Source organism: Hylobates moloch, unplaced genomic scaffold, assembly GCF_009828535.3.
Source record: "Hylobates moloch isolate HMO894 unplaced genomic scaffold, HMol_V3 SCAFFOLD_10, whole genome shotgun sequence".
In the NCBI taxonomy this organism is placed as follows: Eukaryota; Metazoa; Chordata; class Mammalia; order Primates; family Hylobatidae; genus Hylobates; species Hylobates moloch.
The window spans coordinates 93,467,496-93,611,674 of record NW_026652285.1 but is presented as its reverse complement, the minus strand read 5'-3'; the positions used below and the strand labels follow the sequence as shown (position 1 = coordinate 93,611,674).

Here is a 144,179-nt window from a genome sequence, read left to right as displayed (position 1 = left end):
TCTGTAGAAAACCAAAGAAAAGTAATGTTTTATGTCAAAAGCTTTTCCTCTAAAGTCAGGAACAATTAAAGGGTGCCTAATATCACCATTTCTATTCTATGTTGCACTAGAGCTTCTAACTAGTACATGAAGGATACGAAAAACAAATTAATGGCATAATTATCTATAAATGATAAATTGTATATGTAGGAAAAAGAGATTTATTCGAATTATAAGAGCATTTAGCAAAATCCCTAGATGAATAATCAATATGACAAAAGTAGTTACATTTCAAACACCAGCCATAAATTGTTAGCAAATGATTTTTTAAAGATGCCTTTTTAGCCTAAAAAAATTAAGTATCTACAAATAAGTGTACCAAAAGATATATAAGACTTTTATGTCTATTGAAAGACACTCAGGAAAACTGAAGTAAATCGTGATTGGAAGGCTCAATAGTATAAAAATATCAGTTCACTCTAAAATGATTTAATGATTCAGTTCAATTCCAATAAATGTTCCCAAGAGGGTTTTTTTTTTTTGACAGAATTTGACAGACTGATTTTAAACTTTATGGAAAATTTAAAGGCCAAGACTATCCAAAACATTCTTTTAAAAAATAAGGTGGGAGTTCTTGCTGTACTAAATATTAACAATGATTATAAAGTAAAATGATAAAGACAATATGATATTGTCACAGAAATTGACAAATAAATCAATGGAGCATAACCAAGATAGGCAATGACTCACATATAAATGGACACTTCATATACAACAATAACGGCACTGCAGAGTACTAAAGAAAAAAAGATAATCTTTTCAGTAAATGGTGCTTTGAAAACAGAACATTCACATGGGAAAAAAATGAAATGTACTCTTTCATCAAAGTAAGCTTCCATGAGTTCAGGGTTCTTTCAGTTTTGTTCACAGCTGTAACCCTAATGCCTAGAAATGTAACTGCAATATAGAAGGTATACATACCCACTCAGTATTTGTGAAGTGAATGAATGAATGAATGAACGAACGAATAAATGACGACTTTGGAAACAGCGCTCAAGTTTTTTTTTTTTTTTTTTTTTTGAGACAGAGTCTTGCTCTGTCACCCAGGCTGGAGTGCAGTGGCGCAATCTCGGCTCACTGCAAGCTCCGCCTCCCGGGTTCACGCCATTCACCTGCCTCAGACTCTCCGAGTAGCTGGGACTACAGGCGCCCGCCACCACGCCCGGCTAATTTTTTGTATTTTTTTAGTAGAGACGGGGTTTCACCGTGGTCTCGATCTTCTGACCTCGTGATTCGCCCGCCTCGGCCTCCCAAAGTGCTGCGATTACAAGCGTGAGCCACCGCGCCCGGCCCAGCGCTCAAGTTTTTAATTCATCTGCCTTCTTTTAAACATCTAACTAGGAAAAAAGTACACGAGAGTTACCACTAGATGGCGCAATATAACAAAGAACGTAATCAACACATTCTTTCCTTCTGAAAGGAATTGCTTCAAGAAAAGCCTGCTGATGTCACCTTTGCTGTAATAACTCATATTTCAGATTTATACCCCACTGCACAGATGTTATTCTGTTCTGCTAAGTATTTTAGTTCTTCTTGTACCAGTACATGTTACCAGTTCCTCCTTCTCCCTTTCCCCACCCTCTCCATCCCTTGCAACTCCCCCAACCTGTATTTAACTGAATTTCCCAATGTACTAAAGCCCTCAGGTTTCCAGAGCTGTGGGGTAGTCCACGGTGAGAAAGAATCTGTCCCCTCTGAGTTACACTCTGTTAAACGGGGTCACAGATTAGTGAAACAGTTCTTTCGTATTTTACTTCCAGCCTCCTTTCTCTGCGGGACTCCAGAATGGATCCATTGAGGGGTAGATCTGAATGGCAACTACCATGCATTATCAAGGATCACCATTTCTTTGCACCACTAAAGGCTCTCTTGCCAGGTCATGGTTATCCCAGAAGGTGTTTCAGTGCTTATGCCGATAAGCTCCTGTCACTAATCTGTCCGCCCGTTCATATTAGGCTAGTGTGACCAATTTGTCCTGGTTTGCTGGGACTTTCACAGTTTTAGCATTGGAAGTCTCACGTCCCAGGAAATCGAAATCCCTTAATCTTGGATAAACCAGAACAGCTGGTCACTCTACACTAGGCCCAGATCTCTCTGAACCCCACTCAAGCTCAAACCAGATTGTGTCATACAAGTATAAAATTTTTAACCACATATATAAATTCCTGTTCTCTCTTCCCACTCCACATATAGTCAGCCACCAAGTCTGTCAATTCCACTTCCTATGTATCATTTAAATTCATGTTCTCCTCTAATTCACACTACCTTACTTAGCTCATGTCACATCATTTTATTCAGAATTACTAGGTAATCTTAAATAATAGTTCTACCCCTAGTATTGCTCATCTCCAATTCTCCCTCATGGAATATCTTTCACACCAATGTGATGTGATCACATCACAGTCCTGTAAAAAAAAATCATCACTACTTTTCCCTCAGCATAGGATTTTGTCCACCTTCTTCATATGGCACATAAAGCTCCTTCCAATATAGCCCTACCTAACATTTCCAGTTTTATCTCCCACCACTCCACTCTTCATACTCTTCACCCCTAGTTCTACTTACTACTCAACTGAACTAATTACTGCTCCCAGAACCCACAATGCCCATAGGCCTTTGCTTCCACTGATCTTATTTTCTAGAATGCCCTCTTGCTTTGCTATCTGGTAATTTACCTTTACTCATCAGAACCACCTAAATTGGGAAGGGAAATTTGCCCAGACCAAGAGATGCTATGTAGACCAAAAAGAAAGAAATATTCAGACAGCTTACAGGACATACATACACCTTTCTTACCATAATACAAGTCCAAAAAAGTTCCTACTTAACAAAATGTACTATTTTATATACAACCACAGATGAAGGGAAAACAACTAAAGTCACATCTGGCCACTGTTATCAATAGGTAATGTTACGCAGTCTTTGTTCTCCAAGTTCAGGATTATTGTGCCAGTCCTGGGCCTCTTTAGGTTTTCTAGGCAACACAAACCACAAGTGGATGCTCTGCTCTGATCCAGTTACACCAAGTAACTTGTAAGGCTGCTACTTCTGAATGGTGCCTGAAGCAAGAAAAGCTTCTACAGTGGGTCGAGGCAGTGTCATTCCAGTCTGTCTATCCAGTGGTGCTCCAAGTGTCTGTGGTAAGAGTGCTGCATGGCTCCTCTGGCAAGCCTCGACAGGAAAATGACACAACACATAGCTAGCTAACAGAACCACACACTCCTCTGCTCCCTTGAAGAAGCAGCTCATAGCTCACTATTATGCCCTGGTAAAAACTGTTTAACATGGAATTCCTATTACATGACCTAATGATTACATGACATAACTTGCCTATTATGAAAAAGACCTAGCTATAATAATGTGCAGCAGCAATCCATTATCAAATAGACTTAGTATGTACAAGATCAGACTCAAGCAAGATCAGAGCACAAGCAAGTTACACAAGCAGGTGGCCCAGACCCCCACAGCACTTACTTCTGATGCCTTTTGGCTTCTCCCTCAACCAGCACTTGTGGTTTCATGGGGAGTTCCTTATGACCTGTTGAAAGAGGGGGAAAAATACACTTGGGCCTTATCCCTGTCAAAATACCAATGACATTCTTCATAGAAACAAAAAAATCCTAAAATTTATACAGGACCACAAAAGATCTTGAATAGCCAAGGCAAACCCAAGCCAAAAAACAAAGCTGGAGGCATCATATTACCTGACTTCAAAATATACACAAAGCCACAGTAACCAAAACAGCATGGCACTGACATAAAAACAGACACATAGACCAATGAGACAGAATAGAGAACCCAGAAATTAATCCATGTATCTACAGCCAACTGATTTTTGGCAAAGGGACCAAGAACATACATTGGGGAAAGGACAATCTCTTCAATAAACAGTGCTGGGCCAGGCACGATGGCTCATGCCTGTAATCACAACACTTTGGGAGGGTGAGCAGGGAAGATTGCTTGAGCCCAGAAGTTCAAGACCAGCCTGGGCAACAAAGGGAGACCCCTCTCTACAAACACATAAAATATATTTTTTTAAAACAGCCAGGTGCAGTGGCATGCACCAATATCCCAGTGACTTGGGAGGCTGAGGTGGGAGGATCACTTGAGCCTGGGAAGTTGAGGCTGCAGTGAGCCGTGATTGCACCATTGCACTCCAGTCTGGGTGATAAAGCAAGACCCAGTCTCAAATAAATAAATAAATAAATAAATAAATAAATAGTGCTGGGAAAACTGAATATCTATACACAGAAGAATGAAACTAGGCCCCTATCTCTCACCATACACAAAAATCAACTCAAAATGGATCAAAGACCTAAATATAAAACCCAAAACTATAAAAGTTCTAGAAGAAAGCTTTTAGGGGAAATGCTTCAGGACACTGCTCTGGGAAAAAGACTTTATGAATAAGACCTCAAAAGCACAGGCAAAAAATGCAAAAATAAATGGGATTATATCAAACTAAAAAGCTTCTGCACAGCAAAGAAAACAATCAACACAGTGAAAAGACAACTTACAGAATGGGAGAAAATATCTGCAAACTACTCATCTGACCAGGGATTGATATCCAGAATACACAAGAACTCAAATATCTCAACAGCAAACAAACAATATGATTAAAAATGGACAAGTGATCTGAACAGACATTTTTCAAAAGAAAACATGCAAATGACCAACAGGTACATGAAAAAATGCTCAATATCACTAATTATCAGGGAAATGTAAATCACAACCACAATGATATAACATCTCACCCCAGTCAGGCTGGCTATTATCAAAAATACAAAAAAAAAAAATGCTGGCAAGGATGCAGAGAGAAGGGAACTCTCATACACTTGGTGGGAATGTAAACTAGTACAGCCAGTAGGGAGAACAGTATGGAGGTTCCTCAAAAAACTACAAATAGAGCCATAGTATGATCCCGAAATTCCTCTACTGGGTATTTATCCAAAGGAAAGGAAATCAACATATTGAAAAGAAACCTGCATGCCCATGTTTACTGCAGCACTATTCACGAGAGCCAAGATAAAGAATCAACCTACGTGTCCAACAACAGATGGATGAATAAGAAAAATGTGGTAAATATATATATATATTTATATACACACACAATTATATATATATATATATATGCACACACACAATGGAGTACTATTCAGCCATAATAAAGAATAAAATCCTGTAATTCAGGGCAACATGGATGGAAATGGAGGACATTACGTTAAGCGAAATAAGCCAGGAACAGAATGTCAAACACTGCATGTTCTCACTCACATGTGGAAGCTAACAAAAGTTGATCTCAGTGGCCGGGCGCGGTGGCTCAAGCCTGTAATCCCAGCACTTTGGGAGGCCGAGGCGGGCGGATCACAAGGTCAGGAGATCGAGACCATCCTGGCTAACACGGTGAAACCCCGTCTCTACTAAAAAAAATACAAAAAATTAGCCGGGCGTGTTAGCGGGCGCCTGTAGTCCCAGCTACTCGGGAGGCTGAGGCAGGAGAATGGCGTGAACCCGGGAGGCGGAGCTTGCAGTGAGCCGAGATTGCGCCACTGCACTCCAGCCTGGGGGACAGAGAAAAAAAAAAAAAAAAAAAGTTGATCTCATAGAAGTAAAAAGTAGAACAAAGGATACTAAAGGCTGAGAAGAGTAGGGGGAAGAGGGAGATAGAGCTTTGTTAAAGGAAACAAACAGATAGGAGAAATAAGTTATAGTGTTCTATGCCACTATAGGATGACTATAATTAATAGTATGTTATAGTTTCAAACAGCTAGAAAAAGAATATTGAATGTTCCCAACACAAAGAAATGATAAATGTTTGAGGTGACGGATATGCTAATTACCCTGATCTGATCACTACACATTGTATGTATCACAACATAATTATGTACCTCATAAATATGTACAATTATTATGTGTCAATTTAAAATTTTCTAAATAAAAAATTCAAAAAATTTTTTAAACCAACTTGGGCCTGGTTCACAGAAGGGTGTCTACATTACACTAGTACCAGTATACTCACTCAGAGATGCCACTGAAGGGGAATGGTGAAGGAAAACCCTCCAAGACGGCAGAAGTTTTGGCAGTATACCTTGAAGTCCCCTCAGCCAGGAAAGAGGGGTGGCCTGTGGTATAGATGTCCACTCATCTGTGGACAGTGAATAATGCTTTGGTCACCTGGTCAGGAAATTGAAAAGAACATGCCTGGAAGACTGATAACAAGGAAGACTGAAGAAGAGACACATGCACAGATCTTTCAGAATGAGCGCTAAATGTGAAGGAATTTGTGTGAGTGCTTACAAAGGTATATCCACTGTAGAGGAGGCCTCAATAATAGGGGTGAACAAAGTGACTGTTCTGGGACTATTAGTCAGCACCTTTCCTCATCTTCTGTTTCAATGGGCTTGTGTATAAAATGGCTGTAGTGGCAGAAATGAAGCACAGACCCAACAAAGTGGACTTCCCCTCACCAAGCTAATCTGACTGTTGGCACTGTTGAGTTCCCAAATTATCAAGAACAGAATCTAAACTGTGAGTCTCCAATACGGCACCATTTCCCAAGGGGATCAGCCAACTCTGTGTTGGTAGGTTGATTATAAAGCACCCCTTCCATCATGGAAATGAAAGCCATTTGTTTGTGCTAGAATAGACAACTATTCTGTGTATGGATTTGCCTCTCTTGCCCATTGTGTTTCTGCCAACACTACCACGTAATTCCTTACTCAATATCATGGTATCCTACTCAACACAGCTTCTAAGGAACACATCTTAGAAGTGTAATTAGAGTTTGCAAATCATGGAAATAACTAGCCTTACTGCACACCCCACCATCTAGAAATATCTGGCCCGATATAACAATGGAATGGCCTACTACAGACTCAGTTACAACATAAGCTGAGAAACATTTTGTAAGGTTGGGACTGTCTTCAAAGAACAACATATGCTTTGAGCCATTGACCAATGTATGGCACTATTTCTCCCAAAGCCACAAGACACAAGTCCATAATCAAGGAGTAGAAGGGAAAGTGGCTTCTCTCACTGTTATACTTCTTCACAGAATTCTGCTTCCCATAATTTGAACTCTGCTTTATTCCCAAGACAGTTTCCACTGAATTTCTAACAGCTAAATGGCCGTTTTAGACTCCATATGCAACTGAACCAATGGGCAAAGAAGGGAATTACTGGCTGGAGTGATTGATCCTGACAACTAAAGAAACACTGGGTTGCTGCTACAAAGTGAGGCCAGGAAGGACTATATATGGGGATGCCATCATTCATAGCAACATGGCATCCCTATATTCCCATTGCTGACAGTAAAAGTTAATGGTAAACTACAATAACCAAGAAAAGACAGGACCACTGATGATTCAGACCCTTCAGGAATGACAGTTTGGATCACACTACTTGGTATATGCTGGCTCAGAGTACAGGAAGCATGAAATGAGCTGGGGAGGAAGGGACACTAACCACAGGCTCATGACTAGACAGAAATAAAGACTAATAACTAAGCGTTATTTCTTACTTGCTTAATGTATATGTGTGTATTTATGTATTTCTATATATATTAAGTTTTTTCTTCTCCTCTCCCACTGTAATTTTAAAAATTAATGGCAATTGTTAACTTTACAATTTCATCTTTAGGTTAGAGAAGGTTCATAAGGGACTTTACTGAATTGAGGAGTAATTAACACATAATCCAGAGATTAATGTAATTTGGGATCATCCGTTTATGGGGAAAGGGTGAGAGTGTCAATTTATTTCTTTATGTTTATTTACTTTTTTGAGACCGAGTCTTGTTCTGTCACCCGGGCTGGAGTGCAATGGCACAATCTCCACTCACTGCAACCTCCACCCCCCAGGTTCAAGCTATTCTCGTGCCTCAGCCTCCTGAGTAGCTGGGATTACGGGCATGTGCTACCATGCTCAGCTATTTTTTTTATTTTTTTTTTATTTTTAGTAGAGATGGGGTTTCATCATGTTGTCCAGACTGGTCTCGAACTTCTGGGCTCAAGTGATCCACCTGCCTCGGCCTCCCAAAGTTCTGGGATTACAGGCGTGAGTCTCTGTGCCCCGCCAAGAGTGTCAATTTCTACAAAGGGTAGCTGTATCTTGTTAAAGAAAAAGCTGCCATTTTTAAATTGCTGTATGGGAAGCTCAAATATACAGAGAAAGTTGTGTGTGAATATTGAGTAAGCAAAGTTATGAGCTGTCCGAGTTGTTATGCCATTGTCTCTCAGTCCAAACACACATTTATACTCTTCTTTATGACCACGGGGCTGGGACTATGAGAGCTATATTTCTACTTTGCCAGTTGGCTTCCTGTTAGTTCTTCAAGGCAGAAAGAGTGAGACAGGATACGCTTCCTTCCCGACAAGTGGCTATCATTTATAATACTCAACTTTTTTTTGGCATTCCTAGAACCAGCCTCAACATGTCTCATCAATGAGCCAGCAAGAGTTAGGCAGTGGCCCCTCCTCAGAAGTCTGAGATGCCTCTCCTTTAAGTTTCCTTTGGTGCAAACTTCCTTTTGTGTCCTCAGCCATAGGAGTGGTAGCTTCTTCCTATAGTTACTATATCTATGTTCAATATCTGCTCCTGACTTTTTTTTTTTTTTTTTTTTTTTTTTTTTTTTTTTTTTTCCCCAAAACTCCGTAGCCAATTCCTTATGTTAAATTATCTCTGTTGAAATACCAAGTGTGGTTTCTGTTGTTCTGGCTTTATCCTGACTGATACAATCATCCTGCAAGTAAAGAACCCAAACCATTTGCAGTCCTAGCTAAATGCAAAGGAAATATGGAGTAAGTGGTAGAAAAAGGAAATGATAAAAATCAACTTCATCCTTGTGACTTTTTACAACAACAAGAATTGTAGTATTCACGTGTATTTGTTATGTATCTATTAACCAACGATTTCTATTTTGTCCCCTTCCCCTTCCCCCACAGTTTTGCATGGAAAATGTCAGTGGTTGCTTAATTTACAATTTAGTTCGTAGGTCACCAGGCCACAAAAAGACACATCCAGACCTAATGGGAAGGAATGAGGATCACCAGTAGATCCCCAACTTGAGATGGATACAATGATTGATGGGACTTGGTGTCTCTCCTCTTGTTTGTATGACAAACAGAAGTATGAAGGTATTAAACATGGGTAGAAGGGTGAACTTGAATGCTGAGTAGCAGAAGGGGTGAACAATATGGATTCTGAGTCCATTTGTCCTCAAATGCATTCCTTACCCTTCCCTGCTCTGCTTTGTATCGCAAGGGGTTGACCCATTGACTGTGATTCCCAGACTCATATCAGCTGGTTTCTGAAAGACTGGAGGATGAGGAGGGAAGGAATAAACCAGCACATTTCTCCCCCTTCCTCTTCTAACTCAGTCACTTCTCTGGCAGTGACTGCATCTCCTCAGCAGCTCTTCTCATCACACAGGTCCATAGAGGCCCTAGCCTCCAGTAAATGACCTCCAGCTCCAGAATTCAGTGATTCTTGTCTTCTTTTGTCTTTCCAGGCTACAGGCAATGGTTTTCTGTTGTTACTAATATCTGAATTGCTCCCCTTTCTCCATTAGGTGCTCAGTTCCTCCAACACCTGGTAACCACTTTCCTGCATTAAATTTTCCCTGTTGTAAGTACTAGAAATGATTGCTATTTTCCTGATTGTCCATATTAAAACAGATGATAGATAATCCCACTCTAGATACATTATAATACTAAATTGATACTCTACAACTCTACTACTTCTGAGAATGTTTATGCAAATATACCTACAAACCTATACAGTGAGGTTCATATGAAGTTATTCACTGCAGCATTGTTTGTAAAGCCAAAAATGAGAAACAAACCCAAGACATTTTCTATAGGGCATTGGTTAAATAAATATTGGTACATCTACAGAGCTGAAAAAAAGAAGGACTCTTCCTATGCACTAATATATATCATGCAGCGAGGAAAGCAGAGTACAGAACAGTATCTGCTGTTCTGAGTACAGTATAGAATGGTGTTCTATACTGACGTATTACACAGATATAGTAACAGATACATTATCTTTATTGAAAAAGTAATAAAAATTATAAAAATGCATAAAAAATAAAAAAGTGCAACTCAGTCATTAAATGGTAAACAATTCTGATATCAAAACACTCTATAAAATTGTAGGAAAACAAAAGGTGAAAGAGAAAGGAGAGAAAGCAGATACACAGAGAGCTACAGTCCTCCTTTATGTAACTGGTCAAGAAGCCATAGTGGATATTGTAACTCCCCTCCTCTACCCATTCAAGTTTAGGTTGCCTTTGGCTAGCTTACGCCAGTTAAGGTTCTTTGCCTGGTGGACTGACTCAAACTTTGACTCCTGAGGTGCCCAATCCCACTTTGTTTTTTGGTAACCTTAGTAACTGGGCATTGGAGTATACAGAAGCACCCCATTGTAATCCCTGTTTTATAGCAGTAACCCTAATTTACCTTTGAAAATCAGGGCCAGTCACACCAGCCAATACTAGAAGAGTTTCTTCTCTAGCTAGGAACTGAATTTCTGATTGATCACAATGCTTTACAAAACATAACAATGGTGCCCAAAAAGTATTCAGTAATTTCATGTATTATATCAATGGCAGAATTATGACAAGCAGAAATGGCAAATCTAAACACAGATTAAATATCAATTTTGATGATGATAAAATGTTTCTCTGGCCGGGCGCAGTGGCTCATGCCTGTAATGCCAGCACTTTGGGAGGCTGAGGTGGGTTGGATCACCTAAGGTCAAGAGTGCGAGACCAGCCTAACCAATATGGTGAAGCCCTGTCTCTACTAAAAATACAAAAATTACCCGGGTATGGTGGCATGTGCCTGTAGTCCCAGCTACTCGGGAGGCTGAGACAGGAGAATTGCTTGAACCTGGGAGGTGGAGGTTGCAGTGAGCCAAGACCACACCACTGCACACCAGCCTGGGTGACAGAATGAGACTCCGTCTCAAAAAAAAAAAAAAAAAAGTTTCTCCCAGAGCTTCCAAATAAAGAAAGCAGATTGAACATAAAAATCCAATTTTAATCTCTCTGAAGCCCCACTAAGCTACAGTAAAGGGATTAAAAAAAACTCACAAACCTACAAATACAGAGAGAAAAAAGAGACAATAGCAACAAAATTGTGGAGACTGGAAAACAGAAAAATGACTTAGGATACAGTAGGAAAAGCCAAAAACTACGCTGATGTATACCACAGAATCTTCTAAAGGCTCAGGAACCAAGTGGACTTTTGGAAGTGGGGGTGGAGGAGTATTAAATAAGGATTGGTAGAATGCAGTTTTAAAATAAATTCTCCACTCCTTGATTGTGGGCTTGCTTCTAAAGAATAAAGTATGGAAAAAGAGTAACTAGAGAAACCTTTTAGACACCACTTTAACCAAGTGATCAAGGTTAACATCAGCACTCATAGTCACGTGGATATCATGCACCCCTCATATGATGCAATGGAAAGGGCAGTTCACCTCTGTGGTATTCTTCCCCCAAACCCATATTCCCAATCTAATCATGATAAATCCCAATATCAGACAAATCTAAGTTAAGGGGCATCCTACAAAATACCTGGCCATTATTCTTCAAAAATCCCCAAAGCCATGAAAGACAAGACCAAAAAAACTGGCACAGATTGGAGACTAAGGAGTCATGATGACCAAATACAATGTGATATCCTGAAACAGAAAAAAAGATGTCAGCAGAAAAACTGGTGAGATCCTAATAAAGTCTATGGTTTAGTTCATAGCATCATACTCAGGTTAATTTCTTAGTTTCGATAAATGCACCATGATTATGAAAGATGTTAACAACAGGTGAAGCTTGATGAAGAGTACACAGGAACTCTCTGTACCATCTTTGCAGCTCTTTTATAAATCTAAAATTATTTCAAAATTAAAAAAAAAATTAATACAAAACTTAAAAGGAGGTAGATCTGTAGTTCCCCTCTCTTACTCATGACATTGAGCAACTACCCCTGCATAAGACTAGAACTGGTGATATCTGGAATACAGAATGATAGAAACAGCTGTGTGGCTGGACACGGTGGCTCAAACCTGTAATCTTAGCACGTTGGGAGTCCGAGGTGAGAGGCTTGCTTGAGCCCAGGATTTTGATACCAGCCTGAGCAACATGATGAAACCCTGTCTCTACAAATAACTTAAAAAGAAATTAGCCAGGTATAGCATGCACCGGTGGTCCCAGTTACTCAGGAGGCTGAGGCAGAAGAGTCACCTGAGCCCAGGAGGTTGAGGGTGCAGTGAGCCTTGATGACACCACCACACTCCAGCCTGGGTGATAGAATTAGATCCTGTCTCAATAAAAATGAAAAAGAAAAAATAAAAGAAACAGCTGTGGGAATAATTACTCTACTGGAAAATAGGAGCATGATCTGAAGATGTGCATACTTAATGCTAAGACTCAATGCCAACCTTCGAACTGGGCGCCTAGGCCCCACACATTACAGGGCCCTATGTATCATCAAGAGAGGGCTATCAACTTATGAAAAAACATACTGGTATATGTCACTTACCATCCAGCACTCAGAGCTGCCACAGTGCAATCTATAACCTTAAATATTCCCTTTTGTGACACTAACTCCATTTAGGCTCCAAGTAAATGTTTCTCCACAGTTCTTGCTCAAAATAAAAGGTGACTGGCTGGGCACAGTGGCTCACGCCTGTAATCCCAGTAGTTTGAGAGGCCGAGGCAGTTGGATCTCTTGAGGTCAGGAGTTTGAGACCAGCCTGGCCAACATGGTGAAACCCCACCTCTACTAAAAATACAAAAATTAGCCAGGTGTGGTGGCGCACTCCTATAATCCCAGCTACTCAGGAGGCTGAGGTGCGAGAATCACTTGAACCCAAAAGGCAGAGGTTGCAGTGAGCCGAGATCACACTACTACACTCCAGCCTGGGCAACAGAGCAACACTCTGTCTCAAAAAAAAAAAAGGTGACTACCCTGGCATGCTATGTAGGTGTGTGAGTTGTGCCTCTGCTGTCCGAGACTGTGCTTTGGACAACAGAGAAAATTTGGACAAAAGTAGAAACGCTTTGCTTTGGTAAGAGAAAATACAAATAGTTTGACAAATCTTTCCTCTCTGAGGGCATGAATGAAATAGATACTTTACCAATCTCTCAGATCAGAGTGTCAAATGTCCCTTTTTTTTTTTTTGGCTTCTCTTCGGGTTTCACTTGGAATATCCAGTGATAATCACTGATTGCTATACTGTTCAGCACTGTTATGCATGGTAGCTGAGAAACAGTCTGTAATATTAAACAATTCATATTACACTTAAAAAATTTTTTTTTAATTTTTTGTAGAGACAAGGTCTTGCTCTGTCATCCAGGCTGGAATGAAGCGACAATGATCATATCTCACTGCAACTTCAAATTCCTGGGCTGAAGAGCTTTTCCCACCTCAGCCTCCTGACTAGCTGGAACTATAAGAGTGAGCCACCACGCCTGGCTAATACTTTTTTTTTTTAAGTCTGCATCGCACTATGTTGCCAGTGTCAGAGGCGTTTAAGCCAGAGTGACTCCATCTTTAATAGGGGCTGGGTAAAATAAGGCTGAGAGGTACTGGGCTGCATTCCCAGGAGGTTAAGGCATTCTTAGTCACAGGATCAGACAGGAGGTCGGCACAAGATATAGGTCATAAAAACCTTGCCAATAAAGTAGGTTGTGGTACAGAAGCTGGCCACCAAAGCCAAGATGGCAACAAGAGAGACCTCTGGTCATCCTCAATGCTCATTATACACTAATTAAATGCATTAACATGCGAAGAGACCCTCCCACCAGCACCATGACAGTTTACAAAAGCCATGGCAACATCAGGAAGTTACCCTATATGGTCCAAAAGGGGACTGGCCGGGCACAGTGGCTCACACCTGTTATCCCAGCACTTTGGGAGGCTGAGGTGGGCAGATCATGAAGTTAGGAGTTCAAGACTAGCCTAGCCAATGTGGTGAAACCCCGTCTCTACTAAAAATACAAAAACTAGCCAGGCATGATGGCACATGCCTATAGTCCCAGCTACTCGGGAGGCTGAGGCAGGAGAATCGCTTGAACCTGGGAGGCAGAGGTTGCAGATAGCTGAGATGGTGCCACTGCACTCCAGCCTGGGTGACAGAGCAAGACTCTGTCTCAAAAATAAAAACAAATAAATAAATAAATAAATGGGGGAAGAACCCTGTTTCAGGAATTGCCCCCCTTTCCTGGATAACTCATGAATAATCCACCCCTTGTTTAGCATATAATCAAGAATTAACCATAAAAATGGCCAACCAGCAGCTCAGGCTCTTGCTCTGCCTATGGAAGTAGCCATTCTTTTATTCCTTTACTTTTGTAAAACTTGCTTTCACTTTACTCTATGGACTTGCCCTGAATTCTCTCTTGTGCAAGATCCAAGAACCCTCTCTTGGGCTCTGGATCAGGACCCTTTTCCAGTAACACCAGAATTGATCTTGAACTCCTGGCTTCAAATGATTCTCCCTCCTTGGCCCCTCAAAGTGCTGGGATCAGAGGCATGAGCCAACCATGCCCAGCTCATGTTACTTACCCTTGAATCTATGCGTGTATATGTCTAGGTGTAATAAGTATGAAGCAAGTTATTCTCTTTAGCATAGTGAATTTGGGGGTTCCCAGTTTTATACTGACATTTGGGTGTTAATTCTAGAGTCATAATTAGTTTTATTTTTATAAGATGTTTACCAGTATTTAATTAAATTTTCAGAACAAATTAGAAATTCCAGCTTTAAATATTTTCTTTAAATTTTTATATTCATTTATTATAATTAGTATTATAAACCAAAAATAAAATTCTAAACTCCCCAATCAGCTGATGGACCCTCCCCTCAGCCAAGAGCATTCCAAAATTAACCTGAAAAACCAGTTCAGGCCATGATGAGAAGTGGGGATCAGACATGCCTCATTATACCCTCCTTGCCTTGGAATTCAGGTACAGCTGACCAGCATTAACACTAAAACAGAGATCTTAAGACTGACAAAACAGACTTTTTGTAGCAATAGGACACCAAATTCCAGCCTGATTCTAGTATAGCATCAGATAATGGATAGCAGACCCTGAAAGAAATTGAAGTATTTTATCCCAAAATATATTTCTTTGACATATTTTGAAGTGGCCCTGCAAAGCTGTCTCTTGTGGGGAAAATCTGCATTCTATAGAGAATTCCCATTCCTTTCCAGGTCTTTTTCCTGATCCAGGAGAAAATTAACTAAGAGTGTAGCACCTTTTCAGGTCTGATAAGAGCTCTGAAGCCTGCTACCTGGAGGCTTCATCTGCATGATAAAACCTTGGTCTTCACAACCCCTTATTTTAACCTAGACATTCCTTTCTATTGATTCTAGGTCTTTAGATAATAACTCTTTCAATCAATTGCCAATCAGAAAATCTTATGACCTGGAAGTTCCCTCCTTCCCCTCCCCATCTTGAGTTGTCTCACCTTTCCGGACCAAACTAATGTATATCTCACATGCAATAATTGATGTTGTATGTCTCCATAAAACCTATAAAATCAAGCTGTAACTTAACCACCTTGGGCACATGTTCTTAGGACCTCTTGAGACTGTGCCTCAGGCCATGGTTACCCATATTTGTTTCAGAATAAATCTCTTCAAATATTTGACAAAGTTTGGCGTTTTTCATTGACACATATAAGAATGATCAATTGATCATTTAAAAATGATCCAACGACTGCATATGGAGCACAAAACTAACTGATTAGCTTCACTCGGGGGAAAGAAAATAGCCTACACAACCAAACACTTTTATTAATTACTGTATTTCCACTCTGTAAAAATATGGTAGCTTTTATATTTTTAAAAAAGATAAGTACCACTACAACTGAATTCTAATCACTTTGTTGAATACTAAGCATAATTTAATTATATTACTGTTTGAGGAAATATGTATAAAATTATCCCTTAATTTTATGAAATGCAGATTATAACATACACTGTTTTCCAGGATTTAGTGTATTGTCTTTTAATTTTCCTTTCAGTCTATGTACATTTAGCCAATAAATAATAAAAATAGAACCAACCACAGCAATAGCTGTCAAGTTCTTTTCTCCCAATTAAGAAACAATTTTCATTTCTCTACCAAGAAATCACTGTTTACAAGAAACATGAGATAACAAGAAAGTCACTTTGTTTCATCTTTCCAAAAAAAAGGGTAAGTGAAAGGGAAAAAGCAATCGACAGAGTCTCGCTCTGTCACCCAGGCTGGAGTGCAGTGGTGCGATCTAGGCTCACAGTAACCTCTGTCTCCCACATTCAAGTGATTCTCATGCCTCAGCCTCCCAAGTAGCTGGGATTGCAGGCATGCACCACCACACCCAGCAAATTTATATATATATATTTCACCAGGTTGGCCAGGCTGGTCTCAAACTCCTAGCTTCAAGTGATCCACCTGCCTTGGCCTCTCAAAGTGTTGGGATTACAGGCGTGAGCCACCACACCCGACCAGCAATCATTATTTCTTTAATTCCCAAATATGATTTGACTAATTTTTAGTAACCACAACCCCTACATTCAGTACAGATTAAAAGAATTCTTATTTCTAGATCATTTTAACTTTTCAGGAGCTATTAATTTTATCAAGAATAAACTTTTAATTTATATTTTGTTAAATCTCAGTATTTACCATAAAAAACATCACATGGCACTGAGAAGCACAAAAAAACACTTGAACAAATAAAGAGATACATCATGTTTTTGGCCCTTCAACCATTCATGCAATGCTGACTTCCATCAGAGATTAGCTTATTTAAGCCTGTCATTAAATATCCAGAGATTCTCTGGTTCCCTCAACTAGTTAACTAGTATATTTGGAATTTCTCTTTCAATCTGAGCCACCTGCCATCTTTTCTCTGCTTTTCAAACTCTATCCATCACTTTCGCCTATGCGTTTCCTTTACCTAGACAGGACCTTTTTGGGCTGGGCACAGTGGCTCACGCCTGTAATCCCAGCACTTTGGGAGGCCAAGGCAGGTGGATCATGAGGTCAAGAGTTCAAGACCAGCCTGGCCAAGATGGTGAAACTCCATCTCTACTAAAAATGCAAAAATTAGCTAGATGTGGTGGCAGGTGCCTGTAATCCCAGCTACTCGGGAGGCTGAGGCAAAGAACTGCTTGAACCCAGGAGGTGGAGGTCGCAGTGAGCTCTGATCACGCTGCCAAGTCTTTCTGTCCTCAGTGATATAGCCACTGTAATTTCTACACTATTTTTCACCGCAGCTCTTTGCTCTAGCATTCTGAGGGTTGGGCTGCAGAAAAATATGCACAAGCCTCTGCTATACTCAGCTCATCTGTTCACTACAATGTAGGTCAACTGTCCTTAAACCAAACATAGGTTCCTGAAAACTCTTTCCAAATTAAAATAATGAAGCATTTATGATGTCTTTTTAGGAAAATTTACTTCATCTCCAATTGATAAAGGGAAGTTCTCTTTTAATAGAAGAATGTAGATAATAAATGTAGAAGAAATGATACATCAGAAAAATCACCATTTGCCAATGCCCCCTCCTCAATGAAATAATTGATTCAGGTAATGATCATCAGTGGCTATAAAAATTAGCAAATAAAGCAAATACAGCAAAATGATAGCACCTATCGAATCTAAATGGTGGGTAAATTCTTTCAACCTTCTGTATGATTAAAAATTTTTCAATTAAATGTTGGGGAAAAAAGTCTCTCAATTTAAGATGAAGTTTTTCCCAGGAGGATCCATGTTCCCTTATAAAAAGGGAACCCTGATGACTGACCCACCAGTCATCTAGGCATGCCCAGATATATCTCCCAATGTGAACTTCTAAGGTAAGTACAGCTTAAGTCTGAGCTCAGAACCCTGCCACACTTGAGTCGTAATTTCTGCCTTGTCCTTTCCTCTTTCTGATCCTTTCAGTTCTGTTTCCTCTCATCTGTCTTCAGCAAGATCCCTGAAAACATGTATCAGTTTACTATTGCATAAACACAACAGAGTGCAAGCCAGCACCATCCGAGGAGCTTTTTCAAAATGTACACGCCCAGAGCCTGACTCTCTCATATTTCAATTCATTAAGTCTTGAGTGGGGCCTGGGCACATCCTTTTGGAAAATGTATCCAGATAACTTCGGTGGACCTCTCTGAAAGAGAACTATTTCTATGAAGTTATCTTTAGGTTTTTACCAGATGAATCTATATACATAAGAAGAAATTTAGAAATCAAAAAGAGAAATACCAAATTAGGAAACTCAAAAAGTTCAATTTGCTGTGGTAGTTATTTTATTTTATTTTATTTTTGAGACGGAGTCTCGCTCTGTCGCCCAGGCTGGAGTGCAGTGGCGCGATCTCTGCCCACTGCAAGCTCCACCTCCCAGGTTCACGCCATTCTCCTGCCTCAGCCTCCTGAGTTTTGGGGACTACAGGTGCCCACCACCACACCCGCCTAATTTTTTTTGTATTTTTAGTAGAGATGGGGTTTCGCCGTGTTAGCCAGGATGGTATCGATCTCCTGACCTCGTGATCCACTCACCTCAGCCTCCCAAAGTGCTGGGACTACAGGCGTGAGCCACCGCGCCTGGCCGCTGTGGTAGTTATTAATGCTGCTCATTTATGTCTAATTCTCCTCTCTTTCCTAAAGCCCTTGCAGTTAAGACCTGGTCATGCCACTGGCTTTGACCAGTGAAATTATAAGCAGCAGTGGCACATGTCACTTCTAAAAAGAAATATTTAAGAACCAGTGCAGAAGTCATCATATCCCTTTTTTTCTGCCTTCGCCATGATAAAACATACGGCAAATGAAGCATCCATCAGCCTAGATTCCTGGGTGACTATAATGAAAAAAATCTCCCAGTCAAGCCACATAGGACATAAAATGGAAATGAGAAATAAACTTTTTGTGATAAACTAAGGATATATAAAAGTTGTTCATTAATGCAGCAAACCTAGGCTATCCTGACTGATAAATTGGCAAATCTGTTTTTTCACAGAGATAAAGCCATTTAGGAGAATCAGTTCTCTCTTCACCAATGACTAAAAATTTACACAGAGTTGAATAAAGGAAAAGAAGGGAACTTCAGGGCCAGGGAGACTTAAGTTTAAATCCATGTTGTCACCTATTTGTAATAATAAAAAGAATATACAATGACTGTGTAATATACAATTACTTTTAATAACCACTAACATTTATGAAGTACTCACTCTGTACCAGCCACTGTGCTGAGCACTTTACATGAATTATTTCACTTAGTCTTTCATTTTACAGATGAGAAAAATGACATTAAAGAAGTTAGATAACTTGCCTAAGGTCACAGATTTAGGAAATGATGGAATAAGAATACTAACGCAGGGAATTAGGCTGCAAAGACTGTGCACTTAACCATTACTCTGTACTGCCTTCCTGTGTGACTTTGACCAAATTAGTTGATCTCTTTGAATCTTAGTTCCCTCAGTTTAGAAGAGGGCTGAGAACGATCATGCAGACTTTTTGCAAAGATTAAGGGAGATAATTATATAAAGCTATTAATACGATTACTGGCATCTAGTAGACCAGGTAGTCCATTATTTTATAGACATGGTAGCTATTATTTTATAGTAGCTAATATTTCACTCATTCACCTCTTCTCTATAAACGGAGAATAGTCAATATAAAGAAAGGTAAAACATGAATGTAACTTGTAAAGGTAACTTGTCATGGCTTATGGGAATTTAGTACTGTAAAATGATAGGTAACACAAATACAATAATCAAACCTTACATTACAATGCTTGCATTACTTAATGGCCAATATTGAACTGACCATTGCTCACTTCTCAAAACAGGTTTTTTGTTTTGCTTTGTTTTGTTTTGTTTTTTTGAATTGGAGTCTCATTCTGTCACCCAGGCGGGAGTGCAGTGGCACGCTCTCAACTACCTGCAACCTCTGCCTCCCAGATTCAAGCGATTCTCCTGCCTCAGCCTTTCGAGTAGCTGGGATTACAGGCACATGCCACCATGCCTGGCTAATTTTTCGTATATTTAGTAGACATGAGGTTTCACCATGTTGGCCAGGCTGGTCTCCAACTCCTCACCTCAAGTGATCCACCCACATTGGCCTCCCAAAGTGCTGGGATTACAGGCGTGAGCCACTGCACCCAGCCAAAATAGGTTTTTAAAATAAAGATACAGTGTACAAATAGCACCCATAAAACACCCAATGATACAGTAACTGGACCCAGTAGCTCCACAGCTATTATGTCTGAAGACCCAAGAAAAAATATTTCAAGGGTAGTAGGAGGATATTTTATGGTCAGCTAGTCCCAAGTGACATACTGGGATCAATTCACTAAATATGAACCTATTTGTTGTTATGTATCTTTTATTTGTTTAACTTCCTCCTTTCTTTTGCTTCCTAATGGTATATATGTTTACAAGAAGCTTTTTTGTCTGGCACAATCATCAGTGTTATATTCTAAATCTCATTTTTAAAAATCAATTTAAAGTTATGTAAAAAGGATGCCTGATGTGAATTCATTCAAGAGTGAAACAGATTGAAGTCTGGGTGGCTTACTGATAGCATGCTTTTTAAAAAAATCAACTTTATTTTTTAGAGCAGTTTTAAGTTCACAGCAAAATAGAGCAGAAAGTGCAGAGAATTTCCTTTTATGACTTTTGCTCCCTCACACACACATACATACACATACACACACACACACACACACAGCCTCCCCACAATTAACACCTCTTGCCTTTGTTACAATCAACTAGCCTATATTGACATTTTATTATCATCCAAAGTCCATAGAGTTCACTTTTGGTGTTGTACATTCTATGGGTTTTGACAAACACATAAGGACATTCATTCACCATTATAGTACCATATAGAATAGTTTCACTACCCTAAAAATTCCCTACATTCTTCACATTTTTTCCTCCCTCCCTCCAATCTCTCACAACCATTGACCTTTCTACTGTCTCCATAGTTTTGTCTTTTCCAGCATGTCATATGGTTGAAGTCATATAGTATATAGCTTTTTCAGATTGGCTCATTTCACTTAGCAATGTGCATTTAAGATTTCTGTATGTCTTTTCATGGCTTGATGGCTTCTTTTTCTTTTCTTTTCTTTTTTTTTTTTTTTTTGAGACAGGATCTCACTCTGTTGCCCAGGCTGGAATGCAGTGGCACAAACATGGCTCACTGCAGCCTCTCCTTTCCGGGCTCAAGCAATCCTCCTGTCTCAGTCCCCCAAGTAGTTGGGACTACACGCACGTGCCATCACGTTTGGCTAATTTTTGTACTTTTTGTAGAGACGGGTTTTTGCCATGTTGGCCAGGGTGGTCTCGAACTCTTGGGTGCAAGTGATCCATCCACCTCAGCTTCCCAAACTGCTGGGATTATAAGCGTGAGCCACTGCACCCAGCCGATAGCTTATTTCTTTTTAGCACTGAAAAATATTCCATTGTCTGGATGTACTACAGTTTATTTATCCATTCACCTACTGAGAGACAATTTGGTTGCCTCCAATTTTTGACAATTATGAATAAAGCTGCTATAAACATCTGCATACAGGTTTTATGTGGACATAACTTTTCAACTCATCTGAGTAAATACCAAGGCACATGATTACTGGATTGTATGGCAAAAGTATGTTTAGTTTTTTTAAGAAATTGACAAACTATTTTCAACAGCGGCCGGGTGTTTAGTTTTTTAAGAAATTATCAAACTGTTTTCCACATGGCTGTGGTTTGGGCCATATTCCTGAAAGATACCATTGCAAATGCTATAATATCAAATGTTGAAATCCCAAAAGATCAAAATCCCTAAAGTCTAAAATCCCAAAAATCTCGATCCTGATAGACCAAAATCACGGTATAATTCTGGAAAGATAATTTAAAAACCATTTTTTAAAGACATTTACTTATATTTGTAAAGGAGGTTTGTTTGAGAAACATAAAAACACAACCCAACACTTCATAGGCATTTGAGATTATGGCATTTGGGATTTTGTCTTTCGGATTATGATTGGCACTGTGTAACGGCTCTACCATTATGCATTCCCACCAGCAATGAATGAAGAGTTCTTGCTGCACCAGCATTTGGCATTTGGTGTTGTTAATGTTTTGCATTTGAGCCATTCTAGTATGTATGTAGTGGTAGCTCGTTTTAATTTGCAATTTGCTAATGGCATACAATGTCGACAATTTCCTATGCTTATTTGCTACCTGTATGTCTTCTTTGGTGAGTTTTTAGAGTACTTTGGACACCAGTCCTTTATCAAACATACTTTGCAAATATTTTCTCCCAGTCTGTGGCTTGTCATTTCATTCTCTTGACAGTGCTTTCACAGATTAAACGTTTTTAATTTAATGAAGTACAACTTATCAATTATTTCTTTCATGGATCATGCCTTTGGTGTTGGATCTAAAATATTCACCTCAAACCCAAGGTCATCTAGATTTTCTTCTATGTTATCTTCTAGGAGTTTCATAGTTTAGCATTTTACATTTCAGTTTATAATCCATTTTGAGCTGATTTTTGTGAAGTTTAAGATCTGTGTCTAGATTCATCTTTTTGCATGTGAACATCCCCTTGTTCAGCACCACTTGTTGAAAACTTATCCTTTCTCCATTGTATTCCCTTTGCTCCTTTATAAAAAAATCAGTTGATAGTATTTGTATGGGTCTAGACCTGTGCTCTCTATTCTGTTCCATTGATCTATTTTCCTATTATTTTGCAAATACCATACTGTCCTTATTACTGTAGCTTTATAGTAAGTCTTGAAGTCGGGTAGTGACAGTCCTCCAACTTTGTGCTTCTTCAATATTATGTTTGCTATACTAGGTCTTTTGCCTGTGCTTATAAATTTAAGAATCTGTTAATAGGCCAGCACGGTGGCTCACACCTATAATCCCAGCACTTTGGGAGGCCGAGGCCGGGGGATCACGAGGTCAGGAGATTGAGACCATCCTGGTTAACAGGGTGAAACCCCGTCTCTACTATAAATACAAAAAATTAGCCGGGTGGGGTGGTGGGCACCTGTAGTCCCAGCTACTTGAGAAGCTGAGGCAGGAGAATGGCGTGAACCTGGGAGGCGGAGCTTGCAGTGAGCCGAGATCGCGCCACTGCACTCCAGCCTGGGCAACACAGCGAGACTCCGTTTCAGGAAAAAAAAGAATCTGTTAATATCCTGGAAATTATTTTCTGGGATTTTGGTTTGGTCTGCCTTGGATCTATACATCAAGTTGGGAAGAAGTGATGTCTTGGTAACATTGAGTCTTCCTATCCATAAACATGGAAACTCTCTCCTTTTATTTAGCTGTTTATATCTTCATCAGTTTTATAACTTCCCTCATAAAGGTCTTACATATTTTTGTTAGTTTTATGCCTAAGTATTTAAGTTGGGGGTACTACTGTAAATGGGATTTTGGTTTTAATTCCAAATCTCATTTGTTTGTTGCTGGCATGTAGGAAAGCAATTAATTTTTGTATATCAACCTATTTTTGCCACCTTGTTATAATTGCTTATTAGCTCCAGGAGGGTTTTTTTGGTCAATTCTTTCAGATTTTCTACGTAGACAATCATGTCATCTGCAAACAAAGGCAGTTCTATTTTCTTCTTCCCAATCTGTATACTTCCTTTTCTTGTCTTACTGCATTAGCTAGGACTTCCAATAAATATGATGTTGAAAAGGGTTGGTTAAAGGAGACGTCCTTGCCTTGCTCCTGATCTTAGTGGGAAAGCTTCAATTTCTTACCACTAAGTACGATGTTAGCTGAAAGATTTTTGCATATGTTCTTTATCAAGTTGAGTAAGTTCCCCTCTATTACTAGTTTGCTGAGAGTTCTGATCATGAGTGAGAGCTGGTTTTTGTCAGATGCTTTTTCTGCATCTATTGATATGATAATGTGATTTTTCTTCTTTGGCCTGTTGATATGACAGATTACATTCATTGATTTTCAAATGGTGAACCAGATTTGCATTATTAGAATAAACTGCACTTGGTCATAATGCATAATTATCTTTATACATCATTGGATTCGATTTGCTAATATTTTGTTGAGGACTTTTGCATCTATGTTCATGAGACGTATTTGTCTGTAGTTTTCTTTTTTTCTAATCTCTCTGTCTGATTTTGGTATTAGATATTAGAGTAATTATGGCCTCATAAAATGAGTTAGGAAATGTTTCCTCTGCTTCTGTCTTCTGAAAGATTATAGAGCATTGGTACAATATTTTTCTTAAATATTTGGTAGGATTTGCCAATGAGCCCATCTGGGCTTGGTGCTTTCTGTTCTAGAAATTATCATTATTTATTCAATTATTTAATATATATAAGCCTATTTAGATTGTCTATTATATAATATTTTGATAAGTCAAATATGTTCATTCTACTCCCACTGTTAAGCTCTTGGAGCAGCTTCATAGTTACCTTTTAAGTTTAGGCTATGCCTTTTAATCCACTGTCATTTTTCAACACCACTGCCTGCATATGTTAGTACTTACATTTACCCAAAAGTGTCAAGCTCTGACATACTCCTATGAATTTACAAGGACTTTTCTGTATTCCTGAAGCACCTTTTGTAAGCCATGTTTATCTTACTGAACCCTTCTTTCCCTGGAAGCCTTTCCTGATGTCTCCAAGCAGTCAAGCTGCCCCATTCAACTTGTACAAGAGAAAAACAAAAATTATGTTTTAAAACTACAAAGAGGAAAGTCTAAACTTTTAAACAGTTATTTAAATTTTTCAATTTAATTCAAAATATACAATGAAATAAACTATAATATGCTGATTTGGTTGTGGATTAAGTCCTGTCATTTATAAATTTACTATCTAAGATGGACAAACACATTCTGAAAAAGCACATCAACAATGATAAAATACTGAACAAACAGATAACACTTTAATGTAAGACAAGGATTAAAATGTATTAAAATTGCAGGGAAACTTCAGTACCCAATTAGGTATATGCTTACATGTGTTCATATCTAAAAAGTGCATCAGGACAAGTTTGTGTCTTTCTGTCTCTTTTTATTTATTCTGAATAATTAGGAGTTCAAATTCAGGAATTACACAGTGTTTGTAGGGCAAACAATATCTCCATCACTGACTTGTACCTGACCAAGATCTGTGAAATTCTGAGTAAATGACTAAACTCAGTCTCAGTCTCCTCATGGGATAAAAGTACATCGTAACTGGTGGTGACAGTAAATGATGGTAATGATATTTCTTGAATTATTAAAAGTAATGTCTTATATAGACTGCTCTTTCCTCCCACATACGGTATTTGAAACAATCTTTTTTTTTTTTTTTTTTTTACTATGAATCCATAGTGCTCTGTGAGTAAGAACCTAACTGTTAGATGACCCCTTCTTCAACACAGTTTCCCCTTTATTCATTTTTAAAACTTTAACAAAAGTAGTAGAATATGGTGAACACTAGATGGAGCATCATTCCAAGTAGAATAATTCTTCCTAACCAAGAACTTTCTAGCATAGCTTAAAAATAAATTATGTCGGGGGGTGGAGCCAAGATGGCCGAATAGGAACAGCTCCGGTCTACAGCGCCCAGCGTGAGCGACACAGAAGACGGGTGATTTCTGCATTTCCATTTGAGGTACCGGGTTCATCTCACTAGGGAGTGCCAAACAGTGGGTGCAGGACAGTCGGTGCAGCGCACTGTGCACGAGCCGAAGCAGGGCGAGGCACTGCCTCACTCGGGAAGCGCAAGGGATCAGGGAGTTCCCTTTCCTAGTCAAAGAAAGGGGTAAAAGACAGCACCTGGAAAATCGGGTCAGTCCCACCCTAATACTGTGCTTTTCCAACGGGCTTGGAAAACAGCACACCAGGAGATTGTGTCCAGCACCTGGCTCGGAAGGTCCTATGCCCATGGAGTCTCGCTGATTGCTAGCACAGCAGTCTGAGATCAAACTGCAAGGCGGCAGCAAGGCTGGGGGAGGGGCGCCCGCCATTGCCCAGGCTTGCTTAGGTAAACAAAGCAGCCAGGAAGCTCGAACTGGGTGGAGCCCACCACAGCTCAAGGAGGCCTGCCTGCCTCTGTAGGCTCCACATCTGGGGGCAGGGCACAGACAAACAGAAAGTCAGCAGGAACCTCTACAGACTTAAATGTCCCTGTCTGACTGACAGCTTTGAAGAGAGTAGTGGTTCTCCCAGCACACAGCTGGAGATCTGAGAACAGGAAGACTGCCTCCTAAAGTGGGACCCTGACCCCCGAACAGCCTAACTGGGAGGCACCCCCCAGCAGGGACAGACTGACACCTCACTCGGCCAGGTACTCCTCTGAGACAAAACTTCCAGAGGAACTATCAGACAGCTGAATTTGCGGTCTCACGAAAATTCCGCTGTTCGGCAGCCACCGCTGCTGACACCCAGCCAAACAGGGTCTGGAGTGGACCTCTAGCAAACTCCAACAGACCTGCAGCTGAGGGTCCTGTCTGGTAGAAAGAAAACTAACAAACAGAAAGGACATCTACACCAAAAACCCATCTGTACATCATCATCATCAAAGACCAAAAGTAGATAAAACCACAAAGATGGGGAAAAAACAGAGCAGAAAAACTGGAAACTCTAAAAAGCAGAGCACCTCTCCTCCTCCAAAGGAATGCAGTTCCTCACCAGCAACAGAACAAAGCTGGACGGAGAATGACTTTGACGAGTTGAGAGAAGAAGGCTTCAGACGATCAAACTACTCTGAGCTACGGGAGGAAATTCAAAACAATAGCAAAGCAGTTAAAAACTTTGAAAAAAAATTAGACGAATGGATAACTAGAATAACCAATGAAGAGAAGGGCTTAAAGGAGCTGATGGAGCTGAAAGCCAAGTATCGAGAACTACACGAAGATTGCAGAAGCCTTGGTAGCCGATGCGATCAACTGGAAAAAAGGGTATCAGTGATGGAAGATGAAATGAATGAAATGAAGCGAGAAGGGAAGTTTAGAGAAAAAAGAATAAAAAGAAATGAACAAAGCCTCCAAGAAATATGGGACTATGTGAAAAGACCAAACCTACATCTGATTGGTGTACCTGAAAGTGACGGGGAGAATGGAACCAAGTTGGAAAACTCTCTGCAAGATATTATCCAGGAGAACTTCCCCAATGGCAAGGCAGGCCAACATTCAGATTCAGGAAATACAGAGAACGCCACAAAGATACTCCTCGAGAAGAGCAACTCCAAGACACATAATTGTCAGATCCACCAAAGTTGAAATGAAGGAAAAAATGTTAAGGGCAGCCAGAGAGAAAGGTCAGGTTACCCACAAAGGGAAGCCCATCAGACTAACAGCTGATCTCTCGGCAGAAACTCTACAAGCCAGAAGAGAGTGGGGGCCGATATTCAACATTCTTAAAGAAAAGAATTTTCAACCCAGAATTTCATATCCAGCCAAACTAAGCTTCATAAGTGAAGAAGAAATAAAATACTTTACAGACAAGCAAATGCTGAGTGATTTTCTCACCACCAGGCCTGCCCTAAAAGAGCTCCTGAAGGAAGTACTAAACATGGAAAGGAACAACCAGTACCAGCCACTGCAAAAACATGCCAAATTGTAAACACCATCGAGGCTAGGAAGAAACTGCATCAACTAACGAGCAAAATAACCAACTAACATCATAATGACAGGATCATATTCACACATAACAATATTAACTTTAAATGTAAATGGGCTAAATGCTCCAATTAAAAGACACAGACTGGCAAATTGGATAAGGAGTCAAGACCCATCAGTGTGCTGTATTCAGGAAACCCATCTCACGTGCAGAGACACACATAGACTCAAAATAAAGGGATGGAGGAAGATCTGTCAAGCAAATGGAAAACAAAAAAAGGCAGGGGTTGCAATCCTAGTCTCTGATAAAATAGACTTTAAACCAACAAAGATTAAAAGAGACAAAGAAGGCCATTACATAATGATAAAGGGATCAATTCAACAAGAAGAGCTAACTATCCTAAATATATATGCACCCAACACAGGAGCACCCAGATTCATAAAGCAAGTCCTCAGTGACCTACAAAGGGACTTAAACTCCCACACAATAATAATGGGAGATTTTAACACCCCACTGTCAACATTAGACAGATCAATGAGACAGAAAGTTAACAAGGATATCCAGGAATTGAACTCAGCTCTGCACCAAGTGGACCTAATAGACATCTACAGGACTCTCCACCCCAAATCAACAGAATATACATTTTTTTCAGCACCACACCACACCTATTCCAAAATTGACCACATGGTTGGAAGTAAAGCTCTCCTCAGCAAATGTAAAAGAACAGAAATTATAACAAACTGTCTCTCAGACCACAGTGCAATCAAACTAGAACTCAGGATTAAGAAACTCACTCAAAACCGCTCAACTACATGGAAACTGAACAACCTGCTCCTGATTGACTACTGGGTACATAATGAAGTGAAGGCAGAAATAAAGATGTTCTTTGAAACCAACGAGAACAAAGACACAACATACCAGAATCTCTGGGACACATTCAAAGCAGTGTGTAGAGGGAAATTTATAGCACTAAATGCCCATAAGAGAAAGCAGGAAAGATCCAAAATTGACACCCGAACATCACAATTAAAAGAACTAGAAAAGCAAGAGCAAACACATTCAAAAGCTAGCAGAAGGCAAGAAATAACTAAAATCAGAACAGAACTGAAGGAAATAGAGACACAAAAAACCCTTCAAAAAATTAATGAATCCAGGAGCTGCTTTTTTGAAAAGATCAACAAAATTGATAGACCGCTAGCAAGATTAATAAAGAAGAAAAGAGAGAAGAATCAAATAGATGCAATAAAAAATGAAAAAGGGGATATCACCACCGATCCCACAGAAATACAATCTACCATCAGAGAATACTACAAACACCTCTACACAAATAAACTAGAAAATCTAGAAGAAATGGATAAATTCCTCAACAAATACACCCTCCCAAGCCTAAACCAGGAAGAAGTTGAATCTCTGAATAGACCAATAACAGGCTCTGAAATTGTGGCAATAATCAATAGCTTACCAACCAAAAAGAGTCCAGGACCTGATGGATTCACAGCCGAATTCTACCAGAGGTACAAGGAGGAACTGGTACCATTCCTTCTGAAACTATTCCAATCAATAGAAAAAGAGAGAATCCTCCCTAACACATTTTATGAGGCCAGCATCGTCCCAATACCAAAGCCTGGCAGAGACATAACCAAAAAAGAGAATTTCAGACCAACATCCTTAATGAACATTGATGCAAAAATCCTCAATAAAATACTGGCAAACTGAATCCAGCAGCACATCAAAAAGCTTATACACCATGATCAAGTGGGCTTCATCCCTGGGATGCAAGGCTGGTTCAACATATGCAAATCAATAAATGTAATCCAGCATATAAACAGAACTAAAGACAAAAACCACATGATTATCTCAATAGATGCAGAAAAGGCCTTTGACAAAATTCAACAACCCTTCATGCTAAAAACTCTCAATAAATTAGGTATTGATGGGACGTATCTCAAAATAATAAGAGCTATCTATGACAAACCCACAGCCAACATCATACTGAATGGGCAAAAACTAGAAGCATTCCCTTTGAAAACTGGCACAAGACAGGGATGCCCTCTCTCACCACTCCTATTCAACATAGTGCTGGAAGTTCTGGCCAGAGCAATCAGGCAGGAGAAGGAAATAAAGGGTATTCAATTAGGAAAAGAGAAAGTCAAATTGTCCCTGTTTGCAGATGACATGATTGTATATCTAGAAAACCCCATTGTCTCAGCCCAAAATCTCCTTAAGCTGATTAGCAACTTCAGCAAAGTCTCAGGATACAAAATCAATGTACAAAAATCACAAGCATTCTTGTACACCAATCACAGACAAAGAGAGAGCCAAATCATGAGTGAACTCCCATTCACAATGGCTTCAAAGAGAATAAAATACCTAGGAATCCAACTTACAAGGGATGTGAAGGACCTCTTCAAGGAGAACTACAAACCACTGCTCAATGAAATCAAAGAGGATACAAACAAATGGAAGAACATTCCATGCTCATGGGTTGGAAGAATCAATATCGTGAAAATGGCCATACTGCCCAAGGTAATTTATAGATTCAATGCCATCCCCATCAAGCTACCAATGACTTTCTTCACAGAATTGGAGAAAACTACTTTAAAGTTCATATGGAACCAAAAAAGAGCCCGCATCGCCAAGTCAATCCTAAGCCAAAAGAACAAAGCTGGAGGTATCATGCTACCTGACTTCAAACTATACTACAAGGCTACAGTAACCAAAACAGCATGGTACTGGTACCACAATAGAGACATAGATCAATGGAACAGAACAGAGCCCTCAGAAATAATGCCACATATCTACAACTATCTGATCTTTGACAAACCTGACAAAAACAAGAAATGGGGAAAGGATTCCCTATTTAATATATGGTGCTGGGAAAACTGGCTAGCCATATGTAGAAAGCTGAAACTGGATCCCTTCCTTACACCTTATACAAAAATTAATTCAGGATGGATTAAAGACTTACATGTTAGACCTAAAACCACAAAAACCCTACAAGAAAACCCAGGCAATACCATTCAGGACATAGGCATGGGCAAGGACTTCATGTCTAAAACACCAAAAGCAATGGCAACAAAAGCCAAAATTCACAAATGGGATCTAATTAAACTAAAGAGCTTCTGCACAGCAAAAGAAACTACCATCAGAGTGAACAGGCAACCTATAAAATGGGAGAAAATTTTCGTAACCTACTCATCTGACAAAGGGCTAATATCCAGAATCTACAATGAACTTAAACAAATTTACAAGAAAAAACAAACAACCCCATCAAAAAGTGGGCAAAGGACATGAACAGACACTTCTCAAAAGAAGACATTTATGCAGCCAAAAAACACATGAAAAAATGCTCATCATCAATGGCCATCAGAGAAATGCAAATCAAAACCACAATGAGATACCATCTCACATCAGTTAGAATGGCCATCATTAAAAAGTCAGGAAACAACAGGTGCTGCAGAGGATGTGAAGAAATAGGAACACTTTTACACTGTTGGTGGGACTGTAAACTAGTTCAACCATTGTGGAAGTCAGTGTGGTGATTCCTCACGGACTTAGAACTAGAAATACCATTTGATCCAGCCATCCCATTACTGGGTATATACCCAAAGGACTATAAATCATGCTGCTATAAAGACACATGCACACGTATGTTTATTGCGGCACTATTCACAATAGCAAAGAGTTGGAACCAACCCAAATGTCCAACAACGATAGACTGGATTAAGAAAATGTGGCACATATACACCATGGAATACTATGCAGCCATAAAAAATGATGAGTTCATGTCCTTTGTAGGGACATGGATGAAACTGGAAACCATCATTCTCAGTAAACTATCGCAAGGACAAAAAACCAAACACCACATGTTCTCACTCATAGGTGGGAATTGAACAATGAGAACTCATGGACACAGGAAGGGGAACATCACACTCCGGGGACTGTTGTGGGGTGGGGGGAGGGGGGAGGGACAGCATTAGGAGATACACCTAATGCTAAATGACGAGTTAATGGGTGCAGCAAACCAACATGGCACATGGATACATATGTAACAAACCTGCACATTGTGCACATGCACTCTAAAACCTAAAGTATAATAATAAAAAAAGAAAAAAAGAAATGAAAAAAAAAATTATGTCTTGTATATTTCAAAATAGCGAAAAGGGAATAATTCAAATGTTTCTAACATAAATAAAAAACAAACAAGGTGATAGATATCCCAATTACACTGATTTGACCTTTACAAATTATACAAATGTATTCAATAATCACATGTGCCCTGAAAATGTATACCTCTATCATATGTCAATTAAAAAGTAAAACTTTCAAAATAATAAGTCATACCTAGAAAAGTAATCACTCATAATTACAGGTCACTGGACACATTTTGCAAGTAAACATAAATGGCTTTGGATATCTCAGGGATGTGGATAGGAAAAAACAGACAATACAAAGATGTGGATACACAGTAATCATATGTGATATTATGGGCTGTGTTCCCCCAAAATTCACATGTTGAAGTCCTAACACCATGTATCTCAGCATGTGACTATCTTGGGATAAAGGATCTTTAAAGAGGTAATTAAGTTAAAATGAAGTCATTAGGATGGACTCTAATTGAATATGACTGGTATCCTTCTAAGAAGAAGAAATTTGGACACAGACACACAAACAAAAAACAATATGAAGACACAGGAAGAAGACATTTATCTACAAGTCAAAGACAGAGGCCTGGAACAGATCCTTCCTTCATGGTCCTTAGGAGAAACCAACCCTGCTAACATCTTGATCTTGGACTTCTAGCCTCTAGAAGTGTAAAAAAAAAAAAAAAAATTAATTCCTGTTGTTTAAGCTACCTAGTCTGTCATATTTTGTTATGGAAACCCTAGCAAGCTAATGCATATGGAAAGGAATACTAGAATGTGAGATCCATTGAGGACAGGAATTTTGGTCGTTTTTGGTCCCTGATGTGGCCCAAACACCTGGAACAATGCCTGGTACATAGTTGGTGTGCAATAAATATTTGCTAAGTGAACTAATAAAAAAGCAGATTAATAAGATTCTTTTCATAGATAACTCCAATAAATAGCACTAATATTACAGTAATGCTTTTTATTTTCATAAGTCCTGAGGATCCGGACTCCCGGTATCTTACCTAGTGCTGTGGTGTAATTAGTCTGCTGCCACAGCCCAAGTGTATAAAATCCTCTGGTGAATCTCTTGTGATGATTCAAATCCTGGAGTAATTTCCTGAAAAAGAGAAGAGCTAAGAAGACAAAAACCTTGTTGTAATGCAATAAGTGTGAGTTATTAAAAAAAAAAAACAGATCAAATTTGTTAGTCCCATCCTAGAGAAAACGTCACAGACAGATGTAATTTGATGGTATTGCTGTTCTCTCAAGGTATTTAGTTAGCTGACTTCCATAAAAGCATCAAAAACATCCTGGATTAGCAATTTAAAAGAAAAAAAAAAGACTTTTCTGTTGTTCTTATTAAAGCACTGCTATGGACACAGGAAAAAGGCTAATTAAATTTCCTTCTGACTTATTCAATTACCGATTCATGGTGCATAACTGTCTTTAACCTGATCTCCAAGTCTTAATGTTATCACAATTACCATCAATCAATACTTAATTTGGTACCTTGAATATGCTAGGCAAATAACAGCAAAATAAAACATAAAGGAAATATGGAACGGCCGGGCGCGGTGGCCCACGCCTGTAATCCCAGCACTTTGGGAGGTCGAGGCAGGTGGATCACGAGGTCAGGAGATCGAGACCATCCTGGCTAACACAGTGAAACCCCGTCTCTACTAAAAATACAAAAAATTAGCCAGGCGTGGTGGCAGGTGCCTGTAGTCCCAGCTACTTGAGAGGTTGAGGCAGGAGAATTGCTTGAACCCAGGAGGCAGAGGTTGCAGTGAGTCGAGATCGTGCCATTGCACTCCAGCCTGGGTGACAGAGCAACACTCCATCTAAAAAAAAAAAAAAAAAAGGAAATATGGAACATCTACTCTGATTTTCAAACTATATATAAGTATCCTTCAAATAAGAACTAGAGGAAAAATTCATCAAAATTGTAATAGCAGTTTTGTTAGAGGTGATAAGAAATTCTCTCTTCAAAGTACTCACAATTTTATATGTCTCCATTTAAAAAGCATAATGTTTTTTATTTATTTATTTTATTTTATTTTTTGAGATGGAGTCTCACTCTGTTGCCTAAGCTGGAGTGCAGTGGCATGATCTCTGCTCACTGCAACCTCCGCCTCCCGGGTTCAAGCAATTCTCCTGCCTCAGCCTCCCAAGTAGCTGGGATTACAAGCATGCGCCACTATGCCTGGCTAATTTTTTGTATTTTCAATAGAGAAGGGGTTTTGCCATGTTGCCCAGGCTGGTCTCAAACTCCTGACCTCAAGTGATCTGCCTACCTCGGCCTCCCAAAGTTCTGGGATACAGGCGTGAGCCACTGCGCCTGGCCATAATGTTCTTTTAAAAAAATCATTCTAACTTCTAATCATTACTGGGAGAAAATTTAAGATTAAAAATCCTCCAAAAGGAGAAAGGGATGTACTAATATTTGTTTTTTTCTAATCTGAACAGAGAGAAATTGACTTTTAAAGAACATTTAATCAATACATTTATAATAGAATATCCACGAGAAAGCCAGAATACACCAATTTCATGGGCAAGTGAGAGTAAGCATATTAAATAAAAAATTGGGGCCGGGCGTGGTGGCTCACGCCTGTAATCCCAGCACTTTGGGAGGCCGAGGCGGGCGGATCACAAGGTCAGGAGATCGAGAACATCTTGGCTTACACGGTGAAACCCTGCCTCTACTAAAAAAATACAAAAAATTAGCCAGGCGTGGTGGCGGGCACCTGTAGTCCCAGCTACTCGGGAGGCTCAGGCAGGAGAATGGCGTGAACCCGGGAGGTGGAGCTTGCAGTGAGCCGAGATTGCGCCACAGCACTCCAGCCTGGGCGACAGAGCGAGACTCCTCCTCAAAAAAAAAAAAAAAAAAATTGGAAACCCTATTCTAAAAGCAGTTTAAAAATCAAGTCAAAGGTTGTTCTTAGTTTAGGGCCAGGAATTAGTTTTAGAACTAATGCAATCTCAAACCAGAGCCAACAAGTGTTTACCAAAGTCTTTGCCCCAAAGGGAGACACTTGTAATTCTCCAGAAGGGACACTACACTGTTAAGATTGTCTTGAGACTTGGGCTTAGGTAACTGATCGGGGTACACATATTAAATTCATTTTGAAATACCATTTTCTTTTCCAACAAAAATGAAACCTAAATCTTTTTTCACAATATGCAATTTGTAATCAAGGCCTCCTCTACTGAGGGGTTTAATTAGCTTCTTGGGTATTTGCTCCTCTTTCCTGGGAATGACAGCATAAACGGGAAGTTTATGTCTCCAGGGCTTATTCGTTACAGAATGGAAAAATGAAGCTATGGACTTTCTCAAGGATGATTTAGAGAGAAGGGATCATTAAATTACTGTACTCCCCTCCTTATCTTCTCCAGAAGGCTAACAAAGTGACTGCACAAACTGCACTCCATCCCAGGAATACAAACAGTTCTTGGCCAGTATTTGACTAGAAGTCAACTGCAAGCTCTGAGTCAGGTTTTGATCACACACTGGAGCCTGTTCCTGGAAGCAAAGATCATCTTAATGCCTCTCTTAACACCTGTTGTGTCTGCTCCAGTTTCCGTCCTGATAGTCACAAAGCTCCAGAGCTATAAAATCAGAGAGAAAGTCTACCATTTCATATGATCTAAGCACCACAAGGTGTTGGGTAGTACACAGCCAAATATTGAGCACATTAAAATAGAAGAAACAAGTGCTCCTCCTGAAGGAGATCTTTGTGGTAATGGAATAGTTCTGTATCAATTACTGTGGTTATATCAATCTACACATGTTAAAATGGCACAGAACTATAAATACATTTTGTGCCACTGTCAATTTGCTGGTTTTGATACTCAAGTAAGACGTAACTATTGGGGGAAACTGGGTAGAGGGGACATGTGACCTCTCTGTACTGTTGTTGCAAATTCCTGTGAATCTGTACTTATTTCAAAATCGAATGTTTTTGTAAGTGCACCTTGTGTACATTAACATAGTTTGAACATTGTGCAATAGAACAAGTCTAATGCAAACACAGCCTGCTTTCCAAATGTGAGGTCTTCAGCCACAACCCACGAGAAGGCTTGAGGTTGGGAATGCCCTTGCACATGCTTTTCCCTCTACCTGGGATACCCTTTCCCACCTCCTGCACCTCTTATTCCCCTTCCCCAGGCTGGCTCCTTCTCATTTCTCAGGCAACATCCCAAAGCCCCTTCCTTACAGAGGTGTTCCCCTGTCCTAACCTTTGCTGTTCTCCGAATATTCCACTCCTTTCACAGCTCCCTTCACCATGTGTAATGATTCAATTACTTGTTTGTTGTCCATCTCCCCACTAGAGTATAAGGTAAACTCCACGAGGCCCTTAGCACACTCCCTGCCACCTGGAAGATGCTCCAAGAAGATTTTGTTTGAATAAATGACCCCACCGACTGAATGGACTCCCTTGTGGCCAAGGGGACTCCAGAAAACTTTAAAACTGAGTTCCCAGCCAATGACAGGACAGAAGGTCAGACATGCCTCATTATAACTTCATCGTATTGGAGTTTAGACACAATAGCTGACCAGCATTAACGTTAAAACGCAGATCATAAGACTGACAGAACAGACTCTTTGTGACAATAAGACACCAAATTATAAACAAATTATACCTAAGGTCACGCCAGGCAAAGGTTAAGGCACACATCCCTTCACTTAGAGAATAAACTGTGTTCTAACTGCCACAAGGTTTTTCTCTTTCTCTAGCAGCTTAACAAGCACCGGCTTCAAGATTGGCAATATTAAGACGATTTGCAGCTCCACCAGATGTGGACTAATGGAACCCCTATTCCACCAGCCATCACTACAGCTTTAATTGGACAAGAGGCTGATTTCAGTAACTTTCTCCTGATAGGAAGACTATCGACCATGGACTGGCTCTGGCTAGTTTACAAAGACTGCATACTTGCACACCTTCCTGTCCTGAAAAGACCTTTTGACGCATAGGGTCTAACTGTAATACATGTATTATTATTATTTTTTAGAGTCTATCAGGCTGGAGTGCAGTGATCTGTTCATACATCACTGCAGCCTCCACCTCTTGGGCTCAAGTGATCCTCCCGCCCCAGCCTCCTGACTAGTTGGGACCCCAAGCACACACCACCCCACCTGGCTATTTTTTTTTACTTTTTGTAGAGATGGGGACGTCACCATGCAGGCCAGGCATTTAACATTTAAATGGTAACTCTTCACTCCAAAATGAACATGGGTTGTATGTTACATGCATGTTTGCTCAATGGGCATGCGTCAGGACCACCCTCATGAATATTCATAGCTCCTCCTGTCACCTGCTGAATATGCATGTCTACCCAAGCTGTTCAGTCTACCCAAGCTGTTCAGCATAAAGCCGTTACTCCGACCCCTCCTCCGACGAAATGCCTGTCTCTGGTCCTGGCCATTCTCCAGCCTGCGGAATGGCCACCTTGCAGGCTGTAACCCCTTACAAGAAATAAAGTCTCCTCTCCTGTTTTTTGGTTTTTGTTTCGTTTTTTTGAGACGGAGTCTCGCTCTGTTGCCCAGGTCATCTCGGCTCACTGCAACCTCCGCCTCCCAAGTTCAAGCGATTCTCCTGCCTCAGCCTCTCAAGTAGCTGGGATTACAGGCGCACGCCACACGCCCCGCTAATTTTTGTATTTTTAGCAGAGACGGGGTTTCACCATGTTGGCCAGACTGGTCTCGAACTTCTGACCTCAGGTGATCTACCCGCCTCGGCCTTCCAACGTGCTGGGATTACAGGCGTGAACCACCGCGCCCGGCCTCCTCTCCTTTTCCAAATTTATACATTTTTATTTTCTTAACACACCTCACTTGAGTTCGTTCACTTCGGCTGCGGGGTGATCTGTCGGCCGTCTCAGCTCAGGCTGACCTCAGCGCCCTCACTTCGGCCACTTCTGTGCCCCTCAGTCTTTTCCCCTCAACTCGGACTTCACGCCCTCATGACAGGGCGCCATTTTCTTCTCTCTAACTCCTCAGCCCAGAGGAGGCGCCTTGGTCCGGTACCTCTGCCCGGCAGGGCGACTTTTCCTCACTTGTACTTTTGCCTCGGGTCATCCTCTGAGGGTACCTCCCCACTATCCTCACCCTCCGCTCCACGTCCCGTGGCTTCCGCCCTCCCTTCCGGTGCAGGGCCCCGGCCTCGGACCCACAGCCTTGGGGGCTCTCGCCCCTCAGGCCACGCCCCTCAGCCCACAGAACTAGCGGGAAGTGACTGCGAAGCAGCCGCGCTGTGGAGGGACCGGAGGGCGGGGATTGGGGAGGTGGGTCCTCCTCGATCCTGGGCGTTGATTGGCCAACTATCGCGAGGGCGGGACCTCTATTGGGGGCTGGCCGGCAATCTGGGTCTTGTGCCTCTGGCTCCTCAGGGCATTCCCGGCGGCTCCGGGTTTGGCGACAAGGACGGGGGAGTGCGACTGCGTCTCGGGCAGCATGGCCGAGAAGCGGCACACACTGGACTCCGAAGCCCAGCGGCTCCCCGACTCCTTCAAGGGTGAGTCCCGCGTCCCCTGACCCTCCCCCGTGGACCTAGCCCCCGCCCGCAGCGTGCGCTCCGCGGTCTGACAGCCGGGCTCCTGGCCAGTCTCCGCTGCTTCGGGTTGGGCGAGATCTCAAAGCCGCGGCTCCTCCCTAGTAAACTGAGCATCACGAACCCTGTTTGGCAGACTGGGGTCACGGTGGAGGGATGGCGGGGTGCCAACGGCACGTTTCCCATCGCGCGGGCTCGGGTTATCTCGCGGCCGCCAGATGCCAGGCCCCATGCCAGCGCTGCACTATCTCGTGTCACGCACGCGGACGAGGAAACGCAGAGGGAACTGCCAGCCAGCGAGGCGGGGACCGGGACCCCCACATCTCACCCTTTACCCACTCCCCTTCTTTCCCGACTCACCCTCTCGAAGGCCGCCTCCTCCACCTAGCCCTGGCCCGGCCCCGGGGTGAACCCCCTCCTCCCCCAACCCCACTCCCGAAACTTAGACCGATTTGCAGAAGGAAGAAGTCACCCTGGCTTTCTTCTTACCTCTTTCTAGCTCCACTTTCTGCCCCATTTTTCCCCCTCCGCTTTCCTCTGCGTTTTGGAGAACTCTCCTTCCCGGCTTTTGTTCCTCGCCAGGAACCCTGAGTTCTCCCACCCTCACCCCCACCCTCCCTTCCCAGTCTTCAAGGCAGGAGCTGCGAGTGGTTCAGTATCGTTCCCCTGTGGAGGAACTAGTACTCTGGGGAGGGGGTTCCAATAAAGAGAGATGGTGGACCTCTCAGGAGGCCTGGTATCCACTCAAGAGCTCTTAGTGATCCAGAGGAATTACAGTGTTTCTAAAGATGGAATTTCAGGCAGGGTGTCGGTGAAAGCAATTTAGGGGACGGGATGGGCCTTTCCAGCAGCCCGCAAAGAACACGACATTGGAGTCATCTATTCTGATTATCTGTAAAGCCAGCTTTATCCACGCATCTTACCTATAAGTTCCATTTCCCTTGTCCAGGGATCCATGTGTTCATTTTCTTCCCAGGAGCATCAAAGGAATTACAGAAATCTTTATTCCTCACTTTTTCTCTGCTAATAACGTTGCAGGATTATCTTCCCAAATGGAGTGGAGAGTGTAACAGGGAGGAGTTGATGAGAATAATAGCAACCACAACAACAAAAATTGAAACTGAATAGGTCAGACTTCGTACCACTTTTTTTTTTTTTTGAGACGGAGTTTCGCTTTTCTTGCCCAGGCTGGAGTGTGATCTTGGCTCACTGCAACCTCCGGCTTCCCGAATTCAAGTGATTATCCTGCCTCATCCTCCCAAGTGGCTGGGATTCCAGGCTTGCGCCACCATGCCCAGCTGATTTTGTATTTTTTGTAGAGACGGGGTTTTACCATGTTGGTCAGGCTGGTCTCTAACTCCTGACCTCAAATGATCCACACGCCTCGGCCTCCCAAAGTACTGGGATTACAGACATGAGCCACCGCGATCCCCCAGTGCCACATATTTTATGTATATATTATTTTATTGAATCTTCACAACAGATGATTTGGTAGGTATTCTTATCCCCATATTATACTTGATGAAACTGGTAAGTCAAAGAAGTTAAATTACTTAAAGTCACATAGTTTGTATTTAAATCTAGATTTGACTGATTCTAAAACTTGAATAGGAAAAAAATGGGCGGTAACTGCCTCTTCGATAGTTAGCTGTCTTTTCCTAGATAAGAAGGTGGGTATTAGCATGCGTTCCTCAATAACCCTGACCTCCTAGTGGGAAACTGCAGTGGCAAATCTGCTTGGAGTTCTTTGAGAATCAACATGATCTTTGTACTTAATGTTTATTTACAGACAAGTGGTCACAGATGAGTTTTTAACTTCCAGGTCTTTTTCTTGATTCTACACTTAACTACTGTTTAGACAGAAATCTTTCAAGATCTAATGAAAACCACCGCTTCCTCTCAAAAATTAGACATACAAATAAAATTTTGCATAGTCTGTGTTTTTTAAATGTAAACCTAAGAAATTTGACACTACTAGGAAAGCTATTGCTGGAATTTATTAAATAGAGGCTATTGAATGCTTTCCCTATGCCAAAACACAGTTTAAGTGCTTTACAAACATTATCTAATTGCATTCTGTAACAGCTCTACAAGGGAAAAGTCATTATTCACCATTTCACAATAAGGATACTGAGGCTCACGTGGTAAAATCACACACAGTTTCTAAAATTTTCAGCCCGGTTTCAAACCCTGGCTATCTGATTTTCTGAACCATTTTCCCTATCCCAGCTATGGATACCAAAATGTAGAACCTTCTCTAACTTCAGTACTTTACTTGAGTTGAGAGACAATAAACAAAAAAAGCCTGGAGGAACACAGCTTCAGTGATGACTTCCAGAAGGCTGCTTGTGAAAGAAGCAGTGGAATTATAAAAGCCTAAACTCTGCCCCTTTGTCTTTGCTGAGAATTAGTCCTAGGTAGGTAAATAGGACCAGACCTAGGGCAAGACTAGTTTTTCTTAAAGGCAGTGCATTCACTTTGTAATGACATAATGCAAGTGAATTGCAAAGAATGTATCACCGTAATTAAGAGCCATGTCAACAAAACCGTTTGGGAGAATGTCTGAAAATAAGAAGAATCACGAGACTGATTGTTTATTTCAGTTGTTATAGCCAATCAGATTGGAGAGAACTTTGTAACTTCTTCAATAATTAATCTGTTATTCCATCAGTGGTCGTAAATTAACTTATGGAAGACCAAGTCTACAAAACTGGCATATTTATTTATGAATAAATAGATTTTTGGTGCCATTTGATGGTATAAATTTTACGTACTAAAAGACAGTCACTGATTCCTAGTCAGCTTTGAGGAAAAAAAAATTAAAGATGTTGATAAAATGATACAGATGGAATTCAAAATCAGTTTTTTTAAGAAGGCATGGAAAAGCAATTTCCTGAAAACTATCGTAACTACAAAAAAGTGAATACCCTTTCCTTGCATCTGTCTGGTATCCTGTGCATATCTCTATCATAATGTTTATTACATAACATATTATATTTATCAGTTTGACTCATCTGTCCCCTCCCCTCCCATAATTAAACTACACTTTTTCTTTTTGAGACAGGGTCTTGCTCTGTCGCCCAGGCTGGGGTGCAATGGTGCAGTCATAGCTCATAGCAGCCTCAAGTGATCCTCCCACCTCAGCCCCTCGAGTAGCTGGGACTACGGGTGTGCACCACCACACCCAGCTAATTTTTTTATTTTTTTTAAAGACAGGGTCTTACTATGTTGCCCAGGCTGGTCTTGAACTCCTGGACTCAAGCGATCTCACTTTAGCCTCCCAGAGTGCTGGGACAACAGGTGTGAGCTACCACGCCTGGCCTTTAGATCACACTTTTGAAAGCAGAGATTGTGTCCTGTGGTAGCCCAGTATCAAGTACATAGTAGGTATACAAAAACATTTGTTCAAAGAAAAAGGAAGCAGGCAGGGAGATAAAAATCCCCGTGGAGTAAATAACATTGTTAAGTGTTTGCCTTAGCCTTATGTTGGTGGAGCAGTTTTTCTGTTTACCATTTATTTTATTAAGTTTGTTATAACCTAAGCTGTTGATTTTAGGGCATGGCCATTATGTTTATTATATATTATTACAGATAGACTATTTGTCTGGGTTTATATTATCAATAAAAGGATTATAATTGCCAAGATAATGTATTGTCCTTAATAAGAAATCTCCTTTTATTTATTAAAGCATGGAAAGAGAAGTTAGAGGTCATGGTTAGTAGAAAGAAGGAAGTGTGTGTCAATAGATAATTATTATAATAGATAATTATCTATTGACACACACTTGTTGATAATTAAAATAGATCATTTTAGTTAAAATAATTTTCTGTTGACACACACTTGTTGCTACATTCTTTTTTAATCTTTCTCTATTTGCTGGGACTAGTAAAGAAACTTGAACTCCAAGCATTTGGCCTCACATTTCAGAAGATTATCCTTGAAGATACAACCAATAAAGTCCTAAAGTCTCAGACAATGAAAACTATACTGAACTTGTGGTCCAGTTAAAGTGAGCACTATGGTAAGGTAGTACAGTATAGTGAAATGAGAGTGGAATTTAGAATTAAAAGATTTGGGTTGAGATCACTCTACCATCACTTAAGAGATTTGTATGAAGGATAGTCCAAGAACATTTAGAACTCTGACTTACTGCCCCTAGTGTGGTCTGTTTCTCCTCTAGGGATACAGTCCCCAAGCAGATTGTTAGTTGATACTTTCTCCGTAGTGCCCAGATCCCAAAAGGTAATTCACTTCATAAAATGTTTCTTCCTCTAAACTTATCAATAGTGATCTTAAAGTTGTGGTAATAGTAATGGCTACTGCTTGTTGAATACTTCCTAAGTGTCAAGCCCTTTACATATTTTCTCATTTTATCTTCACAACAACTGAGTGAAATAAGTACTGTTCTTTTCCCCCATTTTACTGATAAGAAAATTTAGTGGTAGGTTTTTTGGAACCTAACACCAAAAATGCAAGCTTTTAGCCACTGCTTAGCTGTTAATCACAGTGAAGAACTGAGAACTTTATCATGTAGTTTTCTTCTGCTTCCATTTCCCATTTTTAAATGAAAACGATGTTACCCTCCAAAGACTTATATGAGAAAAAATTGTGAATAATTTTAAGATGTCCAAGTAAAAGAGCTGGAAAAAAAAAAAACATAAAAAGTGGGAGGGTTTTTGTTCTGTTTTCATGTATTTCAGGCCTAGATGAAATTTAATTAACTTAATACCCATTATGAAATTGTTTTTCTCTCCAATTTTCCTGAACATAAATGTTTTGGTGCTTCCAGACATGGGCCATGTTGAGCCCATTCTTCTACTTTCCTGAATTCTCTAACCTCATGGTTGGAAAAGGTCTGATTTTTTTTAAAAAAAGAAAATACTTGAGGAAAGCAGTTGACAACTACTTGGGGCAGGAGATGGTTCTGTACTGTATCCCAGGATCCTGTCTGCTGTTTCAATTTGTCTTATGTAAGAGGCAGTCTTTTTTTTTTTTCTTTTCCCCCAAAGAAACAACACACTCAACTCATCCAGCAACTATTTAACAAATGTTTTTTGAGTACCTGTTATATACTAAGTATCTTCCATATTGGCTTATTTACTCATCATACTAACCCTCTGAGGAGGTACTCTTATTAGCCCTGTGTTTAGATGGGTAGACTGAGGCACAGTTGAGTAATAAGGTATTTTCTCAAGATCACACAGCTAGTAAGTGGCAGAGCCATCTGTGAACCTATTATGCCATACTGTTTTCATAAAACCAAAATCTCATGAAGACAGACAACTGAATACAATAATTACAAGTGTGATAAATGTTGTTTTAAAAGGGTAAAGTGCTATTGCAGCATTATTTTAGACTGAGAGGTGCAAATTTAAAATTATTGCTGTTGCTCTCACCTATTTTTTTCCTCTTGTAAGGCCTGAAACATTTGAATGCAGGAAAACTACAGAAAATCCTTAGGAAATAAGACATTTATGCTTATTTACTTTCCTTATTCTTTTTGAGCTAAGCAAAGAATAACTGTTATTGCAAATCTTTCTTAGAAGTATTAGTCCATTTGTTTTCCTTAGTATTTCATAGTAAACACATTTTAAGCTTTGTAATTCAAACCACATAGTGCTTCATCAGTATCAGTTCTTTTGGTCTAGTGTTTATACCTATAGATGGATTTTAACAGGGAGGAAAAGTTACAGTCTTCACTCATGGTTTTTAACTTGATACCATCTGGCCTGTAGCTACTCTAGCCCCGAGAATAATTTCTTCTCTAGAGATTTAAGGATAAGGGCATTCGAACAACTAAGCCATGCCTAATTAAAATACTAATTTGAAAGGCAGGCTATAATGTGTGCTTGTTTGCTTTGAAATCTTCTGCCTTAAATGAATTGCAAGTTTTGATCTCTAATTAAACATTATCATTTTTTAACGTGTATTTATCGAGACCCTACCATGTGGTAAATTCTACCTCATTCTCACTTCTAGCTTTTTAAATCTATCTCTCTTTGTAGGATGCTGCCTTCATTTTTGTTTCTCCCATTTTTACTCCATTTCTCTTATTTTCCTTCGCTTCTGTTATGTCCTTCCCTTCTTTGTCTTTTTCTCCTAAAATTCCAGTCATTTGAACAACTTAGTTATAGTAAAAATTTGATTAATTGAAGAGGAATTTATATTCACTTACTCTATACTCTACCTGCCCTTTTGCTTATTTTCACCAGAAGTTTTTGTTTATCAGGCCTTATAAAGGCCTTGTTTCAAAATAAGCAAAAGAGAGAAACTGAGAAGCTGGGAAATGTACCCTTATTTGAAAAACTGGAAGAAAGATCAAATGCATTATTTAATCTATGCAAGTCTTCCTCCTCAAATAAATAGTTGGCTGACATAAAATAGGATCAGCGTGTAACAGCCCATTGTCCAAATCTAGCTGACTCTGTTTCTGTATGTCCCAGAAGTTATGAAATAGCTCTTATATTTTTAAATGATTTTAAAAAAACAAAAGAATACTTTTTCATTACACATGAAAATTATGTGAAATTCAGATTTGTGTCAATAAATTAAGTTTTATTGGAACAGCTATGCTGTTTATGTAGGTACTATCTATGGCTGCTTTTGCACTGCAAAAGTAGAGTTCAGTAGTTGCAACAGACTGCAAAGCCCGAAATATTTAGTTCCTGGTTCTTTACAGGAAAAGTTTGCCAATCCTGACAAAGAATCGCTAATGAAGAATTGTAGTGGCCAAAAGTAACACTTAATCCTGAATACATATGTTTTTAAGAAGAAAGTTCAAAAATTGCCAAGACTTTTCAATTTGACCTACTGTTACCCCTAAAAAGTGCTGCTACAACTGAATAGCATGTGTTTTTGAAACTAAACTTCCAGCCCTTCTGTTTTGCCCCACCCAGGCAGGACTGCTCTCATCAATTTACAACATGAAGTGTTTTATTTGCACTTTGTGAAGGCAGAAGGAAAAAAGTGTCCGTTAACTGTTGCAGTTTAGGTATTTCATTAATTCCTTAGCCCATCCTTTCCTTATTATGTACAATAAGCTTATGACTTACAGTCAGATTCTCAGCAGAGGAAATCCAGTTATCTTTTGAACTTTACAATAATAAATCTCAGTGATGAGTGGATTTATTACTCCACATGATTTCCAGTAGTGCTAAGGTTAATAGATCTGAAACTAAATCAGCTGATGGGGAATGGGGACAACTACAGCCCTCTGGACTAATCAGCCTGTGTTGTCATCTTGGAAAGAATGTTTAACTGCCTTTCCAGAAACTTACCCAACAAAAATTACTACACAACTTGTCATTTTTTATTTGTTTCATGGTTTGCTTGGTTTTCTTTTGTTTCTTCCTATAAGGTCTTTAGCCTTATTACTTTAGAACTTCAGGAGGCCTATTTTACACCTACTTTACAGATTTTTGTAAACATTATAAATACTCAGGTATGTAAGGACGAGCTACATGTGGCTAACATGTCATAGGAATTCATAAATGGTAGTTATTAGGAGTAGTAATAAAAGATACCTTCAGAATGAGAGAATTTTAAGAGTTGTATAATTTCATCTTTTCAGAAAAATTAACTTACATAGGAAATAAGCAGGTACAGAAACACTGCTAAATGTATATTCAATGCAGCAGTTTCTAAGTGAGAAATTTGGACACAACAAATTTCATATGAAACAATGGAGTTAATTAATCTTTAATAATGATAAAGAATATGTACTGATATGAAAACATGTTCATAACATGGATGGGAGGGAGAAGATTTTAAATCACTGTATATACCATTCTTTCATTATTGAAAAAATACAGGCTAGAAAAGGTTTAAAAGACATATATCAAGGCAAAAAACATCCAGAGATAAAGTATAGATAATTTTTCTGTTTGTTGAGCTGTTGTTTCTAATTTTTATAGTAACTTTTGCTTTTAAAGTAAAAAAGCAATTTTAGAAAATATATGTGAGTTTCCTGGAGGTAAGCCCAACTTGAATGTTCAATACAAAAATTCAAATGTACAGGCTTATGTCCATATTCAGACCCTTCTTTGATTAGCTAAAAGTTTATTCTACTGCCATTTTGGTAATAAAAGAAAAAAAAATACTCTAAACCAGGAGTCCACAACTCCCAGGCCACAGACGGATCAGATCAGCAACATTAGATTCTCATAAGAGCACGAACCCTGTTGTGAATTGCACATGTGAGGGATCTAGGTTGTGTGTTCCTTATGAGAACCTAATGCCTGATGATCTGTGGTGGAACGGTTTCATCCCAAAACCATGCTCCCCAACCCTTTCCTGTGGAAAAATTGTCTTCTGCAAAACTGGTGCCTGGTGCCCAAAAGGTTGGGGACCATTGCTCTAAACTATGGCAAAGTAGTATTTACAACCAAGTATCATAGGATCCCTAATTTTTAGGAATGTTCTCAACCAGCAAAATACCCACAAGTGGCCGGGCGCATTGGCTCACGCTTGTAATCCCAGCACTTTGGGAGGCCGAGGCGGGCAGATCATGAGGTCAGGAGATCGAGACCATCCTGGCTAACACGGCGAAACCCCGTCTCTACTAAAAATACAAAAAATTAGCCAGGCATGGTGGTGGGCGCCTGTAGTCCCAGCTACTGGGGAGGCTGAGGCAGGAGAATAGCATGAACCTGGGAGGCAGAGCTTGCAGTGAGCCAAGATCTCGCCACTGCACTCCAGCCTGGGTGACAGATTGAGATTATGTCTTAAAAAAAAAAAAAAAAGTCCACAAGTGTATTAACCAAAATATCACTATTTGTCCCTTTCCCCATAAAACTGGTAGGAAGGATTCAGTCCTAAAGTAATACATGGGAAACTTGAAGGAAATGAATTTCCTGAGATTTTGGTGAATGAGAATTTCTTTTCTCTTATTCCCAGAAGTGGTAGATGACTAAAGGTTCATTTATAGGCCTGCTAGAGTTTAAGCCTCACCTCTGAGCTATGCATTTATAGCACAACGTGCTATAAATAGGCACAGCTGGAATTAAGAGGGCTTTCTCTGTAGAAACATCAGAGTTCATTCTCAGAACTCTAGTGATGCATTCCCAACTTAGATTCTGTGTACCTTTTTGAGGTGTAACCAGGTGGGGAAGAATTTTGAGAGTTGAAGATAGGATACTTTCATTTTAAAGGCATTAGAAAAATATGAAAGTGCCATTTTCCCAGTGTATACACTGATTATTTCTAGCCAAGCATTTGATATGTGAAAGACCAAATCCAGTTTTCAAAATGCGTACTTAATTCCTTGTTCCTGGTGATTTTCAATCCCATATACACATCTGGGGTTTTCAAAAACACAATGTGATATGGGAACTGACACAAAAAAAATTGGGCTGAACTTTTTGGCTTGTCCTCATGTAGATCATAAATGAACTTCTTGAGAGTGTTTGAATGTCCCAGCCTAGCCAGACTGGGGGCAGGTATGAAGCAAAGGGCAAATTAAATTGTTTAAAAGGCTTTTTTTTTGGAGACGGAGTCTCGCTCTGGCTGGAGTGCAGTGGCGCAATCTCGGCTCACTGCAAGCTCCGCCTCCCGGGTTCACGCCATTCTCCTGCCTCAGCCTCTCCGAGTAGCTGGGACTACAGGCGCCCGCCACCACGCCCGGCTAATTTTTTGTATTTTTAGTAGAGACGGGGTTTCACCGTGGTCTCGATCTCCTGACCTCGTGATCCGCCCGCCTCGGTCTTCCAAAGTGCTGGGATTACAAGCGTGAGCCACCGCGCCCGGCCTAAAAGGCTTTTGATCAAAAAGGGTAAGTGCTATTTTCCCATTTTTCTTCATGAAGATACAAACACTTAAGTAAAATAGAAGGATTACAGAAAACTATCATCTAAATTTACTGATCATTTTATCTGTATTCTACAAGGCCAGCCTAATAATCTTTACTTTCCACCGGTAAAGAAACTATGGTTCAAAGAGGTAGAGATCATGCAACTAAGAAGTATCAGAAGTGAAATTCAAATATAGTTACTCCTTGTTCCTAGGGAATCTCAGTGTAATAAGGGATATAAATGCACAAGAAATTAAAATATTAGATTAAAAAATAATAGAAGATTAAAATCCTACATTGGAAGGTCAATTAAAAATAAATAAAAAATAAAAGATTAGACAAGATATAAGTGCATAAGATAATTTTCAAAAAATGCTATCGAGATTTAAAGGAAAGAAAAAACATATCTAACTAGAAAACTTGCTGGGAAGTATTTTATTTTATATCTATTCTACTATGCAGGATACTGTGCTAGACATTGAGAATATAAAAGTGAATAAGCAACATCCTTGCCCTCAGGGAGTTTTTACTCTAGTAGTTATGAGAGACTTGGACAGTATTTGAAAAGGCACCAAATGCTGTCAGATAAATAAGTATTTGTGGTCAATCTGTCCTTGTTTGGAATTCATTTCACCCTGGAAATCTAGACCTATGTCTGTCACAGAGCCTTGAAACTGTCTTTTGCTATAAATAGGCATGGGTGGCATTAAGAGGACTTCCTCTGTAAAAGTATCACATTTCATTCTCACAACTCCAGTCATGTTTTCCCAGTTTGGATACTGTCTTGAGAAAGTGCTCAACCATGAAAACATCCTTATGAGGATTTTTTTTATTGAGGGGTAAATTTAGAACACGGGCTTTGGAGTAAGATGACCCATATTTGAGCCCCAGGTCCTCCATTGTGTGACTTTGGGAAAGTTAAATGTTGCTTTAGTTAGCTCATTTGTAAAAGGGAGTTAAAAATACCCTCACAGGGCTGTTGTAAGAGTTAAATGAGATACGTGTCTAAAGTAACTTTAAAAAATACCTGGGGTATGGACAACCCCTCAAAACAGCCACTGTTGTTATGATCAGTTATGGTAATACTAGATAAAGCTTTCTTCACAAACAGTACTGTGGCCCTGCTTTGAATATTCTCTCAATGAATATGTCTGTACCCCTAAATTATAACTTAGAAACCTCCAGGATTACTTTAGATCATTTTATTTAAGTATACATGAAGACATTTACCTCACACTATGACACAGGATCAGAAAACTGCAAAGTCACATACAACCCAAGTACTCACTATATTTCTGATTTTTCATCCTATGTTTTAGAGCACTTGACCTGGGTGCCAACATGTGTCTCTCTTCTCCCATGTTCCCAGCCTGAACACTGCTTATTTCTTGGCCTCCTATTTATTCCAAGTGCCATCTTACTGCCATTTTGCCCTTTCTTCTGAGCAGTAACATGTGCCTGGCATACCTTTTCTCCCCTCTGTCATTAAAATACCTCCTGAAAATACAGCAGAAGCCTTCCAAGTGGTTGATAAGAAAATCTCTTGTATCCCTTGGCCTTCTCAGTCCCTATGTCCTCTACAGAAAGGAAAAGCAAACCAAAAATGAGGACGACACTGGATACAGAAAATAGGAACACAACATTGAGGTGATGGGAGTTCCCAGGATGATAGTGAAAGCAATTGCAGAATGATAGCCATGCACACCAGATGAAGGAAGTCCACACAAGGCTCTGAGAGAGAATTCTTTCAGAAGATAAAATTGATAGTATACCTGACCTCTTTGAGAGGAAATTTAGACAATTGATTTAAGGTTGGATCAATAAGTACGTTGAAAACCGAACAAAGGGAAAAAATAAGACAATAACTCCAGAAAAAACAAAAATGGTACAGGAAGAGAAAACCAGTGATACCTCACTACTTGGCTTAGCTTTAAATTGCACTTATAAATTCATAATATAAAATCTCATATTGATCTAAATGAAGTTATGACACAATCATATTGGAAAGATATGTTTAAGTATGTGGTGGGGGGAAGGGGGAGGAAAGAGAACTAAATCCTTTTCTGTAGTAGAAAGTTAATAGTCCTCAAAACTGAAAAAGCAAGAAGTAATAAAACAAGCATTTCCTTTTTTCCTTCCTTCCTTCCTTCCCTCCTTTCTTTTCTTTTCTTTCTTTTCTTTCTTTCTTTCCTTGCTTTGTTGCCCAGGCTGGGATACATCACAGCTCACTGCAGCCACGAACTCCCAGGCTCAAGCAATCCCCCTATTTCAGTCTCCTCAGTAGCTGGGACTACAGGTGTGTGCCACCACACCCAGCTAATTTTTTTAAAAAAGTTTCAAGTAGAGATGGGAGTCTCACTAGGTTGCCCATGCTGGTCTCAAACTCCTGAGCTCAAGCAATCCTCCCATCTCAGCTTCCCAAAGTGCTGGGATTATAGGCATGAGCCACCGTGCCTGGCAGAAGCATATTATTATTATTATTATTATTATTATTGTTATTTTAAGTAGGGACAGAGTCTCCCTATGTTGCCCAGGCTAGTCTCAAACTCCTGGGCTCAAGGGATCCTCCCTCCTCAGCCTCCCAAAGTGCTGGGATTATAGGCGTGAGCCACTGTACCCAGCCGCAAAGCATATTATTTAGAAACATGGAGGTAGATATCAAAATGGTCAAAATAGCAAATGTTTTTGAGGAGGAGGAAATTGGAAGAGGTGAGCATGGGAATGCTCTTTTTTGTACTAATCTTATAGAATGGTTTGACTTTTTAAACTTTATGCAAGTGTAACTTCAAAAACACAAATGCACAGCCACGAAGGCCAAAAAAGAAGGTAAAAGAGAAATAGCTACAGGGAAGAAAAATAGGTTACACATTTTATTTATTTATTTATTTTTTAAAATATCATTTAAGGCCGGGCACAGTGGCTTATGCCTGTAATCCCAGCACTTTGGAAGGCCATGATGGGCAGATCACTTGATGTCAGGAGTTCGAGAGCAGCCTGGCCAACATGGTAAAACCCCATCTCTACTAAATACAAAAAGTAGCCGAGCCTGGTGACGGGTGGTTGTAATCCCAGCTATTCAGGAGACTGAGACAGGAGAATAGCATGATCCCAGGAGGTGGAGGTTGCAGTGAGGTGAGATTGTGCTACTGCACTCCAGCCTGGGCAACAGGGCGAGACTCTGTCTCAAAAAATAAATAAATAAATAAATCATTTAAAAATATGGTGTGTACACAAGGAAAATTTTCAAAGAATATACGAAAATACCTCTGAATTTAAAGTAATTTTTCCCTCCTTTGTTATACTTCTGTGAATTTTTTGCATTATTACCTTTGTAATCAGACAGAAAAGCTGTTTCATATTACAGGAACAGGAAACAATTAGAAATGTGAGAGGAAAACTATGTACAAAGATGTTCACTACAACACTGTTTATAGCACTAAGAAATCAAACAACCTGTGTAATCAGGAAGTGGGCAATAAATGATGCTGCATAAACCTAGTGAAATATTTTACGGGTGTAATTTTTAAAAAGAGGCTCTAAACAACTTTATACTCATATCACATGGTTTTCACCTTTAATCATACTGTACTCCTAGCTAAAATGCTCTAATGCCTTTTCCCTCTTTCCCTTTTCTCTTTTCTTTTCTTTTCTTTTTTCTTTTCTTTTCTTTTCTTTTCTTTTCTTTTCTTTTCTTTTCTTTTGACAGACTCTTCCTGTGTTGCCCAGGCTGGAGTGCAGTGGTGCAATCTCAGCTCACTGCAACCTCCACCTCCTGGGTTCATACAATTCTCCTTCCTCAGCCTTCCCAGTATCTGGGATTACAGGCAATCGCCACAACGCCTAGCTAATTTTTGTATTTTCAGTAGAGACGGGGTTTTATCATGTTGATCAGGCTGGTCTCGAACTGTTGACCTCAAGTGATCCACCTGTCTCGGCCTCCCAAAGTGCTGAGATTACAGGCGTGACCCACCATGCCCAGCCTCCACTTTCTTTTCATTGATATTTTCTTACTATTACATCCTTCAGGAAACTCTCTGACAGCCACCATCACCTCCCCACCCCATTCCATTCTCACCTCCATCCTAACTGCATGAGTTAACTCATTCTGTGTCTTCAAAATATTCTGAACAGATACTCTATATCTGTACTTACCACCTAATATTATAATTATGTATTTGTCTGACTTTCTCACTAAACTTCAACCCTGAAAGCTGGGATTGGGTCTTACTCATTGTTATCACTTCAGTACAAAGCAGAGGGCCTAATAAATAGTAGATACTTAATAAATGTTTGCTGAATAAAGTAATGAGTAATGTGGAAATATACTTGTGTTATGACATTACATAGATAAGAGAAAGTAGTACCTACACTTCAGGGCTGTATGAGGATTAGATGGGGAAATTCATGTAAAACAGCTGGTGTAATGCCAAGCACATAGGTGTTCAGCGAATGGTAAGGATGAAGATGGTGGTAATTATGCTAGTAACAGTTGTGAGAGTTGTATATTTTTTGTTTTCAACAGACAGCCCCAGTAAGGGCCTTGGACCTTGCGGATGGATTTTGGTGGCGTTCTCATTCTTATTCACAGTTATAACTTTCCCAATCTCAATATGGATGTGCATAAAGGTAAAGAACATTTTATTCACTTCTGGGAAGGGGTCAGCTCCTACCTCCATAAACCTACTTTGTGTGTGCCTGTGTGTGTGTGTGAGAAAGAGACAGACTGTCTCTCTCTTATAATTGTTATTTCTTCATCTTTCTTTTGGAAAATTTATTCTTCTACCCACCTATTAAAATGGAACCTTAGAACTTCTTTTCAGCCATTGCCCTTCCCCGTGGGCTGACGTAAGGATCACCATCAAAAATTTCCTGGGGCCAGGGATGTGAGATGGTTCTGAGAGAACAAGTTCTTCAGAGTTAGGATGGCGGGGTTTGACTGCTGGCTTTACTGTTTATTGTGTGACCTTTGCTGTTTCCTCACCTGTAAAATGGGAGAAAGTAACAGTACCTACTTCATAGGAGTGTTGCGAGGATTAAATGAATTATGTGTCTAAATGTACTTATCACAATGCCTGGCACATCATAAATACCCTCAGTGCTGGTTATTTTTTCTACAAAGTTGTTAATACTTTGATATATGACTATCATTTACTTATTTCTAAGAAGATAAAATATGCTCCAAGCATTTTCAGATCAATTTATTCTTAAGGGAATCAGAAGAAAAACTGTGAAGACTTCAGCTTTTTGTTTTTCTGAATTAACAGTGCATGAGTAATTTTTTTTTTTTTTTTTTTTTTTTTTTTTTTTTTTTTTTTTGAGCCAGAGTCTCAGTCTGTCTCCTAGGCTGGAGTGCAGTGGCACAATCTCGGCTCACTGCAACCTCTGCCTCCCGGGTTCAAGCGATTCTCCTGCCTCAGCCTCCCATGTAGCTGGGATTATTGATATTATTTTTATTTATTTATTTTTTTTGAGACAGAGTCACCCTGTGGCCCAGGCTGGAGTGCAGTGGTGCGATCTCGGCTCACTGCAACCACCACCTTCCAGGTTCAAGTGATTCTCCTGCCTCATCCTCCCGAGTAGCTGGGATTACAGGCACCCGCCACCATACCTGGATAATTTTTGTATTTTTAGTAGAGACGGGGTTTCACCATGTTGGCCAGGCTGGTCTTGAACTCCTAACCTCCGTGATCTGCCCACCCCGGCCTCCCAAAATGCTGAAATTATAGGCGTGTGCCACCATGCCTGGCCTGCATGAGTAACTGAATAACAATGTTAACAGCTGAGGAGTGAGGTTATAGATTTGTTTCTGTATACTATTCTGTCCTTCCTAAATTTATACAGTGAATATTTTTGCTTTTGTAGTCAGTAAGAAAATAATAAATAAGCTTTGAGAAGGTAAACACTGGACATGTGATTTATAGATATGATCTGGATCTAAAAAAAGATGAGGCATCTAATCTGTTTAGAGCAGAAATATATATTTAAGAAGCCATGCATGTAAATATTTGTACTCTTCATGTTAAATTATCATTCATGTTTTTATTCTAGATTATAAAAGAGTATGAAAGAGCCATCATCTTTAGATTGGGTCGCATTTTACAAGGAGGAGCCAAAGGACCTGGTCAGTACTGGGATTCTAGATTGTTTATCTGAAAACTGAAGTTCTTTTTATTTTTTTTAATTTTTATTTAGTTGTTTTTTTAAAGACAGGGTGTCATTCCATCGCCCAGGCTGGAGCGCAGTGGCAAGCTCATGTCTCACTGCAGCCTTGAACTCCTGACCTCAAGCAATCATCCCACCCCAGCCTCCCAAAGCACTAAGATTACAGACGTGCCCAGCCTAAAATTTTTTTATTGATGGATTTCCCTTATGAGGGCCTCTTCTACTCTGTCTTAGATAAGAGTTCATGTAGCATGAGTTGTATAACAATAGCAGTGGTTCTAGCCAATCTTTTGTTACCCTTTCCTTCCTACCCTTCCCCTCCCCTTCCCATTTGAGCTGATAAGATTACCACTTAGGCCAAGAATAGTACAGCTATACAAGTTTGAGCATGAGAATCTCTACCAAAGAAAGACTTTCAGTCATTCATTTGGCAAATCAGTTAAGCTCCTACTGTGTTCCAGGCTCTGGGAATTCAAGGCAGACTAAAACACAGTCCCTACCCTCAAGGATCTTCCTGTCTAGTGGTAGGAACCAACAAGGAAACAGATAGCTACAATCCTATGTGATAAGTATTATGATCAAGTACTCACAGAGAGCTGTGAGTAAAGAGAAAACCAGAGAAGTGTTACTGATCTGAACTAGTAGTAGGCTGAGGCAAGGCTTTCTGGAAGTTACATCTTGACTGAGTCTTGAGGTCTGAAAGGGTGTTAACCAACAGGAGGTGTTTGCAGCGGAAATAGCAACCAACATACACAAAGCAACAAAGAGGAGAGTATTGCAGATTCAAGAAACTGCAAGTAGATCAGTCCAGCAAGAGTGCAGGATGTGAAGAGAGGGGAAGTGGCTGAAGAGGGGAACAAAGGCGGGTTATGCAGGACCATGCGTGGGGGAGGGTTTGTATTTTAGGGGGGATTGCTCTGCTTGCAGCTTAGGAAATAGATTATCGGAGAGAAACTACAAAAAATAGAAAGATGGCCTGGGAAACGATTGCATTGGTCCCAGTGGGGCGGTGGGGGGAAGAGTGATAGCAACAGTGGATTAAGGAAATGAACTCCACAGACCTTAGTGGGGACAGTCAAATGTGGGAAGTAAGCAAGAGGAATCAAAGTTATCATTCCTGGCTTCTGGCTCATTCACAAAGATGAACTGGTGACTTTTCAGTTCACTAGGTTGATTTTCTTAAAACTGAATGGAGAAGTGAACTGATTAGGTTGCTGGTGTCTGTATAATGTGTGTATCTTTGTTGTAGGTTTGTTTTTTATTCTGCCATGCACTGACAGCTTCATCAAAGTGGACATGAGAACTATTTCATTTGATATTCCTCCTCAGGAGGTAAGGTTTTCTTTGAATAACTGAGATATCATATGTGAAAGTGCTTTACAATGAGGGACAGAATAGTTAGAATATAGGCTTTATTTATTTATTTATTTTAAATTTTTGTTTGTTGGTTGGTTTTAATCGCTCTGTTGCCCAGGCTGGAGTGCGGTGCAGCTCTGTTCTGTTGGAACATAGTGCGGTCCAGCTCTGTTCTGTTGTTCAGTCTTGCTCTGTTGCCCAGGCTGGAGTGCAGTAGTGCAATCTCAGCTCACTGCAACCTCCGCCGTCTGGGTTCAAGTGATTCTAGTGCCTCAGCCTCCTGAGTAGCTGAGACTATAGATGTGCGCCACCACGCCTGGCTAATTTTTTTGTATTTTTAGTAGAGATGGGATTTTGCCATGTTGGCCAGGCTGGTCTCAAACTCCTGACCTCAGGTGATCCGTGCTGGGATTACAGGCGTGAGCCACCGCGCCCTGCCAGAGCATAGGCTTTAGACCTTGACTGCCTTCAGCATTTCTAGCTCAGTGACCTTAAGCAAGTTCTTTAACTTTTCTGTGCCTCAGTTTCCTCATCCAGAAAATAGAGATTGTAATAGTAAGAACTACTGTATAGGGTGGTTCTGAGAAGTGAGATATATGTGCCAAGTGCTTAGAGCAATGGCTGATAAATAGTGAGTGCTATATAAGTTCTTACTGTTACTATTACACTTGGCCTTTTGAGTGCATGGGTTTTGCTTACAGGGATTCAGCCAACTACAGACTGAAAATATTAGGAAAAAACTCCACAAAGTTCCAAGAAGCAAAACTTGAATTTGCCATGCATCAAGCATGGCATTGAATCCACATGAATAAAGTGATGTGTAGGTATTGTATTGGATAATAGAAGTAATCTAGAGATGATTTAAAGTGCACAGGAAAATGTACATAGATTATACAGTTGGCTCCATGGATCAAAAATATTTGGGGAAAAAAGCAATAGACAATGATACAATAATACAAATTTTTAAAAATAGTATAGTATAGCAACTATTTACATAGTATTTACATTGTGTTAAGTATTATAAGTACTCTAGAAAGGATTTAATGTACAAAGGAGGATGTGCATAAGTTATATGCAAATATCGTGCCGCTGTATATAAGAGACTTGAACATCCTTGGATTTTGGTATCCTCTGGGGGTCCTAGAATCAGTCTCCCACAGATACCGAGGGATGATTATTACAAAACATAGTGTAATGCTAATGTAAGTATAATAATATCATCATTGTTATTACTATCACCATTTTTACTACCACATTTCTCTTCTATGGGTTTCTGATAGAAAACCCTATTAGTACATTTTTTTTTTCTGAAGGTTTTATTCTAGATAAATTGGTTAGACACCAAAGAATTAGAAACTGCTTGTTGGGCATTTTAGATAAAACATAATATTTTATACTAGTGATTATTTTGTGCCTTTTCAAACTATTTCACAAATACTATCATAGATGAAACTCACGGCAGAATCCCTAGAAAGTATATAGTTGCAGTGAAACAAAGGAATTCCTCCAAATTACAGTGGCAGAGCCAAGACTAAAATTGAGCTCTTTGGATTCCTTGTGTAGTGCTGTTTTTTCCACAGCTCCATGCTAAATGCATGGTACATGAGCTCCCTTATAGCCCCCAAAAAAGTGATGGCCATCCTGGGAACCATGTCTTTAGGAGGCTTGATAACAGTTGCATACAGAAAACCTAAAAACATCATGAAGGGGGAAGGACAGAAGAATGCTGTCAGTGTTTCCTGGCCAAAGGCCAGATACTCAGCATGGTGATGGAGCCTGGCCATGTTGCCTTCTCATGTCACAAATACCAGAAACCAGCTTAGGAACTTCCTTGTTGGTACTGATCCAAGAAGTGGGTGGGGTCAGACTTTATAATCCACCCAAAGTTAGTGATGCCAGAAATCATTTTGCCCACATTTTACTCATAAGAACAAGAATGAGAGTTTCACTGTATTCTCTGTATGTTTTCCCATCGTCTAAGGAAGATTGAGTCTCAGAAGGAGCCCCTTTCAGGGTAGCTGGACATTCTGGCATTTTCCACTATAAACATTACAGACATCTGGCAGAGTTGCTGTTTAAGCTTCTGCTTTCCAGTGGCTCTCTCCTCTTCTGCAAGCTGCTGAATGCAAAGCAGATTAGAACTTGGCAGCAATCCTTTTTCTGATCCCCTGTGAAGTTTCTGTGAAGGGAACTTGCCTATGATAAACAGTAGGCAGAGAAGCTGTAGCTTTAGAAAGAAGCTGTGGCAAAGTCAAAGTGGCAAGAATTTGGGAATGACACACATTTTCCCATCATGTCATGGGAAATAATTATTTTTCATACAAGATGGTAATACACTGTACATTTATTTATAAATCCTCCACTTCTCTTCCATGTTAGAAGTATTTTGAGATTACTAAAAAAGGATCACTGCTTTGATGTCTGGCAGGGCTAAACAGCCATGTAACAACATTGTTGTTATTACCTTCCATTTTCATAGCTGTTTACTCTTTCAAAAGGGCTTCATTCACAAGTATGTTCTTATTTGATCTTCACAGAAATTTGGATAGAATTAGGCAGTATTATTAGCGCAATCTCACAAATGAAGAATCTGTTGGTCAAATGGGTTAAAAGCCTTGCTAGAGACCATCCAGGGACCTAAGGCAGAGCTGGGACTCAGTTCAGGTCTCCTAACTCTCACTCCTGTGTTCCTCATCAGTCACTGTTCTCAGGACCACATTTCAGTTCAGTTCATCTCTCATTTATTGACTACCCACTATGTTTCAAGCACTCTGCCAGTGTTAGAGTTACAAAGAATTGCCCTTAAGAAATTCATAGTCTAAGAGAGAAGTAGAAATGCGGATAAATAATGTCACTACAGTAAGGTGCAGTGGATGTGCAAGGGAAGAGTGCTTAACTCTGCCAAGTAAGTCAAGAAAGTTTCACAGAGAGAAGGACATTTAAATGATCAGTAGAAAGGTGCCAGCCTGATGTTGTGAGTGAGAGAGGCTGGAATTCCCAGGCTGGAGCAATCTTTCTGCCTCAGCCTCCTGAGTGGCTGGAACTACAGGTGTATGCCATCATGCCCAGCTGGCTTGTTTATTATTGTCTAAATTAACTTATTACAGTTAATCAAGTCAATGTTTTATTCAGTAAAGTTACCACCATTATCCAAGATGAAATAATAAGACAGCTCTTATGTACCAGGAACTTTTCTGAGCACTTGAATGTATTTAACACATTAATTCTAGCAAGAATGCAAAGTAGGTACTATTATTAATCTCTACTTTACAAATGAGAAAACTGAGTCCCAGTGAGTTTTAAGTGATTGATGTAACTGTTTTCCTGGAGCCTCTCACTCAGATAACTTCTTAGCTTAAAACAAAAATATGTCATGTTTAGCATTTTTATGTAACATGCTGTAAAATATGTTTTTATGCTGACCTTGCCCTTTAAAAACATTCCCCATGCACTTTTTGTTCCAGTAATACTGTGCAACTTGTAGTTTATCAAACCTTGACTCTCTAGTGCCTCTCTCTTGAATATTCTTCCACTCCACCCAACACCCTCAGAAAAATTGTATTCCTTTCTTCAAGATTCAATTCAGGTATCACCCCTGCCACCCACAGCTGCCCCTAAGAGCTTCCTTTGATTCCCTAACCTCCTTCAAAGTAGGAACCAAGTTTTTTCCTACCTTAATCCCTGGTACGTAGTACAGTGCCTGCTGTTGAGTGATACCTCGATATTATTTGTATGATTGAATGAATTAATGGACCTGAATAATTTATTTTATTAAATCTTAAAAGATATAATTAACTTTCTGATGCCTTACTAAAGAAAATCAGCTAGTGTTATAAGATACTCTGTAGAATAACATTCCTTACAGTTATGTTAAAAAAAAAGTCATTGACAGATGTAAAATTGCTTCCTTCATCTTGTAGATCCTCACAAAGGATTCAGTGACAATTAGCGTGGATGGTGTGGTCTATTACCGTGTTCAGAATGCAACCCTGGCTGTGGCAAATATCACCAATGCTGACTCAGCGACCCGTCTTTTGGCACAAACTACTCTGAGGAATGTTCTGGGCACCAAGAACCTTTCTCAGATCCTCTCTGACAGAGAAGAAATTGCACACAACATGCAGGTGGGGAGTGCATCGATGCTGTTACCCCCCAGAAGCTGAAAAATGAAGCAAAGAGTCAATGGTTGTTTGAGAACCTTTTATTAAGTTGTGGGGGTCTGTGGCCTTTTTTTTTCTTCATAGTAAAATTTTTAAAATTTGGCAGGAGGGGACATTTTTCACATTAGCAGTTCATGAATTAATAACACTACTGCATACATTTTTAAAAAATTTTCTTCAGTGTGTATTTTTTTCCAGAATCAGTAATAACCTTTTTGTTTAGAACAGAGGCTATTCTACAAGATAGTGTAGGTATTCCTAAAGCTTTATTCTGTGTGTGAGTCCCATGAATTATAACTGTTGTGCTTTCCAGTCTTTCTTGAGTAACGGATATTCAGTTAAGCATAGCTTATTCAAAAAAGATAAAGTGCTATAACTCTGGATTCTTATTATTTGTATAGACTTCATCATAGGTAAAATCTATGATCGTATTTGATATCCACAACAACCTATGAAATAGATTGTGTGGTTTCATTCCTGACATTCTAAAGGGAGGAAGTTGAAGCACAGAGGAGTAATATGGCTTACACAGAGTCACATTAGCTCAGGAGTTGGCAAACTGTAGCCTACAGGCTGTAGTTTTTGTAAGTAAAGTTTGACTGGAGTATAGCCATAGCCATTTATTTATATATTATCCATGGCTGCTTTTGACTACAACAGCTGGGTTAAATAGTTGAGACAGAGACTACAAACAAACAATTACTATATGGCCCTTTTAGAAGAAGCTGCTAACCCCTGCATTAGCTTGTTAGCAACAGAATCAGGATCAGTGAGCCAGCCCCTGCATCACCATTCCTTCCACCATGGAGTAACTGTCTCTCCACAACTCTCCCCAGCACCTTATCTCCAAATCCCAATGAATACAGCCTCTGTCAGCATCTGGGCTGGGCTGAGCAGATTTAGCTTGCCTTCTCTCTTCCTAACAGTCTACTCTGGATGATGCCACTGATGCCTGGGGAATAAAGGTGGAGCGTGTGGAAATTAAGGATGTGAAACTACCTGTGCAGCTCCAGAGAGCTATGGCTGCAGAAGCAGAAGCGTCCCGTGAGGCCCGCGCCAAGGTAACATTTTTTTTTAAACTTGTTTTTCTTACTGAGTTTTCTCTTTTATTAATAATTATAAAAAAAGTAAAACATGCTTGCTGTAAAAAATTGAAATAATCTTGAAGTGGTAAAGTTAGTAGAAGTGAAAGCCCTCCCCGTAACTTCAAATCATATTCCCCCAGAGGTCACCACTCTTAACAGTTGAGTGTATTTGGATTTTATTTGACCAGGCTTTTGGATTACTGGCTTGTTTGTTTTACAAAAGTAGGGTTATACTGCACATGTTGTTCTGTGCTCTGCTTTTTTCATTTAATATTAATATCTATGGGCATATCAGTACATATAGAGTTACCTCATTCTTTTATGACTGTGTATACCATACTTTATTCTCCCAATTCAATATTAAGGTCAAATTAACAGTTCCAACTTCGGAGCAAGTGGGTCATCATTCCATCCATACCACCCATCTCTTACTTATTTTTGGCTTCTTTTTTGTTCTTTTTCTTTTCTCAGGCTTTTTCCCTTTTACTGTTTCCTATTCCTCATTCTCTCTTTTCCTCTTGTTTATATTCTCTTACTTTGACATCTGCCTTTTTTCTTCCTTCTTTTCATCATCATCTGCCTATGTCTTAAGCCTGCATGGGTGGCATGTCCCCTCTGGGAGGCACTGAGGAAATATTTGTTAACCTAACCTAGAAAAGAGTATCTTTAAAGATGATAATATGTAAAAGTTCAGGGATATCTCACCAAACCCAAGGGTAGGAAGTAGGGGCAAGTCTCACCAAAATAGGAACCAGAAGGCAGTCCAGGGAACTAGTCATTCCCTTTCCTGTGCCACGTCTCACTGTAGATAGCTTGTGGTGGAGAATGCCTATCTCCCAGGTTTACATGTCTGCCAGGTGAACACTAAAGAACACAGACCAGCCCTAATTCCACATTCACAGAAGAGAGATTCTTTTTGGTCCAACTTTGGTCAAAGTGCAAAGATAGCATAATAATATGGTTCCACAGCCCTATGCCTGTGAATGGGTTGAAGAAGAGGAGCAGTTTTCATAGGAGGAGTTGCTGTGGACTTGACAAATCTCCCAAGACACAAGGAGCAAACCAATTTGTTGTTGTTAGAAAATAGTAGTAGCTGGTGGTAACTGGCTGACCACAGAACCCTGTTCTTTTCTTAGGATGCCCTTTAAGCCACAAACTGGTCAGTATAATTTCTTAGCCAGCATTAAATAGGATAGTAGCTCATTGGGCATGCGACTTCAGAATTGTGTATTAACCAGAATTTTTAGGTTTGCCTAATATGATCATTGTTGCTTTGTGATGATAACCTGATAGTACTGCAGAACCCTCAAGTGCCTTCTTTCAAAACCATTACATTTAGAAGATTAAGTTATGTTTATGATGTTATTAAATGTGCCTGTCATCTACTTATTTTGAAAATTAGGAATTGCTTTTAACTAGAATATGTTATTAGCCAAAAGCCTCATTTCCATACCAGATTGAATAATAGAATATACCATACATATACTATGTAGAATGTCAGAGCCCAAAGGATCCTTAGAGATTATCTTCCATAGGTGGCAAATACCTAGCCCAGATGCTACCACTCCATCCTACTATTCCCATACTAGTAATTAACCACAGCACTGTTTTCCACTGAGCTTAGACTTGGCCTCAGAACCCTTCTATAGCACTCCAGGTAACAACCCTCAACTGCTTAGAGTTAGCTCTAAAAAACAAAACTTGAGGCCAAGCGCAGTGGCTCACCTCTGTAATCCCAGCGCTTTGGGAGGCTGAGGTGGGTGGATCACCTGAGGTGAGGAGTTCAAGACCAGCCTGGCCAACATGGTGAAACCCCATCTTTACTAAAAATACAAAGAATAGCCCGGCGTGGTGGTAGGCGCCTGTAATCCCAGCTACTGGGGAGGCTGAGACAGGAGAATTGCTTGAACCCTGGAGGTGGAGGTTGTGGTGAGCTGAGATTGCGCCACTGTACTTCAGCCCAGGCGACAGAGCAAGACGTCTTCTCAAAAAAATTAAATAAATAGGCCGGGCGCGGTGGCTCACGCTTGTAATCCCAGCACTCTGGGAGGCCGAGGCGGGTGGAACATGAGGTCAGGAGATCGAGACCACGGTGAAACCCCGTCTCTACTAAAAATATAAACAAATTAGCCGGGCGCGGTGGCGGGCGCCTGTAGTCCCAGCTACTCGGAGAGGCTGAGGCAGGAGAATGGCGTGAACCTGGGAGGCGGAGCTTGCAGTGAGCCGAGATCACGCCACCGCACTCCAGCCTGGGCGACAGAGCGAGACTCCGTCTCAAAAAAAATAAAAATAAAAATAAAAAAATAATTAAATAAATAATAAAAACTTAAAAAAAATGAAACTTGTTTGCCATCACACTATTCAAAGGGAAAATTGAAGCCCTGAAAAGTTAAGTGACATCCACAAGGTTGCACAGCTGATTAGTGGCAGTGGAAATAAGAATTCCCCTCTGCTCCTCACTGCCTCCTGTAGGACTGACTTCCCAGGATGAGCCTCTTCCATAGCATTCTTAAGAGTTTGGAAAGAAAATTTCTATCTTCCCTTTATAACAGTAAGAAAAGATAGAAGACACCGCTTAGAATTCTGAATTGCCATGCTCCCACTTGGACGGGGCTGTAGGGTTAGTCTAGAAGCAGTCTCATGAACCTGGGCAGCGACTGTCTTGGAGTTCACACACAGAATCACAATGAGCCTAGCCTTTCTGTAAAATACAGTAACCCTGCAACAACCATAGGCTTATTGTATTGAAATTCTCATGGAAAATAGGGGGGGTCACAGTTTCTTCAACAAATAAATTGCACAGGAAAGGTGAGATAGAGTGGAATAATCTAAAGATTAAGAGACTTTATAGAAAAATTCCTTAGGCTAATTAGCCATCTGGAAAATGCAAATTCACATTATAAGCAGATGTCACACTAGGCAGCTATCAGAATGGCCTGAAAAGAACGGAAAAGAACCAAGTGTGGGTGAGAGAGGAACTAGAACTCTCATATTCTGCTGGTGGCAGTGTAACTTAATACAACCACTTTGGAAAACAGTCTGGCAATGTCTATTCAAACTGAATATTTGTATACCCTATGAGCCAGCAGCTCCAACTCCTAAGTATGAATCTAACAGAAATGCACTCATATGTTTACCAAAAGGCACGTATAGAATGTTCACAGCAGCACATTGACCCAAACTGTAGAATACCCAAATGTCCATTCCTAGCTGAATGAATGAAGTCTGGTTTATTCACACATAGGCATACTACATAGCAAAGAGAATGAATGTAAGTGCTCACACACATAATTTGAGTGAAAGAAGCCAGTCACAGAAGAGGACAGATTCTCCCCTGTGTTTCTCTGTATGTTAGGTTTGGTTTTTAAAGTGTTTAGACCAGCTCTTAGTGGCCTGAAATGTAGTATCTTTTATGTTTGCATCAGCTTTTATTTCCTTTTCATAACTCTTAGAAAAACACCTGGCACATGCTTTTGGGCTCATGTTTCTGGGTGTAGAAGTCTATTAATCGAGAGGGTGGAGTGCAGAAATACAGACCACCTTTCTCTGCCTTTTCCTCAGCCCAGACCACCTGGTCTACAGAAGGGATAGGTAGCACCAATTTCACATACGTGAAAATGCCAGACTTTAAAATGATGTTCTATAAATATAAAATGTTGATTGCTATGAGATTACTGCACATTCGACAAAAACCGTGCACACCCACAAATAGCTTGCTTTGCTCTCTAAGGTCCTATCAATGGAGTGTACTTGGCCTATATTTAGACAAAGCCGTGGTGTCGTTTACATCTTTGGCAGCTCGCTCAGTGTGGCTTTTCTATGAACAAAATGTGTGTCCAGCCCAGTGGGTCTGGCTTCTCAACCAAGCGATTGTGTATTGATTAGTGGTGGGAAATGAGATATCTTTTCAGTTGGTCCATGTCCAAAGAAAAAAGTGCCTAATTGGACATCTGAGAGGATATGGAAAAAATGAGAGCCTGCTGCTCTCATAGCAGGGGATTTCTGAGGTATTCTCTGTAGTGTCTACCTGGGAATACAGTTCTGTGGTTTTCTTTGAGCAGAGCTGGCAGTTGTCCCTTCTCACAGACCTAGGCAGGACATGATGGGTGGCTTTGATAAATTTAAGGTTTTTATCCTGTAAACTAGATCCTTTCTCTCAGTGAGTACCATATTCTGTATCCTATCTCCATTAATGGCACTAACCTATGCAACCAAAGCCTGGAAACCTGGGTCTCAGCCTGTGTCCGCCTTTCCTCCTCCTACCTAGTCTCCAAATTCCATTGATTTGCCCTCCTTCGGGGAGGGAGAATAGCTCCCCAAACCATTTCATTCTCTGTTCCCACCACCTGTGAGTTGCACCAGCCACTCTAAAGCAGTTCCACTAGCAGCTTTCACTGCCTTCTCTTGTAACCTCAGACATTCGTCGGAGAGTTTTTTCAAACTAGATCTGATGGAGGTTACTTACCTGCTTAAAATCATTCCGCAGCTTCCCATTGCCTACAGAATGAAGACCAAACACCCTGGCCCTCACTGCCCTTCAGAACGCGGCCCCATTCATCCCCCACCTTTCCCCTCTTCCTGCCATAGTATTCAGCCATTGACAGTTTTCTGGAATATACCATTTTTATACCTCAGTACCATTTCATGTGTTCTGCCCAAAATATTCTTCCTCATCTTTTTCTAAACAGCAAACATTTTATCATTTAATATTCAACTTCTATAACCTCACCATGTCACCCTCTGGAAAAGTTGCTTTCTTCTGTGTGCTAGCACTGTGCCTTGTACATATGTCTGTCAGCATTTATCACACTAGAATGAAATGATCTACTTCCATGTCTGCCTTCCCTACCTGACCAGGAGCTGAAGAAGGCTAGGGATTCCACTCTATCCCTAGCTTCTCCTACACAGGGCTTATTAACACCTAGAAGGCCCCCAAATTTTGCTGTGTAAGTGAATGAAATTTCACTGGGCATAAGACCATCACCTCCAATTCTGATATTCATGGTGTATTATGGACCACTAATTTTTCAAGATTCAAGTGAGGATAATAACCTGGAGAAATTGTACTTTTAATCTTGATAATTATGGTATCTTAATACCTTTCCTTCTTCTAGGATTATGAATTAAAGTAACTACCTTGAATCTTTTGTGCATTAAAGCATAGTTGGACCCAAAAATCAGGTCTTGTCACTTGCTGTTCCTCTATAATAGCCCCCTTTATTCATTTAACACTTTATATACTTTCTCTGTCTTCCTCGCAAGTGGTCCTCTGAAGTACATGTTAGTCTGCTTTAAGAATGGGAAACTGAGGTTCAGGATGTTCAGTAACCTCTCTGAGGACGTTCGGCTGGTAAATGTTAGATTTGGGATTTGAACTCAAGTCCATTTGACTCCAGAGCTCCTGTTCTGTCCACTACTCGAGTGATCTTCAGACTTTTTTGTCTGTGAAACCCCTTACAGAATTTAGAAAAACTATAAAGCCCGTCAAACATTTTAAATTGGCATGTAAAAATTTTCATCTTGAATTTATGTACTTGCCAAGAATATAATTCCTGGCATGTTGTAAATATTGACATTTTAAAATAAAACTGTTAACATCATTCTTTTAAATGCACCCAATGAGAAATAATAATGATTTAGTTATCCATTAAAAATATGTAAGTAAACTCTTGTCAGGAGCTTTATATTGTTTTTTCTTCTTCTTAAACCTAAGTTTTTTATTGCACCTTCACTTCCCCCAGATTCTTTTCCTAACATATATTTTGTCATGAATTATTTTATTAACATACTGCAACATATTTAGTCCATAAGTTAGAATTAATTTTTAAAAATTTCCTGTAACTAAAAACAAGGTTCTACAAACATTTCAGAATCTCTCCTAAATAAGAAGTCAATTTTTTTTTTTTTTTGGAGACAGAGTCTCATTCTGTCCCAAGTTGGAGTGCAGTGGCATGATCTCGGCTCACTGCAACCTCCCAGGTTCAAGCAATTCTCCTGTCTCAGCCTCCCGAGTAGCTGGGTTTACAGGTGCTTGCCACAACGCCCAGCTAATTTTTGTACTTTTGGTAGAGAGGGGGTTTTGCCATGTTGATCAGGCTGGTCTCGAACTCCTGAACTCAAGTGATCTGCCCGCCTTGGCCTCCCAAAGTTTTGGGATTACAGGTGTGAGCCACTGCACCCAGCACCGGAAGTCAATTTTTACGAGAAATGCTTGTCTTCATAAGACGAATGAGAATTAAATCGTACATGTATAGATGGCTGTTGTTTAATTCTAGAGTGAGACAGGATTCAGCATCAATTTTATTTTTATTTTTCATTTTTATAGCTATAAGGACTTTGAAACCTTATTTACATAAATAAATAGATGGAAATGGAAGTTTTGTTTAAAGTAGTATCATACAGTTCTTAGCACTCCCTTTGAATTTATGTGCTAAAAAAATCATATCACAGTCTTTCATCAAAAAATATTTATAATGACCTGTCAGCTTTCAGTTTAGTAAGGTACTCATCAGAGAATTGGAAATCCTCCTGACTTGCAAAAGGATTTGCCTGCAGTCATTAAAATTACTCACTTTCTCAATCCTGCACAGTATTTTGAATTATCCCTTTGTTTGTTACCCTGGAAAATGGGAGAAAGGCTATAGTAAAAGAGAATGTGTTGATCCAGGCACTAGTCAGGCAAGTCAGTTTTAGAAAAAGAAGCATATGGAAACTGAGTATGTAGAAATTGATTTCCTTGAAACTATTCTGGCATACACCCTGGAAAGTTTTGTGGACCACCTGAGGTATACATACCCCAGGTTGAAGAGTGCTGCGTGTCCCCATGTGGTTTTCTCCAGTTCAACCCCTCCTTTCACCGTCCATAGGTTATTGCAGCCGAAGGAGAAATGAATGCATCCAGGGCTCTGAAAGAAGCCTCCATGGTCATTACTGAATCTCCTGCAGCCCTTCAGCTCCGGTACCTGCAGACACTGACCACCATTGCTGCTGAGAAAAATTCAACAATTGTCTTCCCTCTGCCCATAGATATGCTGCAAGGAATCATAGGGGCAAAACATAGCCATCTAGGCTAGTGTAGAGATGAGCGCTACCCTCCCAAGCATGAGGTGGGGGACCAAATTAGCCTTTAACTCATAAAGAGAGGGTAGGGCTTTTCCTTTTCCATATGTCAATTGTGGTGTTCCCAGAATGTATAGCAGTTACAAGAATAGGTGAAAGAATTGTTAGCTTGTAAATACCAAGAGATTGGTGATTTATATAAGGTAATCTGTTAGTCTTAAAATAGTTAAAAGTTTGTATTTTTAGATTATTATGCAGTAGGTTAGATCCCTCTTGTTTTGACTTCCACTGACTCATTCTGAACCCCCTAAGCACCCAGGCCAGAGGCAAGAACCTGGGCTGTAACTGCCACCTGACACCACTGACTGGATAAATGCTTTGCAGAAAGTGATGACCTTACACCACAACCAGCTTCTCTAGGTCACATGTGCCTTACCTCCAGAGAGTCTTTTTTTTTTTTTTTTTTTTTGAGATGGAGTTTCACTCTCGTTGCCCAGGCTGGAGTGCAGTGGCATGATCTCGGCTCACTGCAACCTCCACCTCTCGGGTTCAAGAGATTCTCCTGCCTCAGCCTCCCCCTAGCTGGGATTACAGGCTCATGACACCATGCCCAGCTAATTTTTGTATTTTTTTTTTTTTTTTTTTAGTAGAGATGGGGTTTCACCATGTTGGCCAGGCTAGTCACAAACTCCTAACCTCGGGTGATCCACCCACCTCTGCCTCCCAAAGTGCTGGGATTACAGGCATGAGCTACCACACCTGGCTTGGAGAGTCTTCATTAAGGAAATTTCCCTAATGTTCATTTATTTTCTAAATCCAGACCATGTTTCAGAATAATCCTTACTTGAGGTAGCCATTTTCTTGCCCATACTTGTCAGAACTAGAGGAAATAGCCAAAACTAATGAAAAAGATTACTCTAACCCTTCAAAGGCTTTTAAATTCACTACTATAGTGGTCATTTTAAAAATACATCCATGTTTTAACTTATTTGAGCCTTCTAAATGATTCCTCTGTGTTCTGTCTTTCAAACCAGCTAAATATTTGTCACAAAAGTGCTTTTTTCTCACTGTTGCCTATTTTCTATGTCAGGTTTTAAACAGTTTTAATTTTGTAATAAAATTTTCTCTACATTCTATATGCAATTGTTATATATCCATTTGAATAGCTTAAGGACTAATAGTCCTAATAGCTTAAGGACTAAAATACTTTTTTAAGAGATAACTTCAGGAAACCATTATATTTTACTATCTGCATGCTGTTAACTGTGGTACACTGTGAAATATGTTGATTATAAACCCATTCATTACATAGTATAAGGAATTCACAATATATTGACTATATAATGTCTAATGATCTTGGGCAGATACTGTCAAACTTACAATATCTATATAGATGTAGATCTTTTTCAATTTACCTAGTCATTCTTCTGTCATGTATATTGATGCTGAAAGAGGAACTGGTCAGCTCCTCTGGACAACAAATTCTTAGTCTATAATATTAGGAGACATCTTCTGTTTGGCAAATGTCTATGAATCGGAGCAACCTGGCATTCTGCTTACTGGCCAGAAAGCTGGCGGGTGACATTTGTAACTTTTCCTCTTTGAGACTCTGAGTTCACCTAGAGAGGTCTAAGCATAACAGCTTTCTTTCCCAGCATGAGCCTTTATAACTCTCCTTAGCTCAACCACTCTGTCCATCCAGCCAATGGATGTCCCTTCTCCTGTACCCCAATTTCAAGCTTATTTTAGGAAGCCTTGAACTACCATGTATCCTGGCTCCTAGCTGAGTTTATTAGAGGTATGGAGCAGTGCAACTTAAACTCAAGTTGCACTTACATTTTGAATTTTAAAATGATGGTTTTATCTGTTGTGCGAAGTGGCTCACCCTTAAGGACCAGGAGGCTCCATATCCTGACTGAAAATCTTTTCTGAGACTTAGAGTAATAGTGCTTTTTGTTCCTTGAGTTCTCCTGTCTCCAGATACCAAATGACCTTGACTTTTCTGCCTTGTGAATTCATAGTCCAATAGGTTGAAATTAAATCACTTGGGAGGGATGTGTAGAAGGAGCTCTAGGAACACAGTGCCAGTGCAGAAGTTTTTCCAGGTGGCCTCCCTTTCCAACAATGTACATAATAAAGTATATGCACTTTCACTAATATTTTTGGGGTGAGAGTCTGTTTCGGCCTGTGTTGAATGTATGTGGATTTCCGTTTTCGGAAGTAGTACATTAGATCCTCCGGTTCTGGGCTGGCTGGTTGACTTCTTCGTGTGCTTTGTGGGCCAGGGGAAGGGGACAGGCTGCTGTGGGCCATCTGCTGTCTCCCAGGTCCAGGCACCCTCTGGTGCACTGGCCCACACATTTTCCCTGGGGAGTTTAGAGATCCACACACACCCTCCACCACCACTAAGCTTTAACTGACTTCATTTTCTTTTGTCTTCCTCCAAACGGGACAGGAACCCACTTCTTGCTGTCACCCAGTTAATCACATAGACATAGCCTTTACTTAAAAAGAAAGAAATAGTGATAAAAAACCAATGTGTTTTACCTGCAACATCTGACAGAACTGTCTTGAATTAGTGGCTGCCATTTGGGAGCACCAGTCACTCAGCTCTGCACAGAAATACGTGTATGTACCTTGTATCATTTTATCTCAAAATGGTTTGATAGACACTTTATTATCACCATTTTGTAGATGAGGACACTGAGGCTCAAAGGTTAAAACAGCCAAAGTCACATGGTTGGAAAGGAACAGAGCTGGGATTCAAACCCAGATCTGTCTAATGCCAAAGATTTGTGAGGTTTATCAGTGTATCTTCGTGTGACACTGCCTGCCTCTAGTGCCCCCATCCACACACCACCACCACCACTTTGTAGATAGATCACAACTTTTCCCAAGACTATCAAAGTTCATTTGTCTTTACATTCACACCTAACCAGGCCCTAAACTTAAACTTTTGTTTTGGGCCATCCGATTCAGCCAAAGTTCATTATAAAAAGAGGAGAGTCAATTGGGCATTTTTTGTTTGATTGTTTGTTTGTTTGTTTGTTTGTTTTGAGAGGAAGTCTCGCTCTTGTCACCCAGGCTGGAGTGCAATGGTGTGATCTTGGCTCACTGCAACCTCTGCCTCCTGGGTTCAAGCGATTCTCCTGCCTCAGTCTCCCGAGTAGCTGGGATTACAGGCGCATGCCACCACGCCCGGCTAATTTTTGTATTTTTAGTAGAGACAGGGTTTCACCATGTTGGCCAGGCTGGTCTCGAACTCCTGACCTCAGGTGATCTGCCCACCTCGGCCTCCCAAAGTGCTGGGATTACATGTGTGAGCCACTGTGCCTGGCCCGATTGGGCATTTGTAACCACAAATATCATAACACACTGTCCTGAGCAGGAGGAAACCAGTGTTCCATAGACTTTCAGCTTATGTAGCCTTTTAAAATATATCATTTCTTGTGATACTCACAAACCTGGTCTCACAGTTACTTGGCTAGTAAATAGTGAATCAAGTGCCCTTTCCTCTTACTTTCAGCAGCAAACCCCTTTTTTCAAAGGTAACTGCATCGGTAAAAGGTTTACAGTGTCTTTTGCCAGGATAAATTCTTGAGTTCACATTTATAACATTTACTGAATATAAAGTTACTCAATGAGAACAATGAGGCTGTTTTGAAAAACAATATTAGAGTTATGAAAGAGTTCCAATCTTATATTCATAGCCTACATTCGATTTCTCCATTTTGCTTGTCTGTTTTTATTACCACTTTAAACATGGAATTTGAATCTAATGTTTATAAAATCACAGAAGCCCCTCATAGAATTCTACATATTTCTGTTTGAAAATCACTGCTCTGGAATGCTTTCCTTGCTATAGCATCCACCTTATAATGTGACCTTGGATAAGTCATATGCTCTCTCAGCCTCATTTTCCTCACCTGTAAAACAAGGAGATTATAGTCCAGCTGTTTGGGTCTCAGACCTTTTGAGAATGTGTTGGAAGCTACAGAGCTTCGTCCGAAAACTGCACATAGTGTGCACAACACAAATTTGGATCCTTTGGGGGTACACTGGCCCCACTCCCAAACCTATCCAAAGACTTAAGAAATCCTGGGCTAGATCATGTCTAAGATCCAACTACAAAGCTAGGCAGTTACCTGAAGAGTTTTTACTTTTTAGGAACCAAGAAGGCGGCAAAAGGAACCAGGGTTGAATGCCAGCACTGTGCAAGACACTTTACACATCTTTTTTCATGTCCATTCATAATCTCATCTGGCTGTGTTGACCACGCCACAGGAAAATCCCCGGGGATATTAGTGATGATCTCTTCCTGTGATGTTGTTAACATCAGGTCTACAGCAGACCCAGGCTCAGATCAAGGTAGGATTTGCCTAAACCAGTCATACTTGTTAATAGGATACAGCCCCTTTCAATCTACCCTTTCAATCTACCCTGTAGCCAGAAGAGTTTAGTGAGAAAGGAAATTGAAGCCGCTGTTAAAACTGTGGTTTTACAATAAACTCTAGAAACATAGTAATAATGTAGGCTGCAAATCTTCCCTAAAAGATTCCGGGGGGGAAATGACTGGAAATTGAGCACTCTGAAAATTACTGGATGCCACAGAACTCTAAGGAGCCATTAACTTTTAATTTTCCGCATCTGGCCCCCAGAAGTCTCCAGCAAAATGGCGGTCTACCCAGCATCCATTTATCTCCTCCCTCCTTCCTAGGAGCCATGACTTTGTTCAGATACCTCCCCTGAGAGCTCTGACCTCAGGAGAAGAATTCACCCTAATCTGCTAGGATGAACCTAACTGGGCTATGAATAATTCCATCCTTCTAGCCCATGATTCCATCAGGAATGATTATGTGACCCAATATGGGCTCTTGAGACCTGAGGAAAGGTTTTCCGTGGACTTGGGAGCAGTTCCTCCTCCCTTATCTGAAAACTTTTCTAGAAACAGTCCTCTTTTCCTCTGGGCATTGCTGTTCATGGGTGTGGAGCAACCAGAACACCTACAGATATTTTACTACCAGACTAGCGAGGGCCAAGAGAATGAGCAGGAAACTCAGGCCCACTAGGTTTAGTCAACCACAAAGGGCCCCTCAACTCTGAACTGATTATGTATGACAGCACATAAGTGTGCTTACGGTTTAATTTGGTTTGAGTTAGCTCTCCACTGCTTACAGCCAAAAACATCCTTTCTGATCCACAGTACATTGGGTCTTTGCCTCCATGGATGAATACTAGGTTCTGCTGTGGCCTAGGTGCTTTCATTATTTTTAACCATTTTTGAGCACTTACGATAGGCCAGACATTGTGCTAAGCATTACCTCCCTTAATCCTCATGAGAATTCTAAATGGGGGGACACTGTTCTTATTCCCATTTTTCAGCTAAGGAAATGGCAAAGAACTTAAAATCACACTGCCAATGAGTGGTAGAGCTAGATTGGAACTCAGGTCTGACTCCAAAAGCCAGCTATTAGCCACTATCTTATACCACTTCCAGCTAGGTATTAATACAACATTACCATTTTGCAGGTGGGTAACTTGAGGCTCCTGAAGTTTCTTTTAAGTATTATGTCTATAATGCCTTGCACAAAGTAAGTACAAAATAAACATCTGTTCAACTGAATTGCCCAAGATTGGACACGGGATCCAAGCCTAGCGTTGTCCCTCTGGCATCTGTCTCATTATTTCACAATGATTTTTCCATTGTAGGAGATGATGACGTCTGCGACTGTTAGAAAGATAAAATGTGTGGTTGAAGTGATAGTGCTCCTGATTGGCTTTTCTGCCTTTGAGAGAAAAATAAGAAGTCAGCATCTCAGTGGCCCCAGGCTGTTTTCTTTCTCAGAGCATTGCACAACTCTTTGGAGGCCACGGCCATACCCTTGAATGCCAGTATAAACTGAAATGAAGAATTAATGGGCAGGTCTACCTGAAATTTTACCTCCCACAAATTTCTAGGAAATAAGCCAGCTCTGTCTAGACAGGCCTCTACCTGCCTCTCGTGAAAGCCCTAGAAGCTTTGGGTGGTAAATGCCACTTCTGTACCAGGACTTTGTCAAGTTGATTGCTTTGACCATGAAAGCAAACCTTTGGGGGTAGGCAAGGCAGGCATTATGGGATCAAGTCCAAACCCTTGGTATGGCATTCAAAGCCCCAGCCTGCTTCTCAGCTCAGAGGCCTGCCACTCCAGGCTGCTGTCTGTCCCTGAGCACGCTGTTCCCCTCACAGCCCCCTGCCTGTACTTGCTGCACCCTCTGCCTGAAAGTGACTTGATCTTCCCTCCATGTTTCATCCAGAAAATTTCTTCTCCACTACCCTCAACACTTCTGCGATGAATCAATCTCTGGAGGAACGGCCCTTGGGGAATCCATGCTTTTAAAAAGTGTCCTGGGCAATTTGGGTGATCAGCCAGCTTTGGAGACAACAGTGTAAACACACACACACACACACACACACACACACTCACAGCCTGCCCATCATTTAAGCCCTTATGCTGGTTTCTGTTCTTTTACAGTCATATGCTTGGGACCTTTCTCATCATAACTCAATGGGGATGGAATGATGGTGGGAGGTGACACAGAACAAGGGGGGGGGAAAACAAGGCGAGAAGAGACCAAAAGAACAGAGGGAGAGGACTGGGGAATGTCCTCCAGCAGGTTCCTTGGACTGGTTTAGAATCTCCCAGGAGAAAAGATTATGAAACAACATAGAAGTATCCAAGAGGGACTGTGTGACATGCTGAGCATGAGTAGAGAGTCAGGACCCAGGGGACCAAGAAGGCAGAGAAGAGTCCCTTTCCCATACCCTGAAGACCATAAACTTTGAGAGCATCTGGGGGCAGCTCTTGTGATGGCAGCTGCTGCAGTGATTTCTCCACATAGCTTTGGGGCAGCAGAATGAATCTGTGGGAACCAGAGGTAGCAAGGAAGGTCCAAGCAGCTGCTACAGGATGTGGCAGCTATGAGGATGCACCCTGCCTGCTTTCTACTGCAGGGCATATAATTGATAAGGGCTCTGGCTGCTGGCTTTGAACTTCATCCCACATGTGTCCCAAGGCCAGGCCTCCCAAAGACTGAGTGCAGGGGGCAGATAAGGCACGCCTGCTTACGAGGGACACACGATTCCTTTGCTGGCTGACATTGACTCTGGCTCAAGAACACTTTGAATCGAACGGGCTGCTCATGTTCATAGTAGCCTTAAGCACAATAGCCAAAAGGCACAAATAACAAAGAGTCCATTGATGGCTGAATAAACCAGATGTGGTATAGACATGCAGTAGAATATTACTCAGCCACAAAAAGGAGTGAAAAGTTGATATATGCTACAACACGGGTAAGTCTTGAAAACATTCTGCTAAGTGAAATAAACCACACACACAGGACAAATGTATGATTCCACTTATATGAGGTCCCTGGAATAGTCAAATTCTGAGACTGAAAGTAAAATACAGGTTACCAGGGGCTGGCGAATAGGGAAGAATGGGGAATTAGTATTTAATGGGCAGAGCATTTATATTGGGGATTATCAAAAAGGTTTGGGTACAGAGAGTGCTGAGGGCTACACAACACTGTATATGCAATGTTACTGAAATACACACTTACAGATGGTTAAAATAAACTCTGTTATGTACAGTTTGCCACAATAAAAAACAACAAAAATGGGACTATACCATTAAATTTAAAAAGAACACTGAATTTGGCTTTGGGACTGCCGACAAGCTTTGCCAAATCTTCCTGGATTAAATAAATGACCACTAAGACACTTCCGCACAACCTTCTCTCCCTTTTTTCTCCACCTAGGGTCAGACTTGCGTCTAGGGTCTGATGGCTCTCCCAGTCTTCCTTGGTTCCCCACCTATTTCCTTCCTTTTGAGACAGAATCTCGCTCTGTCACCCAGGCTGAAGTGCAATGGCGCAATCTCAGCTGACTGCAACATCTGCCTCCTGGGTTCAAGAGATTCTCCTGTCTCAGCCTCCCGAGTAGGTGGGATTACAGGCGTGTGCCACCACTCCTGGCTAATTTTTTATTTTTAGTAGAGACAGGCTTTCACCATGTTGGCCAGGCTGGTCTCGAACTCCTGATCTCAGGTGATCTGCCTGCCTCGGTCTCCCAAAGTGCTAGGATTACATGTGTGAGCCACCGTGCCCGGCCCCTCCCTATTTCCTTTCGCATAGGTATCCCCCAAGACAATCTATACACCTCTCAACTCACTGTGGCATCGCCTCAGGGCACCAGGATTCACACACAGGGTGGATGTAGCTTTTCTACTAGTTTACAGGCAAATGCTAGGCACCTCTCTGGGCATTCTCAGAATTACCAGGGACACAGGCAGAGAAGACGCTGGCTCTCACTGTCAGATGGGCACAAGGAAACGAGCCACACTAGAGTACACACTTCAAAATGTTTTCATTGAATTTGATTTCCCAAACACAGACATTTTAGACAATTTTGCAAGGACTTTGAATTTTTGCTGGGCTATTTTTGGATACTGTAAAAAAAAAAAAAAAAAAGAAACAAAACACACACACACACTCATAGCAGAGTTGCTCTGCTGGCTGTAAGGCCTCTTTGAGGGAAGGACAGTTCCAAAAGGCACTGACTGGTGACATGGGTGGGTCCTGCCCCTCCTCAGGCAGCCAGCTCAGCCATGGCCCTGTCCAAGGGGTCCACAGACCAGTAATCATCATCCCAGCCAAGGAACCAGCCCACGAAGGAGGGAGGCTCAAAGCCTTGCTTCACCATGGTGATGGGTGTCCGCCGATCCCGATTGGCTGGGTCTGTCTCGATGTACCGCTTAGCTGCAGACACACGTGCAAGAAAAGGAAACCCCAGGAATTCTTAGTGCCTCCCACACCAGGGAGAGGGTGGCTCAGGACAGGAGTTGACAAAGAAGAGGGTCTATGGTCCTACTGTCCCTACTGCCCACCCCCTGCCCTGGGCACCATCCTCCTTTAAAGGCATGATACCCACGTGGGTTCTCCACCACCCTGCTCAGGAACACAGGAAGGGACGGGGCTATGGCTTAACCTCCTGCTTCATAAAGCTTATTTCCCTTGCAGTCCCCTACTGGAAGATATGGGAACCAACTTTTGGGTTCCCAGCTCATAAATCAGATCTATTCAGCTGCCAGGAATCTGCTTTGCAACATCTTTTTCTTTTTCTTTTTTTCATTTTGAGACACCATCTCGTTCTGTCACCCAGGCTACAGTATAGTGGTGCGATCATGGCTCACAGCAGCCGTGAACTCCTGGGCTCAAGCAATCCTCTGACCTCAACCTCCTGAGTAGCTGGGACCAGGGCTGTACATCAACACGCCTGGCTAATTTTTTTGTATTTTTTCTAGAGATGGGGTTTCACTATGTTGCCCGGGCTGCTCTCAAACTCCTGGGCTCAAGTGATCCTCCTGCCTTGGCCTCCCAAAATGCTGGGATTACATGCATGGCCTGCTTTGCCACATCTAAACCTTGACAAGTTCAGCTCCTGAGTATTCTGGAAACTTGAAGTGACTTCTCATCTGTTCCTTCCTTCTCCAAGAACAGATCAGTTCCTTCAGAAACCCAGGGTTCTGTTCTTCACTACCCCAGGCAGGATTTATGAGGGACTGGCCACAGAGGAGGAAGTCCCCACCCTATCTTGTCCATCAGTCCCCTGGAAATGATGCTCATTCCCAGACCTGTACAGGAGCCACTCCCACCACCCCACAAGCAACGGACCCCCCCCCCCCCAGACCCAGCGACTTAGGTCCTCACCAGAAGTCAAGGCTTCTGTCTTTTCTTCTTCTTGAGAATCCTTTCCAACCCAGACAAAGACCTGGAGGTGAGATGAGACATGAAAGGTACATGAGGAGTGCTGATCAAATTCACTGCTGGAGGAAGACTGGGGAGGGGCCAGGTGTCAGACCAGACAAAGCCCTCCCCTTACTAACAGAGCCCATGAACTAAGACTGGAGGGATTTGGAACAGAGGTTGAAAACTGGCAACCTACAAACGTTTTGTTTGCTCACCCACCACCTTGTGTTGGCCAAAAATGTCTTTTTAAACTGTTGATGACATAAAAATCTAGATTTTCAACTTCTCTTAAAAAATTGGAGGATCTAGCAGCCTGGGCCTTCAAACCTCACTTGAGTCAAGCTGTGCAGGAGCCGCCCCTTTGAGATGGGCAGTTCTAGTTTGCCTCAGACTCCACTGCTCCCTCACGTCTCCCCATCCCAGCCTGCTTCACTAGCTAACATTGCCAACCAGGTGCCATCAGGCATTGAGTTTGAGATTCTTCTCGAAAGGTCCGTGAGTTATCTCTTGAACAGCATTCACTCGTTCAACAAATGAGTGGCCAAACATATTCTCACTCATTTATTCACCCAACAAATATGAACCGAGAGTCTACTATGTGCCAGTCTGTGTGCATCTTTGTCAAAATGGGCCTAAGGCTTGGAATAAAAATAACTCACCCACCACTATCACCATTCTGAGTCTTGTTACAAGTTCTATTACACATTATTTAGCTGATTTTTATGTATCATCTATTTTTATGCATATCTAAAATATTACTTCAAAGAGCACCTATCATTGATAAAATGGCATTAGACAATAAAATGTCAGACTTGGTTTCTCTCACTTTTTTTTAAGATGGAGTCCCACTGTCACCCAGGCTGGAGTGCAGTGTTGTGATCTCAGCTCACTGCAACCTCCACCTCCTGGGTTCAAGTGATTCTTCTGCCTCGACCTCCCGAGTAGCTGGGATTATAGGCACTCGCCACCAAGCCTGGCTAATTTTTGTATTTTTAGCGGAGACGGGGTTTCACCATGTTGGCCAGGCTGGTCTTGAACCCCTGACCTCAAGTGATCTGCCCACCTCAGCCTCTCAAAGTGCTGGGTTTACAAGCGTGAGCCAACGTGTCTGGCCCTCTCTTATTTATTTATAAATGTGTTCCCAACTAAAGTGGAAGCCCCTCGAAGGCAGGCATTCTATCTATTTTGCTCATGATAGGATTCTCAGCACTCAGCATTTTGCCTGGAAGACAGTGGTGCTGAATAAATGTTGGCTGACTGAATCCCTAACAGATGAACAAACAGATTAAGTAGCCAATGGATCAATCAATGACAACTGCTGAATGGCTCAAGCTGCAACCATTTTTGGTCCTGATCTTCCAACTGGGGATTCCATGCCTCCCTGTGGGTAGTGTAGAGTCTTATGCCTTCGTGGCCAGCCGCTCCATAACTCTGAGGACTCTGGGAGAAGCCACCTTGATAGGAAAGGTGACTGACCTGACACCCCCATGAGAACGTAAGCCCTGGGAGGGCAGGAAAATGCCTACTTTATTCATTGCTCTATCCCTAGCATCTCAAACATAAAGCATTGGCACAAAGCAGTGCCCAATTAATATTGGTTGGGTGAGTGAATGGCATCTTCCCCTGCCAAGTCCTACATAATGGCCTTCTCTAGGAGATGAAGCAGAGGCAGAGCCCAGAGCCCTCAAACCAGAAGCAGGAGCCCTCTAGAGCCTCTAGGTGACACTGGACAGTTTATGCCTGCAAACAAGATGCTGCTAAGTTCAACATCCTCCACCAACAGATGTAAAGGAAGAGTTCACGCTCCTGCAAGGTCTGGGAGAGAATGATGAAGGTCATGTGATTTGCCTTTATAGGGCGTTTTGCAGCTTCAAGGTGAGTGTATCTGCAAGAGAGGTACTGCCACTCCCAGTTTACAGATGAGGAAATGGAACCTCAGAAAGAAGAAGTGACTTCCAGTAGCCTTAGAGACTTTTCTGGCAACATCTGGCACTGCCTCTTTTAGGTCCTTCTAGCAACTGATCATAGAACTGGAAGTCTAGTTTCTCTCACTCCCTCTGGCACAGACAGTCTTCACCTGTCCTTCACCCACCTGGTCCCAGGTGTCCAGAAGCATGACGTCATCCGTGGCCAGGTCTTCCTGCATGAGCTCACCAGGAACCTCTTCGATCTGGGAAGGAATGAAAGAGCATCAGCGAGATGTCTTCCCTCCCCTGGGTGGGCTTCCTCTATCTGCCCCCTGAGGGAGTGGCACAGCTGGCTGCAGCTGGCAGGGGGCCCCTCCCTCTGTGCCATGCCATCAGAACTGTTTCTCCTGCCCCTGCTGCAGGCCAGTCCTGTGGAACTTGCCTTCCAAGGGGAAAGCAGAGGTGTGACCTCCGTAGGGGCTCACCACAAAACGTCCAATCTTGTTGGAGCAGGCAAAGAGGCGAGGAGGATGGGCATCCATCTTCTTGTCCTTCAGCCGTGGGGATGTGCGGTAGGCAGCCTTCCCGCCCAGGGCCTCCCAGAAGCCATCTGTGAGGGGAGGCCATGCCAGTTGCCAAGGGATGCCATCACCCCCTCTCCCATCTCATCGGACCCTGGGACCAGCTCTGCCCAAGCACAACCAACTGCTCTCCCTCTCCTCCCTCCGTCCAAAAATCCCAGGAGATCCAGAGGGAAGAGGCCTGAGGGAACTGGAAGGTGATGAAATAGAGGCCCGGAGAGGGCAGACTTGGCAGTAGTCACATAGCCAGGACTACTATTGGCCTGAGGCTGATGACAGCATTGCGGGATGAGGATCATTAGCTCCACTCAGCTAATGAGGCAATTGTGGCTTGGAGAGGTTAAGCAACTCACTCAAGGTCACACAGATGGTTAAGTGTTAAGTCCAGGATACAAATCTTGTCTGATTCTAATACCTATACTCTTTCCACTATACCTGCTCTGTACCTGTGCAGCCATTTAAATTTAAATTCATTAAAATTAAATTCAACTAAAAGTTCAGTTCTTCATGCCCACTAATTCCCACTGGTCGCATTTCAAGTGCTCAACAGCCACATGTGACTAATGGCTGTCACATTGGACCCGGCAGATACAGAACATGTCCATCTGCATAGATGGTTCTGCTGGACAGAGCTGCTTTAGACCAAGTCACTCTTCTCCATTTCTGTTAAGCATCAAGCAGCTGGGAATGAACTCAAAGTAACAGTATAAAGACTGCAGGCTGGCAGAAGGAAGAGCTGCCCAGCCCACATTCTGGAAACAGAGCAGGCCGTTGGCATTTCTGTCCATGGAGAGTCTAGAGATGCAAGGAGACCACTGCCCCTCTGATGCTATCAGCCCTGCCTACCACCTTTCAAGGCTTCCTAGCGAGGGACTGCCTCCTTCCACAGCCCAACTGCTCCTTCCCACACTGGGCTCTCCTTTCTTTCTTTCTTCTTTTTGAGACAGAGTTTTACTCCTGTTGCCCAGGCTGGAGTGCAATAGCATGATCCCAGCTCACCGCAACCTCCACCTCTCGGGTTCAAGCAATTCTCCTGCCTCAGCCTCCCAAGTAGCTGGGATTACAAGCATGTGCCACCATGCCCGGCTAATTTTGTATTTTTAGTAGAGATGGGGTTTCTCCATGTTGGTCAGGCTAGTCTTGAACTCCCAACCTCAGGTGATCCGCCTGCCTTAGCCTCCCAAAGTGCTGGGATTACAGGCGTGAGCCACCACGCCCAGGCTAGGCTCTCCTTTCTTTAGCTCCTGGAGACCTCCTTCTCTCTGACCACAGCCCTCATTTTAATGCAACTGCTTTTATTGAACATACATTAGGGACAGGCCCTGGGGCGGGGAAACCTAACAGCTGCATCCAGAGTGCAGCAGGCCCCCCAACCCGGCTCCTACCTGGCTCGCTGCCTTCTGCCACCTGCACAGGTTGGGCCCGCAGCACCCTGAGCAGCTCCTGGGCCCCCTTCTTCTCTGCCTCGCTGGCTCCTGTACCCACCCACAGGTAGGCGGCTGAGGGGGTTTTCAGAACAAAGGCATCGTTGGAGTTCAGTGCACCAGCCTTAGGCAATACCTGGGAGGGTACAGCTTGGTTAATCAAGAACCAGACAAAAAGCCTCAGCCCCCTCCTCACAGCCCAGGAGACCCTGCAGCAGGACTAGCTCTCAGGTGGGGACTTGGAGGAGTACAGCCCATCAGAGCTAAGGGCACAGACTTTGGACCCTGATGGCCTTGGTTGACTCCCATGAGTCACTAATGCACCGTGACTAGCCAACATGGTTCTAGAATTCAGGGCTGCATTAACAGAAGTTGAGTGCCCAGAACAAAGGAGGTGAGAGTCCCATTTCCCTCTAGGCTGCTCAGACCACCCTGGGAATCATGTCCAGATCTGTGCCTTCCTCCGTGAAAGGGATAGTGGACAACTGGAACATAATCAGGAATGGCATCCTGATTGTACAGAATGGTAGGTAGTGAGCTGTCCACTATGCAAAGTGTGCAAGGGACACTGGGTATCCTTGAAACAGGGGGAAGTCTAAGACAGACAGCCCTGTGGCCAGGGCAGGAAAATACAAAAAGCTGCTTCTTACCCCCTCACTCACCTCCCCCCGCCCCCGTTCCTGTGCCTGGAGATCTGGTCATTGAGCTGGGAGGTTTCAGGGAGGCCAATCCCTTCTGTGGTCCAGGACCTGGAAATTACCTCGACAGCCCGGGTGGCTCCAGCGCTGTTGGCGCGGACCTGGAAGAGGCGGGTGCTGGCAGGGGCTGTCTGCCCGCCCTCGCGGGAGGTGCCGCCCTTGTAGATGATCATGGGCTTCCCACCAAACAGGCTCATGAGGTGGGCGGGCTCCTTGCCTTGGACCACACGGCTCTGGCAGGGAGACAGGAGAGCGAGTCAGGGACCTTGGGGGCAGGCTTCAGTCCTTCTATGTTGCACTGGGCCCATCTCTCCATCAGGCTTGTGTCTGTGTGTGGCATGGAATGTGACCTGACAACACACAGGCGGGGACACCAGAATTCCAGGAAGGGTGGAGACAGTGCTATTGTCTGAGGTCCCCAGGGCACTGCTGCTGTGGCTACTCTCCATCTCCATGAGGACATGCCTTCCTGACCCTCAGCCTGGTCCAAAAACCAGGAGAGCCTGTGTTTGCAAATGTTCCCTTAAATAGAAGCACAGGGATTGCTGGTGGATATTCTCCCAGAATGCTGACGTCAGGCCTGGGCATGACTGCTGGGGGAGTGGTAAGAACAGAGCATTCTAGATCCAGAAAACCCCCTCCTGCACAGCCAGTGCACCCCAGATGCAGGCAGCAGTCAGGGGCTTGGTGGTGGGAGTGAGGCAGGGAAGACGTACACCCTCACATCTGCTCCTGCCCTGTGGGCTAACTATGTCCAGAAGAAAACCTCACATGTACGTCGGGCATATGGCAGTTGCTTCCCACCACGACCCATCACCGCTGAGTTAGGGCTTAGACCCCCACTCCACCCTGATGGTGAGAACTTGGGCACGTGTCTCAACCTCTTGGGTTCCTCCTCTGAAAAATGCAGCCAAGGATGCTACTCCCAAGGCTGTTGTCAGGATGCACTGAGCTAAGATGGTCATCATCTCATTTAGTGCCCAGCACTAATGACTATCATAGTCAAAGGTCAGGGCACGAACCCCCAATCCCAATCTAGAGCCCTGCCCACTCCCACCGTAGGATGGAGGAAGCACAATTGTTGTCCACTTCCCCCATATCTCCACAAACCAGCTCTGCTGCCCTCCAGCGCCTGGCCAGAGTGACTTTTTAAACCAGAAATCCCTACACCTCAGACTTATCATTCAGCAACTTCCTGTTGTTCTCAGCATCAAGGTCAACATCGTCACCATGGCCTCTGGTGGTCTGGCCCCTCTGAGCATCTCTCTAGCCTCAAATCATGTCATTTTCCCCTTGCTTTAACACCCAACGCCCCCTCCCACCTCAGGGCCTTTGCATGTGTACCACCCTTTACCCAGAATGTGCTTTCCTTCACTCTAGCTGGGCAACTCCTACATGTGCATTAGGTCCCAGTTGAACAGTCCCCTCCTGGGACAGGGGTGGACTTTTCTAATCCAATAGGATCCTACCTGGGATTTACATCCTTGTACTTAACACAAGTGTATAAGGGGGGACTTCTTATATGCCAGGCATGACTCTAAATGCTTATAAATGTTAACTCTTAATCCTCACAGCAATCCTGTGGGACGGTACTGTTATTACCCCTATTTTGAGGACACAGAGCGGCTAAGTGACTTGCCCAAAGTTGCCCAGAGGTGAGGACCGGATTCAAACCCAAGCCTGCTGGTTCCACATCCGTGCTCAGCCACATCGCCTCTCCCATGTCTCTCTCCCAAGGTCTTGTCAATTTCACTCGCTGCATCTGTCATAGCCATTGGTGTGCATGTGTGTTGAATGCCTACTAACACCCAAGACTGCAAAGTCCATTAGGGCAGGAGCAGTGTGTCTGTGTGTCCATGGCTACAGATGCAACATGGAACACATAGAAGCCCTAAATAAATACCTGTTCCATGGATGGATACATGGATGGATGGATGGATGGATGGATGAGAGTCAGACAGATGAATGAAGAGAAGGACAAGGCTCAGGCTGCAGCCCAGAGAGGTGGTGGGCTGGGCTCACCTGGACAGGGGTACCTCCCAGCTCCTCATCCAGCTGAGCAGTCAGGATGGCAGATGCAGCGACCTCATCCTGGGTAGACTGGGCACCCTGCCTGGAAGGGAAAGTGAGATTCAGCATCAAGGTGCACACAGAGCCCTGAGCCTCTCCCTTGCCCCGAGTCTGAGAAACCTACACATCTCCCTGTTACCAGTAATGAAACAGATAGAGAGGGAAGGGGACTCTTTCAGAACAATGAGAGCCAGGAACCACACCAACACTTCCACTCTCAGCCTAGCATCTTGCCCGCTTACAGAGATCTGAGTGCAACGCATGGATTTCCTTATGCTAAATGTGTCCCACAGGAGACTGGCTGGGTCATCCCATGCTGAACAGCCACAGAGAAGATGCTCTGAGACTCAAATCTGAGATGCAGAAAAGTGGCCAGGACATTTCTCCAGGTGGAAAAGCAGGTCGCAGAATAGCAAGTGTTACGAGAGCCTATTTGTGGGAAAAGATATCAGTGATCAAGCCTCCCGTGAACACATGCAGAGAGGTCTGCACAGATGTTCACCAAAAGGTCCATGGTGATTGCCCTTAGAGGGAAGATTTAGGGGGATTTTGCCTTTCTATCCCACCTCTTTGCATATTCTCTAAGTTTTCCATAACCAAAATATGTCGTCATATAAGCAAACAAAATCTGACCTATTAATGTGCTAATGCAGCTAATTTTTTAAACAGTCTTCTCACAAATTTTGTACCAGGTGTATGTATTATCTAGTAAAAAAAAATTTAAGCTGTTTTTAAATGTCTGAGGTTGTCGAATTGAGAGACATTCTACAAAATAACTGACTAGTACTCTTTAAAAGTGTTAAGGGCATGAAAAAAAGGAAAGACCGGGCAACTGCCATAGATTCAGAGACTTCGGAGACATGATGAGTAAATGCCATGTGGGATCCTGGGTTAGATCCTAGATCAGGAAAAGAACAGTAGTGGGGGCTGGGCGCGATGGCTCACGCCTGTCATCCCAGCACTTTGGGAGGCCAAGGCAGGCAGATCAGTTGAGGTCAGGAGTTCGAAACCAGCCTGCCCAACATGGTGAAACTCCATCTCTACTAAAAATACAAAACTTAGTCAGGTGTGGAGGCGCACACCTGTAGTCCCAGATACTTGGGAGGCTGAGGCAGAAGAATTGCTTGAACCTGGGAGGCAGAGGTTGCAGTGAGCCGAGATCATGCCACTGCACTCCAACCTGGCGACAGAGCAAGACTCTGTCTGAAAAAAAAGTAATGGGAAAACTGAGGAAATTTAGGTAAAGCCTATAGATTAGTAAGTAGTATTGTGTCAATGTTCGCTTCCTGGCTTTGTTAATTGTGCTATGGTTATGTAAGATGTGAACATAGGTGAATATTACATTGGGTAATGGATATACGAGAACTGTCTGTACAATTTTTGCAACTTTTCAGCAAGTGTCTAATATTATTTCAAAATAAGTTTAAAAAAGAAGGAATCCAGCCGGGCGTGGTGGCTCATGCCTATAACCCCAACACTTTGGGAGGCTGAGGCAGGCGGATCGCTTGAGGAGTTCGAGACCAGCCTGGGCAACATGGCAAAACCCCATCCATACTAAAGTACAAAAAGTAGCCGGGCGTGGTGGTGAGCAGTGGCGAGTAGTCCCAGCTACTCGGGAGGCTGAGGCACAATAATCACTTGAGCCCCGGAGGCAGAGGTTGTGGTGAGCAGAGATCGCACCACTGCACTCCAGCCTGGGCAACAGAGCAAGACCCTGTCTCAAAAAAAAAAAAAAAAGAAGAAAAAAATCCAACAGTCAATAATCAGACAAAAAGTTTTACACTGTGTAGTAAGAGAAATGCAAGTTAAAAATACACTGAGACACCATTTTATAAACCATAAGATTGGCAAATAGCCAAAAGTTTGACCACACAATCCACAGGTGTGACTATAGGGAACCAGGGACTCTCACAGGTTGCTTGGTGGGAATGTAAAATGCTACAAACACTACGAAGGGAAATTGGGGGCTATCTATCAAAATGACAAGTGCAGTTACTCTTTGACGCAGCAATCTCGCTTCTGGGAACTTACTTCTAGAGGCATTTCTCTGCATGTTCAAAATGATGTTTGTTTAAGGTTACTAATCACAGCAATGTTTGTAATAGAGAAAGACTGGAATCAACCCAAGTATGCATCATCAAGGAATTTGTTAAATAAACTATAGTAAAGCCACCCAAAGGACTATTATGCAACTGTAAAAAAGAATGAGGAAGCTCTCTATGTCTCTATGTACTGACATTATTGATCTCTAGGAAGAATGGAGTCAGAAAAGCAAGGTGCAGGGCAATATACAAAGTATGCTTCCTACCTTTTGTGTAAGGAAGGGAGGGATCAGGCTATAAATTATTTGCATATGTTTTTTTTTCACGAAGAATTACTGGAAGGATATGCAAGAGATTAAAGCAGTTACCCAAGAAGGGGTGGGGTCTGGAGAATGGGGTAGAGAGGGACAGGGGTGGGAATAAGATTTCTCAATAAATACCTTTATATTCTGTTTTGATTTTTGAACCATGTAAACGTATTCTCTGTTTTAAAATAATTTGGGGGCTGGGTGTGGTGGCTCACGCCTGTAACCCCAGCACTTTGGGAGGCTGAGGCAAATGGATCATCTGAGGTCAGGAGTTCAAGACCAGCCTGGTCAACATAGTGAAACCCCGTCTTTACTAAAAATACAAAAAATTAGCCAGGCATGGTGGCGGGTGCCTGTAATCCCAGCTACTAGAGAGGCTGAGGCAAGAGAATTGCTTGAACTTGGGAGGCAGAGGTTGCAGTGAGTGAGACCACACCATTGCACTCCAGCCTGGGCAACAAGAGCAAAACTCTGCCTCAAAATAAATAAAATAAATAATTAAATAAATAAAAATAAAATAAATTAAAAAAATTTTTTGGCTTGAAAAATACGTGTGGGAGGATAAACCCTAGTGTGCACAGTACTTGGCATGGATTTGTGGGAGATGTTCTGTTTGTTTCTCCACATTCACTATATCCTACAATAGATGTATAATCATTTGGTAAGAAGAGTTCAAAGTTGTTTGGAGAAATAAGCAAGTGGTGTTGCCCTGTGGACAAGAGCCTCTCCCAGCAGGGAGTGGTGGTCCCACCTCAGGCCCTTACACCCTCAGTCTGTCTTCAGCCCTGCTCAGGGCCCAGCCAGTACCCCCACGACACACACCGATGGCCCCAGAACCTCACCAGTTGTAGATTATCTGCCCCTGGCGGCCACCATGGCGGTAGTTGTACAGAATGATGTAGCTGTCGCCTCCATAGAACTGTCCATAAGTGGCAGGGTCCACGGGCACTTTGTTGGAACCTTCAATTCTCCAGATCTGCAGGAGCAAAGCTGGGGTCAGATGCTGTGCAGCACCCCCACCCCCCAGCTCAGGCAAGCCAGGAGACCGCAGCGTGGTAGGTTGCGGTTAGACCATGGGATGAACTTTTAATCACTTGGGCTCGGACCGGAGTTAAATGGTTTGCCCAACTCACAGAGCCACTAGGAGGCAGGGCTGGGACTCTGGGTCAGGGTTCCTGCCCGGGACCCTCATACCATGCCCTGCCCCAGCCCATCTGTCCTTTGCTGAGGATTGTCAAGGCAGCTCCCAAGGAATGCAGTACAGTGAGGGGAGGAGCCAGACACAGACCCCAAATCAGGCCCCTCATCCCCTTCTGGGCCATGAGACCTCAGACAACTGGCTTAACCACTCTTAGCCTTAGTTTTCCCATCTGCAAAATGGGGATAATCATAGTACCTACCTCAAAGTACTGTGAGGCTCAAATGAGTTTACTCATGAAAGTCTAGCACAGGGCCCAGCACAAAGGGACTGCTCTGTAGGTGGCAGCTGCTCTTATTATCATAATTATTATTATTGTCTTACTAATATCACCATTATCTCTATTGTTACTGAGCTGCCTGGATTCTTTTTTTCTTTTTTTTTTTTTTTTTGAGACGAGGTTTCACTCTTGTCGCCCAGGCTAGAATGCAATGGCGCAATCTCGGCTCACTGCAACCTCTGCTTCGCGGGTTCAAGCAATTCTTCTGTCTCAGCCCCCCGAGTAGCTGGGATTACAGGTGCCTGCCACCATGGCCAGCTAAGTTTTATATTTTTAGTAGAGATGGGGGTTTCACTATGTTGGCCAGGCTGGTCTCGAACTCCTGACCTCAGGTGATCCGCCCGCCTCGGCCACCCAAAGTGCTGGGATTACAGGCGTGAGCCACCGTGCTGGGCCTGCCAGGCATTTCATAGGTCACCTGCAGAGGCAGGGCCACCACGAGGCGACCTCAGCGTGACCCCTGCTGGCAGGTCTCCGCAGCGTTCTGGTGACACCGCTTTTTCCAAGCGGTCATGAGGCCCGGCAGCGCCACCTGGTGGAGCTATGGAGACACGGAGTAGTCCAAGTCCTGGGAAACGGAATCCTAGAATCTCTGGATTTTGAACATTCTTGAAGGTGATGGAGTAGGATGAAACCCCACTTTACAAGTGAGAAAGTGAAGCTCAAAGAGGTTATGTAACTTGCCCAAAGTCTCACAGTCAGGCTGCCAGGGGTCTTACCACACGGCCCCACCTGAAATATTTTCATTGCATTCTCCCTATCCACTGAAGCAACGAATCAATGCTAACACCAAACCAAAAACAATAATACATAAAAATGAACACGTTTGTTATTCCTATCATTAGGAATGGAATCAAGTTTGCCTGAGGCGGATTCTACCTCCTAAACACCTCTGAACCCCACATCCCTCTTCCCCTTCTCCACTGTGACCTTCTTAGTCTCAAGGTCATCATCTCTCCCGTACACTATTAGAACCAGCTCCTTATAAGCTCTCTACCTTCATTTTCCTGCCTCCAATCCATTTTCTTAGTTTTCTTTTTATTTTTCTTTTATTTATTTTTTAACTGATTTTTTTCTTCTAATGATATCCTGGAGTCATATTCCAACCCATTTTCTCGGTGAGTTTCTAAAGCATGTGGCCGGGTGCAGTGGCTCACGCTTGTAATTCCAACACTTTGTGGGGCCAAGGCAGGAGGATTGCTTGAGCCCAGGAGTTTGAAACTAGCCTGGGCAACATAGCGAGACCCTGTCTCTATTAAAAAAAAGAAAAAAAAAGATAAAGCATAGATCTGAGCCTGTTGCATTTCTGATTTAATAAAAAGAGAAACCCCTCACTAGCACCCACTGGTTAGAGGATCAAGTCCACACCCTTGAAATTGGCATTCAAGGCCCCTCCCTGGGGATGCCATCAGCACTAGACCCCTGGGATAGCTCCCTCCTTTCCGAACATAGCGAGTCCCTCCTGGAATGCCCACCACTCTCCGCTCTTCCTCTCCGGCAGCAAAGCCCTACTCCTACTCTGAGACCCCACCCAAGGGTTCCCATCTCTGTGCAGGCTGCCCTGACCAAACACCCCCGCTGCTTCCTGTGTCCGCACAATCCCCTGTGCTCCCTCCCATCTTCCACTGATCACACAGGTCTGTGGCTGTGGTCAACTCCCCTCCCAGACCAGGCACTCCTCAGGGCAAGGTGGGGCCAAGACACTTGGCTTAGGGCCTGATACACAGTAGGTGCTCAGGGTAGATTGGCTGTAAAAACTAAGTAACACCAAAGAATCTCAGCTACCAAAATTGTGCAAACCTCAGAGAGAAACCTCCTTGGGGAAGCAAGAGGCAGTGCATGGGGAAAGTGAGGGAGGGGCCTGGACACACCCACCCCACGCCCTAAACGTACCTGTTTCTGGCCTGTGCCATCATCATCCATGCCGTGCTGGGCAGCCATGGCAGTGGAGGTGTGCAGGGTGGCGGCGTCGAAGGGCACCCGCTCCACGTTGGCGATATGGCTGGAAAGGTAGGACAAGCCCAGGCCGTCTGTCTGGTCTGGGTCCCGCCAGTTCTTGAAGAACTGCTTGAACAGTGGGGTCTCACCGCCCTCGGGAAGGACCGAGACCTGGGGAGGGGAGGCGGAGGAGCAGGATGTGGCTGGGCTGCCCAGCAAGGGTCTCCAGGGTAGCCTCAGATACCCTATCCACACTGAGGGTAGGACACCCGCCCTACTCCAGCCCATCCCCTCCAAACAGGACCCACCCCTTCCCATCCTACCTGGCCCCCAAGACTCACCTGAGTCTGCTTGGGGTACTCCATCTTGGTGATGAAGTCAGAGGCTGTTTTGAGGGCAGCCTTCCTCTCTTCCGTGTTTGCCTGCTTGCCTGTTGGCAGCCAGAGGAAGTGATGGAGGGTTAGAGGCCCGGGATCCTGCTGCATCCTGACCTCTAATGGTCCAGGAGAAGGAGCTGCCAAACTTCCCTCCCTACTCTTCTTAGACTGTGGACAGCCAAGGCCAGAGACCCCCAGAGCTGACCACTCCCTAGAGCTCCTGGAGTCCAGCCTGGGGGCTGGCCAGTGACACCAATCACAACACTATTGTGGTCCAGTTAGTGAGCATGTATTTTGTGCTTAGAACTACACATAGATTATTTAATCCACAAAATAGTCTTAAGTAATAAAAAAAATTGCTATCTTTTCCTGAGTATCTATAAGGAAACTAGGGTCTTAGAGAGATTAAATTACTTGACCTAGGTTACTCAGTGAGCGAGAAGCTGCCACCCTGAGGCCATTCCCGTGCCAAGGAGCTCCTGGCCAGCCAGTGCTGGCCCTCAGTCCCAGCCTTCTCACTGCCAAGGCCAAGGTCCAGATCAGCTGGCCCAGGGCCCAGGGGGCCTAGAGAGTAATAATTATAATAGTCTCTCTCTCTCTCTTTCTCCCCACTCTCTCCCTTTCTCCCTGTCCTCCTACTGCCTCCCTCTCCTCTGTCCTCTTCCCCAAGATGAGCCTTAGAGGATCAGGGGAGGATATTGATGGGTCCTCTCAGAACATCTCAGGGCCTCTAAGAAACATCTGGGCCAACAGTTTCCAAGAGAAATCCCACAGGATAGTACCCAAAGAGTTTATGAACTTCTAGCTTAGCATTCCCCAAACCAGATCATCTTCATGAAAAGCCCCCCTGTAAATGAACAAGTTAAAAGTCCTACAGTAAACAAACGAACATTTTAAAATCCACTGTTGCCCATGAACTTATCTGACCATACAGTTAGACGTTTTCTACATAATTTCTACAGGATGCCAATTAGCCTCTCAGAGAACTGACGTTATAATGCACTTGGGAAACACCAATTTTAGCTCAGATCAGGAATCTGAGGCCCAGAGAGGGTAAGTAAAGTGCCCAAGATCACACAGTACGTCAAATGCAAAACCAAAGCATCAGCCCAAGCCTTCTGATTTCCATTGCACCAGGCGCCTCTACCACACTCCACGCTCCCCCGGAGCTGAGTTCCTGGGAGCTGCAGGACATCACCCCCAAGATCCTACAGGCCAGCTGGGACCCTTCCCCTGTCTCCAGTACCTTTCCAGACAAAGATTTTCCCATCCTTGCCATGGTCCAGGATGAAGCAGTCCTCTGACTTCAGGGCCCCCTGGGCGAAGGGGTTCTCATCAGCCACGAGGGAGACGGACATGGTCCCTGCACCATTGGAGACCTGAGGGGACGAAGCAGAAGGAACCAGCACATGAGTGTCTGTGGCCGCCCAGCCCTGAGACTTCCACCATCTTGCCCCACCCCTGGTCACAAATGGCCCTGCAGAGTAACACCTGGGCTTCCTCTCGCACACATTTAGACATTGTTTTTCCTTTTCTGCTTTGTCAGAACCACATCTGCTGACCTACACTCAGGGGTAACACAAACTGCACATGGGAAGGGAGGGCGGGATAAAATTTGGGGAACTGGGTGGCAGAGGGGAACTGCATAGTTTGCTGAAAATGTATTCAACTTTACTATTTTAAAAAAAAGAGAAGAGGCCGGTTGCAGTGTTGCACACCTTTAATCTCAGCACTTTGGGAGGCCCAGGTGGGTGGATGGCTTGAGCCCAGGAGTTCTAGACCAGACTGGGCAACATGGCGAGATCCCATCTCTACAAAAAATACAAAAAGTAGCAAGGCGTGGTGGCGCTTGCCTGTGGCCCCGGCTACTTGGGAGGCTGAAGTGGGAGGATCACTTGAGCCCAGGAGGTCGGGGCTATAGTAAGCTGTGACTGCGTCACTACACTCCAGCCTGGGTAACAGAGCCAGACTCTGTCTCGAAAATAAATAAGTAAACAAAAGAGAAGAAAAGAAAAATAAAAGTAAAAAGAGCTAAATGTAATCTGGTATCCTGGATTGGAACCTAGAATAAAAACCTGGGGAAATCTGGATAAAGTCTACAGATTAGTTAATGGCATTGAAGCAATGTTAATTTCTTAGTGTTGACAAATGTACCTGGTTATGCTAAGATGCTAAGGAGAAGCTGAGTGAATGATACATAGGAACTCTTTGTACTATCTTTACAATTTTTATGTAAACTTAAAAATTATTCTAAAATAAAAAGTTCATCCAAGTTAAAAAAAAAAAAGTCTATCTTAAGAGTCAAAAGTCAAAAGTTTAACAATAACCAGTTGGCAAGGCTCTGGGTAAACAGGCATTTAAGATCCCTGATGACAGTAACTTGGGAGCTCTTCCAGAGTACAGTTGACTGTGAGGTACCAGTCCTTTAAATAATAATTATTCTACATGAATTGAGTACTTACTACTCTGTGCCAGTCACTGTCCTAAGCAATTTCTATAACTGATATAATTATAGAACCCCTTTAATCCTTGCATATGATAGTTCTGTTGCTATCCCTGCCTCATTCACAAGGAAACCAAGGCACAGAGTGGTTAAAGAACTTGCACAGCTAGAAATAGCTGACCTGGAATTCAAACACAGGTAGTCTGACTCCTGACTCCAAAACCAGTATTTTATTTTTTTATTTTATTATTATTATTATTTTTTGAGATGGAGTCTCGCTTTTGTCGCCCAGGCTGGAGTGCAATGGCACGATCTCGGCTCACTGCAACCTCCACCTCCCGGATTCAAGTGATTCTCCTCCCTTAGGAGGAGAGCTAGGATTAGAGGCGCCTGCCACCACGCCTGGCTAATATTTTGTATTTTTAGTAGAGACGGTGTTTCACCATATTGGCCAGGCTGGTCTCAAACTCCTGACCTCAGGTGATCCGCCCACCTCGGCCTCTCAAAGTGCTGGGATTACAGGGGTGAGCCACCATGCCTGGCCCAGAACCAGTATTTTCAACCACTGACTCATTCTTCGGCCTGTGACCAGCAGTTCCTTGTCTAGGAACTTGCCCTAGTGCTATGCTGTACTTAGCACAAGTGCACCAAGAGGGACTGTCTGCAATTGGAAAAGGTGGAACATCCTAATGTCCATCAATTAGGATTTGCTTAAATTCTTACATTCATAAAATAAAATACTATACAGCTGTTATAAAGGGTTGTGTTGAGATTTATTATAGAAAGATATTCCTGACCATGTTGAGTGGAAAAAAGACCACACAACAGCATGAATAGTTTGGATCCAGTTACATAAAATAGAAATGGCGGGGAGCGTTGGCTCAGGTCTATAATCCCAGCACTTTGGGAGGCTGAGGTGGGCAGATCACATGACCCCAGGAGTTTGAGACCAGCCTGGGCAACATGGCGAAACCTCGTCTCTACAAAAAATACAAAAGTTAGCTGGGCGTGGTGGCATACATCTGTAGTCCCAGCTGCTTAGGAGGCTGAGGCAAGAGATCGCTTGAGCCTGGTAGGCAGAGGTTGCAGTGAGCTGTGATTGTGCTGTTGTACTGCAGCCTGGGTGACAGAACAAGACCTTATCTCAAAATAAAATAATAAGATGGAAATGGAAAAGTAACTAGGCACAGAAAGCTGTGGCTGAACAAAGATGTGTTCTCTCGTGAGGAGGAGAGGCTGATTTTTTAACTGGGTATTGTCATTTTTGTAATTAAAACACATTTTAAAAGTAATACTGGTTTTTTAAACTAGTGAAATTGCACGGACTTTTATTTTCTTTTTATATTTTGAATACTGTTCTTTTTTTTTTTTTTACAATAAACATGTATTACTTCATAATCAGAAAAAAATCAGTAATGTAGTAGTTCTTTGGCAGTGGTGAGAATCAACATCCCCATTTTGTTGTTTTACTGAAAATACTTGGGGCACAACGTAAGTATGATTGAGCTTTCTCCCAGAGCTCAGCCAACAGAGTTCCCCAGCTGGAGCTAAGCCTCAATTCAGTTGTGAAAATCACAAGAAAGAAATCATAAATAAAGTCATTAACTGTAACCCACACCCCCAACCTCCCCACAAACACACCATTTCTGTACTATTCCCCCAAGTATTTTCTAAGCTGTTTTCACATCCATTTTATCTGTGGACTCCCAGAAATCCCGCAAAGTCGACCATTCTGCTCTTCTTCCCACTTTACAGACTAGGACACTGACACTCAGAAAGAGAGACCTCATGTATGAGCGTGACACAGATGTGTCCAGAGTTGATCGCACGCTCCTAGTGCAGGAAAGCAAAAGAAGTACATGAGCGTCCACTGGAGACGTAAGAAAGCCGAGGCCCCCCTCCAAAGGGGTGCTTTGCTCAAGGTCTCACAGCAGTGGAGTGGGGAAGACCAGGTCTTCCACCTCCCTGTCCTGACCCCATGCCCCGGCAGACAGTGCATCTGGTGCTCACCTTGTAGAGTTTGGCTAGCTTGCGGTTGGCTGCATCCTCCTTGGCGGTGTCCTCGGTACCTGCAGGCAGAGCAGGCTTGGGTCCCAGCACCTGTAGGAGATAGAGAGATAGAGAGGAAGGGTGGCTGTGAGGGAGGGGCCAGGCTCCTGAGAGAGCTCCCAGGCAGGCAAGGATCACAAGGGCATCCACTGTGACCCTCCCCATGGAGTCTGACCTCCTCCAGGGACATCCTGCATCTGCTCACATGTCCAGATCTGTCCATCAGAGGTCCCTTCCACCTTGTCTCCCTGACTCAGAAACTTCAGGAGAACACTCCTGCTTCTCTGCCTCCAGACAGCTCTTCAGATATTTCATCTACCGGCTAATTGTGATAACTACAGCTATTGAACACCTTCTACCACCTACCTTTAAAAGATCTCACTGCATCCTCGCACCCAGGCCAGGAGGCACAGACTATCACTCTCATTTTACAGAAGAGGAATCTGAGGTCCAGAGAGATGAAGTCACCTACTCACACAGCTATTAGGTGGCTAAGCCAGACTCTGAACCTCCATCTCTGTGGCTTCAGAGCCTATTTTCACTCCCACTGTCCCTCTCAAGCCATGGTTGGTGTCCAGGTCCCTTCCCATAATAATAATCACCCTTCTGCTCTCTCCAAAAGCTGGAATTGGATGCCCCCAGAGAAGCAGGAACCAAGTGGCATGGAGCAGAGCTCATGGTCTCCTCCTTTTCCTGGTGAATCTTGCCTCTATTGATATGTCCTCAAAGCACAATGGCTGGCAATCCCATCATGTGACTAAATGGGCCAAAAACTACCAGGGGTAGTCAGAAGAGAAAAGAGGGGATTGGGGCTCAGTGGTCTCTTTCTGACCTTATTCTAGCACAAAGCTGGCCCTCTGGGGATGCTAAGAGACCACTCTCCTTAGCTCTGCAGAGGACCTGGCCCTCCCCACTGGAGAAGGCGGCTCACACGCCCAGCACAGCCTTGGGTTCCAGTCCCACCTCTCAGGGGAGTCTGGGAGTTGTGCAGGAAACTGATCTCCCCCTGCTCCCTAAAGTGATCAGGTTTGATGGAAAAACAGCCTCAAAAGTGAGGCAGGGCCAGCATGGTGACTCATGCTTGTAATCCCAGCATTTTGGGAGGTTTAGGCAGGTGGATGACTTGAGCCCAGAAGTTGGAGACCAGCCTGAGCAACATGGCAAGACCCCATTCCTACAAAAAATTCAAAAATTAGCCTGGCTTGGTAGCACTCGCCTGTGGTCCCAGCTACTCGGGAGGCTGAGGCAGAAGGATCACTTGAACCCAGGAGGTCAAGGCTGCAGTGAGCTGTGATCGTGCCCCTGCACTCCAGCTCAGGCAACAATGAATAAGATCCTGTCTCAAAAATTAAAATAAAAAAGTATTTTAAAAATAAAAAGGCGGGGTAGAGCGGAAGATTTTTTTTTTTTCCTCAAATTCACCTCAAATTGCCTAGTGAACAGAAGAAAGTCATGAGCAGCGTGTCCCCATGCCCACCCCACTGCGCACCCCACAGGCACCTGGAGCATCGCCTCGGGCTCAGCGCCCTCCTCAGACACGTGCACTCGGGCCCGGCCACTCCGCTCGTTGTCCCTGATGCCCTTGGACACCTGCGTGGCCTTCAGTTTTTCAAACCGATTGCTGTTGGATCCACACCACTGGTGGATGTCCTGGAAGACAGAGACCCGGGAAGTCAGTGCCCCGCCTTCCTATAAGCCCCGCCCAGTGACAGGGCTTGGGGAATGTGGCGTGTGGTGTGCAGGCTCACCCTGTTCTGCACTTGCCCAGGTGAAGGCTGGCACAGTCTGCACACATGCATTATTTACGTACAATTAAGTGTGATCTGCACACACCAGGGGATGGGAGTGCATGTCTGAGGATATGAATTTTTTCACAGGTACAACTACATCTAGAATGTGTGCAAAAATGTTTGCCTGCTGAAGGGAATATAAATTGGCACAATCATTTTGGAAAACCATTTGGCCTTAGCCATTAAGCCAAATATACCTATTTCCTTATGACCCAGCAATCCTCCTTCTAGGAATATACCTGACAGAAGTACGTTCGTATGTCCACCAAAAGACTTGTGCAAGAATGTTCAGAGTAGCACTGTCTGTAATAGCCCCAAACCAGAAGCCACCTCAAGTGCCCATCAACAACATAAAGGATACATAAATCGTGGTACACCCACACAACTGAATCTTCCACAGCAAGGCAAATGAACGATCTACAACTAAATGCAACAATACAGATGCATCTCAGAAATGTAATGTTGAGCAAAAGGTCAGACATAAAAGAACAAGTTTCCGTGTCTATAAAGTTCAGAAACAGGCAAAACTCATCTATGCTGTTGAGAAAGTTCAGGATGATGTTTGCCCTTGGGGTGAGGGCACCGAAAGGGGGCAAAAGGGGCCTTCTAGGGGCTGGTGAGGTTCCGCTTCATGATCCAGTGTTACGTGAGTGTGTTCGCTCTGTGTAATCCATCAAGCTGTACACTCAGGATTCACACACTCCTCTGTATGCCTATGATGCTTTACTAGAAAGCTTACACTAAATCAGTGTGTGCTCATGTTTGCACAGATATTATATCACAGGTGTATAAGAATATGAGCTTTGGGGTAGAAGGGCCGTGTCCATTTGCAGGTCTGCGCTCACAGGGATTTGTGAGACGAGTGTGTACAAAGCATCACACATCTATAAGGTGGGCCTGGGTAAGGGCATCCCACACACGTTGTCATAGATCATGGGCATGTGCAACTACTTGTGTGACATACACATGCAGGACCTTAAACAACATACCTGAGTATACATGTGTGGGCATTCATGATGGTGCGCATGTGCTGGGCAAAAGCCCAGAGTGTTTGCCCATGACTGTTACGTATTTATAAGCATGTGAAAAAGGACACAAGATGTATCTATGAACAGAAGGTGCCAGGAAGTCTATATGTCAATCAAAGTCCAAGTACGCACTATACCCATGGTGGGTGCTTGAGTCTACATTTGTGGGAGTCTTTGCATACAGACATATCTCTGTACATGAACAATGCTGGTCCCTGTGGTTTGCCCATCTGTGTCTATGCATTTGTTCGCATGGATGCACCCAAGTCCCTGGTCAGACCAGGAGCACCTCAGTGGCTCCTGGGAAAGAGGAAAGCAGGACTCACGTTGCCCAGGTCCAGGATGAAGCAGTCACCATTGTTGAAGCTCTCCCAGGACACAGGTACCTCGGTGGCACGGACCACACGCCGCCCTTTGACCTGGAAGAGTCTCTGCACCACCACCTCGTTGGGTACCACATGCTTGAATCCTGATGCCACACCTCCTTTCTGTGGGGCCAAAGAGACAGCATTAGCCCCAGGGAAGCAGATATGGAAGAAGGGGATAGAATTGAGGTAAAGGAAATTCTGGCTTGTAGACCAGTGGCTTTCCAGCAACACAGTGATTCTCAATTAACTCAGGACTTTCATACCCATTATCTTGTTTGAGACTGGAACATTCTTATGCCCATTTCAGAGTAGGAAACTGAGGTTTAGGAAAGGAATAAAATTTGCCCAAGGCCACACAGCTAAGAAGTGAGAGATTCCCTGCCCACTGCATCTTCTGCCACCCCTTTGAATCCCATATTCCACTAACAAGGACCCCTGCAGCCACTTTCTAAATCAAAAAAACTGCAACAATTCCTTCCTCAAAACCAGCATTTCCCAAAGGCACACTAGTCCCCTAAGACATTCTGCAAGGAAAGAGTTCCACGGTCAAATAAGCATAGGGAATGCTTCTCACTCGCCCTCCATGACTGTTATACAATGCGCATGTGCATAATAAAGGCTCTATCAAATCCTAGGGTGAATACACCTGCTTGCCTTTTGTTTTATACAGCATTTCCCTATCTTATTGAACCAAGAACTGCTTTTCTTTCTTTCCCTCTTTTTTCTTTCTTTTTTCTTTCTTTCATTCTCTTTCCCTCTTTCTTTCCTTTCCTTCCTTCCTCTCTCTCTCTCTCTCTCTTCCTTCCTTTCAACAGGGTCTCACTCTGTCCCAGGCAGGAGTGCACTGGTATAATCACAGCTCACTGTAACCTCAAACTCCTGGACTTGAATGATCCTCCCATCTCAGCCTCTCGAGTGGCTAAGACTACAGGCATGAGTCACTGTGCCCAGCTTACTTATTTTATTTTATTGTAGACATGGGGTCTCACTATGCTGCTTAAGCTGGTCTTGAACTCCTGGCCTCAAGAGATCCTTGGGCGCTGGGATTACAGGAGCAAGTCACTGAACCCAGCCCAAGAACCACTTTTCTTCACCATATCCTGCCTCCAGCTTGAGTATTTTGCAAAAGCCACTTTGAGAGGTACTAATCTAAATCTTTCTCATCCTTCAAGGCTCTCTGGGAAGTCTTTCTGGATTGTTCCAGCCCATGCCACCCTTCTGCTTTCCCCTACGGTACCACAGCAACTCCCACCCAGCAGTCCCTTCAGAGCAGCTATGGGTAAGGGACAGGTGCCCCACCACAACAATGCTGGATGGCTTTGGGTAAGTCACTTGCCCTTTCCAAGCCTCAGGCCTCTCCTTTCTGAAGTGGAGACACAAGCTCCTGCTCCCCAACCCTCTGTAATCATTACTGCATCCCAGAGCAGGGCATTCAGGAGAGCTTCCCTGCTGCAGTCACAACTGCTCTCACTCAGGAGCAAGCCAAGGAAAGTCAGCTGGGCTGTCCTGTGAGCAGTCCCCAGCTCCACGCCCCAGAGTTGTCAAATCAGAGTTGGAAAGGTCCTTCTATAGCACCCCACTTTACCCACGGTAAACTGAAGCCCAGAGAAGTGAAGTGACTTACTCAAGGGCGCTCAGCAAGTGTGTGGCCAAGCCAAGGCTGGAAACCTTGTTTCCTCCTCCCAGTCGGGTGCTCGTCTCCCTGCTCCGGAGACACATGGGGGTGGAAGCAGAGGGCTTCCACTCAGGCCAGCAATGCAGCCACCCCATCCAGGGCCCCTCAGCCCACTGTGCTAAGTCTAATTCTAGCCGCACAGACTCCAGGAGGGCAAGGGGCAAAGGCAGTCCGTGTATACTGGGCTCCTGCTATGTCTTCCCATAGTCAGCAGTATATGTGTTTGTGAAATGATGATGCCCACTGTGCCGGGCATTCTTCGCGCATCGCCTGCAAGGGAGGCGTCATTGCTCCATCGCACGGATGTGCAAAATGGGGCCCACAGGTGACAGGACTTGCCCAAGATCGTACAGATGGTAGGTGGTGGAGCTAGAATTCAAACCCAGGCATGTCTGAATCTGTAAGATCCACATTCTTCTCTCAATATCAGGTTTTCTCACTCTGTTGCCCAGGCTGGAGTGCAGTGGTGTAATCTCAATTCACTGCAGCCTCCACCTCCTGGGTTCCAGTGATACTTGTGCCTCAGCCTCCCGAGTAGCTGTGATTACAGATGTGCACCACCATGCCCTGCTGAGTTTTGTATTTTTTGTAGAGACGAAGTTTCACCATGTTGGCCAGGCTGGTCTCGAACTCCTGGCATCATGTGATCCTCCCACCTTGGCCTCCCAAAGTGCTGGAATTACAGGCATGAGCCACTGTGCCAGCCAAAATCAGGTTTTCTTAGAGCAAAGATCACTCAGTCATCCAGGATGGGAGGCAGGAACAAGCCACTATTCAGAGCCCTCTTTCAAGTAATGGATGTTTTTAGGTTCCCAGTGGCTGGAGGACCCCCTGGTATCCCTTCTTGGTCTCAGCTAAGGCCTTTCAAGAGTTCCTTGGGCCTAGCAGGGCAGCCAGTGCTCACAGAGCTGACAACCTGTCTTTCTACCCTGCTTCCAGGGCCCCTCCAAGGGTGCTGTGGGTTGGCCATGCTATGTCTGACCTCGGTGTGGAGCAAGTGGTAAGACTGTGACTTCTACTCCTGAATTTGCTGCCCAAAACGGAAGTAAGACAGTAACTTTTTCCATCACCAGGAAGGAGTGAGTTGGGCCTCTGGGGTGAGGGACCAACCAGCATCACTCACAACTGCAGTCACAGCTGAGGGGGCCTGGGGGCTGGATGGCCGTGAGGCCTGGGATTGGAGAGCCAGGCAGAGTGCAAAGGACATAGGTCAGGGCAATGCAGGGGAAGCGCAGAAAGACAGGAGGGTTCTGAGAGCGATGTAACCAAGCCTGCGCAGAGTAAGTGAGGAAGAGCAGCCAGGGAAGAAAATGCAACACCCTGCGCTCACCTGTGCTCAGCTGTGCTTCCCTGAAACAAGCACAGTGGCTGCCACTTACAGAGCTTTGCCAAAGCTGGGGCACCTGCTTTAAGTGCGTGCAATGAAGTCCTAACAACAAGCCCCTGATGCAGGAACTATTAATAATTATCCCACTTCAAAGGCAAGGAAACCGAGATTCAAAGAGATTAAGCATTGTGTCCAGAGCCCAGTGCTGGGCAGCAGTGCTGGGTTCTGTCCCCAAGATCCCCCTTCCAGGGACCCAGCCTCATTCAACTGTCAGCCTAGGAACTCCTGACCAGGGGACTTCATTCAGCTGGACATAATGAGAGAGTGGTTGTGCAAACCTTTTCCGAAAGGTGCTAGAAGGACTCACTAACTGTTTCTATTGATTGCTCGGAGATAAGGAAATGGGAGGAAAGAAAACATTTTTACCCCTCTAAATATTTTACTTGTTGAAATATGCCTTTAATTTTTGTTATTAAAATCTTTACCCTATTTTTTAAAAAGGAAAAGGGTTGCTTCATGTCATAAATCTCACTTCTTAAAAATTCTCTGTATTTATTTATAAAATAATTCTTTTTTTTTTTGAGACTGAGTCTCGTTCCATCTCCCAGGCTGGAGTGCAGTGGCACGATCTCGGCTCACTGCAACCTCTGCCTCCCGGATTCAAGCGATTCTCCTGCCTCAGCCTCCTAAGTCGCTGGGATTACAGGCACCCACCACCACACCCAGCTAATTTTTGTATTTTTAGTAGAGACGGGGTTTCGCCATGTTGGCCAGGCTGGTCTCAAACTCCTGACCTCAAATGATCCACCCATCTCGGCCTCCCAAAGTGCTGGGATTACAAGCATGAGCCACCGCATCCGGCCTTATAAAATAATTCTTGATGTTGAATTATTGCAGCCATGAGCTTCCTGATTAATTAACTCCTCTAATTTTACTGGTCTAGGAAATTAGAATTGGAAAGATTAATCAACAAAAATAAATTAAAGCAAGCTCTTAGAAGACATTAGCGAATCTACAAGGGCAGGGGAAAGAAGTTTTTTGAAACTTTTCCTGTTTTTGACTATAATCTTTAGCATTGATTGTTGCTTTCTATGGTCTAATCATTAGGTGGGCAAGAGTGGCATCAAATTATTTGAACAAAATTCTACAGGATAAATTGTTTTAAAAGCCACTTTCCAAATTAAAGTGATTACATATATGTGTGTCTATCTACCTATATACATTCAGAAAGACAGAAAGAAATTAGCCACTATATGATTTATATCTCCAAGGGGAGAATCATGTTGGGAGGGCTTTTATTTTCTAGAACCTATATTTCTATAATGTTTGACATTTTACAATAAGCTTATATTACTCTTGTAGTCAGAAGAAGGGGGAAAAGAAGCAATGAAGATTTACATGAAAACAAAAGTTAAACTGTTTCTAAAACAAAGAAAAATGAATTGATTGGGCTTGGGCCCCTCCACCCTCTAAACTCAGAGCTCCTTATCTAAGGAATAGGAGGGAGGGAGGACAGAAAGGTTCCAGTGATTCTATGGGTTCCCAATTGTGCTCCTCAGGTCCAAGGGCTCCTAGGCCTCTGCCTAGCCCAGATTCCATTTGAACAATGGGTTTCAAATAACCCAGCCCCAGGGGGTCTCCAGGATTCAGTCCAAAAATGGGGGTCTGCGGAGTGGGAGGAGGAGGGGCGGGAAATCAAGGGATTCTGAACTCTCTTGCAGGGCAGTGATCTAAGGATTTGGGGGTCATAGAACAAGAGGGCCAAGCCCCATGTCAGCCCTTTCTAGTGGCTCACTGTCCCCTCCCTGCCCCTTCTCACACTCCGAGGACAGAATTGGCTCAGAGGAAGAGGCTTTCACAGGAACAAGTCTTGCGTAACAAGCCCTGCTCCTCCAGGATCTATAATTGATGAGGGCGCCGGGGCGAGAACCTTGGGCTGGACCTGCCAAGTGCGGGGGCAGCCTGAGGACTTGCAGAAGGTGGTAAACAGGACCAGCCCTGGGCCTCCCATTCGCACCAGGAGCCAGCGCGTTTCAGGACGGAAGCCCCAAATCTGGGCCCAGCTGGAGCTTTCCTCGAGTGTGATCCAAGAACATCCTGGAAAATCATCGGGGGCCAGGGAACCTAGCTATCCAAGTAGATCCCAGGCCATATCCGAGCTAGGATCAAAGATCAGGGAGCCTTCAAATGTCTACTCTGAACCAGGTCTGTGCTAGGCCCTTCACACCTGGGTTTGCACACTGGTCCAATCACTTACTAGCTGTGTGACCTTGGAAAAGTTGCTTAACATCTCTGTGCCTTAGTAGCCTCATTTATAAAATGGTGCTAACAGATACCCTACCTGTTAGGGTAAAATGAGTTAAATGAGTAAAGCACCCAGAAGAGTCCCTGACACACAGAAAGTAATAGATAAGTATTCAATGATAAGCACCTTTTACTAGCTGTGTGAACTTAGGCAAGTTAGTTTGCTCCTCTGAGCCTCAGCTTCCTCATCTATGAAATGGAGCATTACCATCTACCCTAGAGGCTACAGTGAGAATTAAATGAGATCTTGTAGTCAAGGCTTAACACACAGTAAGGGTTCTTATCATCCTTATTTATTCCTAAAAATCCGGGGAGCCTATGACCTGCTCTGCAACATTCTCTGACCTGGAAAATCACCCTTCCTGTGTATATGAGAACTCTCATATTTGTAACCATGTTAGACTGTCAGGTTATGCCCTAAGAAACGGTGACTAGGACAATATAGATTAGCAAACACCTACTCATCTATCTCATCCCGGAACCCCTCTCAGAGCTGCGCACTCCCTGGGATCCCACGTCACCCCACCTGGAGGCAATAGATTAACTCTTCGTGAGCCTGCCAGTCTCCCCAACTCCTCAGGACACTCTCAAGGGCAGGGACCTACCTTCTTCACTTGGGCACCCCAGCACCCATCACAGGGCCTGGCAGAGTTAAGGGAACACAATCCTGGTTTGAATATAGCTTATGTGACCTCTCTGAGCCTCCAGTCTCATCTGTAAAATGGAATTCGAATTACTTACCTTCCAGGACAGTTGTGAGGCTGAAACGAGACAACCTACATTCCCAGTACCATATCTGCCAGAGTGTAGCAACAATGAGCTGGTGCTGCTGTTATTGAGGCTCAGTAAATATTTGTTGAATGAATGATGAATGGAGGGTGATTGAGAATACCCACCCAAAGATACAAGACTTGCCCAAAGTCTCACAGCAATTACAGGAGGTAGCCTTCCAACCTGAATCCCAATCTCTCTGATTCCTGGGCAAGTGTTCTTTCCACTTCTTGCTCCAGAAGTTGCAAAAAGACCTGGTCGTTCTCCAGCTCAGGGGCCTGGCTCCCAAACTTCTTACCTCTCCTTCTGCAAGGTATCAAGGCCCCAGAAAGGGCTGTGGGAAGAAGGCAGAGCTGGACACCTCAGCAGGAGGAGCTCAGTGCAAGGAGAAACTGGCACACAGGGGGCTCCAGGGAATCCAGCCCAGCCCTGCCCAGCCCTGGACTGCGGGTTCCCAGGACACACCCTGCCCATTGCTATCTGAATCTTATTGGCGCTTTCCCATCATTCAATCTCTTGTGCCTCACCAGGGCAGACAAGGTCACCACTCCATTGACATAGATGATCCTGAGGTCCAGAGAGGAACAGTGACTTCTCTAAGGTCAACACAGCACATCAGCAGCACAGACAGGCTTGGACCCTACCCTAGGACCCTGGTCATTAGAGGTATGTTGGTTTAGTGGAAATAATGCTAAGAGTCAGAACATCTGGGTTCCAGTCCTGGGTCTGGCACCAATTCGCTGTGTGACTCTGGGCCAATTGCTTAACACTTTCTGTGTCTCAGTTCCCCTTCTCCCCTGGTAAAATGAGATTTGGACTCTGACATTAAGGCCCACCTGGCTGTGAAAGCCTGTGATCCCCTTCTCTATCCTGACCAAGGAAAACCCCAGCTTTGTAAAACTACAGTGTTCCCATAGCCCTTCCAGATGGCCAAGCCCCACACAAGGCATTTCCCAGCCACCGCCACACCAAATCCTCTCCCAGCCCTGTAGGGCAGGTACAACTGGCTCTCAGGTAACCAGAGAGGAAAGGGAGGCTCAAGGAGGTCAAGTGGCTTGCAGGAAGTCACCAGCATATTAGGGTGCAGCCTCTTGGAGCTCCCAGTTTGGCTTTGCTCTGCCCCACCTGGCTAGGAGCTTGGGAAAAGAGCTCTGTCTTGGTCCAGACTCTGAAGAGTTCAAGTTCAAAGGGGATTCTAGTGAACACAAAGAGGGATGTGACTAGCAATGCCCTATTAAATACATAACACGGGGCCCTCTGTTGGCAAGGCCTTAAGAATTAAGGGGTACCAGAACAGGACTAGGCCAAAGCTCCCCGGGGCCTGCAAGAAGAACTCGATTTTCACCTCTGGCCCACTCCACACTGTTGGGGCTAGGAAGACAACACTATGAACTTACAGGGAATTTTCTTCTCGCCATTTTAAGATAAGGAACCAGAGGCTCAGAAAGGCAGTGTGGTTTGTCCAAGCTCACACAGGTAGAAAGAGGCCAGGATTTAAATGCAACGTTGGTTGACTCCAAAGCCTGACCCCTGATCGGTCTGCCCACTGCATCACAAGGCCGAAAGATAGATGGGCCTGAGTGAGCCCTGTTACTGGTGCATCTGTCCCTACCGCTCAAGCAAGGTGGGGCCCAACCCACCTTGTACTTCAGGCCAGACTTGAAGTAGCCTAGGAAGGTGGCCGACTCGAAGCCCTGGACCTCACGGTGCTGCACGGCCCGGCCATTCAGGTAGTCATCCAGCTGCACAGTAAAGATGGCGGCCGCCCCACTCTCATCCTGGCTGCACTCATTGCCTAGGGGACATCAGAGCAACATGAGCCTGGCTTTCCAGAAGTATCCCAGACCCCTGGGGAAGAGGAGGAGGAGGAGGAACCCCAGCACTGCCCTGACCTAGCTGTAGAGGCTGAGAAAGCCCTTGCCTTCTGTAAGCCTCAGTTAATCCATCTGTATAATGGGACGATGGACCTCGTTTTTCTCTAAGCATCCTCCCAGCTCTGTCACATTCCCTTATGTTCATTCTCAGCCCTCCTGAGCATAAACTCAGGACTGGGAGCATCAGATCAATTCACAGATTAGGAAACTGAGGCTCAGCAAGGGGGAAGAACTTATAGCATCCCACAGCAGAGGTGTGGCAGGGACTCTGGGCTCCTGACTCAAGGACAAACTTGGGAGTGCCTGGAGCTGGGCCAGGGAAGTTGTAGAGAGGTCCAGGGTCTCCAATTCACCCACAGTTCTGAGTGTCACAGTAAGGTGTTTAACGCTCACAACACTCCTGTGAGGTAGTGCAGAGCTATCATCATGTCCACTCCACAGGGACACTGAGTGATTTGCCAAAGGACAGAACATGGGTCGGGGCAGAGTGGGGGTGTGAACTTGGCCAGGCTGGCTCTAGAGTCTCGGGCATGAACCACCAGTCAAGGGCCTGGCACATACTAGGTGCTCAATAATCAGTTCCCTTCCTGGGGACCATGCCCCAAAGGTCTGCACTGTTCAGAATGGGGGCTGGGGCAGGGGCTGGGCAGGGCCAGCCTCACCCAGCCAGTAGTGGAGGTCGTACTGCAGATTTCCGTTCCTCAGCTGCACTGTCTTCAGGATGACGTAGGCGTCGCCTGTGAAGAAGTCTCCATAAAGGTTGGTGGGCACGGGCACCAGATCGAACTTCTCCACACGCCAGATCTGCAGGCCAGGCTCCTTCCCTGCCTTGAGGAACTCGGGGTGTTCCACCACCATGCTGTTGGGCTGGGATGAGACAGGGCAGAGCCTAAGTGGGGCAGGGTCCTGGCAGGGAGAGACCCCGGGCACGAGGGAGGGCGGTTTCCAGCACCAAGAGCATCTCACTTGAGCCTCCTGCTCTCCCCACGCCCCAGGCAAGTCTATCCCCTTCCGAGCACCCTGTCTCAATGAGTCAGCAAACAGGGCAAGAGTTTTATGCTTCAAATCCTGTGCCCTGGCCAGCATCTGTCCCTCCTACTCAGCCCGTCTTCAGCTTTTTCTGGTGATGGAGGGTACAGAGGGCTCTACCTCCCTGCTCCTTTCTTTTCTTTCTTTCTTTCTTTCTTTCTTTCTTTCTTTCTTTCTTTCTTTCTTTCTTTCTTTCTTTCTTTCTTCTTTCTTTCTTTCTTTCTTTCTTTCTTTCTTTCTTTCTTTCTTTCTTCCTTTTCTTTCTTTCTTTCTCTCTCTCTCTCTTTCTTTCTTTTTTTGACAGAGTCTCGCACTGTCGTCCAGGCTGGAGTGCAATGGTGCAATCTCGACTCACTGCAACCTCCGGCTTCTGGGTTCAAGTGATTCTCCTGCCTCAGCCTCCCGAGTAGCTGGGACTACAGGCATGCGCTACCATGCCTGGATAATTTTGTATTTTTAGTAGAGACGGGGTTTCGCCAAGTTGGTCAGGCTGGTCTGGAACTCCTGACCTCAGATGATCCACCTGCCTCGGCCTCCCAAAGTGTTGGGATTACAGGCGTGAGCCACTGCGCCCAGCCTCCCTTCTTTTCTTATTGCCAATTGGATGTGATAACCGAGGCACAGAGAGGTGAAGGGACTCTGCCAGGGACCTCCAGCTAGGAAACAGCGTAGCAGGGGTTGCCCCAGCTCCAAGATCACAAGCTCTGGGACTATGGGTAGACCCCTCAGATGGCAATAGTAAATCTAAGGGTCCCCAGGGCTTCAGCTTGCTCCCTTCCAGCATCTTCAATGGCTCTTAAAACTAAAGGGCCCTCTGAGAGCTCATCTTCCAACCCCAATCTGCAGATAGAGAAACTGAGGCTCAAAAAGGGGAGGGGACTGACCGAAGGTCACACAGCCTGTTTGCTTTTGCTCTTTGGAAGTGGAAAGATTTCCAGCATGGGGCCTGGCAGACAGCAGGCATTAGCTCTGTGCACACTAAGTGGGTGCACTCGCAAACCGAGGTGAGCCTACCCGAGCCTCCTGTGATCCACAGGAGCCCCGTCTCCTCTCTGCACCCATCCCCATCATACCCCCAAGAAGGGTCCAAATGGCTGAACCCAAGTGGCCTCCTGAGCTGTCTGCCTCCTCCCTCCTGCCCCGCAACACCCCACCCCCCAATTTCATTTCTTGGAAGAGGAGAAGAGGATGCACCAGGGTCTGCAGGAGGCTGTTGGAGATGAGGTGGTTAAAAATGGGGAGGCTATTACACATGCACTGGGGTTGGGGCCGGGGAGGGCGCAGGAGGGTTAGACTGGAGTCGAGGACAAAAATCAGCAGGTGCAGGTCACCTCCGGCCGAGAAGAGATCTGGTGGGAGTAAAAATCCGAGGGGAGAAGTCAGAGAAACGAGGCGGGGAGAAGAACTCAGGCAGAAGGGTAGAAAAACACGAAACCAGACAGGGCAGGGAAGACAGCAGAAAGGAGAGAAGAAATGATAGTAATGACCATAAGCAGACAGGCGAGGTCATACAAGAAAGAAGGAAATATTGGAGAAGGAGAGAGATCAAATGAGAGCAAGGAATAGTCAATGGAAGAAGACATCAAAAGAGGGAAGGAGAGAAGTGAGGCAGAGGGGAGAATAAATCAGAGAAGGAAAAGGAGAAATCAGGAGGCAGGAGGTAAGATGTTACAGGGGGACAGGGGAAAAGAAATCCGGCCAAGGTGAGGTTAGCTTCCTGGGAAGGAACAGCCAGGGCCCCGAGGCTCCCACCCTCGTCTGCGAGCCAGAGCCCCGGAAGCAGCAAGAGATACTTACAAAGCAACAAAACAGTTTTTCCATTCTAGACCTGAATTACTCCCCTTTTCCTAGCGCTGTATCTGCAAGAACTTACAATAGAGAGTTACTCCGGGAGCCCCGGGGCCCCCTGGGCACTCACCCGCGCCTCGGGCACCCGCCCCTGGGGCGCCCCCGCCTGGGACGCCCCCCGCGACGCAGTGGCCGCGCGGACGGGCAGCGACAGCGCGCACAGCGCCAGGGACAGCGCGCAGAGCAGCGCGGGCACGGGGCGGTGCGGAGCCATCGTGGCAACAGCGGCAGGGGACCCAGTCGGCAGCCGCGGCCTCGGGTTGCCGACCTTAAGTAGCCGCCCGCCCATCCCGCCCAAGCCGGGGACCGCCCCGCAGGGAGGGCGCAGGGCAGGGATCTGTCTCGGATCTTGGAGACATCTGGGTTCCCACCGGGATCGACCTGACAGGGCGCGGCAGCCCCTGCATCCCAGCTCCGGGGCGGAGACCCAGCACCGGGCCTGGCATACAGCAGGCGCTAGCTCTGTGCACGCTAAGTGGGCGCAGGCACGAACGGCGGCGAGCCCAGCTGAGCCTCCTGTGACGCACGCAAGCCCCCTCTCCTCTCCGCACCTAACATCTCCAGCAAAAAAATAACATGAACTAACAGTTTTTGAAAGCTTTTCACCGAGGCATCAGCACATCCTTTTCAGAGAGGGTACAACAGCCAACCCATTTTACAGAGGGGGGAACAGCGCAGAGTGGTGAAGCAACTTGCACACAGCTTATAAATGGTGCTGCCGGGATTTGAACTCGGGCAGTAGTGGGCCTGGGCAGAACCCCCACCAGGCAGCATGCACCGCAGTAGGGCAGGGCACCTGGCTCCCGCGGGCAGGTGAAGCCAGCAGGACTCAGAGGTGCGGGGCAGAACGCTCAGCTCCTGGGATAGCCCCTCCTACTTTTCTTTCCTTCTTTTTAAAATGTGTTTGTTTTTTAAAAGTCTTATTTTGATCAAAACATAAAGTCACATGTTTGTACACAGTTGTTCCCTCTCCATCACATTTACCTCTCCCCAGGGGCAACCACTGCTATCTACCTCTTTTAGCTGATCGTTCAGGGTTTACCTTCATGTCTCTAAGCAAGCCCTTGTTACTTCTTGAAGTTGTTTTGCTTGGTTTCCATTTTAGGTAGTATTCATTGACTCCCCTGGGGGAAGACAGAGTTTGCCTTTCCTCCTCACTCCCAGGCTCCCTTCCCATCCCCATCCCTCCACCCTCCCACTAGAGTCATTGGGATAGGGGAAGTGCTATCCAAACTGAAGGAAGCCTGCTTCCCACCTCCTCCAACCCCTCTCCTCCCTCCTAGCACTGCGCGGAATCCAACCGCTCCACCTCTAAGTTGTCTTTGTATCCCAGACCTCCCCTTCACCCTGCAGCCTGATGCAGTGACAGGAAAGAGGACTGGAGAGTTGGAGAGCTGGCTTTCATTCCCACCTCCACTGTGCATGTTTTCATTGTCTCATTCTTCTCATCTACTAAATGAGTACAGTAGTTGAGGATTAAATCGGTCTGTGGGTATGAAAATAGCCTGGCCAGCAGCTAGGTAAATGTGAGTTCTCCACCCCTCCCCAGAAACTATGGTCCCCCTTCCCAGCTCTTCCGGAAGTCCAGCCTCTATCTAATGAGGCTGAAGTTTGCCCTCTCCCACCTACAATTTGCTCCCACCTAAGGGGGGATGTGGCTCAGATAAAAGGCTAAAGGAACACAGAGAAGACAACTCAGGCTGGAGAGATTATAAGAAGGCTTCGTGGAGAAAGGGACTTGTGACCCAGGCCTTGAAGGACAGGGAGGATGGAGATTAAGAAGAAAAGACATTCCAGGGGGATGGGACGCATAGGCAAAGGGCAGGCAAACATAACCATATCCAGTGAATTACCAGGGGTCCAGTATGAAACACAGGGAGCAAGAGCAGAGGAGGCTGCAGACGGCAGCAGGGGTCACTGAGGCCTCTGTGCCACACTGAAGAGTCTGAACTTTGTCTCGGTGTCTTTGGGGGGCCCCAGAGGGATACCTGAGTTCTCAGGGCTCCAAGTCCAGGCTTGGGCCTGCCCAGCCTGCAGTGGGCCAGCTCTGGCCTAAATTCAGAGAGCTCTCCCTTCCCCCTAGCCATTTGGAGGATGATATTATTAAAAACCCCACAGCTCCCATAGGCTCTTAATGGAAGCATAAACCAGTTTCACCTCACTAGATAAAAAATTTGTCCAAACTCAAAACACACAATGCAACAACAGTTCGACTTTCTACAGAATTACTTACCAACAAACACAAAAATGTATGTGCAAGGATGTTCACTGAAGCATTGTTTGAAGAAAACTGGAAAGGACCCAAATGTCCCGGTTAAATAAATGATGGAGCCACCATACAATGGACACTATGCAGCTGTGAAAAAAGAATGAGCTACATCTGATTGCGCCTGGCACATAGTAGGCACTCAATAAACACAGGGAGATCTCCAAGTGCAGAAAGCAATTGCACAACAATGGCTATAGTATATCTCCTCTTCTCCTTTTTACAATGGTGCCTGTTTTTGCATAAACCCTTAAAAAATCAGAGGGTAAGCACCAAACTGTTAAGGCCATTTGCTGGAAAGGGAAGAAGGAGGAGAATTTAATCCTCAAACATTGCCGTGGCTGCCTGAGGCTGGAGGAAGTGCCTAGATCACTGCAGTTGGCAGAAGGGAACTTTTCAGGGCGATGAAAACATTCTAACACTAGATTATGGTGGAGATTATACAACCAATTTAATCTACTAAAATTCATAGAACTATATGTATACTTAGTGAGTGAATCATTATGATATGTAAATTATACCTCAATATACTAGCTGAAAAAATTGTAAAAGCATTGCCGTAGCGTTTGAAACTTTACAAGTGTATATCCAATATAGTTTTGTTCTTTTATAAAACACAAATCCAGAAACAATCCCTTTTAAAATATGCTTATAGTGATGCCTGGTCATTAGACAATTTGGAAAATTCAAACAAGTAGGAAGAAATTTTCTTAGCCGCCCAGCTCCCAGACTGAACCTGGGCCAGCAACTGCCCAGCCGAGTGGCCCCTTCCGGAGCAGTGTGACTCTGACCTGCATAGTTGGTGATTAATAGAGAGGCTGCTGTGGCTTGACCTTGGCCCCAGAGGCCACTGACCATCAGCCCAGAGACCACGTTAATGATCACAAAGGGCCTGCAGCTTTGCCTGCCATATAAGGGAGAGCTGGTGAACAGACCCCACCCTTGCCCTCTGGGAGCCCTCACTACAGACCCTGGAGCCCTTGCTACAGGGCACTGATGAGTGGAGACCATGATGGGGGCAACATTGTCTTACTCTGCTTCCAGCCTGGAAGATGATGTATGAGTTCAAGGGAATGGGGTAATTCAGGTACAAGAGAAGGACCCCTAGGTGGAAAGGAAGAGGCCCGAGTGCTAGGGCTGGCTCTGACACTGACTTCCTGGTGACTTTGGGCAAGTCATTGTACCTTTCTGGGTTTCAGTGTCTTCATATGCAAAATACAGGGTAGGGCCTGATGCTCTGACTCTAGGCCTCTTTCCTAGCCTGAGTACTCCCAGACACTAGTTGTACAACCAAATCCAGGACCTACAAGTCTCTGAGCTTCAGGGTTCCATCTATAAAATGGGCACATTGGACCAAGTCACTTCTGCAGGTCTTTCTGGATCAGACAGTCCACAGCCCCTGACTTGAGGAAGGAGGCACCGCAGTCACTGATAGCAGCATGCCACCTCACCTCTGGGCCCAGCCTGGGAAACTGAGAGTCAGGGAGGCTCAAGTCACTCAATTGGAAAGAGGTGTTGCCAAAATTCAAACACAAGTCTGACTGGCTTCAGAGCCCAGGCTCTGTCTGCAGAGACCAAGCAGGAGCTCCTAGCACCAACTGGCCTGGGCAGGGAGCAGCAGTGCCCTTTCCAGGTAACAGGCAAAATCAATCAAGCCCAAGTCAAGCCTGGCAGCCAGGAGTCTCTGGGGCAGCTGTCCCCACGACACTTCCCAGGCCAGGGCAGGAGGTGACACCGGGAAAGCCCTCTAGCCTTTCACACACCTGATGTGAGTGCCCAGGCCAAAGGCCTGGAAGATCCCCAGGCTGTGGCCACTTAGCGCAGGACTGGGTGTGGCACCTGCACTCTGGGCCACATGGCACTCAGGTCTGGCATGGTTTCTTTGATTTGGAGGCAGCCCTTCTGCTACCAACTCAGTATGTGAGCACGTCCTGGTCTCTGTGCTTCTGTGCACCTCGGAGATCTCCTTGACCTCTGATCTCAGCTATTCCTGGGTCCTGCCCAGCTCCAGGCACACAGTAGGCAGATTCTCTGTGTCTGCCACAGGATGGGGGCTATACAGCCCATGTCCCCCTGGGGGACCTCTCCCTCCCCTGTAGTTGACCCAGGATCTCCATAACACAACCAGCTCTGGGCCCTCCTTTCCTCTGTAACCTTGGTCTCTGTATGTCTACAGGACCCCCTACCAGAGACCAGAGGAGGTGGCCTCCCCTGCCCCTTCCATCCCCGGTCACAGTGTACAAAAAGGCCTTGGCTGGGCCTGGAAGACACCACCCTGTTCTTTTCTCTTCACTCCAAACACTGTTGTTCTTGATTTTCCAGGCAGCCAGCCACTCATGGAAAACCCTCTCTTGGAGTCTATTTGCTTTTTGGCTCACTGCTGTTCTCTGGGTCCTCCTGGGAGCACCCGCCCTTCTGACCAGGGATTTTGCTAATTGGGACAATGGTCAGTAAACAGAAAAGCCACTTATGAAACCCAGTGGAACTGGACAGGGCCTGCACAAGTTCTGGCAAGCCCTGTGGACAGGTTTGCGAATCTGGACTCAGCTCCTGCAATCCAGACCTCAGTTTCCTCATCTCTGAAAGGGGGAGAATGGTACCTAGAGCATGGAGCAGTGAGGAAGCCCAGGATGTGACGCACAGGAGCTCTCCAAAAGTAAGCACTCTTCTTTTGAGCAGCCTGTTTTCTGCACAGAGGCCTGCCTTCGGTATGTGATGGTGCGGGAGAAAGGTTAAAGATTTCACGGTGAGACGCTAGAGTTCAGGTCTGGGCTGTGTAAGGTGAAGCAAGTTACCTTCCCTCTCTGAGCCTCCGGTCACTCATCTGTAAATAGGGACAGGGATGCCCAGTTGCAGGACTTTTGGGGGAACAGAAGTGAGATTGTTGGAGTATGTTGTTCAGAGCAAGACTTATTAGCAGCAGTGGTCATTAGTCTGTCTTCTCTTTTGTAGATGATCACACCAAGAACAAGACGGTGACTTTTCAGGGTCACAAAGTCAAACAAGTGCCTGGCAGAGTAGATCTAGAACTCAGGTCTCTCAACAACCAGGCCAGAACTGAGGCCTGGGTCTCCATGAGACGGTAGTGCTCCCCATCGGGGCTGGCTGGCCTTCTCCTTTGGCCAAGTCCATCCTGGGAGCGGCCAGCTGTTGGGGAGATGGCCAGCGGGGCTTGGCTGAAGCCAACTCCAGGAGACCAACTGTCTCAGGGACCAAAGCCATGGTCTTTTCCCAGCTTTCAGAGCCAACCCCACCTAGTGCTGGGACCCAGGGCTGGACATCTGGAGGGGCCTGGCCTTGCTACTTCCTGAACCCATGTCTTGGAAGCAGCCAGATTTGGCCATGGGTATGAGCTCTGGGCCCTTCTTGCTAGGACCCACTTCAGCAGTCTGTCTCCCCTTCTCTCGGGGAGGAAATGGCCCAGAGAGGTGTGGTGGCTCAGTAGCCAGGGCTGCAAATAACTGTGTCCTAGCCCCTTCAGCACCCCACCACCCACCCCGGGGAAGCCCAGGCACAAACACCAATCCGCAGCAAGACAGGGAGGCCAGCTGCAGATGCTGGGACCGTGGAACCAGCAGAAGACTTTGGAGAGACACAGGCTCTGCAGAGCCGCAGGGGAAGGCAGGGTCTACAATGCCCCAGACCGATCCAGAATGAGCAGGAGAAGCCACAGGAGGCAGCTTCTTGCTCTGCAGAGGAAGGACTTTCCAAGATGGAGAAAAACAAAGACAGCAACCTTCTGTGTGTGATCGTGGAAAGAGCTCCCACCAGAAATGCCTGCATTTAAGTCCCCGGTCTATCACTTATTAGCAGTGTGGCTTTGGGCAAGTTGCTCTGGCTCTCTAAGCCTCCATTTCCCCATCTATGAAACGTGGATTATAATACTTTTTTCCTAAGGTAGTTGTGTGAATTTAATACGGTAAAGAGCATTTGGGGCTTAGCACAGTGCTTGGTACAGAATAAGCACATATAAAGGAGGCTGCTTTTATTGTTAAAAGAGAGACTTGGATAAGTTTCTATCTCTCTGAGCCTCAATTTCCTTACGTGTAAGATAGGGTTAAAAATGCCTTTCTTTTTTTTTTTTTTTTTTGAGATGGGGTCTCTCTCTGTCACCCAGGCAGAGTGCGGTGGCGTGATCTCAGCTCACTGCCACCTCTGCCTCCCAGGTTCAAGTGATTTCTGGCTAATTTTTGCATTTTTAGTAGAGACAGGGTTTTACCATGTTGGCCAGGCTGGTCTCGAACTCCTAACCTCAAGTGATCTGCCCTCCTTGGCCTCCCAAAGTGCTAGGATTATAGGTGTGAACCACTGCACCTGGCATATTAAATGGCAAATTTTATGTTGTGTGTATGTTACCACAGTTTAAAAAAAAAAAATGGAAAGACAAATGCTGGTTTCCTTCCCCTTTTCCAGAGAGATAATGAGCTGCCCAGTGGTGATGAGGTTGAGAGGACACAGGTGACAGGAAAATCGGCCCATGTCTAAGAACTCTTCAGGCCCTGGGACTCAAGGATGCTAAAAGACACACAGCAAAAAGCAAACAAGTTTGTGCGTCTGGCCAGGATCCCCTCCTGCCTGCCTAGGGATCAGATTCATCCTTCACTAGGATCTACCAGGAATGCTGAAAGCTTCCCTAGGCCAACCACCTTCCCAATGGGGACAATGAATGATGCAGGACATCAGATGATGGTGCCACATCCCTCCTGCTGCTGGCTCCAAACAAAGCCCTTCTCTGTCCCCAAGCCTCCCATACCAACTATGGCCAAGATTTCCTCCTTGCTGGGCTCTGGCAGGAAGCGTGAGCCCATTGTCTGGATGTGGAAAATCGGGGTCAAAGTGCCTTTCTTGAAGGCTAGTTGAGAGGATTAAATGAGACCATAAATGTGAGGGATCCGAGGACCATGCCCTGCAAAAGCACTCTGCAGGGAGAACTCCCTGAGAAAGACAAAAGGGGGCAGGTGCAGGGAAGAGGGAAAAGACAATGGGATCCAGGAGTGCCTGCGGAGTCTCTGTGGGCTGGAGATACCAAAAATGACCAACAGGGTGAGGACAAGTGACCTTCCAACCTAAGGAATATGAGGAAATGTACAGGGATGAATCTGGACAGAGCCCAAATCCCTACCACCAGGGAACTTGTGCCAGTGGCACCTTCTGTGGCACTTCAATTTCCTCCTCTGTAAAATGGGGTGAAGATTCCAACCTGGTGGGGTGTCTGGTAGGACTGAAGGAGCCCCTGGCATTGTGTTATTGCTACTCATCCTTTTAACTCTAATAGGTTTTATTTAAAATACTTTCCCCTCCTTTAACCCAAACAGAGGTATAGTACTGAAATGCTTTTCTTCCTTCCCCAGCTTAGAGGATAATCATAGCCAGCCAAAAGATTTAAACAAGATCCAGCACCTAAAATACAGTCCCTGGCATGAAGTTGGGCTCCCGTGTGGGTGCTGCCTTCTGTCCCCGGGTGTGCTTTAGGCCTCACCTCCGTCCAGGCACCTGCCCAATCACCAGCACTATCCTCCAAGTGCCTGTCCATGTGGGAGCTTCTAGAACCCTCTGGGATACCCTTGGAGGCAGGACCCAACCACAGTCATCCCACCAAGACAGTACATAAAGACTGAGACCAGAGCAGAGACCAAGCTCACCTCCTCCCCACTTTATACCCACTTCTCACCCCCACACTCCAGCCACTGTCCTGGTTCGGTGTCCCCATCTTTTCCCTGGGATTATAACATCAGCTCCCTCACTCCCTTAAACTCTCCCTGAACTGGGCCTGTCACCCATACAGATTGCATCATCCCTTCCATGGACCTCAGTGCAGACAGAAAGAAGTCAGGACTCCTGAGTTCGGTCCTCTGTGATCTGGGGCCCACAAGCCCTTGCAGTCTCATTGCCCACTAAGCCCCCGACTACATCCCCTGTGTCATCGCCTCTATACAACGTCACCTGCCTGCTTCTGGGAGACCAAGGTCTAGCCTTGGCTCTGCCTCCCTGTGTGACCTTAGGCAAGTTGTCTGCCTCTCTGGACCTGTCTCCTTACCGGGCTACTGGGGCTTTGTGCAAATGAGACAAGATGAGGTAGTGAGTGCCAGGTGCCAAGAGGCTCAAGAAATGTTAGCCTGCAATCCACGGCCTCCTCTTCCGCACATCCACCCCCTCCTACAGCAGCTGTTAGCAATCTACTTCCTCAACCTTAACAGCAGCAGGTTCTCACTCTCTCTCCTAAGCTCTGGAATGCAGACGTGCTCACAGCCAGCACCAGCAGGCAGGGAGGGGAGCGGAGGGAGGACAGCTTAGAGGAAAATTACCTGGCTTTTGCCCCAGCCAACACTGGTGCTCACAGCTATCTCAGAAAGAGTGGATCTGGAGGCCTGGCAAACCCTTCCTGAGCCATGGGCTTGGCCCCAAGCCTTGACCCTTGACAGAGCTGGTGGGATGGCGGGGGGTTACTCTGGCCATCACTCCGCTGGGACACTCCCACTTTTTGGCATCCAAAGAGACAGGGAGGAGGAGGGAGAAAAAAAAGAAAAAACAAACAGGTCTTTGTGAGGAGGAGAAACTTGGTTCCTGCCGTTGCTTGCTGGGGCCCCAGGCACCAACATAATGGAGGATCCCCAATGACAAAGGGTCCCACTGTGGCCGAGAGCCTGCCCAGTTGCCATAGCTCAAGTCTCAAACCCTAAGTACCATGTCTCTGCATCATAGAGTTTGTCATGCCCAGTGTCACATACCCTGTGACTGTGCCACGTACCAGGCCCTGCATTCCTCTTGCTTTGTCCTGTGTGTCTCCCTTTAGCGGCATCCCATGCCTCTTACCCCTGGGTCATGCTTCATGCACCATGTCATGTCTGTTTTGTGACAGACTCTATACCATGTACTATCTCTTGAATGCCATGTCCATCATACCAGGTCCCACCCCTTAGAAGTATGTGCCATAAACCTTGTCCTGGATCTATGAATTGTGTTGTCCCTTGCTTGGTGATTCACATCAGGAAGGGGATAGGATAATGTTTAGGGAGGACAGGCTGTGGGACGGACTCCCAGCCCTATCAACTATCATCTATGTCAGCCTGTAAAAGTGACTTCCCGTCTCAGTGCCTGTTTCTTCAGTTATAAAATGGAACTGATACTCACATTCACCAAGGATTAAAGTAGGTAATGCATGTAAGATGCTTAATCTAAGAAGCTGGCACAGAGTGAGTGCTTTAAAATGTTTGCTAGGCCTGTGCCAACTGTGCCTGGGCATCTGTGTTATGTCCTGTGCCCTGCGTACCAGCCTCCCATGTGCCCAGCTCCTCGGGTGTGTCAGACACTGTGCACATTAGTGAAATTCAAACAACCCCCTACAGGGAGGATAGGACTATTCCCTCTCATACAGAGGAGTAATGGAAGGGCAATAATTTGCATGAGGTCACAGGGCCAGCTGGAATGAACACAGCTCTGAATCTTCGGAGAGACAGAAAGCAGGCCAGGCGAGGTGGCTCATGCCTATAATCCCAGCACTTTGGAAGGCTGAGGCGGGAGGAATCCATTGAGTTCAGGAGTTCAAGATCAGCCTGGGCATCACCACAAGTCCCCATCTCTACAAAAAATACAAAAATTACCCAGGCGTGATGGCATGTGCTTGTGGTGTCCTGAGCTCCCTGGGTGATCCAGCTGCACACCTGGTCCACAGAGGTGTTAGGGAACCGCTCGGCTCAAACGTGCTCCCAGCTGGGCCTCAGAGCAGCTCGGCCTCTGGTTGAACTTCACTGACCCACAGGGAGCGCCCTTCTCAGGAGGCTGAGGTGGGAGGATCGCTTGAGCCCAGGAATTTGAGGCTGCAGTGAGCAGAGATCACACCACTGCACTCCAGCCTGGGTGACGAAACAAACAACAACAATAAAACAACAAGGAGACAGAAAGCAGATGCGTGGTCAGCTATGGGGTGAACATAGAGACGGACGTAAGCAAGCATGAGGGATCCTTTTCGGGGTGATGAAAATCTTCTCAACTGGATTGTGATGATGGTTGCATAACTCTGTAAATGTGCTAAACATTATTGAATTGAGTGAATTATGTGTATGTAAATTATATGCAAATTTACTCCAATAAATTATGTAAATTATATTTCAATAAAGCTGTTTTAAAAAAAAGAAAAAAAAAAAGCCCACGTGCTTCCTGTGCACGATTCTGCCAAAGCATTCTGCAAGAGAAGGGCGCTCCCTGTGGGTCAGTGAAGTTCAACCAGAGGCCGAGCTGCTCTGAGGCCCAGCTGGGAGCAGGTTTGAGCCGAGCGGTTCCCTAACACCTCTGTGGACCAGGTGTGCAGCTGGATCACCCAGGGAGCTCAGGAAACAATAGATTCCCAGGCCCCACCCCTAGCCTCTGAGTCTGTAGGTCTAGGGTGGGGCCCGGGAACCTCTGATTCTAAGGCTCAGCCAGGACTGGACCCACATCTTCCTTTCGCATTTGGCGAAACTGAGGCTAGGCAGGAGAGAGGCCTGGTCAGACCTAGTTGATCAAACAGTGGGAGAGCCAGGGATAGAATTAGAGCCCTTTCCTCTTCTCGTCTCTCCATTCCCTCCGCCTCCCTCCCACTCCTCCCCCTCTCCTCAGCCTCCCGGTGACTCAGGGCTCTGAGTCACCCAGAGGGCCCCACAGAGGAAACTTCTTAGCAAAAACAATCGCCAAACAAAGCTTTCCCTGATCTGGGGAACAGAATAGGCCCAGGGGGCCAAGAGAGGGAGGGGAGGGAGAACACAGGGTGGAGTCGGAGGCTCCAAGACTTGGAGTCTCAGCCACTCCCTTGTGTGGGGCCCTAGATAGGGACGTCCCCAGAATGAATGTCCCCACCTGCAAATAACGCCTCCTATGCTCATTGAAGCCCACTGTGATGATAAGTACTTTATAAGCATTGTCTTGTTGAATCCTCCCCAAAACCCATGGCTGGCATTGTCTCCTTTTATAGATGGAGGAACAAAGGCTCAGAGAGGTTCAGCCCAAGGTTACACCGTTAGGAATCCAAGGCTGTCTGACTCTGAAGTCCGAAGTCTGACTCTCAATTCTACACACCTTTAAAAAATACCTACTGTATACAGTGGCATGAAGATCAGCTCTCATCAGACAGTTAAGGAGAATGATGGTCACAGTGGCTGTTCAATCACAAATTGTCTCCTTTCTTTCTCTGTGTCAGGCCCTGCCTTGGGACTTCCCGGCCCAGTGGGCACACAAACAGGAACACCAATAGTCATTCAAGTAGCTGTGGGCCCTGGGAGCACAAAGGAGGGAGCAACCACGGCCCAACAGAGCCACGGAGGAGGGGCATTGGGGCAGAGCCTTGGAGGACAAATGGAATTTCCCCTTTGGGGAGGGGGGAACAGAAGCAAAGGCTCAGGGGTGTGGCCTGCACAAGGAAGCCTAAACAGTTTGAAGAGGCATGGCTGGGGTTGAGACAGTGGATACTTCGGGGAGAAGGGGTCTGACTGCTACGGAGTCCTGGCCTGATCCGACGCACCGAGGATTTTTAAGCAGGGAGAGAATAGGATCGGAACTGGTTTCATCTCTGCAGAGGGCCTGGCTGGTGGTTGAACTAGGAGTCAGGAGCGGGACTTTCCCTCGGGTCTCCCTGGCATCCCTCCTCTGACCCGGCTTTGGGGACCACCCCAGATCCGGTGCTACTCACCCATGGGTCAGAATTGCCCCCGAGGGCTTCTTCCTCGGCCATCGCTAGGCTGGGGGGAGCTATGTGGGCCTCTCCTGACACAGGCCAACCTAATCATCTCAGCCTATAAATAGGACTCAGGATTAGTCTGGAAATAGCTGTGCCAAGCCAACTCCGCAGGCATCACAGGCACACACAGTTCCGGAAATGGTTCTTCTCCTCAACACAATTAAAACCCAACACTTCCTCAGGAAACTATTGTTCACACTCCGCTTTGCTTCCTTAAGCACGAGACAGTCAATTTTGGGGGGAAGAACCTGCCTGACTACTGCTGATTAGTGGGGGTATGCTTTGTGGAGAGGAGGCCCTTTTCCTGCTTCTCCCTCTCTGAGGACCTGAGGGAGCCACTACCACTCTCTGGGCCCCAGTTTCCCCAAAGGTAAACCAGGGAAGTGGGACATGATGCCATTTTTAACTTATCAGGATTTCAAAAATTAGAATAGTAATCAACATGTGAGCAGGGAGAAAGGAACAGGTCCAGGGCCTGCCACTGAGGGGCTGAGTGGCCTTGGATGAGCCACTGTTCCTCTCTGGGCCCCAGATTCCTCAGCTGTAAAATGAAGGTGCTGGGGGATGACGTCTAAGATCAATAATTTTTTTTTTATTTCATTTTTTTGTTTGGTATTTTTGAGAACCCAGCCAGCTGGCCATGCTATACCAGCCTTGTGCTGAGTGCTGGGGATAAAGGGACAAATAAAACCCAGTCCAGGCTTCTGTGTGCCCAGCCCTGTGCCGGGTCCCAGTGGGTAACAGCATGTCCAATCCCCTCAGTGTCCCACTAGAGGCTTCCTTTGGGGCTGCTGGGGACATCTTGTTTCTAGTTGAGAATTCAGATTTACGTCCAAAGACAAGAACTCCCCCAGGGGCAGATTACAACATGGACTGGGCCGTTACAATCGACAAGGACACAAAGCTAACACAGCCATCGTTATACACCAGACATGTGCTAAGGACTTGATTTCCCCATTGTTTAATCATCACCAACTCTATTATCACCCCCATTTCACAGATGTGGAAACTGAGGCTGAGAAGAGTAAGGGACTTGTCCAAGGGCACAGAGCAAGTCAGGGCTACAGTGATGTTTCAGGCCCAGACCTGTTTGCCTCTGGAGGCCAGGGTTTAACACACCCCAGTGCTGCACTGAAAGGGCTCTGGACAGCTCAGGCTGGCTGGCCAATGTGGGGATAACTGAACAGGGGTATGAAACAGAAAGGGGCATTGAGGATGTTGCTGTGTGTGTGCGGTGGGGGGAGTGACAAGGCTTCAGCAATGGTACTCATTCTCTCTAACCAGCTCCCAGCGCTGCTGTCCTCTGATCCACCCTCCACTCTGCCTGCCATGGACTGATTGTTCTGAAATCCCATGGATCAAGTCACTCCTCAGCTGAAGACCTGTCCATGGCTCCCTGGTACCCAGAGGATAGAAACCCAGCATTCAAAACCTCTCTGACCAGCTCCCCACATCAACCCTCACACTCCTGCTCACTAGCACCCAGGCACAGGGGGCTCCTCCAGCGGCCAAGCCTCCGCCTATAGGGCCTTCTTGCCTGGAATGCCCAGCTCCTCCTTCTCAGCCTTGTTTGACTCTCAAGTAGGAAAAGCACTCTTTGGCTCCCTGAGCCCCTTGGCACTTATCACAGAGCACTCTGGGCGTTAACTTCCACTGTATCCGTCTTGGATTAGAGTGGATCTCCGAGGGCTGGGTGGTGTCTGATTCACCTCCCTCTCCACTGCAGCAGCTTAGCAAGGGCTGGCTGGGTAAACTAAAAAATGCAAAGAGACGAGAGAATCCTGAGAAAGTGCGCATTTCCCAGGGCTGCCCAATGACAAGCCCCGTACCAAGGCACAGCATCAGCATACCCTGCTGTGGAAGAACCAAAAATGGCACCCTCATGGCTTATCAGGATGGCCCTTATGTCTGTCTCTTTCAAGGGTTCTGATAATGAAATCTGGGCAAGTCGCCCTCCTGATTTAAAACTTCCAATGGTTCCCAGAGGTCTAGCATAAAACCCAAACTCAAGGGCCCACATAACCTAGGTGCTGCCTGGCCCCCAGGCCCTCCTCTTGCCACGCCCCCCTCCCTGGCCAGCCTCCCTCACTTCTTTCAGTTCCTCAAGGACTCCCCCACGCTAAAGCCTTACCCAGGCCACCTCTCTGCCTAGGGGGCTCCTCCGTTCCCTGCTCACTCATCCCCCTCCCTCTCCCTCTTCAGGTCTCACTTTTTAGGGGAGGCTTCCCTGATCTGTCCAGATAAGACCTCACCACTCCCACCCAATCCCACACGCTCCCATAACCTGATGGTTTCCTTCACAGCAAGAATTAATCTTCAGTGTAAATAATGATCTACTGAAGACCTATGAGGAATGGGAAAGTCTTGTTTTTTGCTGATTCTCCAACACCCAGCTCAGAGCCTAAATATCTCTCAAATGAATGAATATATGAATGAATGAATGAACCTATATAAATAAATCAAGACAAGAAGGTGGGCAGAGTCCTAGGGAACACGGAGGCAGAAAAAGCAGGGCCCTGGGCCAGGCGTCATGGCTCACACCTGTAATCCCAGCACTTTGGGAGGCCAAGGCAGGCAGATCACTTGAGGTCAGGAGTTTGAGACCAGCCTGGCCAACATGGTAAAACCCCGTCTCTACTAAAACACAAACATTAGCCGGGTATGGTGGCACATGCCTGTAGTCCCAGCTACTCAAGAAGCTGAGACAGGAGAATCACTTGTACCTAGGAGGAGGAGGTTGCAGTGAGCTGAGATCGTGCCACAGTACTCCAGCCTGGGCACCACAGCAAGACTCCGTCTAAAAAAAAAAAAAAAAAAGAAAGAAAGAAAGAAAAAGAAAAACAGGGCCCTAACTAAAAAAGACAGGAGGAAAAACAGGGCCCTAACTAAAAAGAGAGGAGGGGCCCTAACTGAAAAAAACCAGGGCCCTATCTAAAAAGTCAGGAGGAAAAACAGGGCCCTAACTAAAAAGAGAGGAGGAAATAAACCAGACAGTGCAGCCTCCCAGAAGCAAAAGGAGGGAGTTTCTGGAACTGCACTAGAGACTGGCACATGGAGTCCTGAGGAAAGAGCACTGGACTGGACATCAAGGAGGTCACTGGGGCCTCCCTGATTGAACCAAAGTTCCGTGGAGGTGGGTACAGGGCTGGTACATTGCAGGAGGCAGAGGAGTAAAGAGGGGTGAATAAGCAAAACTCTCAGGCGACGGGTGCTCAGCTGGGCCTATGCCAGCCTGACCCTGCAGGGTCTGCGGAAGACAGGGCCCCTGTGTCATAGTTACCAAAAGCATCAACAGAGCATAACATTCTTTTTGTTGACAGATCACTTTGAGGCAACTTGGCTTTTGGAGTTATCAGGGCTCAGTCTCAAAGGCAGATTCATCAGAGCCAAGACCCGGCCCTCAAGTCCTCCTATTAGGGCAGCACTAGGGCCACCTCTTTGTCAGTAGAACCTTTGGGTAGCGGCTGATGGGGCGAGTCACCTTTCTGGGCCCAGCAGGCCTTTTGGGAATCCCTGGCTTTTGGGGCACAACATCCTGGGGACCATCAAAAAGCCCTTTCACCTGAGCTTTGGGAAAGAGGAACAGCTCCGGCTGTGGGTGGCTCATGTCACCATCTGGAAGCCAGCTGGGCCACAGCAGACGCGTAAGTCCTGTATTCATTCATCCCCTTCTCCTTTTGGCAGAAAAGGGATGGCGTGGGCTGGAGGGGTGTTTTCCTGGGTTCTTGCACAATTGCTCATCAGAAATTCACTTCTGTTTGGGTGTTGGAAGCTGGGCGATTCCCCCTAGTAGTGATCCTTCCTGTCTCGCTGGTCACAAAGCCCTTTGGCATCTACAAGCTCGTTGGGTCCACACAGCAGCTTTGTTAGGTGGGTAGGGGGAGACCAAGGCACCCATCTTACAGGTGGAGAAACCGAGGCTGAAGATGGGAGGTGAGCCAGTCTCCTGGCTTCCAGCCCAGGACTCTGCACTCCTCCCCCCACCTCCCTGCCTACTTCAGCAGGTCACCTGTGAATCTGATAGTCAGGTGGGCCCCACCCTGCCAGCTGGCCCCATCGGGCATGACTCATCCGCTTCCCCATGACTCACACATCTCAGGTGCTCCTCCTCTGGTCAACAAGTCTGGAGAACTGGCAAATAGACCCCCATTTTTCTCACCTCTCCAAAGCCTCTGGGAAGAATTCCTGCACTTCCTCTTTATGGGGACTCTACTCTTCTACAGAAGAGCCACCAAGGCCTTGAGAGGGAAAGCAACTCTCCTAAAGTCACACAGCAAGCAAGCAGCACGGCCAGGGTGGGAGCCAGGCATCCGGGCACCGAGCCCAGTCCCGGCCTCCTCCCCAGAAGATCACTCTCGCCTGACCTCCCTCTCAAAGACGGGAAAGGAGCAGAGACGCACTCTGAGCGCCTTATTAGGAAGACCTCAGGGACTCCCACTGAATCCACTGTGGCTACTGCGGCTGCTTCCACCACTGAAGTCCCCTCCAGGCTTCCCTGGGCAGCCAGGGCGGGGTTTAAGAGGAGGACAGGTGTTTGCTTTGCTGTACCTACCTAATAAGTCTGTGCAGGGTGAAGAGTGCTGCTTTGTGGGAAGGCGCTGGGACCAAGGCCGAAGCACTGGACAAAGAGAGCTAAGAGCACCACCTGTAAACAAAGGGCACAAGAATGTCAGCCTCAGGGGGAGTTCAAAGTCATCTGGTCAAATCCCTATTTGATGTTTCAACTCCTTTCCTCCCCTCCACCAGGGGTCACACAATCAGTACTTGTACACATCCAGCAGCAGGGCACTCACTACTTGCCAAGGCTGCAAGACCTGCTGCTGGAGGGCTTGGTTGGGTAAAAGAATTGTCCTAAGGATGCGCTAAAATCTCTCTCTTCTTATGCCTTGTACCTGCTGGTACTAGCTCTGCCTCCTTCTGGGTCAGCCAGAACAGGTCTGTCCCCTTTTTTCCTGATGGCTCTTTGGAGATTTGAAGACAGTGATCCTGGGCCCCTCAAGTCTTCTAAAAATTGTGCACCCCCTTTCCTCCAGCTCTTCCTGAGACCAGGGTTTCCGGTTCGCTCACCCTGTTCCCTGATCTGCTCCAGATGAACCCTGTCCCTACTGACAGCACAAGACCCACAATTAGACAATCAGTCAAGCTCTACCCAGGGCAGGGAGAGCAGGACTCTCACCTCCTTCATTAGAGATATCATGCTTCCATTAATTGCACCTAAAATCCCATTTGCATTTAAGGCAGCCCTATTGCAGGGCTGAATTCAGTTTACAGTCAACTTCAGAGCTGTACTTTAGTACTCTGAAGTTATATAAACTGGGCCCTCACTTAACTGTGTAACTTGAGCAAGCTACATCACTTCTTGGAGTCTCAGTCGCCTTTTCTGTTCAGAGGGATAATATTAGAACCTACCATGAGATAAAACATGTTCAGGGTTTTGCACAAGGCATATGTTTACTCTAATTATTACCCTGATTATTAATAATTAAATTTCTAAGTCTTTTGCCTGCACATTGTATCTTTCTCATCCTGCACATGTGCGGTTTGGGGACCCACCCTGTTGATATGTCATATTCGCAGCTCTGTGCCTCAGCATCACTCTATTATTGTTCTAATGCACTACTGCTGAGCAAGACTGCATTATCAGTGTCTGGTGATAGGACTTTCTCTCCCTCTAGGCTGTAAGCTCCTTGGAGGCAAGGATTCTGTCTGCTTCACCTCTGAAGCTTCAGCATGGCATGTGCCCTGCAAATGGCAGTGCCAGTGGACATATGCTAGATGAGTGGATAAAGGACCATCCCACATCAGCTCATCGTGGAGTATGCAGCTCAGTCCTCCCGCCTCTCAGGAACAACTTGGATCTTCACCCTTCTTCGCCACTAAGAATTCCAATCATCTACATTCAGAGGGAAGCTGAGCAAACTGGCTCCTGCCCACACTGGAAAATTTCTCTGCCTAAACCAGCTTCCCCAAGCCAAGGGGAGAGTCCAAGATCCCGAAGATGGCAGGGCCGTGCAGGCTCCTGGGATTAAGACACAAACAAGCCCTGTTCTCAGGCTGACAGTAAATGGTTCAGACAGTCCTGATGACTTGTGCATTGTGACTGACACAGGACACAGCCACGGAAGTGGAGTCACGGTACCCAAAACCAGAGAGGTCAGAGGCCAGACACTTATCTGGGCTGCAGGACCTGGTGCTCACTTCTGTGGGTCTTTCTCAAAGACTATGGCAGAAACTTCCTGGTTCCAAGGGACAGACCAAAGCAGAGTTGGGTTTTGCAAATGACTAATGACCTCCTGCACTCTGTCAACTCTGTGTGAGGATGAGCCTTTCAAATCCAGCCCCCCTTCTTTCTACACACCCCAAATTGCGCTCTCATCCTCAGATGCACATGGTGGTGCCGCACTTGTTCCCAAGTGCAACGTGCTCCTCCCCAACTGCACCTCATCTCGGCAAACAGCACTACCATCCACCATCCACCATCCACCCGGTGGACCAGTCCAGACACCAGGACCTCACCCTCCTCAACACACCACCTCATCCCTTTTGCTCTGTCACTCTCCCCTCCAATGTATCATCATGTCTTGCTAGTTCAACCCCTGACTGCCTCCAGAGTGTCCCCCTTTCTCTCCACCCCAATGCCAACATCTTGGTCCATAGCCCCACCACCTCTCGCCTGCATGACTGCAGAACCTTCCTAACTGATCCTTCTGCATCCTCTCCCTCCTACAATGCATCCTCCTCAGAGCAGGCCCAGACCACGCCAGTCCTCTGCCCAGACTCTACCATGGCTCCACTATGGCCCCAGATAAAGTCCAAGATCCTTAACAAACCTCTCCACATTCTTCAGGACCTGTCCTCTTCAACTCCTTGAGCCTTGGCCCTCATGGCTTCCTGTCTTCCACTATACCCCACCGGGCTCCAGCCAGATGCAATGGCACTCTGTTCCTGAGTCCTCCATGTAGTCTCCGTACAGACCTCCACACCCCCTAGTCTGCCCGGTCACACTCTACTGTAATAGTCTATTTGCAAGTCAGCCTCCCCAATTGCTCCCGTGTATCCCAGAGCCTGGCCTAGGGCTGGGACCACCGCAGCTCAAGATTTAACAAAGTAAGAAACTATGACTCCCATGCGTGCACACGTGTGTAACACATACGTGCACGTGCACACACACATTCGCAGAACCGGCTAAGAGTGCAGATGCTGCCATCTATGGGCAAGAAAAGCATTACACTCTCCCTGAGATTCAGACACACCCCAGGAGCCTCCGAGTTTTCAAACTCAACCAGGTTTAGAATTAGCTCCAGCTGACTCCAAGTTGGTCTATTTTCCATTTTGGACCTTAAGGCTGCAGCAGCTTAAAAACAAGGTCGGCAAAACCACTGACTCTAGTCCACCGCCCACACACTCCAGATGGAGCCATAAAGAGAAGGGTTTCATTCCAGCACTCACAATCCCAGCCCGGGGCTCTCACTACGTGCCTGTTTGTTGAATCATATCTTAGGACATAGGAACAGAAGACGCCTTCTAATAGTCTCAGCTGTGTAAAGGCCAGCCTTTGGGGAGAGAGCTCGCCCGATGAAAGTGTGCAAGCCACCACGGAACCCTGTCTGTCTAGCTGGCTAAAAAGGAGCTTTCTGCTCTGGGGGTGGGATGTGGGGAGGCTGGAGCAGAGTATTTTTCTCTCCTAAAAGACTGCTCCCAGTTCATTGGGAGGGCCTTCAGACCTGATGGGAGTAACATGATATCTGTCCATTAATGCCATAAGGGTTCAAATGGCCACCCCTAATAACAATAGTTATCATTTTCTGTGCACCTTCCAAGCGTTAAACTCTACAGGCATCATATCTCATCGTTACAATAACTCTACCAGGCAGCAATCTTTGTCTTCATTTTGCGAAGCTAGCACACAAGCTCAGAGAGGTAAACTAATGTGCTCACGGTCACACAGCTAAGACGTCTGGGCAGTTCCCACCAACGCAGGCTGCCTCCCCTACGTCTTGACCTCACTATATTTCAAAGCTATAAGGCTGGGCCTCTTGCTGACTAGAAAAAAAAAAAAAAAGAACATGCAAATCTTTGGGTACTCTAGATCATGGGTCAGCAAACTTTTTCTGTAAAAGGCCAGACCGTAAATATTTTAGGCTCCATAGGCTACACACCCTCTCTGTTGCATATTCTTCCTTGTTTGTTTGTTATTGTTGTTTTTTAACAACACTTTAAAACTATAAAACCATTCTTAGCTCAGAGGCATACAAAAACAGACTGGGGCCTCCCCAGGACTGTAGTTTGCATCCATAAATACAGAAAGAATGTTTATAATCTCAAGTATAAAAACTTCTGGTGAAAGCGTTGATCAAATGCTAACTGTATTTCTCCCCCTTCCAATGGCTTTCTACTGAGTCACTCTCTCTCCTAAAGAAGGACCTACTTTGCTCCATAATTAAGCAGCAAAGTATTTCAAGGGCTGTTTAGATTCTAGAAACTCATAGCTGCAGATAAAATAGACAGATAAGTCAGATATTGAAGACAAGACATTAAAAGATCTGGGCTCCAGGCTAGACCCTGTTACTGTCACTGGCTCTTTAGCTCTGAACAAGGGACTTGCCTCCTAAGTCCCTTATCTTGTAAGTATTGATTCTCCATTAATAACAGATTGATTTCAAATCTTACAACTGAAAGTGTGATCCCTGGACCAGCTACATCAGCATCACTAGAAATGCAGAGCCTCAGGCCCCACCCCAGACTTGCGGAACCAGAATCTGCACTTTAATAAAAATCTCAGGCAATCTTAGAATGCTCTAAACATCTTTTTTGTCCAGCTGAAACACAGTTCACAAAATCTTTGTTAGCAATGAGGAGAGAAAGGGTCTAAAGACATCTTTCATGATGTCATGGTATTAAGTCTCTGACCTAACACATGTACCAGTGACTTCATAAAGCATTCCACTGTAGGACCAATTGACAGACCAAGATCTACCACTGGATCTTAGCCAGGTAGAAAGTAGACCTAGGGGAACAGGAAAAGGTGCTATTCCCCATATTATGGAGGGGTGGGGGCAGGGAATAGGTTAGAGAGAGAAATGACTTACCCAAGACCACACAACCAAGACAAACTAGGGGTATGACCACCACCAGGTTTCTTTCTTTTTTTTTTTCTTATACTTTAAGTTCTAGGGTACATGTGCACAACCTGCAGGTTTGTTACCTATGTATACATGTGCCATGTTGGTGTGCTGCACCCATTAACTCATCATTTACATTAGGTATATCTCCTAATGCTATCCCTCCCCCCTCCTCCCACCCCACTACAGGACCCGACCACCACCAGGTTTCTTAATCTTCCTTAGTCAGGCCTTAGGTTTCATGAGAACTGAAATCATTTTGGTTTGGTAGAGCAGCAATCAGAGGGCTTGCTGTTGGCTTTGGGAAATTCACTTGCTCTCTCAGGGCACAAGTATCTGTAGCCATGAAGTGAGGGGATAGAGCCAGGTGATTCCTAAAGCCCTGCTATAAAAGTCATGGTCTGGAAAGTTTTGAGATAAGGAGGCAGTCAGGAGGGGTGCCCTATGCCAAGGGTCACCACAGTCACACCAAAGTCTCTGGGAGATGGGATCACAGAGCCAAGCCCTTCAGTCCTTTGTGAGGAGGCTGAGGAGGGACCTGGTGTGGGCCCTAGCCATGCATCCCCTTGGGGCCACCTCAGCTGGTCACCACAGGCTGGCACGGATGCTAAGGATGTAGCCCATTTTACAGATGAGGAAAATAGGTCCTTGAGAGGGGCTAGGGCTTCTCACCAAAGCAAAGAATTCTTCCCTTCAGCTGACAACAGTGCAAGGGTACCCTGTATTCAGAAAACCTAACGCATGAACACACAGATGTGTGCAAATGGTTGATTTGGGAATAATCAGGCTCTTTATAAATAGTGCATTCTATTTTACCAACAGATTCGTTACAAAAAGGATTCATCTTTGGGCTTTGATGGCGAGGCTCCCAGTGCAATGCTTCTCACACTTGAATTTGCATACGAATTCCATGGGGATCTTGTGAAAATCCAGATTTGGATTCGGTAGGCCCAAGGTGGGTAGGGTTGCCAGATAAAACATGAGATGCCCAGTTAAATCTAAATGTCAGAAAGACAATAAGATGTCTTGGTATAATTATGCCCCAAACATTCCAAGGGGCATACTCATGCTTAACTGGCACGCTGTTTTTTATTTGCTAAATAAGGCAACCCTAAAGGTGGAGCCTGAAATCTCACATTTCTGAAAAGCTCAAAGATGAAGCCTTAGTGCATTTAAAATGCAATTTAAATCTATGAAAACTATATTTTATGCAACCATGAATTTCATGGTCTTTTTTTAAGACCACTGAACAGGCTAGGCAGGCATCTCCCACCTTCTAAAAGAGTATAGAAAGAATTCTGGCTGCCACTGGAACTGGGAACTTGCCTTCCAAGAGAAACAGGTACTGTGGCGGGAGGGGAGGTGTGAGGGGGATGGGTACAGGCTAGCCCACAAAAGCCCGTTTTACCTCCGTTCTGAACGATACAGTTCCTCTGGACTACCACTTCCTGAAGTGAAGCTCAGGACACCAAGAAATATGGCCGTTTCTTTTCTGAGTCCATGAAACGGGAAGGATCTGTCCCTACCTGCTTCCTTCCCAGGGCTCTTTGGAGTCAGATGAGATAATACAAATTCCCAGCATCCACACGATTGCACTGGCCAAGCATCGTGTTAGGTACTTTGTAGAATTCTGTGAAGTGGGTATTGAAGCCCTAACTATATAGCTGAGAAAAATGAAACTCAGTGAGGTGATGTCCTCAAGGTCTTACGGCAAGTGCAAAACATAAACCGGAAGGAGAACCAAGTTCTCTCTGCTTCTTTGGCCTGGGATCTTAACTTGTTATTCTTTATTGCTGCTGAATTGTGCAAGTGTATTTGCCAAATGAATGAATGAAATGTAACATTTTGGGAAAATGGTCACTGTACTCTATAACAGGACAGCTGAGCTTTTTACAACCAGCTTCAGATGCTCCTAAAGAATGCTGCCATTCTCACCAATGGCTGGTAGGAATAAGGACTACTATAACCTTCATGAGCAGAAATTTGGCAAAATTTAGCATGACACAGATTCTTTCCTTGGCCAAACTTTAGCCAGGCTTCTGAACCTTCTCCTAGGCCCACCTGTGCACTTCCTTGTAAAATCCAGTTTCAGCAAAAGAATCCTGCTAAGTGTTTAGCCAGAACCCCTCATCCTTGATATCTGATCAGGCTCCTCATCCTCCACCATGCCCCCAGTGATGTTTGAATCACCCTGGTTTGTCTTCATCAATAATTTTGTTAGGTCGGTTTAGCAAGAATACCCCTTATTCCTGAGCTTCCTTAGTAATTTTCCATCCGCTGACCCCCGCCCTGCTCCGCAGCTATCAATTCCCACTCGCCCGTGCTGTATTAGGAGTTGAGCTCAAACTCTCTCCCTCACTGTAGGACCCTGTTGCAGTGGTCCCTACACCCAAGGCGATGGTCCTGAATAAAGACTTCCTTACCGTGTTTTAACAAGTGTCACTGAATTTTTTTTTAACAAGAAAAAGCTATAAAATGTGTCATTTTGACTCAGGAACTCCATTTCTAGGGCTCACTTCTAGGAAATAATAAAAGAAGAACACACAAAAAAATTATGCACTAGGTTGTTCATCGCAGTATTGTTTATAAACTGCCTAAATGTTTCATAATTGAGGTTCGTTAAGGGAACATGGTATATGCACACCAAAGATAGAATAATAGTGAGTGATGAAAACTCGGGTGGGCATTTATTTCTACCATAACAAAAAAAAGTAGGAGGCAAGTCCCTTGTTTAAGGGCTAAAGAGCCAGTGACAATAACAGGGTACAGCCTAGTGCCCAGATCTTTTAATGTCTATATTCAATATCTGACTTATCTGTCTATTTCATCCGCAGCTATGAGTTTCTAGAATCTGAACAACCCTTGAAATACTTTGCTGCTTAATTATGGAGCAAAGTAGGGTCCTGTAGGAGAGAGAGACTCAGTAGAAAGCCATGGAAGGGGGAGAAATACAGCTAGCATTTGATCAACCTTTTCACCAGAAGTTTTCATACCTGAGATTATAAACATTATTCTCTCTGTATTTATGGATGCAAACTACAGCCCTGGGGACTCCCAGTCTTGGTTCTTTGGGGTGATCTTGGGCAAATCCTGTCTATCTCAGCCTTTTTGTTAATAAATAAAAAGCATTATTTCATTTTTTAATCCCCAGGACTATTGGAATACAAGATTTAAATTAGAATAAACATTTATATACTTAGGTATAGTATGCTTTTAAAACTTTTAAAAATTAAATTTAAAAAGAATCCTTAATAACATGAGAAAAATACTTATGATATAATGTTGAGAAAAAACAAAGTCAGAACAGACAATTATAAATATAGGATAATTGTGTGGTGGTAAAAAAAAAAAAAATGCACTGAAAATATCAGGAAGGAAGGGAACCCAGGTGTTGGCAGTGATTTTCTCTGGTTAGTTACCAACACTTCTTTTTTTATATATAATTTTTATTTTCTAAATTTTCTATCACTAGTGTAATAGAAATAATAAGAGTGGCGGGAAAAGGTCCTTGGAGGTGGGGAGAAAAAAGTACATATGCCACCCACATCACCAACACACACCCAAGAAGTTAACTAGTATTTACTTAGTACCCACCAAAGCCCAGCCACATCCTCTGTAGCAGGGAAATTAAGGGCCAAGCCCCACCCTGAAGGCTCACATATGTAGAATATATATACTTTGCTTGGCAAATAAGTCTGGCCCCGATGATATTCTTATTGAGGTTGGAAAATAACAGGACTGTTTGCTTAGCCAGCTCAGCAGAATAAACGAATCCACTCCCACTGGTGCGACCCCTTCACTGGAGTTCCCTGCAAGGCTCCATGGCTTAAAGCCTTTCTGGATCACTCTTGGGAAGAGTCGATTTCAGGGATACTTTACAGCCTGGGAAGAAAACTGTTCTCATCCCTTAACCAAGGCACTGAATGCAACAGGTGAAGAGGCTCCCTATGAGGCAGAGCAAGCAAGGGAGGAGGGAGGAGCAGGAGGGCATAGGAAGGAACCTGACAGGCTGTGTGTGGCCCCTGGGGACCCCTGGGCAAAGGAGCTCACGTCTCCAGGCCTGAGTTCTCTCACTGGTAAAATGGGTCACATAATGACAACCCTAGGACTATTGTGAGACTCAAAGAAGAGAATGTAAGTCCTTTCATTGTTCTAAGCTGAGCCTCAGTTTCCTCATCTGTAAAATGGAGTCAATATCTCCCCCTCGTAGATCTGTTAAAAGATTAAAGAAGACAGTGAAAGCAAAAGGTGAACATACATAGTAAGTGTGTTACATATGGTGGCCCTCATTATTGCTTGTAGAGCAGGGAATGGGATACATAAACGAATCCTAGGCCTCGACTTCCTTATCTGCAAAATGTGGCAATCGATTCAGTCCGAAAAGATTAAATTCAAGAACAGTAGCTGAATCACCAGCTGCACCACTGCAGGCTCACTTTGTGGCTCAGACATGCCAGACCCAAGTTCATGTGGGGAGCACAAAGCCCTCCAACTTAGAGGCCATCAGAGCTGGGAAGGCTGATATTATGCTGTCCACCCCACAGTGCAGAATGGACACTGGGGCCCACAGAAAGGCATGCATTAGCCCAAGTCACCCAGCACTTTGTCGCTGGCAAAGCCAGGACCCAAGCCCAGGCCTTCAGCTGCCCACCCTTGCCCACAACACCCACTGCTTTTCTCTGCCCTATTCTTAAATTGCTGATGTGGTTCCAGGCAGGGCAGAGGAGAGCAGGCATATGGCAGGGGAGGGAGAGAGGGGAGGGGAAGCTGGCCAGCATCAGGAACTGAGCCTGCCTGTGGTCTCCAACTTCACAAACCACATCAGGCTGAAATATGACACACGCTCACTCAGTTGAAAGCAAGGAGATATTTTTACTTAACATCCCCCGGCTGCCTAAACACTGGTCTCTTTTTTTCCCTTCCTCCCCAAAATGCATAACCCCTGGGACGTGCTTTTCTCTGCTTCTGCTGGCATTTTCTCAGGGAATAACCAAGGAGTAGGAGAGTGTCCAGTTTTCCTGCCTTTGCCAGATAGATTTCCAGAGTATGAGCTTGATTGATGAAAAGGAGGGACCAGTCCTGGCTGGGCTCTCACCTCACCACATGACCTTGCTGGGCAAGTCCTGTGTCCTCTTGGAGCCTGGATTCCCTGAAATGGAGGGGAGATTGACCTGCACTCGAGGGTCTGTGGATGGCACAGGAAAGTATGAGTTTACAAACAGCCCTGGGAGGCCCCTCCAGGCCTCTCTGCTGCAGGGCTGAGCTCTCCAAGCTCTGCATACCAACACCCACCCCTCATAAAAGCATAACAAACTCCCTTACAAGTTCTCCTAATACCAGGACTAGAAAGAATTTTCAAGAGAATGTTTAGTGCCGTCATTAATAGCTATGGCTCTGTCGTCAGACCTCTGGAATCCTTGCACCATCACCCAATAGCCACACAACCCGGGGCATGTTATTCAGCCTCAGACTCGGTTTCCTCATCTGTAAAATAAGATACTAGTATCTACCTCAGAGGAATGGTTGCGAGGAATCAATAAAGTAATTAATGTTCCAGTATATTGAAAGATAGCTTTTTTTTCCAGTATATTAAAAGATAGCTTTTTTTTCTTTTCTTTTTTTGTTTTGAGACATTCTTGCTCTGTCATCCAGGCTGGAGTGCAGTGGCGTGATTTCGGCTTACTGTAACCTCCGTCTCCAGGGTTGAAGCAATTCTCATACCTCAGCCTCCCAAGTAGCTAGGACTACAGGTGCATCCCACCACGTATTTTCAGTAGAGACAGGGTTTCACCATGTTGACCAGGCTAGTCTCAAACTCCTGGCTTAAGCCATCCACCCAACTCGGCCTCCCAAAATGCTGGAATTGCAGGTGTGAGCCACCATGCCCAGTTAAAAGATAGCTTTTTATTATTATCATGCAAACCAACATCTCTCCATTTTACAGATGAGGAAACAGAGGCTGAGAGAGATAGGATTTGCCCAAGATCACCCAAAGAACCAAGACTGGGGGTCCATTTCCAAGTCAGTGCTTCTAACTTCTCTCACACCCGTGGTCTCTGATAAGCAAATATACAAACCCAGAGGCCGTAGACATAGGATGTAAAAGTTTTCTTAAAGAAAACCAGAGATCAGTGTCTCAGCAACGTACCATAGACCAAGCAGAAATCATCTCTATGACCCACGTCACAAATGACCCAAACTATTCACATGGAGTAGGGGAAAGTGACCCACTGTCACTGGATGGCTAAAAGTGAAGGCATCCAATCAACGTGTTTGACAGGAGTGCACACACCATTGTTAACAGTGGCGACCTCTGAGGAAAGAGGAGGGCTTGGAGGGATTCTTTAACAATTTTTTTTTGTTTTAAAACTCATGAAAAAGAAAAAAAAATTACAATGCTGAATACCTTAGCAGCCTTCTCCAGTAGGTATAGCCTGTTGTCTGCTTTTAGATGAAATTTATAGCAGGTTCTGAGACCTTCAGCTGGGCTTCCAGAATCTGCTGCTCTGACTCATCCCAGTGGCCACTGCTCTAGTTCAGACCCGCATTCTACTTCACTTGAATCATGCAACAGCCTCCTCAGGGCCTTCCTGCCTCCAGATCAGCCTCGTTCAATGCATCCCCTACATCGGCCATTCAGAATAATGAGTTTTTAAAAATCACTGCTCTGTCAAAACCCTTTCTCAGCTCTTCATTGCCTTCAGGATGAGGTCCAAACCCTTTGCTTATAAGCTAGTTCCATTTTCATTTAGAGTCTCACCTCCCACCACCCCTCCTTTCTCCCATTCTCCATTCTAGCCACATGGATGGCTCAGAAAACCTCAGTGCCTTTGCACAAGTGGTTCCTGCTTCTCAGAATGTCTTTTCCCCCAACTCCTGTTTCTCCTGGTAAATGATTACTCATTCTGAGGTCTGGCTCACCTAGACAAAATTAGTCACTCCTCTTGCAGGCCGAAGTCACTCTTAATATGGCACGAAAGTGTCAACCACTATAGATGGCAAGCATGTTGAGGACAGAGAGCTCTGTCCTCTTCCAAGGCTCTTTGGCCCCTGGCAGGGCAAGGCACAGAACACAGGCCCAGAGAAGTGCTGAAAGGAGGGAGGTGGGGAGGAAGGAAACGCCATGCCGGGCAAACCTTGCAGCCACCCCTCCTGGGAGCAGCCTGTTTCCAGGCTCATGTTAGTCCCTAATAAAAGGACTGTGGAAAATTCTGGAGTAAACTTTCCTTCCCTGATTCACACAGAAACCTTCTTTGCTGCTGTGTAACTCACCGAGTGCCAACCCAAGCTCCCCTGGCTGTTTACAATTTCCCTGGCATTTATAAATAGCAAGGCCCCAGAAAGAAAAATGGAGTTTCAAAGGAGCTGAAAACCGACCATTCCCACCCCCATCCTTCCTCCTCAGTTTCCAAGCCTCTCCCCCTTAACAGCCCCAAGAAACACCAACCAGCACCCCCAAGTGTGTATGTACGGGGGGCGGGGGGGGAATGCTTGTCCCTCTAGTGAACGGAATACCCAAGAAGGAGGCTAGAGTCCCTCCCAGCAAGGAGTCCGCAAAGGGCAGACTGGAATTGGGTCCCAGCCCTACCCTGCCTCACCCTGTGACAATTAGCCCATCATAAACTCTCTGGGTCCTTGACTTTTCTCAACTGTGAAATGGAGATGGGGTAAGATTCTAGCAAGCTATGGTCGCTGTAAAGGGCAAAGCGGTGAGAGGTTCTGGTGCCCTCGTCAGAAATGTGGTCCTGGGAGAACAGGACACACAGGATTAAGTCTTTGAAAACTCCCCAGAGGCCAAAGAAAAGCGAGAGGCACCTCCCCAGAGGCCCCACCTTCCACAAAGTCCAATTACCCTCAGGACAGCCCAGAATGAGTTCTGGGTGTTTTAAAGGTCCCTTCCATGCTCTGAGGAGGGTGTGAAGACAGGATAAAGCGGCAGATGTCTGGGCAGACAAAGAGCTAGGAAGAAAGCCAATGTCTCCTGCTCACCCACACCCCCAGCCCCCAGCCTTCCAAGGACTGGGGCTTCCCCCTGGGCACTGCCCAGACCAGCCAGCCTGCACTGGACCAGAGGGAAGTTGCTGTTATTTAGGTTCTGGGGGGCTGGACCCCAGAAGACATGGAGGTTCAGGGAGAAGGGGTTCCAATCACTGTCTTCAACTCCAGAAGAAGCTTCCGTGTGAGTCAGGGAAGGGAACACTGCAGGGCCGGGGAGGAGCCAGCACCTACAGGTAGCAGGCGCCTTAAGATTTCAGACAGTATAAGGAAGAACTTTCTAACAGTCCCCAGAAAGGGGAAGCAGCCGGAGAGGAGAGCAGGCATAGGTATCGTCCAGGAGGCAAAGGTCCTCTGAGTGGACTCCCCAGCGGAGTCACTGCCCAGACCGTAGCTGGTGGTCGCCTGCATGCCCGGGTCAGACACCCCAAGTGCAGGGGTGACCCTGGGCCAGTTCCCCCATCCCGGGGGCGGGGTCGTTATTAGCTCAGGTGCTAGCAGCACAGTGGAATCACGGGGTGGAGGCCTGGCCCCTCTCCTCTCCTGCTCCGGCGTCTCCCCATCCCCCAGCTCCCATCCATACTCTTTGGTCCCTTGGAAGACGGGAAAAGTGAGCGAGGAAGCCCTTTTCCAGCGATGCCCCCGCGGCCGGGCCGAGCTCCAGGCGCGGGCGAGATAGGACCGGGAAGGAAGGGAGAGGAAGGACTCAAATCAGCCCGGGACCCCCAGATGCCCGGGGCCGGGGCCGCGCGCCTCCCCTACCTGCTGCGGCGACGCTGGAGACAGCGGCTGCTGGGTCCAGCTGTGCTCAGCTGGTTCCGGGCGACGGGGCGGGGGCGTTGTGGTGCGCGCGGCCGGGGTGGGCAGGGCGCAGGCGGGAGCCGCCCTCGGGGCGGGGCGGCCGGGCCGGCGGGTAGGGAGGAGCGCCAGGCCTTTCCGTCGGCTGCAGGGCGGGTGGCTCCAAGCTCGCCTTCATCCAGGACGACCCCTCGCTTCACCTCGCAGGAAGGCACCAAACCCTCTGCTTTCCCCTGGAGGAAACTGAGGCCCGGAGCACGGAGGGGAGATCTGAAGAGAGCTAGGGTCGGGGAGGAGACCCAGGGCAGCTCCTGAGCTGGGTTGGGGCCAATGAGCTCAGATGGGGCGGGCAAGCGAGCAATGCTCAACTAGCACCAGCGAAGGCAGATTTCAGCCCTGGAGAGAACGGACTTCAGGAGGCAAAGCCCTCGAAGAGTGACATAGGCTGCACGCAAAGCAGGGGAGATTCCCTCCCACCGAAGGGAATAAGGAGGAAGAGCGATTCCCAGCTCATTCCGAATGAAGTAACGAAAATGCCAAGTGCATCCCTGGTCCTTAAAGTGGACCATTAAGCAGGCGCCTCGGAGTCAGAAGGCCTGGTTTGGAACCCCAGACATCGACTAGTCCTGTAACTTTGGGCAAGCGAGCTCACATATCTAAGTCTCCGTTTCCTCGTTTGTCAAATGGGCATCCTGAATTGCTCTTCATGGGGCGGTTGAGAAGACTCAGTGAGAAAGACTCTCAGCACAATGACAGGGACTGTGGCTTCTGCATAAACGGAATGGATGTTCTTATTAGTGTCATGGCAGATATTGTTTTAGGAGATTGAGGAAATCCACATTGGGTAGAAAGATGAGTGCAAGGTCACTTTTAAACAAATGTAATACTTTGTTGATCTCAACAGCATCTCATATGCATTAGAGACGATAGCCGTTTATAATGCAGCAAGGCATAAGACGGCTTCCCAACAGTCCTGGTGCACACATGAGTTCCCAGGGATTTTGGAGTTGCCGCGTGACTCCAATTTGGAAGGATTCACACACTCCACAGGAGACTGCAGCACATGACAGAGATGTCCATTCCCAGCCTGGGTGCTGGCAGCAGCCCCATGTTCAGCCAGGGTAAAGCTCCCTCTTAACACAAGGTAAAATGTACTAGAGTCGGTAATTGCCGGGTGCTGGGGATCAGAAGGCTGTTGCTTAAGGAGCACAGAATCCAAGAGCACAGCGCTCACTCCCGGGTTTTTCCATTGAATAGCAGCCAGGGAAGCTACAGGACCCGGGAAATCTCGCCCTGGCTCTTCCTCCTGCCACTCTCTCTTGGCTCAACACCAGTAAATACAAGAACCATTTCTTGAATGCCTCATGCCATGCTCTGGGCTTGCCACGTATTACCAACTTTCATTCTCACCTCCCTACCTGGCCTCCCTCCCACGGGAGGCATTACCATGTGTATTTTTCAGATGAGCAGGCCAAGCCCACAGAAAGGGTTAAGTACTCTCTGGAGGTCACACTACTGACGCTGTGCAGTCTGCTCTTCTATGCCTGAGTCCTTAGCCCTCGCTTCTTTGCTCAATGTCTTATGTCGAACTCTGCCACCTTTCCTGGCTTGGGAAATTCCGCCCGGTTCCACTTTCTCTGAGAATAGAAGCAAGGTATCCACCCCGTGGGGAGGCTCACACCGTCTCTGCTACTCTCTGCTTTCTCCAGAGGCTGCCTGGGGCCCAATGCAAGGCTGCTGGGGAGAAAAGCAAAAACACAGGCTTATTTGGCTCTGGACTCTTTGATTACAAGCCCTGGTATACACATGCCTTGGAATTATCTAACATATCATTTCCAGCCCCAGCAACTGCTCTCAGACAGAGGGAGGTGGAACTCTGAATCTGTGTCCCCATAGAACTGGAGAATACCACATCACAATGGAGGAAACATTAGAGAACATCTGGTCCAACTTCTCCCTTTAGAGATGGGGAAACTGAGGCCAAGAGAGCAAAACGGTTCACATTCTAAGCTAGCTCTAAGGTTCCACATTCTAAGCTGGATCAGATGCCTACCCATAACCCTGTAATTGCTCCATTTGGTGGCTGGAGAGGAACATGGGAACAGGGTATCACCAGGAATCATTAAAAATGATAATGAAGATAATGATGATGCTGATTGATTGATGATGATTGTGATGATGATAACCAATACTTACATGGGAGTGCTCCTCTAGGAAAACTTCTAGAAATCTCCTGGTGCTTTGCTTTATGGCTCAACATGTGTATTTTATAGCTGGCAGGATATATCAAGTCTGCCTTTCATGGATGCCTAGAAGTCTTCTTGGTATCCTGTCTTCATTCCTTTCTAGATACCTCTTTGTACTTCTCCCCCCATTGGATCTAGGCACCGGTAAGGCCTGTTTGTGCTGGATCCTCACCTCAGAGTGAATGTCTTGCTGATAAGGATCTCCTCTGATGGAAGAACTTTGATATCTTCTTTTGCCAGAAGACCACCTCCTTCCCAGAGTGAGGCTGGGAAGAAATGAAGGACACACACAGGCCAAGCACTAGACAATTTGGGGGTACCTGCTCTCTCCTCTGAGAATGCCTCTTCCCACCCAACGGGATGGCCCTCACTTGTACCCAGGTTTGTACTGTAACCTTCCCCCAAAACACAGTTGACAGCATGAGGAGTGGACGGCAGAACAAAGCTGGACTATTAGAATTTGGAGCTGGAAGTTGAGACATGACAATCATGGTTAATTAACTGGGCCTGTGAGGACTGATGATCTCGGAAGGCCAAGGCCGCCATTTTGAGGTGGCCATCTTCCATTGTATTCACAGAGAAAGCCAGTGAGACTCGTTAAATGATTAGAAGGGTGTGGAGAAACTCACAGAGGAGATGCCTGGGCTGGCCAGCCCAGGAGGCTTCACGGTTCAGGAGCTCTTCTGATTACAGACCTCTCCTGGAGCTGGCTTCAGAAAGAGAAGTTATCAGCCCAAGTATTTGTTGAGCATCGAATGCCTTGTAGTAGGTCCCTAGAAGCAGAGGATGAGACAGGGATTTTGTACAAGGGATTACTTGAGAGATCACTCTCAGGAGATCCTGAAATATCCCATGGAACACTAGGGCAGGGGTGCAGCTGGGCCTCAGGATCAGACCACAAGCAGGACCTGAGTACTAAAGGGAACGCATAAAGTACTCTCTCCCCCATCTTTCACCTCTGCCTGTCTGCTCACATCACACAGCATTTCTGCTTTCCATAAAATGGCTTTTACCAACAGCAAGCTGGAATCTTTGTTTGTGGTCCACATTCTAAGTTGGATCAGATGCCTACCTTTTATCTAATTAACTCTGGCCTGAGTGACAGGGTCCCACAGCACAAACCTGGCTGCTCCCACTGTAACCTATGGGTGGAGGGGGTGCACTTCCCAGAGAAAAGGGGAGGGGAAGCCTAGCAAAGACAATGGCTTGGATTCAGTCAGCCTTGAAAGGATGGAAAGAATAAGAGTGGAGGTGAGGAAGGGAACAGCATCTTCTGCTAAGAGCACAGAATAAGCAAAGGTGTGGAGGTCAGAGAAAGACAGAGCTGGAAGAAGGAAAGGAGACTGTTATTTTCTTCAGCCTCGGTCCCCTTTAGTGTTGTGCTAGTGTTGTGTTCTTAAGAACTGATTTAGTGTGTTTAGTGTTGTTTTCTTATGAACTGATTGCTCAATTTTCATGAATTTTTGTGGATTTTTTTGAGACAAGATTTCACTGTCACCCAGGCTGAGTCAGTGGCACAAACATGGCTTCCTGCAGCCTTGACCTCTGGGCTCAAGCAATCCTCCTGCCTCAGCCTCCCAAGTAGGTGGGACCACAGGTACATCCCACCAGGCCTGAATAATTTTTATATTATTTGTAGAGATGAAGTCTCTCTATGTTACCAGGCTGGTCTTAAACTTTTGGGCTCAAGAGATCCTCCCACCTCAGCCTTCGAAAGTGCTGGGATTATAGGAGTAAGCCATCACACCTGGCCAAATTTCCATGAATTCTTACAGCCAGCTATATTAAGGCTGTATCAAGCACAGCCTTCAATAACAATCTACATAAACTTATAATTAAGTAAATCATAAATTGATATGGTCTAGCTCTGTGTCCCCACCCAAATCTCATCTCGAATTGTAATCCCCATAATCCCCATGTGTCAAGGAAGGGACCTGGTGGAAGGGAGGTGATTGGATCATGGGGGCAGTTTCCCCCATGCCGTTTTCATGATGGTGAGTTCTCACGAGACCTGATTTTTTTTTTTTTTGAAATGGAGTTTCCCTCTTGTTCCTAGGCTGAAGTGCAATGGTACAATGTCGGTTCACTGCAACCTCCACCTCCCAGGTTCAAGCGATTCTCCTGCTTCAGCCTCCCAAGTAGCTGGGATTACAGGCACCCGCAACAACGCCCAGCTAATTTTGTATTTTTAGTAGAGATAGGGTTTCTCTATGTTGGTCAGGCTGGTCTCAAACTCCCGACCTCAGGTGATCCACCGGCCTCGGCCTCCCAAAGTGCTGGGATTACAGGCGTGAGCCACTTTGCCTAGCCGAGACCTGATTCTTTTGGGAGTGTGTGACAGTTCCTCCTTCACACACTCTCTCTCCTGCCACCACGTAAGGCTTGCCTGCTTCCCTTTCTACCACGATTTTAAGTTTCCTGAGGCCTCCCAGCCATGCAGGACTGTGAGTCAATTAAACCTCTTTCCTTTATAAATTACCCAGTCTCAGGTATGTCTTTATAGCAGTGTGAAAATGACTAATACATAAATAGAGGTAATAAATTCCCCAAACTTAGTACTTCATAATTATTTTACTATATTTCACTAATATCTGTGTTCTTAAAGTTATTTTCACCATTTATCTATATGGTAGAAATACTGTATAATTGTGCAATTGCATTTCTATTCTCAACTCCACACTCAGTGACATCATGCTGGTAGCCCAGTCCCTATGGTGGGAATATTTACACCATGGAGATCAGCAAAGGCTATAAATCAGGGTTTTCCTTCTCCCTCCCACCAAGAGCCTGTTGTTTAACATTTACCAGCACACCACTGCTCAAAACCCTAGGCTTCCCCCATTCGACTTACTGCATTCAGATTGTCCATTTATGTGTATATTGCATTAGACTGGCAGCTCAGTGGAAGGAGAAAATGTGTTTGCTGGGTTTTCCGACATCATCCCAGTGTCAAATAGTGCTTGGCACAGAGCAGACGTTTAGCATGTTTTTATTGGATTAATGAACTGGTGAATGAGGAAAGTGACCACAGATGAGTTTGGTCAGAT

At 44.8% G+C, this 144,179-nt stretch overlaps 3 protein-coding genes across 12 annotated transcripts; 2 read left to right on the top strand and 1 right to left on the bottom strand.

Moving 5' to 3' along the window:
- The first annotated feature begins 38,071 nt into the window (after nucleotides 1-38,071).
- Nucleotides 38,072-70,036, top strand: STOM (stomatin). Its single transcript, XM_032165027.2, has 7 exons — nucleotides 38,072-38,233; nucleotides 52,580-52,683; nucleotides 54,106-54,178; nucleotides 55,469-55,551; nucleotides 59,496-59,699; nucleotides 60,662-60,796; nucleotides 67,687-70,036. Exons 1-7 carry the CDS (start codon nucleotides 38,173-38,175, stop codon nucleotides 67,891-67,893), a joined length of 867 nt encoding a protein of 288 aa, XP_032020918.1. The 5' UTR covers nucleotides 38,072-38,172; the 3' UTR covers nucleotides 67,894-70,036.
- A 5,302-nt stretch (nucleotides 70,037-75,338) lies between these two features.
- On the bottom strand, nucleotides 75,339-138,908 carry GSN (gelsolin). Of its 10 annotated transcripts, XM_058445846.1 has the most exons (21): nucleotides 125,524-125,577; nucleotides 113,863-114,086; nucleotides 111,230-111,352; nucleotides 110,039-110,120; nucleotides 109,067-109,554; nucleotides 106,782-106,986; nucleotides 105,886-106,040; nucleotides 98,127-98,288; nucleotides 96,483-96,632; nucleotides 94,944-95,033; nucleotides 91,737-91,869; nucleotides 90,455-90,543; nucleotides 90,069-90,284; nucleotides 87,540-87,673; nucleotides 84,300-84,390; nucleotides 82,340-82,510; nucleotides 81,541-81,715; nucleotides 80,060-80,184; nucleotides 79,760-79,837; nucleotides 77,629-77,689; nucleotides 75,339-76,677 (listed from the first exon to the last, which is right to left on the bottom strand). In XM_058445846.1, exons 5-21 carry the CDS (start codon nucleotides 109,283-109,285, stop codon nucleotides 76,508-76,510), a joined length of 2,424 nt encoding a protein of 807 aa, XP_058301829.1. In that variant the 5' UTR covers nucleotides 109,286-109,554; nucleotides 110,039-110,120; nucleotides 111,230-111,352; nucleotides 113,863-114,086; nucleotides 125,524-125,577; the 3' UTR covers nucleotides 75,339-76,507. The 10 variants fall into 10 exon arrangements, with proteins under 10 accessions (XP_058301829.1, XP_032020906.1, XP_032020907.1 ...); XM_032165015.2 differs by lacking the exons at nucleotides 109,067-109,554; nucleotides 110,039-110,120; nucleotides 111,230-111,352; nucleotides 113,863-114,086 and adding exons at nucleotides 108,946-109,016; nucleotides 138,851-138,908 and having other exon boundaries at nucleotides 125,524-125,616; XM_032165016.2 differs by lacking the exons at nucleotides 109,067-109,554; nucleotides 110,039-110,120; nucleotides 111,230-111,352; nucleotides 113,863-114,086 and adding exons at nucleotides 108,946-109,007; nucleotides 138,851-138,908 and having other exon boundaries at nucleotides 125,524-125,616.
- Nucleotides 124,908-125,530, top strand: LOC116475611 (putative uncharacterized protein GSN-AS1). The gene is given in 2 exon segments (XM_032165026.2): nucleotides 124,908-125,378; nucleotides 125,381-125,530. Coding segments are annotated over 2 exon segments (492 nt in total). The 5' UTR covers nucleotides 124,908-125,033; the 3' UTR covers nucleotides 125,528-125,530.
- Nucleotides 138,909-144,179: the final 5,271 nt, after the last annotated feature.

What these genes read in the sequence shown, in the direction of transcription:
- STOM (XM_032165027.2), top strand. Translation starts at nt 38,173, where the DNA reads ATGGCCGAGAAGCGGCACACACTGGACTCCGAAGCCCAGCGGCTCCCC. An exon ending in GCTCCCCGACTCCTTCAAGG is followed by an intron (nt 38,234 to 52,579) that starts GTGAGTCCCGCG and finishes TGTTTTCAACAG; the next exon opens with ACAGCCCCAGTAAGGGCCTT. An exon ending in CAATATGGATGTGCATAAAG is followed by an intron (nt 52,684 to 54,105) that starts GTAAAGAACATT and finishes TTTTTATTCTAG; the next exon opens with ATTATAAAAGAGTATGAAAG.
- GSN (XM_058445846.1), bottom strand. Translation starts at nt 109,285, where the DNA reads ATGGGCGGGCGGCTACTTAAGGTCGGCAACCCGAGGCCGCGGCTGCCG. An exon ending in AGTCTGGCCTGAAGTACAAG is followed by an intron (nt 98,289 to 105,885) that starts GTGGGTTGGGCC and finishes TTGGCCCCACAG; the next exon opens with AAAGGAGGTGTGGCATCAGG. An exon ending in GACAGAAGCCTTGACTTCTG is followed by an intron (nt 76,678 to 77,628) that starts GTGAGGACCTAA and finishes GTGTGTCTGCAG; the next exon opens with CTAAGCGGTACATCGAGACA.